This window comes from Oncorhynchus mykiss, chromosome 30 (assembly GCF_013265735.2).
Source record: "Oncorhynchus mykiss isolate Arlee chromosome 30, USDA_OmykA_1.1, whole genome shotgun sequence".
NCBI lineage: Eukaryota > Metazoa > Chordata > Actinopteri > Salmoniformes > Salmonidae > Oncorhynchus > Oncorhynchus mykiss.
In genome coordinates, this window is record NC_050570.1 from 35,899,279 (window position 1) to 36,000,922 (window position 101,644).

Sequence of the window (101,644 nt, forward strand, 5' to 3'; positions counted from 1 at the left end):
GTAGCTCTACGGACAATTCCTTTGACCTCATGGCTTAGTTTTTGCTCTGACATGTACTGTCAACTGTGGGACCTTATATAGACAGGTGTGTGCCTTTCCAAATCATGTTCAATCAATGGAATTTCCCACGGGTGGACTCCAATCAAGTTGTAGAAACATCTCAAGGATGATTTAATGGAGCTCAACTTTGATTCTCATAGCAAAGGGTCTGAATACTTATGTAAATAAGGTTTTTCAATTTTTTATTTTTAATACATTCACAAAACAAAATCTAAAAACCTGTTTTCACTTTTCATTATGGGCTATTTTTATTTATTCCATTTTAGAATAAGGCTGTAACGTACATTTTTTTCAAAAAAGTCAATGGGTCTGAATACTTTCCAAATGCAATGTATCTCACGAGGCCTTATTGTGAGGCCTAATTTTACCCTAATACAGTATGCCACAGAGACTTTGAATACCGTATGTTAAAATGTAAATGTGACTAACTTTCCAGTTTTGGAAAGTTGGAAACAGGATGCACCTGAACTAAATTGTTCGTGTCTCAGAGCAAAGAGTCTGAATACTTATGTAAATAAGGTTTTTCTGTTTGTGTTTTTAATACATTAGCAAAAAAAAACAACATGTTTTCGCTGTGTCTTTATGGGTTATTGTGTGTTTAAAAAAAAATATGATTTTAGAATAAGGCTGTGATGTAATTTTGGGGTGGAAAAAGTCAAGGGGTCTGAATACTTTCCGAAAGGCACTGTATATTATCCATGTTCTTGTTCCACCAGGACTCTAAGAAACACAAGGTATTACAGTTCTTCAGGTCCCGTTGATAGGATCGTCTCCAACGGAACTCGTGATTGTATGTTCGCCAATAGAACAGAGGGTGGAGGTGGTTTATTTATGTAGTTTCGTCAGGGTGCCCGCGTGTCGGCCTCACTTTCTCTTTTCCCAAATCTCAGGGATTAAGGGCTGGTCCGGGTGAGCATTATGTCTTGCGCTGCCGACTCGTTGAAGTGGAAATCATCATCAAAATCGAGGTTAGTGATTGCTGTTCTGATGTCCAAGAAGCTCTTTTCGGTCATAGGAAACGATGGCGGAAACACAAAATAGCAGAATTGGTCAGACTGGCATTCCTCTCCTGAAGGCTAAGTCAAAGACCCACGCACTGACAGTTATACAAATACTGTACCACACACACAGAAACAACATCCTACAATTGTTTATTTTGTGATTGATCTGTGCCATCTACTGGAAAAATACTCTAATTGACATTTTCATATGGCTGCGGCCACACAGAGATGCATGAGCGCAGATGAAACCTTATATGCATTCATCAGTTTTCTGTTTTTGTCCATCAAAAGTTTAACTCAATGAAACTATCTTAGGACAAGTTGCATGTGTAAAAAGACAAGACGACTTGTGCAGTTTTTGTCTGACAATAATCAACGGAAAATGCAAAAGCATTTGCTCAATCCGGAAGTTTTGGACACAACATATCTATGTGGCTGTAGCCTAAATGACAAAAGTAGGAATGTAATATATGAGTTATAGTTCTATTTTCCATATGTGAGTGAAGTAACATGAATTTACAAATTCTTAAAATAGAGCAGTGGAGGCTGCTGAGGGGAGGACAGCCTTGCGGTAATGGCTGGAATGAAGTAAACAGAATGGCGTCAGACACATGGAAACCATGTGTTGGATGTGTTTGATACAATTCCACTCCAGCCATTACCAGTAGCCCGTCGTCCCCAATTAAAAGGTGCCACCAACCTCATGTGCAATAGAGTACTCAAGTTATGCTCTTGGGCCAGAGAACTCAGGAAAACACAGAGGTAGGAGACACGGATCACAGAAACATGTGAGTATGGAAAACAGTTCCCTGAGCCCATCGACTCTCCAACAATACGACAAGGAAGAGACTTCGGTGTACATCCCAAATGGGAGCTTATTTCCAATATAGTGCACTACGTTTGACCAGAGGTACACTACTGTTCCTCACACAGTTACCAGTGCTACACCATGTCATTGTCAAGAACAAGACAGTAATCATAGTACCCCTTACAACAATATGTTGCACTGTTTCATATCTCCTCAGAGTTATTCATCTTTCAAACATAATGCATCATGTTAAATATACAGACAATTATGTGTTCAAAGACATAAGTATTTATAAAAACGATGCACATCAATTATAAATATTTCAGCCAATGTATAAAACCCACATCTTTTAAAATCTGTTAATATCTGTTGAAAGGGACACCAGATATAGGCTTTTGTCTAATATAACAAACGTGGGCTGTACGCAGAAGATGCCTGCTGGGTGTCGACGAACGGAGACGATTCAACATGTAGTATTGTCAGGAGATGAATAAAAAATAGCAGACGATACTCTGTTGTCATATGCAATAGAACGGTCACTCGCTAATTTTAACCGATCAGCGTGGTCTGATTTGTCTAAGACATCAGTGCTCTAGCTTTAATCTTAAACTCTATGATATGGTGCTACTCCATGGTGGGGCTTAACTATTAAGTTGATGCTAAACAAACCCAGTCGATTGTAGCAGTGCTTGACTGAAATCCTTTTGGGTGTAGGTACAGTTTATATTGGTGTGTTCCGGCCCAAGTCAAGCACGGGATTGTAGAGTATCCTATGTTTCACTGATGATATGAGTTCAAAAGGATTCGCTGAAGTGATTGAAAGTGACCCTATTCATTGTTGAAAGCCTTTTACTCGGCATGGCATGTAAAGCCAGACTAGTAATGCTGTGTGATTATAGGGTAATATCATATAGATTACAGTTAAACAAATAAAGTTGTTGGAAAAAATGTCCTAAAAATACTAACATACATGACAGATTCCCTCCCTTTACAATGACATCCAGATCATATACATAAATATCAGTGGTGGCTGGTGGGCGTCAATATAGGAGGGCGGGACCATGTGTTTGATACCGTACATTCCAGCCATCACAATGGTCTCTGCCCATCAGCCTCATCTGATAAGCAGACTTCGTTAATATAAGCATTGGTTTTCTTGAGAAGATTAAGTCCTCGTGCACTTCAGGGTCAAGTTTCCTCTAGGAACAGATCTATGATCAGTTCAGATTTCCCCTCACCTAATCTTAACCATAAATGGGGGAAATGCAAAATCTGACCAGCGTCAAGGTGAAATGTCACCCTACAACCCTGGTGGCAGGGTAAAGATGTTGCTACTGTGCTCCCCTCTGCTGGTAGTTTGCCATAATGCAACACATTAGTCTTCTCTACATCGGCATTTAAGTGCAGTATGTACCAGCAGGACTAACTGTATGTCTGTGGTGTGTGAGTGTGTGTGTGTGTGTGTGTGTGGTGTGTGAGTGTGTGTCTGTGTGTGTGTCCAAGTCTTATTTCTTCAGTGATCCAATCATCACCTTGGAGACGAAGTTGACGATGGCACTGGCAGGTTGTTCGGGGTCGTGTTCAGCAAACAGGTGACACACATTCTCCGTCCCACTCATCGACTTCCTCGCCACAAAACCAAAGATCCTGACAGGAGGAGAAACAGCAGAGAAGCTCAGTAAGCCTTCAGCTTCAACAGCCAAACAGGAGAATCGAGGGTCATATTCACTAGCAATACAACAGAAACATGGGACAAAACCAAAGATCCTGACAGGAGGAGAAACAGCAGAGAAGCTCAGTAAGCCTTCAGCTTCAACAGCCAAACAGGAGAATCGAGGGTCATATTCACTAGGAATACAACAGAAACATATGGGCCAAAATGGAGAGGGACCTTCCTGAATTCTTCAAAAAATAAACTATTGTTTTCATTGCAAAACATTTCCTCTTGCTATTCAGCAAATACTTCAGAAAATACAAGTTATTGTGGGATAGAGAGAGATTTGTAAAGATAGAAAGACAGCATGTGAGACACAATGAGAAAGGGGGATCGAGAGGAAGACAGTGCATAAGAGAGAGAAAAATAATGACAGGCGCTGAAGTGAGGGAATGACTTACTTAGCAGAGGAGCAGCCATCTCTTGTCCACCTTGTGAGGAGAGAATAGTTAGTTGCCGTGCATGATTATCTGAGACACACACACCCACACAGGAGTGCACAGTACTCACTTGCGGTCCTGTGGGTCAAGGGCACAGAAAAGGACGGTATTGACGGTGTAGTGTCTCCTGAAGAACAGCCTACAGACAGAGAGAGACAGTGAGGGGTGAGTACACTGTAGTGTAGGTATACAATATCTGTCGTAAATATACTGTCGGAAAAAAGGTTTAGATGTTTTATTTTTTATTTTTTTATTTCACCTTTATTTAAGCAGGTGAGCTAGTTGAGAACAAGTTCTCATTTACAACTGCGATCTGGCCAAGATAAAGCAAAGCAGTGCGACAGAAACAACAACACAGAGTTGCACATGGAATTAACAAGCGTACAGTCAATAACACAGTAGAAAAAAAAGAGTCTATATACACAGTGTGTGCAAAATGCAATAAATAGGCCATAGTAGCAAAGTAATTACAATTTAGCAGATTAACACTGGAGTGATAGATGAGCAGATGATGATGATCAGATGATGGTGTGTAAGTAGTGATATTGGTGTGCAAAAGAGCAGCAAAGTAAATAAAAACAATATGGGGATGAAGAGGGGGATGACCGCGACAGCTTTCCAATCTTTAGGGATCTCGGACGAAACGAAATAGATGTTGAACAGATTGGTAATAGGGGTTGCAACAATGGCGGCGGATCATATTAGAAAGAGAGGGTCCAGATTGTCTAGCCCAGCTGATTTGTACGGGTCCAGGATTTGCAGCTCTTTCACAACACGATATATTACATGCAGCACATACAACTGGAAAGTTAGTCACATTTACATTTTAACATACGGTATTCAAAGTCTCTGTGGCATACTGTATTAGGGTAAAATTAGGCCTCACAATAAGGCCTCGTGAGATACATTGCATTTGGAAAGTATTCAGACCCATTGACTTTTTCGACATTTTGCTACTTTACAGCCTTATTCTAAAATGGAATAAATAAAAATAGCCCATAATGAAAAGTGAAAACAGGTTTTAATAATTTTTTTGTGTGAATGTATTAAAAAGAAAAAATTGAAATACCTTATTTACATAAGTATTCAGACCCTTTGCTATGAGAATCAAAATTGAGCTCAGGTGTACACTGTTTCCATTAAATCATCCTTGAGATGTTTCTGCAACTTGATTGGAGTCCACCCGTGGGAAATTCCATTGATTGGACATGATTTGGAAAGGCACACACCTGTCTATATAAGGTCCCACAGTTGACATTGATTGTCAGAGAAAAAAACTAGCCATGAGGTCAAAGGAATTGCCTGTAGAGCTCCGAGACAGGATTGTGTCAAGGCACAGATCTGGGGAAGGGTACCAAAAAATGTCTGCAGCATTGAAGGTCCCCAAGAACACAATGGCCGCAATCATTCTTAAATGGAATAAGTTTGGAACCACCAAGACTTTTCCTAGAGCTGGCCGCCTGGCCAAACTGAGCAATCGGGGGAGAAGGGCCACGGCCAGGGAGGTAACCAAGAACCCAATGGTCACTATGACAGAGCTCCGGAGTTCCTCTGTAGCGATAGGAGAACCTTCCAGAAGGACAACCATTTCTGCAGCACTCCATCAATCAGGCCTTTATGGTGGAGTGGCCAGACAGAATAAACTCCTAAGTAAAAGGCACATGACAGCCCGCTTGGAGTTTGTCAAAAGACACCTAAAGACGCTCAGACCATGTGAAACAGGATTCTCTGGTCTGATGAAACCAAGATTGAACTCTTAGGCCTGAATACCAAGCATCACGTCTGGAGGAAACTAGAACCATAAGCATGGGGGTGGCAGCATCATGCTGTGGATATGTTTTTCATGAGCAGGGACTGGGAGACTAGTAAGGATCAAAGGAAGATGAACAGAGCAAAGTACAGAGAGATCCTTGATGAAAACCTGCTCCGGAGCTCTCAGGACCTCAGACTGAGACGAAAGTTCACCTTCCAACAGGACTTCAACCCTAAGCACACAGCCAAGACAACGCAGAAGTGGCTTTGGGACAAGTCTCTGAATGTCCTTGAGTGGCCCAGCAAGAGTTTGGACTTGAACCCATGGGGGAACTGCAAGGAAATATGATAATCAGTGGTGGAAAAAGTACCCGATAAGTGCCTCTCTGGGCCTTTAATGACCCCAGAGAGTCAGGACACCCGTTTAACGTCCCATCCAAAAGACGGCACCCTATACAGGGAATCACTGCCCTGGGGAATTGGGATATTTTTTAGACCAGAGGAAAGACTGCCTCCTACACCACTTCCAGCAGAATCTGGTCTATCATTCAGGGACTGACCAGGGCCAACCCTGCTTAGCTTCAGAAGCAAGGCAGCAGTGGTATGCAGGGTGGTATGCTGCTGGTGAAAGTCAACCAGTAAAATACTACTGAGTAAAAGTCTAAAAGTATTTGGTTTTAAATATACTTATGTATCAAAAGTAAATGTAATTGCTAACATTTCCTTAATTATCAAAAGTAAAAGTATAAATAATTTCAAATACCTCATATTAAGCAAACCAGACGGCACCATTTTCTTTTATTTCTGGGAGAGCCAGGGGCACGCTCCAACACAGACATATTTACAAACAAAGCATGTGTGTTTAGTGAGTCTGCCAGATCAGAGGCAGTAGGGATGTTCTCTTGATAAGTGCATGAATTTGACCATTTTCCTGTCCTGCTAAGCATTCAAAATGTAACGAGTACCTTTGGGTGTCAGGGAAAATGTATGGGGTTCAAGCATTTTGCTAATCCCGCAATAACATCTGCTAAACACGTGTATGTGACCAATAACATTTGATTTGAGTTAAAATAACATTATTTTCTTTTGGAATGTAGTGAAGTAAAAGTAGACAAAATTATAAATAGTAAAGTACAGATACCCCCAAAAACGACTTAAGTACTTTACGCCACTTATGATAATGAAGACGGCACAAATGTGCCTTTTTTAATGTACCACCGCAGTGACAGAGCCGTTAGTTCCTTTTAGGTGTCATGAATTAATCATTGCGCCTTATGGTGGGTACAAATATGTACCTTCGTTCAATACATTGCTTTTCTGCAACGTATTGGGAAACCGGAATGTACCTTCAACGTACGTTGAGAACTAGAGTGTGACGATTGTATCTTAATATTCAAAATATTGGGTACAAAAATGGACCCTCGTACTCTTTATCCGCACATGTACCAAAAGGGTAACGAACAATACCATGTGTTATCATTATCTGTACCTCTGAAGGCACATTATCTGTATTTGGGTATATTTGTTCCCCAGGGAACAATACCATACCCTTATTTTGTAGGAGGTTCTTTATTTTATATGTGTGTGCATGCATACGTATGCATGCTCAAGCGTGTGTGTGTGTGTGTGTGTGTGTGCTCACATGAATGCATGGCATGCCACGTGCATGTGTGATCATGCAAGTGTGCGTATGACTCACTTCCTCTGATTGTCGGTGAGAGTGATGCCCTGTGTTGAGACTTTGAAATTAACCACAGTGGAGGTTGGAGGAGGGTCCATGGCCAGAGTCAGACTGGCTGCCTTTTGTACAGCCTGGTACCCTGTCAAAGACTCCAGCTCTACTGAGCCCAAGAACCACACACTGCAAGCTAGGGAGAGAGACACACACCAGTTACACATTGTAACACACACACGTTATACACTGTAACACACATACAGACTGGTACCCAGTCAGAGACTGCAGCTCTACTGAGCCCATGAACTACACGGAGAAGCATACATTTTACACAATGAAAGATGACACACACACAAACACACACACAATGTCAGAGAAGAGGAGAGCTGAGACTATAAAGTACCTGCTCCCTGTTTGAGTAGCTCAGCAGCAGAGTTGGTTACTGACTGTGTTGAGGGATCACTTGTCTCTTCCAGAGGGTTTGACAACACAGGAAGAAAAGGGAAGTTTAGTTGGAACTGATATAATTGTATTTATAAAAACACAAGGAAAGACACACACACACACACACACACACATTCTTACCTCTTTCGGGGATGATGAGTTTACAGGGCAGGGCCAAAGGGGTAATGGAATGTTGACAGACCAACGCAGTCAGACTTCCTGTGAGGAACAGAATGCACTGTCTCAGATGCTTCAATATACCTTTCCATCTAGTCATTGGTCAACCAAAAATATTTTTGGGACCAGATTTTGTGGACCTGTTTAGCTGCACTACTGAGTATGTCCACCAGAGGAATACATTGTATTACTTCACAAAACTGAACATATGCACCCACACAGTACACATATGCATAGAACCCAACACAAAACACCATAAAAGAACAGAACAGAACACGCATACGTAGGCACATAGCACAACACACATGAATATGTCCTCACCAAAGTAGGGTTCATTGGGACAGCCCTTAAGCTGCACCCCTTTCTGTGTGCACTCAATCAGGAAGTGCCTAACCAGTTCATTGGATAGGTCGCCACCCACTATGGAGATAGGAAGTGACATCAGAGAGGATTGGGGAAATGGCAAGTGCCCTAGGTACAGATCGAGGATCAGCTTCCCCTACCCTAATCCTAACCTTAAATATTTGTGGAAAAAAATGCTAAAATGACACAGGATCAGCATCTAGCGGCAACTTCACTCTACACCGCCCTGGACTGACAGAAATATCTCATTAGAAGAAAGTCAGAAGTGACATATAACTACAATAGTAAAATGTTATGACATATTCGAATGAGACCATGTTGGAAACTCTCTGAGTTTGCGTCCCAAATGGCATCCTATTCCCATAGGGCTCTGGTCAAATGAAGTGCACTTTATAGAGAATAGCATGCCATTTGAAATGCAGTAATTTGTGGCCTATCACACCCACCTTTCTTGCTCTGTGTCAGGACAGAGGGAGGGGGTGTGGCCACCTTCATAGCCAATCCGTAGGCTCCGCGGAATGAGTGACTGTCCCTGACGATGAAGGATCCAGGTTCTTTGTCCTTCAGCACACCGATGGCTACAGAGCACCACAGGAGTCAAAAAACAAAGTTTAACACAGTCACAACACCCATGTCATAGTCAGTAGCAACTGTGATGCCCTTTTCAGACTACTGAGACAAACAGAGCCAAGCCAAGCCGAAATGTGCTGCTCTGGCCTGGTTGCACAATGTGTAATGCACATCTAGCATAATGGCTGGAACTGTGCTGGAAAGCACAGTGTGAAAAGAAAATATCAAAGGCAACACACACACACACACACACACACACACACACACACACACACACACACACACACACACACACACACACACACACACACACACACACACACACACACACACACACACACACACACACACACACACACACACACACACACACACACACACACACACACACACACAAAGAGAGAAAGAGTTCTTGCAGCACCCGTCTAATTTCCGGAAACAATATTTACCTTGATCTCTGGAGATGTCAGGCTTGTACCAGAATTTGGAAGTGTCCTGAACAAACTTCACATTGTCCTGCTTACTGGAAAACGGGTCTGCAACACAACACAACACACAGACAGAGACAGCCACTTGGTGTGAAGAGAGAGAAAGAGAGAAATAGAGCACTATAGCATATAAACATATTTTTTGAGACACAGTGAACATCGTGTACGACAGTATGATTGAGTGTGAATTCAGGCATGCCATTGTCTTTTAATGTACGAGTGAGAGCCAACGTATAGCTGTCTATACATGTTTACAACATGGGACAGACTGTGTAATGAGGTTTAATTTTTCACATGCACAAGTACATTGAAATGCTTAACTTGCAAAAAAACAACTACATTTCAGATAAATGTCAGCTACTGTACATACAGGGTCAGTACCAGCACCAAATGTACAATAGGGAGGGATAGTGGAGTATTTGAAGTAGATATGTACATGTAGGCAGTGATTAGGAGAAAGTGACTGGTAGGAAGCTAAATGATAATAATAATAATAATATTAAACAGTATGGCTGCAGCAGAAGTGGTGGGTTGATGTCTGTGTGGTGGTGAATGTGTGATTGCAAATGTAAATGTGTGGGTGTGGGTGTGGGCCAGAGTGTCCGTGTATGCGTGATTGGAAGATGTACATGGAAACAGGGCTGAAAAGTGACTGGTAGCAGAAATACTTATGGTTATATAGTAATGGTAATATATAGAGTGAAACAAATCAAAGCACATTTTATTTGTCTCATGCGCCGAATACAACAGCCTTCCAGTTAAATATTTACTTACAAGCCCTTAACCAACAATGCAGTTTTAAGAAAATACCTAAAAAAAGGTCAGATAAAAATAACAAATCATTAAAGAGCAGCAGTAAAATAACAATAGCGGGGATATATACAGGGGGTACCGGTACAGAGTCAATGGGCGGGGGCACCGGTGTCAAGGTAATTGAAGAAATATGTACATGCAGGTACAGTTATTAAAGTGACTGTGCATAGATAATAACATAGAGTAGCAGCAGCGTAGAAGTGTGTGTGTGTGTGTGTGGGGGGGGGGGGGGGGGGGGGGGGGGATGCAAATAGTCTGGGTAGCCATTTGATTAGATGTTCAGGAGTCTTATGGCTTGGGGGTAGAAGCTGTTTAGAAGCCTCTTCCACCTAGACTTGGCACTCCGGTACTGCTTGCCATGTGGTGGCAGAGAGAACACTCTATGACTAGGGTGGCTGAAGTCTTTGACAATTTTTAGGGCAGTTGCCATACCGAGCAGTTGCCATACCAGACAGTGATGCAACCCGTCAGGATGCTCTCAATGTTGCAGCTGTAAAACCTTTTGAGGATCTGAGGACCCATGCCAAATCTTTTCAGTCTCCTGAGGGGGAATAGGTTTTGTTGTGCCCTCTTCACGACTGTCTTGGTGTGCTTGGACCATGTTAGTTTGTTGGTGATGTGGACGCCAAGGAACTTGAAGCTGTCAACCTGCTCAGTCCTCCTTTTCCTATAGTCCACAATCATCTCCTTTGTCTTGATCACGTTGAGGGAGAGGTTGTTGTCCTTGCACCACACGGTCAGGTCTCTGACCTCCTCTCTATGGGCTGTCTCATCATTGTTGGTGATCAGGCCTACCACTGTTGTGTCATCAACAAATGATGGTGTTGAAGTCGTGCCTGGCCGTGCAGTCATGAGTGAACAGGGAGTACAGGATAGTACTGAGCACGCACACCTGGTTGAGGATCAGCGTGGCGAATGTGTTGTTACCTACCCTTACCACCTGGGGGCGGCACGTCAGGAAGTCCAGGAGCCAGTTGCAGAGGGAGGTGTTTAGTCCCAGGGTCCTTAGCTTAGTGATGAGCTTTGAGGGCACTATGGTGTTGAATGCTGAACTGTAGTCAATTAATAGCATTCTCATATAGATGAGTACCAGTCAAAAGTTTGGACACACCTACTCATTCCAGGGTTTTTATTTATTTTTACTATTTTCCACATTGTAAAAAATATAGTTTAGACATAAGAACTATGAGTAAACATGTGGAATCATGTAGTAACCAAAAAGGTGTTAAACAAATCAAAATATATTCTTCAAATCAGCCACCCTTTGCCTTGACAGCTTTGCACACTCTTGTCATTCTCTAAACCAGCTTCACCTAGAATACTTTTCCAACAGTCTTGAAGGAGTTTCCACATATGCTGAGCACTTATTGGCTGCCTTTCCTTCACTCTGTAGTCCAGCTCATCCCAAACCATCTCAAACCATCTCATCTCAGCTGTGACCAAATATCTTGCGGCCATTTTAGGAATGTTGACGCTCTTCTTGTTCTAGTCTGTCTGCATGCTCATCTGGTCTTTCCCTGTGCTCCACCTCTAATTTCTGTTGTTCCGATTTTGCCATTAGTTCTATCTCCCTCAGTTGCAAGTCTATGGGAATTGACCTACTACCCACAGGACCCTTTTCACCAACATCCCTCTACGTAAGGATTTCCTCCTCCAGCAGAGCAGCACCGATCAACTCTTTGACTGCTGATTTTGGATGGCCAGACACCACCTTGATGTCATAATGCTTTGCAGTGACGAGCAGATTCGCCTTTGTACATTTATCTCCCATGTAGGATTTTCCACAAATGTTTCCAACTTAAGGCCCATTGGCTTTTTTTATTACCCTGTGTGTTTATGAAACATTTTAAAATATTTCCACCAATCAGTGACGGAAACTCTACCCAAAAGTGTATTCTGAACACTCAAATATCTGGGCAAAGCAAAGCTTCAGAGTAGGTGATTAGAGCAACTACCATACTCATGGGACACTAGATCCCGGACGAACCCCCATTTTGTTACGTTTCCACAAGACAAACTCAAAATGTCTCTCACAACAAAGGGAAATAACAAAGAAAATCACTGACAACCAAACAAAACAGAAAGGGGTTCAAAAGGGGTTCTGAAAAGCACCCATGTGGGTGCCCACTGAAAGTTGGAAAAGCCACTAGTAAGAGGTTCTAAAAGACACCCACCATGGATGCCCACTAGGTTTGCCTCCAAAAAGACAAACTAAAAGAAAAACCCACAACAACTTAGGATAGGGAGTTAAAAGATGGAGCCAAACAAACAGGGGAAACACCAAAACACAAACAGGTTGAGCTCGAAATCGCACCACAGATGAGGTGAGGTGTAGCTCTCCCCAACATCTCTCAAGCTCCACTGGAGCACTGGGCCAGCCACGCCTAAATAGCACCTGGGTCAACACAGGTCAAACACCTTCCCAGTAATGAGTTGGCAACCAGCACAGGTGTAACACACACGGACTGACGAGGTGACACCAATCAGCGCACCCTACGTGTTAACAAGCTATACGTGCTAAAGTCCATCCTCAAAACATAAATGGAAAACCAAAGCCAGTAACAGAGGACGGATGATTTTTACTCGCTACACTTTTCAGCACTCGGCGGTCCCGGTCTGTGATCTTATGTGGCCTACCACTTCTCTGGTGAGGCGTGGTGCAACTAGACGTTTCCACTTCACAATAACAGCCCTTACAGTTGCCTGGGGCAGCTCTAGTAGGGCAGAAATTTTACTAACTGACTTGTTGGAAAGGTGGCATCCTATGACGGTGCCACATTGAAAGTCACCGAGCTCTCCAGAAAGGCAATTCTTCAGCCAATGTTTGTCTATGGAGATTGCATGGCTGTGTGCTCGATTTTATACACCTGTCAGCAACTGAAATAGCTGAATCCACTAATTTGAAGTGGTGTCCACATACTTTTGTATATATAGTGTACATGTAAATAGGAGTAATAGCAGGAGAAATAAATAGATACTAATGATAATGGCAATCAATAATCAATTAACAGCATTGTAGTGATAGTAATACATCTAATCAATAATCATTTTAGAAGCAGTGTAGTTGTGAGGTCGTGTGTGCCGTTGGGTGTAAGAGTATGGCTTCAATAATGAGTGTGTGAGTGAGCATGTGGTGCCTGGAGAAGTGGGTATACTCAAATTTTGCCAAAATGTTTCCAAATGGCCCTCCCAGCTAAGGAAAGGCACCCCGTGTGAAAGATTCTATGAGAAACAGTGACACACTCAATGACCTAAATAATAAAATCCCAAATTGGTCTTTCACATTCAGGCTACCTAAGTTGTACTGTGCAGTAGGCTAATAGTAGGGCTACACATTTTTTCAGGTTTTCGTCCAAAACAATGCTTAATCCACATCAGGAGACCACTTTTGAGGTCTGGAAAAATCTAAGAAATGTAGGTTTTTGAGAGTAGTTACCCTTTAATTCAAGTGTGCAGGCTGTTAGCACTATTGTCTCATTAACAGTGTTTCTGTTGCACATGAGATGGAGTTTACATTGGAATGGGCACTGGATTGACACCAATGCTCATTCTGACAGGTAGGTATATACCTAACAGGTGGGTATATATACTTAGCTATATATACTTAGCTATTTAACATTTAATAGAGAAGGTTTTTGGGAAAGCATTTCCGTCTACCTAAAGACAGTTAAGCCTATAATTAGCGTTGCTATATTTTTCCTGTTCCTTAATAGTTTGAATCCTTCATTTTTTGAGGCATGTCTTACCTTGTTTCAAAGTAGCCTATTGACAAATTCCGACCTTTTGTTTGGGCAATTCTTTTTTATAAAGACTAACTCTTATGCATTCTCCTGTTCTATCGGTTTTCTTTCAGCTTTCTTTCATTGTCTAGCAGCCGAAGGCTTTATCCTAATCATATTAGCAACCCATGATAGTTGTTGCATCTTTAAATCCCCCCTTTTTCGAACTGATATTTCCATCTCTGTCCACCAAACCGCTCCCATGTGCGGTGTGCATTTTAGAAGAGTGGTTTCCCGCAAATGGCATGTTGCAACATTCACACATAGGCGTACTGCCGTGTGTATTTTGCTGTGCCTAAAATGTGAAGAAATAATAGTTGATCTGCATTTTAATATAAACATTCCTATCTGTTCCATCAGCCCTATTAATTGATACGGCATATACCTCCAAAGCACTACTTTGATAAGTATCAATCGGGATTAAGAAGAGAGTATAAGCAATGTCCACCACACCACTGTGTGTGTAAGTAAGACAGTGAAGGTGTATGTGTCTGAGTGGGTGGAGTCCTGTGGATGGGCATAGAGTCAGTGTGGGTAGTCTGTGGGAGAAGGAGAGCAGTAGTTGTTAGCCATTTAACAGTCTTATAGCCAGGGGATAGAAGCTGTATAGGAGTCTGTTGGTCTGAGCCTTGATGCACTGGTACCGCCTGCTGGACAGCAGCATGGCTGTAGTCTTTTGCAATTTTTCTGTCCCTTCTCAGACACTGCCTGGCATGTACATCCTGGATTGACAGAGCTCACCCCGAGTAATGTGCTGGGCCGTCCATAATATCACCCTCTGTAGGGCCTTTTGTTCAAGGGCGGTGCAGTTGCCATGCCAGACGGTGATACAGCCAGTCAGGATGCTCTCAATGCTGCAGCTATAAGTTCCTAAGGATCTGAGGGGCTATGCCAAACCATGCCTACTTCACAACTGTTGTGGTGTGAGAGGACCATGTTAAGTCCTTAGTGATGTGGACACCAAGGAACTTGAATCTCTGGACCGTCTCCACTATGGCCCAATCGATGTGGATGGGGGTGTGCACCCGCCCTTGTTTTCTGTAGTCAGCTCCTTGGTCTTGCTGAAGTTGAGGGAGAGACTGGTAGACTGTCTCATAGTCAGTTGTTGGTGAGGTTGAAGAGGGCAGTGTGGAGTGGAATAGAGAATGCGTCATCTGTGGATCTGTTGGGGAGGTATGCAAATTGGAGTGGGTCGAAGATGTCTGGGAGGATGGAATTGATGTGTGCGATGACCAGCCTTTCAAAGCACTTCATTATTACAGGTCGGTAGTAATCGTAGCAGGATGCCTTAGAGTTTTTTGGGAACAGGAATGATGGTGTGTGTGTGTGTGTCTGCCTGTGTGTGTATCTGCATGCATGTGTACCTGATCCAGGCAAAGGGCCTCCACCACCACCAGGGCTGAGTCCTCTGAAAGGGGCTGGGGTCATGGCTGAGGGGAAGGGGATGCTGAGACTACTACCACTGTGGGGGCTGGATAATCCACTGAGAGAGGGGGAGCGGGACCCAGCCAGCCCTGGTACCCTCTTCTCAGGCAGCACGGGTGGCAGTCCAGTCAGTCCATCCTCTCCAAGCCCCAGGCCTAGATCCAGGCCCCCCAGCCCCTCCACAGCTTCCAACAGGCTGTCCTCCAGACCAAGATGTCCATTCCCCAGCAGCAGAGAGACTATATCCCCCTGGCTTTGGGCATCCTGGTTCCTCTCACGCCGGCTCTGGCCCCCAGACCCCTCCAGGTCCCTCTGGGCCCCCAGGGGAGATCTGTGTGCATTGAGGAGGCTGAGGGGAGAAAGAGAGGAAGAGGAAGGGGGGAGGAATGGGGAGGACAGGGACATAGGAGTCCTGTCCAGCCACACTGGAGGTGGGGTTTGGCTGAGGAGAGAGAGAGAGAAGGGGATGATCAAGTATAAGCACAAATGTGTAAGGACAGCAGCTGGGAGACGAGAAGCAAGTACTGGGAGTGAAAATTGAATGCATAAACAGACATGAAACAAACAAGGACAGCGTCTGAACAAGGGACAACAATAATGCTGACACAGGGAACAAACTGTGGAACAGACAGATATAGAAGGGGCAATCAACAAAGTGACCAGGTGAGTCCAATGAAGCGCTGATGTGCGTAATGATGTTGACAGGTGTGCGTAATGATGGGCAGCCGGGCATCCTCGAGCGCCAGAGAGGGGGAGCGGGAGCAGGCGTGACAAAATGTAGCTACAGTTAACACACACACAAAAACATTGCAGTGTGAAAGAAAGACAGTACCTGTTTGTGTGTGGGAGGGTGCTCCTTGACGGTACAGAGTGCATGGATCCGAACATTCTCTGACAGGTGGCGGGAGTGAAGGACACTTCCGAGCAGAAAAGCTCTCCATTTGACGAGGCTGGAGTTTGGTTCATACTACCGTCCAGGAAACTTCGGGAATCTGCAAGAAAATAAAAACAACAGCATCCCTTTAAGACTGTGGCATGGCTTCCCCTTTAACATTACAGATAGGTGCATACTAGTCTTTGAGAGAGCTCATCTCTTATCTTTGAGACTCTGAATAGCTGCCCATGCTAAAACATGCTTTGGATCAAATGCGCCCTCTATCCAACTCTATGGTGCATACAGTGCAGTATGTGACTGGAGGTTTGTATGAAGGTCATCCTTTAACATAATCTGTTCAGTTCCCCACTTCCAAAATATGTTTGCTTCTAATTTATCTTACTGTAGCAAGTCTCAGATTAACAGTCCCTGAGATATTTTCTTACACACTGCTCTTTGTGAGTTCTCACCAAATCCTCTGTATTGGCTCTGTACTCCAGCCATATGTTCTGTCAAGAGAGAGAGAGCAACAGACATGCTCAGCATGAGCTTCTGATTTATCTGTTTTTTTGTTTTTAAAATGAGATGAACATCTCCAATCTAAAAATAATTCAAGACAAGACATGATGAACAACTCTATTCATTCTGAATATATTTTTTAAAACTTTGCGCCTCAAATGAAGTAGTTTTTACTCTCCTTAACTAGCTACACAACAAAAACATAGCCAGCAAGCAAAACATTGAGCTAGAACAAACCTAGCAAGTGCAGCTAACACAACCACATCAAATGACCAAACTGAGTGAATAAACCAAAAAGCAACATGGACTCTAACCTTAAACGTATATTTTTTTGTGTGTGTAAAGATTTTTCACTATTTAAGATTTTTTAAGCTAAATTAGAGTAAGCTTGCAACATAAGCAGACAAACAAAAATGGTTGCCAGGGCAGCAGAACAGGGCAGCAGAGCACCATGTGTTCCCTCAGCGCTGAGTCCATTCTCTACCCTCCAGAGACCAAAAAATGACACAAGGAAAGCTTTTCAACAGAAACTACTAAAGGGGAGGCCAGAAACCCTTTTCACAGACCTGTACAAAAACGGTGATGTGAGTAATTTCATCTCTCTCACTGACCAGCCAAATGTATGGCGCTCAGCAGTCTGCTTTCACTATGGGTGAAAGTAAGAGACCGACAACACTGACAGCACCATGATAACAATCAACCTGACTGGGACTGTCATGGTGCAAGCTAACCTATTTCATTTAAAGACTGAACATTTGATGTCATTCTCCAAAGATCCTACAAACAAGCCCCTTCAGGCAGGAGAAGCAGTGTGAGTAATGAAGAAAAAATGTATCCATCATAAAGACCTCCTTGTATCCACTACAGCCCCCTCCCACTCTCCCCACCTCTCTCTCTCTGTCTCTCTTGAGCTCTCTCTCTTTATTCCTTCTCTCCTTTTCTTTCATCCCATCTCACTCTCCCTCTTCTCCATTGACTTTATGTTGAGGAATTTATGCTGAATTAAACCCTCTCTTGTCATCTCCATTATTAGATTACTTACTTACACAAACACACACACACACACACAGGTCAAAAGTAGTGCACTATATAGGGAATAGGATGGCATTTGGGATGCAAACTTTCTATATGTTAATGGTGACCTTACTCTACACTTTCAATGTAAACTAAAAGCTGGTGCCAATCTGGCCTGGGGAGGTGAGAGAATGCATGTACAGTTGAAGTCGGAAGTTTACATGCACCTTAGCCAAACACATTTAAACTCAGTTTTTCACAATTCCTGACATTTAATCCAAGTAAAAATTACCTGTCGTAGGTCAGTTACGATCACCACTTTATTTTAAGAATGTGAAATGTCAGAATAATAGTAGAGAGAATTATTAATTTCAGCTTTTATTTCTTTCATCACATTCCCAGTGGGTCAGAAGTTTAGATCCACTCAATTAGTATTTGTTAGCATTGCCTTTAAATGGTTTAACTTGGGTCAAACGTTTGTTAGCCTTCCACAAGCTTTCCACAATAAGTTGGCAGAATTGTCCCATTCCTCCTGACAGAGCTGGTGTAACTGAGTCAGGTTTGTACATGCTTATTTCAGTTCTGCCCACAAATGTTCTATAAGATTGAGGTCAGGGCTTTGTGATGGCCACTCCAATACCTTGACTTTGTTGTCCTTAGGCCATTTTGTCACAACTTTGGAAGTATGCTTGGGGTCATTGTCCGTTTGGAAGACCCATTGGCAACCAAGCTTTAACTTCCTGACTGATGTCTTGAGATGTTGCTTCAATATATCCACATAATTTTCCTCATGATGCCATCCATTTTGTGAAGTGCACCAGTCCCTCCTATAGCAAAGCACCCCCACAGCATGATGCTGCTACCCCTGTGCTTCACAGTTGGGGTGGTGTTCTTAGGCTTGCAAGCCTCCCTCTTTTTCCTCCAAACATAACAATGGTCATTATGACCAAACAGTTCTATTTTTGTTTCATCAGACCAGAGGGCATTTCTCCAAAAAGTACGATCTTTGTCCCCATGTGCAGTTGCAAACCGTAGTCCGGCTTTTTTATGGTGGTTTTGGAGCAGTGGCTTCTTCCTTGCTGTGGCCTTTCAAGTTATGTCGATATAGGACTCGTTTTACTGTGGATATAGATACTTTTGTACCTGTTTCGTCCAGCATCTTCACAAGGTCCTTTGCTGCTGTTCTGAGACTGATTTGCACTTTTCGCACCAAAGTACGTTCATCTCTAGGAGACAGAACGCGTCTCTTTACTGAGCGGTCTGACGGCTGCGTGGTCCCATGGTGTTTATACTTGTGTACTATTGTTTGTACAGATGAACGTGATACATTCAGGCATTTGGAAATTGCTCCCAAGGATGAACCAGACTTGGCTGATTTCTTTAGATTTTCCCATGATGTCAAGCAAAGATGCACTGAGTTTGAAGGTCGGCCTTGAAATACATCCACAGGTACACCTCCAATTGACTCGAATTATGTCAATTAGCCTATCAGAAGCTTCTATAGCCGTGATATAATTTTCTGGAATTTTCCAAGCCGTTTAAAGGCACAGTCAACTTAGTGTATGTTGACTTCTGACTACTGGAATAGTGATACAGTGAATTATAAGTGAAATAATCTGTCTGTAAACAATTGTTGGAAAAATGACTTGTGTCATGAAATTTGTGAAGTGGTTGAAAAACAACTTTTAAGGACTACAACCTAAGTGTATGTAAACCTACGACTTCAACTGTATGTCGATGGGTGCGTGTATATGTGTGCGTCCCACGTATTCCTAGGATGGTTAACATGTTAAAGGAGAACTCATTTCGAGATAAGCAAAACTGATGATGCAACCTAATATCACATCCATCCATCTCTCTACTTTTATCCCCTCTTTCTGTCTGGAGTATTGGGGAAGGAGCCACTGCCGCTACCACACTGTCCAACCAAATTGCATTAATTAAGGAACAAATTGAAGTGAAAAGTAATTACAACAACTGTTGGAGGGCAGTGGAAGTTGATAAAAGTGCTTCTTTATTGTTAAAAGTAAGAGCAACAGGTTTCGGCCCTTAGACTTGTGTAGACCGTTGACCCCGTGCTGATCCCTCTGAGATTGAAGAGGATCAGTCACAGGCCTTAAACTTTAGAGGTTAATGGTCAACAGTCAAGAGGAGCTGATGTCACTGCCATTCTCAAATTACAGCAATTACACGTTCCATGATGCAATCACACACACGAGGACACACACAAACAGCCACACACACACACAGGCACATACACACACACACACACACACACTAGATCTGGGCGGCAATGTTTTTTTTATGCTGGTCTGCCTTTAATGACTCAATCTCAGTCTTCAAAGTTTGAATCTGATCCATGTGCATCTTCATCAGATGAGCAGAATGGTACCACCCTGAGCCCCATCGATTACAGTGGTCTGTGATAGAAATGGTAGATCAATTAAGAATTAAAAGTGACTCCAACACACATATGCTGCGTACACATTTTAAGAATCTAGCAAAACTAACCGCTTTCTTGGCAACCATGCGTTTTTTACGGTGCGGCCAGTTGTCCAGCCCTTTCTCCACTGATCTCCACGAATGGTTGTCGGCATGGTTGTATGCTCTGCAAAAACACATTTACGTTTTTAGTAAACAATAGTTTGTATTGTGTATTTTTATTTAACTTTTTATTTAATTATCAATTTTATTACACAGTATGCCTACATATTGATAGGCTATATAAACATTTTTTTAAAGAAAATGCACTGAAAGCAAAATACCTTTAGTTTTGGTGATCAGCTCTGCCTCATTGTAAAGTCCTCTCGTGGTTACGGTCCTAACCCTAGAACAGATAGCGCCATAGAAAGAAGCTGGCTTGATGAAAACGATGTCCATTTCGTCTGTCCTCTTTTTTTTTTTTTTTTTTTAGATAAACAGCTCGTTTTTGAACGGTAACTGTGTTAAGGGTGGAGTTTGTGGTGGGGTGAGTACTGGACAGGTGTGACTTTCAGCTTACAATAGGCCGTAAGTATACAGCATATCGCAGATTGTCTTCACTTTGATTATGCTGCTAATCAGGCTAAAAGTGTTTGAAAACCTGTTTTCAAAATGCCACCAGCTTTCCATCACTACTGTAAGTAAGTAAAAACAGAGCATATTGTTTACATCTTATTTACATTCTTTATTGTAACCACAATGTCACAAATAATTTGTATCTACCTTTCTAAATTATGTTTAGAGTTTGGGATTTATAAATGTGTGCTTTTCATTTATTTTTGACTGACGCTTTTAGTGAGAGGTCTAATGCTTTAATATTTAATAATATCTGTCCTCCGAATTAATATCAAAGAGACATTTTTCACGCCATTATTAGTTGCATTGTTTTAGTTTGAACATGCAAACTGGCACCAACAGCGGGAACGTTTCCCTAGTCAGCGCCATTATTAGTGCAATGCCCCTTAAAGTGTGGCTCTGTGCTACCCGGTGGGGTGGGGCGGGGTAGCACCCCCCCCCCCCCCCCTTCCTCCTCCTCCATTCCCCATAGGCTAGGTCCATCTTCTGTGCGCGGCTCTGCCTTGCCCTCATGTCTTGAACCTCGTGCGCCCACCACTATTTCAGTGGATACAGCTGGAGAACTGCAAAGGAAATCCCATTGTGCGCCACACGGGAGCCATGACCAGTATGACCAATATATATTGTCCTGCTAATAACAGGGTTAAAAATATGTCTGTGAGAATATCCAAGGGGCTTTTATATAATTCTAAATTAATAATAATAATAGCATTGTTTAAAAAATAACAATACATTTTGGAGAATATTTTGTTTTCAAATAACGTAAAATGAGCAAGAAAAGGCCATTCTTGAACATGGGGTGAGACATAGTTACTAATTTGTAAATACAGCCAGTTTGTTATTTTGAATGATTTATTTCTCTTTTTAAAGGGAGAGAAACCAAAAACCTACAATCATCTCTTGGGTCTCCCAGTTGAGGCCGGCACAGGTATTGAACCAGAATCTGTAGTGACACAGTATGCACTGTGATGCAGTGTCTTAGACCGCTGCGCCACTGAGGCGGTACTACAGTAAGAGCAAAAACATTTCCACACTCTAAGCGTGGTCTAAGTTTCTCTTAGAATAAAAACCTTAGTGTAACAACAGTTGAGTAAGTAATACTGAAGTCGTGCACAATTATCCATTTCTATTTAGGTTTATGTCTCCCATTCATTGTCAGTTAGAGACACAGTAGCGCCTTGGGACCCAAAAGCATAATCAGTGCTCTAACTCCCCCTTGCGCTGGTCTGGAGGAGTGAAGTGGTGACGCAGGGTGCAGTACTAAACCACAAACTACCTCTAAGTGCCGCAGCACAATCACTAAACTTTTAGTGGAGCAACCACTGTATTTCCCTTTTTCTTCGCTGTTACAGACAAACTAGGACCTCTGACTTTATCAGAAACTCGCCCATACTGGTATAAAAAGTTATCAACATAATACCAACCAACCTCTTTTGACCTTGTGGGGTTTATTTATTTAATGCATTATACTGCCATTGTGCTACGGTAACGCACAAATAATAAAGATGGTACCCTATGATCATTTTTGCTACCATTTAGCATGATTGTACTTTAACATGGTAGAATGTATAATGGAGGTTGACGCAATGGTATTTCCATGATCCACATCTATACCACTGTATAAGCGAAAGTACTCTAGTAGTACCATGGTATAAATGTAATTATAAACTGTGTGTTTTGAGCCCTATATGCTGGTTGGCTGACAGCCGTGGTATACCACTGATATGACAAAACATTTATTTTTACTGCTCTAATTATGTTGGTAACCAGTTTATAATAGCAATAAGACACCTGTATATGGCCAATATACCATGGCTAATATACCATGGCTAATGTCACGCCCTGACCATAGTTTGCTTTGTATGTTTCTATGTTTTGTTTGGTCAGGGTGTGATCTGAGTGGGCATTCTATGTTGGATGTCTAGTTTGTCTGTTTCTGTGTTTGGCCTGATATGGTTCTCAATCAGAGGCAGGTGTTAGTCGTTGTCTCTGATTGGGAACCAAATTTAGGTAGCCTGTTTTGTCATTGTGGGTTGTGGGTGATTGTCTATGTTAGTTGCTTGTGTCAGCACAGTTCTTACTATAGCGTCACGGTCGTTATTCGTTTATTGTTTTGTACAGTTTACTTCGTGTTTTTTCGTCATCTATTAAAATGATGCATTCACACCACGCTGCGCTTTGGTCCGCTTCTTACGACGATCGTGACAGCTAAGGGCTGTATCCAGCAACACCGCATTGCGTCATGCGTAAGAACAGCCCTTAGACGGGGTATATTGGTTATATACAGTACCACACTCCCTCATGTCCTATTGCTTAATTATAAACTGGGTGGTTCCAGCCCAGAATACTGATTGACTGACAGCCGTGGTATATGAGACCGTATACCATGGGTATGACAAAACATTTGCTTTTACTGCTCTAGTTTCTAATAGCAATAAAGCACCTCAGGGGTTTGTGGTACATAGCCAATATACCACGGCTAATGGCTGTATCCAGGCACTCCGCGATGTGTCGTGCCTAAGAACAGCCCTTAGCCATGGTATATTGGCCATAGTCCAACCCCCCTCGGGCCTTATTGCTTAAGTAACATAGTAGTACCATGGTACATTTTGTAAGGGCTGTGTCACTCTCTCACACTCACAGTAACCAACACACACAGCCCAGCACGTGCTAGAGCGTCACCTCGCTCCACCTCTACCTCACACTTTATCAGCTACAGTTAATAAAGTAGCTTTAAAAAATTAAGTAGCGGTTCCAAATGTTTGGTATACTCAGCGTATGTTCTTGGCAACAAATAAATGTCTGGTGGCACTGCTGAGACATTAATGAGCTCCAGACCAAACGGTTGAATGTTCAAATCCCAAGAGCATTTATGCACACTCAATCAAGTACCCCCTGAGCACTGCTACTTTTTCGTTGGTGTTGTCAGATAATCGTAGAATTATTGACTTAATTCTGAGCCACGTTTAGCAGTGGATAAATGTATTCTTGCTAAATAAATACATTAGACGTGTGAAACCACTTGTTTTTGGAACACTTCACATGACATTTCATAAGTGAAAAACGTGTATTTGGAACACTTCGAATGTGACATTTCACATGTGAAAACATTTGTGTTTTTGCTAAATGCTTTAGTCACTCGAAAGGCTATTTTACATGGGAATCAGAATGATTGTTTGGGACCTTTAAAACCCCCATGCCATTTTATTACTTTACATATAATGGTTTGGGATGGTTTAGGACTATCTGGGATCATCACATGACATCCTGACGACTGTAAATCTGAGACAGTTTACTAACCAATATCCTTCCAGTAATGCATTGTAAATTCAGCATGTTGCTGTAGTTAGGTGTTCAAGTAATAAGCTGTAAATGTGTGTTATAGTAAAGGTCCTGAAACTCTACGGTAATTTACTGGCTTCTGTGCTGCCTGTAATTTACAGGAAATTTTTTACAATGTAGCTAGCCAGTTGTTAGCTACCACCAGTATATAGTTATAGCGCTGACGTAATCCACTGAAAACTTCTGATGGCGCATGAAGCCGGAAGCATTTGAATTTGAAGCACGCGATATTGGTGAATGGGGGCCGAGTGGCACCAAAAAATTGCTAAAGATTATGGTGAAAGTGGCCGTAACTAGCAAAGGATTACGGTCAATGTAGTCACTTTCATCCTTGCTGAGAGTCAACAGGGAACCTCCGATCCTAGCCTGCTGGACAGACAAACGACCAATGTAGTAGTCAGAATAGATCACTATTTAATGACATGTATTTATTTGTAGCAAACTTTAAAATAATTCACTGTGGGGATTGAACTTGATCAAAATAAATATCCCAAAATATTGTCGTACATAGGCTTTCTAGGGCAGACCAGAGCTTTTTCCAGTCGAGCTTGTGACTTCAATCTCCAGACCAGACACTGGGGGCCTGCACCAAACCAGATGAAAGCGGAAACATTCAGGTATCTTTGCCTTAGATGAATAATGGAAACCACAAATTATATTTGCTGACACGGTGCAGTCAAATTTTGGAACAACTAGACTACCTAGCAATGTAAACCACTCCCTTCCATGAACCCACCGTCTGTGGTATTGGTTACAAGGCGATACTTATTTAAATTAGGTAAAATAATAAGATGTTACCATTGGTGTGTTCAAATCAAGTTTTTTTTAGGGACTACTTAGCCCAGGACTAGTTTTAATCTCTGTCTGGGAAACTGACTGTTCGTCTGGTCCTCTCCTCTTTTCTCTTCTCTTAGTATTTTACTCTCCTTTTTCCCCTGGCGTGTTTTCCTCCTCTCTCTCTGCTGTCTGTCCCTGACAGTCTGACACACAGAAGACAAAGACTCCTCAGTTAGGACAGAACCATGTAGTACCACTTCTAGATGGAAACGAACCATGGGCATGATTCTTGCCGAACCCCAAACACACACACACACAGACACGCATGTATGTATACACATTCCTGCACGCATACACACATATTCAGGCAAGCCTACATACACTAAAAAGCAAGCAAACATTCACACATACCTCTCTCTCTCCCTCTCTCAAACATACATTCACACTACGCAGGAACGAAGGCACTAGCATCCACAAAACTCCCTATTGACCACAGGAATGTGCTCTCGCTCGCTCCCCTACACACACACACACACACACACACACACACTTAGAGGCCCAGTCTGACAGCTAATCACTGGATCACACAGAGACACAGAGAGAGACCTCGCGTGCACACACAATCTCATTATTCTCATCCTATCTGGAAGTTATTCATCAAAATTAATAGTGCACAATACCCCCATTAGCACCTCCTCCCCCATTGTTCCTCTCGGGACCTCTCAGGGGCTAGCTAGACTCTAAAGCATTCACCTGCACAGAAGACAAACTAGCAGGCTCGTCCCTTTAAATCAACTTCACCTATCCTCTTCTCTGTTGTGTTTTAAATCAGCTTCCCCTGTCCCCCTCTCTGTTTTATTTGGCCTGAAAGCTTTCCCTACTCACTGGAATTTGAGAAACCAGAGAGAGTTATGGGCAGATTGAAGAGTAGAGTAGATAATAACACTAACGCAAACAGGAGAGAGTAACACACAGAGAGGGAGCGAGAGAGAGGGAGAGTAACAGAGAGAGAGAGTAACAGAGAGGGAGCGAGAGAGAGAGTAACAGAGAGAGGGAGCGAGATAGAGAGAGGGAGCGAGAGAGAGAGAGTAACAGAGAGAGGGAGCGAGAGAGAGAGAGTAACAGAGAGAGGGAGCGAGAGAGAGAGAGTAACAGAGAGAGGGAGTGAGAGAGAGAGTAACAGAGAGAGGGAGCGAGAGAGAGAGTAACAGAGAGAGGGAGCGAGAGAGAGTAACAGAGAGGGAGTGAGAGAGAAGGAAAAAAAGAGAGAGGGAGAAGGCAGCGAGAGAGAGAAAGGCCAACCACACAAGAAACATTCCAGAAGCCATGTGTAAATACCAGGGGTCTGCAAGAGAGAGGGGGAGAGAAGGGTGCTCTCACAGAACCTCAGAATGGAGGGAGATAACACAATATAAGCACAGAGAGAAGGAACGGGAAAAGAAAGACAGAAAAAGAGAGAATAAATGGTTTGGCCCAGTAAGTAGGAAGTCTACTGTGTGCAGCTCACCCTGCACTATCAGCTCAAGCATACAATACCAGTCAAAAGTTTGGACACACCTACTCATTCCAGGGTTTTTCTTTATTTGTATGTTCTACATTGTAGAATAATAGTGAAGACCTCAAAACTATGAAATAACACATATGGAATCATGTAGTAACCAAAAAAAGTGTTAAACAAATCAATATATATTGTATATTTGAGATTCTTCAAAGTAGCCACCCTTTGCCTTGATAACAGCTTTGAACGCTCTTGGCATTCTCTCAAGCATCTTCATGAGGTAAGGGAAAGGGGGATACCTAGTAAGTTGTATAACTGAATGCATTCAAATGAAATGTGTTTTCCGCGTTTTACCCAACCCCTCTGAATCAGAGAGGTGTGTAGGTATGCCATAATTGGCATCCATGGCATCGGTGCCCGGGGAACAGTGGGTTAACTGCCTTGCTTAGGGGCAGAAGGACAGATTTTTACCTTGTCAGGTTGGGTCAGAGATTCGATCCAGTAAACCTTCGGTTACTGGCACAACGCTCCTACCCGCAAGGCTACCTGCCGCACCAGTTACCTTGAATGCATTTCAATAAACAGGTGTGTCTTGTTAAATTAATTTGTGGAATTTATTTCCTTCTTAATGCGTTTGAGCCAATCAGTTGTGTTGTGACAAGGTAGGGGTGGTATACAAAAGATAGCCCTATTTGGTGAAAGACCAAGTCTATATTATGGCAAGAGCAGCTCAAATAAGCAAAGAGAAAAAACAGTCCATCATTACTTTAAGACATGAAGGTCAGTCAATCCGGAAAATTTGAAGAACTTTGAAGTTCTTCAAATTTCAAGTGCAGAAGTTTTTTTCAAGCGCATCAAGCGCTATGATGAAACTGGCTCTCATGAGGATCGCCACAGGAAAGGAAGACCCAGAGTTACCTCTGTGCAGCATATGTTCATTATTTACCAGCTTCAGAAATTGCAGCCCAAATAGATTCTTCACAGAGCTCAAGTAACAGACACATCTCAACATCAACTGTTCAGGAGAATGCTTGAATCAGGCCTCCATGGTCGAATTGCTGCAAAGAAACCACTACGCCCTCTTCCAAGATAGCGTAGCAGTGGGGATGTCTGTTTTGATTGTCTTGTCCCATCCCTTGTGTATATATTGTTTTTCTTTGTATATATTTCGTATGTGTATATATATAAAAAATATCTCATTTTCCATCTACTGACTGAACATACTCTCCTGCAACCCGCCTTACCCAATGTGGTATGGATCTGCTATTTTTACACTTTTGAACTGGAACCCCCTTCAGCAGCTAGCCAGCTAACTAGCTAGTAGTTAGCCTGGAGCTAGCCTCGAACTAGGCCCATCTCCCTGCTAGCCGAAGAGATTCCATCAAGCAATCCCCGGGCTTCAATTACCTCTTTTGCCAATTGGCCTGGACCCTTTGCTGCCGACACGGAGCCAAGCCGATCCATCACGAATGGTCTACCGATGTAACCGTCCGAGGGGGTTTCTGTCCCGAAGCAAGCACCAGTTAACCTGGAGCTAGCCTCGAGCTAGGCACTTCTCCTGGCTAGCCGAAGAATTCTATCAGATAATTCCTGGGCTTTAATACCCCTTCTGCCAATTGGCCTAGAGCTTTTGCCGCCGACAAGGAGCCCCGCCGATCCATCACGACTGGTCTGTCGACGTAACCGGGGGTTTCAACAGACTCTCCCGTTGCGAAGTCCCCCTGAGGCCCATCTGCTAGCCTGCTTCGAGCCCCGGCCTGCTAGCTGTCTTAATCGCCATGCCTCCAGCTCACCTAGCTACTCACTGGACCCTATTATCACTCAGCTACATATGCCTCTCCCTAATGTCAATATGCCTTGTCTATTACTGTTTTGGTTAGTAATTTTTCTCTTATTTCACTGTAGAGCCTCCAGCCCTCATCAATATGCCTAGCCCTTATGTTCCATTCCCCACACATGCGGTGACCGCACCTGGCTTAAATGGTGCCTCTAGAGACAAAACCTCTCTCATCGTCACTCAACGCCTAGGCTTACCTCCACTGTACTCACATCCTACATACCCTTGTTTGTATATTAAGGATAAGCATATTCTTGATACTGTTTGAAAGGAAACACTTTGAAGTTTGTGGAAATGTGAAATTAATGTAGGAGAAAGTGACACATTAGATTTGGTAAAGAAAATACAAAGAAAAACATAAATGTATTTTTTGTTTGTTTGTACCATCATCTTTGAAATGCAAGAGAAATGCCATAATGTATTATTCCAGCCCAGGCACAATTTAGATTCTGGCCACTAGATGGCAGCAGTGTATGTGCAAATTTCTTAGACTGATCCGATGAACCTATGCATATATTTTCAAAATGTTGTATCAAGACTGCCCAAATGTGCCAAATTGGTTAATTAATACATTCAAGTTCATAATTGTGCACTCTCCTCAAACAATAGCATGGTATTCTTTCACTGTAATAGCTACTGTAAATTGGACAGTGCAGTTAGATTAACAAGAATATAAGCTTTCTGCCCATATACGATATGTCTATGTCCTGGGATTTCTTTTTTGTTACTTACAACGTGATGCTAATCACATTAAACAGGTCAACATTCATAAAGCCGCGGGGCCAGACGGATTACCAGGACATGTGCTCAAAGCATGCGTGGACCAACTGGCAAGTGTCATCAAACATTTTCAACCTCTCCCTGACCGAGTCTGTAATACCTACATGTTTCAAGCAGACCACCACAGTCCCTGTGCCCAAGAAAGCGAAGGTAAACTGACTAAATAACTACCACCCCGTAGTACTCCCGTCGGTAGCCATAAAGTGTTTAAAAGTTTGGTCATGACTCACATCAACCCCGTCAACCCGGAAACCCTAGACCCACTTCAATTTGCATACAGCCTCAACAGATGAAGCAATCTCAACTCCACTCCACACTGCCATTTCACACCTGGACAAAAGGAACACCTATTTGAGAACGCAGCTCAGCGTTCACCATCACAGTGCCCACAAAGCTCATCACTAAGCTAAGGACCCGAGGACTAAACACCTCCCTCTGCAACTGGATCCTGGACTTCCAGACAGCCACCCCCAGGTGGTAAGGGTAGGCAACAACACATCTGCAATGCTGATCCTCAACACTGGTTCCCCTCAGGGGTGCATGCTTAGTTCCCTCCTGTACTCAAAGTTCACCCACAACTGCGTGGCCATCACTAAGTTTGGGAGGAGATCAGAGACCTGGCAATGTGGTGCCAGGAAAACAACCTCTCCCTCAATGTGAGCAAGACAGAGGAGCTAATCATGGACTATAGGAAAAGGAAGGCCCGAATAGGCCCCCATTAACATTGACAGGGCTGAAGTGGAGCGAGTTGAGAGTTTGAAGTTCCTTGGTGTCCACATAACCAACTAAATATCATGGTCCAAACACACCAAGAAAGTTGAAAAGAGGGCACAACAGCACCTGTTCCCTCTCAGGAGACTGAAAAGATTTTGCATGGGACCCCAGATCCTCAAAAAGTTATACGACTGCACCACTGAGACCATCCTGACCGGTTGCACCACTGCCTGGTATGGCAACTGCTCGGCATCTGACCGAACGTCGCTACGGAGTTTTTTGCGTTGTTTGTAACTTATTTTGTACGTAATGTTGCTGCTATCACCGTCTCTTATGACCGAAAAGAGCTTGTGGACATCAGAACAGCGATTACTCACCACGAACTGGCAGAAGCTTGTTCCTTTAACGAGTCCGACGTGAAGAAGATACTGCTTTCTCGGGAACAGGCCCAAATCCCCAAAATGTGCGTGAAGAGAGAAAGAGGGTTGAGGTCGGGCTGCCTTCTGAGAATTCGTAGGCGAGCGAGTAAACCCCGACAGCCATCCGTTCTATTGGCCAATGTGCACTCTTTGAATAATTAAATCGATGACTTACGAGCAAGATTAAACTACCAACGGAACATTAAAAACTGTAATAACTTATGTTTTGCTATTGTTATTTTACTGCTGCTATTTAATCATTTGTTACTTTTATTTATTATTCATATTTTAGTTTTTTTTTTTTTTTTAACTGCATTGTTGGCTAAGGGCTTGTAAGTAAGCATTTCACTGAAAGGTCTACACCGGTTGTATTCGGCGCATGAAACAAATACAAATGTATTCGATTTGATTTTTAGTGCGTACTGCCCAGTACATCACTGGGGCCAAGCTTCTTGACATCCAAATCAAGTAAAATTGTATTTTATTATATCACATACACATGGTTAGCAGATGTTAATGCGAGTGTAGCGAAATGCTTGTGCTTCTAGTTCCGACAATGCCACAATATCTAACAAGTAATCTAACAAATTCACAACAACTACCTTATTCACAAATGTAAAGGGATGAATAAGTATATGTACATATACATATATGGATGAGTGATGGTCGTGCAGCATAGGCAAGATGCAGTAGATGGTATAGAATACAGTATATATGTACATGTAAGATGACTAATGTAGGATATGTAATCATTATTAAAGCGCTGATATTTAAAGTGACTAGTGATACCTGTATTAAGTCCATGTATTAAAGTGCCCAGACATTTGAGTCTGTATGTTGGCAGCAGCCTCTCTATGTTAGTGATGGCTGTTTAACAGTGATGGCCTTGAGATATGTTTTTCAGTTTCTCTCCACAGGCAGTGGCTAGGGTGGTTCATGTCCTTGATGATCTTTTTGGCCTTTCTATGACATTGGGTGCTGTAGGTGTCCTGGAGGGCAGGCAGTGTGCCCCCGGTGATGCGTTGTGCAGACTGCACCACCCTCTGGAGAGCCCTATAGTTGCGGGCGGTGCAGGTACCATACCAGGCAGCGAATCAGCCCAATAGGATGCTCTCAATTGTGCACCTGTAAAAGTGTATGGGGGTCTTAGGGGCCATGCCACATTTCTTCAGCCTACTGAGTTTGAAGAGGCGCTGTTGCACCTCCTTACCCGCTGTCTGTGTGGATGGACCATTTCAGACTGTCAATGACATGTACGCCGAGGAATTTAAGCTTTTTACCTTCTCCACTGAGGTTCCATCAATGTGGATAGGGGCATGCTCCCTCTGCTGTCCACGGTCAGCTCCTTTGTTTTTTTGACGTTGAGTTTATTTTCATGGCACCACTCCACCAGGGCCCCCACCTCCTCCCGGTAGGCTGTCTTGTCATTGTTGGTAATCAGGCCTACTACTCTTGAGTCATCTGCAAACTTGATGATTGAGTTGGAGGCGTGAAAGGGTGGGTGAACTGGGAGTACAGGAGGGGGTTGAGCACGCACCCTTGTGGGGCCCCTGTGTTGAGGATAAACAAAGTAGAGGTGTTGTTTCCTAACGTCACCACCTGGGGCAGCCTGTCAGAAAGTCCAGGACCCAGTTGCACAGGGCGGGTTTCAGACCCAGGGCCCCGAGCTTAATGATGAGCTTGAAGTGTACTCTGCTGTTGAGCGATAGTCAATGAACAGCATTCTTACATAGGTATTCCTCTTGTCCAGGTGGGATAGGCCACTGTGCAGTGCAATGGCGAATGCATCGTCTGTGGATATATTGGTTCGGTAAGCAAGTTGCAGTTTGTCTAGGGTGTCAGATAAGGTAGAGGTGACACTTAAATGTCTTACTCACGTCAGCCACGGAGAACGAGAGCCCACAGTCCTTGTGAGCTGGCTGCGTTAGTGGCACTGTGTTATCCTCAAAGCGTGAAAAGGTGTTTAGCTTGTCTGGGAGGAAGACGTCAATGTTCACAACATGGCTGGTTTTCCCTTGTAATCCGTGGTTGTCTGTAGACCCTGCCACATACGTCTCGTGTCTGAGCCACTGAATTGCAACTCCACTTTGTCTCTGTACTGACAGTTTGCCTGTTTGATTGCCTTACGGAGGAAGGCAATGTATTCATCCATAATCCCAGTCACCTTGCCATGGTTAAATATGGTTGTTCGAGCTTTCAGGTTTGCACAAATGCTGCCATCTATCCCATGGTTTCTGGTTTGGGTAGGTTTTAATATTCAACCGGCGCCGACAGAGATGGCCGCCTCGCTTCGCGTTCCTAGGAAACTATGCAGTTTTTTGTTTTTTTACGTGTTATTTCTTACATTAGTACCTCAGGTCATCTTAGGTTTCATTACATACAGTCGAGAAGAACTACTGAATATAAGATCAGCGTCAACTCACCATCAGTACGACCAAGAATATGTTTTTCGCGACGCGGATCCTGTGTTCTGCCTTACAAACAGGACAACGGAGTGGACCCTATGCAGCGACCCAAAAAAACGACTCCGAAAGAGAGGGAAACGAGGCGGTCTTCTGGTCAGACTCCGGAGACGGGCACATCGTGCACCACTCCCTAGCATTCTTCTTGCCAATGTCCAGTCTCTTGACAACAAGGTTGATGAAATCCGAGCAAGGGTAGCATTCCAGAGGGACATCAGAGACTGTAACGTCCTTTGCTTCACTGAAACATGGCTCACTGGAGAGACTCTATCCGAAGCGGTGCAGCCAACGGGTTTCTCCACGCATCGCGCTGACAGAAACAAACATCTTTCTGGTAAGAAGAGGGGCGGGGGCGTATGCCTCATGGCCAACGTGACATGGTGTGATGAAAGAAACATACAGGAACTCAAATCCTTCTGTTCACCTGATTTAGAATTCCTCACAATCAAATGTAGACCGCATTATCTACCAAGAGAATTCTCTTCGATTATAATCACAGCCGTATATATCCCCCCCCCCCCCAAGCAGACACATCGATTGCTCTGAACTAACTTTATTTAACTCTCTGCAAACTGGAAACGATTTATCCGGAGGCTGCATTCATTGTAGCTGGGGATTTTAACAAGGCTAATCTGAAAACAAGACTCCCTAAATTTATCAGCATATCGATTGCGCAACCAGGGGTGGAAAGACCTTGGATCATTGTTACTCTAACTTCCGCGACGCATATAAGGCCCTGCCCCGCCCCCCTTTCGGAAAAGCTGACCACGACTCCATTTTGTTGATCCCTGCCTACAGACAGAAACTAAAACAAGAGGCTCCCACGCTGAGGTCTGTCCAACGCTGGTCCGACCAAGCTGACTCCACACTCCAAGACTGCTTCCATCACGTGGACTGGGAGATGTTTCGTACTGCATCAGATAACATTGACGAATACGCTGATTCGGTGTGCGAGTTCATTAGAACGTGCGTTGAAGATGTCGTTCCCATAGCAACGATTAAAACATTCCCTAACCAGAAACCGTGGATTGATGGCAGCATTTGTGTGAAACTGAAAGCGCGAACCACTGCTTTTAATCAGGGCAAGGTGTCTGGTAACATCACCGAATACAAACAGTGCAGCTATTCGCTCCGCAAGGCTATCAAACAAGCTAAGCGCCAGTACAGAGACAAAGTAGAATCTCAATTCAACGGCTCAGACACAAGAGGCATGTGGCAGGGTCTACAGTCAATCACGGACTACAGGAAGAAATCCAGCCCAGTCACGGACCAGGATGTCTTGCTCCCAGGTAGACTAAATGACTTTTTTGCCCGCTTTGAGGACAATACAGTGCCACTGACACGGCCTGCTACGGAAACATGCGGTCTCTCCTTCACTGCAGCCGAGGTGAGTAAGACATTTAAACGTGTTAACCCTCGCAAGGCTGCAGGCCCAGACGGCATCCCCAGCCGCGCCCTCAGAGCATGTGCAGACCAGCTGGCCGGTGTGTTTACGGACATATTCAATCAATCCCTATACCAGTCTGCTGTTCCCACATGCTTCAAGAGGGCCACCATTGTTCCTGTTCCCAAGAAAGCTAAGGTAACTGAGCTAAACGACTACCGCCCCGTAGCACTCACATCCGTCATCATGAAGTGCTTTGAGAGACTAGTCAAGGACCATATCACCTCCACCCTACCTGACACCCTAGACCCACTCCAATTTGCTTACCGCCCAAATAGGTCCACAGACGATGCAATCTCAACCACACTGCACACTGCCCTAACCCATCTGGACAAGAGGAATACCTATGTGAGAATGCTGTTCATCGACTACAGCTCGGCATTCAACACCATAGTACCCTCCAAGCTCGTCATCAAGCTCGAGACCCTGGGTCTCGACCCCGCCCTGTGCAACTGGGTACTGGACTTCCTGACGGGCCGCCCCCAGGTGGTGAGGGTAGGCAACAACATCTCCTCCCCGCTGATCCTCAACACTGGGGCCCCACAAGGGTGCGTTCTGAGCCCTCTCCTGTACTCCCTGTTCACCCACGACTGTGTGGCCACGCACGCCTCCAACTCAATCATCAAGTTTGCGGACGACACAACAGTGGTAGGCTTGATTACCAACAACGACGAGACGGCCTACAGGGAGGAGGTGAGGGCCCTCGGAGTGTGGTGTCAGGAAAATAACCTCACACTCAACGTCAACAAAACTAAGGAGATGATTGTGGACTTCAGGAAACAGCAGAGGGAACACCCCCCTATCCACATCGATGGAACAGTAGTGGAGAGGGTAGCAAGTTTTAAGTTCCTCGGCATACACATCACAGAAAAACTGAATTGGTCCACTCACACAGACAGCATCGTGAAGAAGGCGCAGCAGCGCCTCTTCAACCTCAGGAGGCTGAAGAAATTCGGCTTGTCACCAAAAGCACTCACAAACTTCTACAGATGCACAATCGAGAGCATCCTGGTGGGCTGTATCACCGCCTGGTATGGCAACTGCACCGCCCTCAACCGTAAGGCTCTCCAGAGGGTAGTGAGGTCTGCACAACGCATCACCGGGGGCAAACTACCTGCCCTCCAGGACACCTACACCACTCGATGTCACAGGAAGGCCATAAAGATCATCAAGGACATCAACCACCCGAGCCACTGCCTGTTCACCCCGCTATCATCCAGAAGGCGAGGTCAGTACAGGTGCATCAAAGCTGGGACCGAGAGACTGAAAAACAGCTTCTATCTCAAGGCCATCAGACTGTTAAACAGCCACCACTAACACTGAGTGGCTGCTGCCAACACACTGACACTGACTCAACTCCAGCCACTTTAATAATGGGAATTGATGGGAAATTATGTAAATATATCACTAGCCACTTTAAACAATGCTACCTTATATAATGTTACTTACCCTACATTATTCATCTCATATGCATACGTATATACTGTACTCTATATCATCGACTGTATCCTTATGTAATACATGTATCACTAGCCACTTTAAACTATGCCACTTTGTTTACATACTCATCTCATTTGTACATACTGTACTCGATACCATCTACTGTATCTTGCCTATGCTGCTCTGTACCATCACTCATTCATATATCCTTATGTACATATTCTTTATCTCCTTACACTGTGTACAAGACAGTAGTTTTGGAATTGTTAGTTAGATTACTTGTTATTACTGCATTGTCGGAACTAGAAGCACAAGCATTTCGCTACACTCGCATTAACATCTGCTAACCATGTGTATGTGACAAATAAAATTTGATTTGATTTGATTTGAATATTCACAGCGGGAACAACATCCCCTATACACTTCCTTATGAACTAGGTCACTGTGTCCGTGTATACGTCTCAGAGGCTACCCGGGAAACATATCCCAGTCCGCGTGATCTAAACAATCTTGAAGCTTGGATTCCGATTGGTCAGACCAGCATTGAATAGATCTTAACACGGGTACTTCCTGTTTGAGATTCTGCCTATTGGAGTCGTGATTTGATTTGCCAAAGGGAGGGCGGGGGATGGCCTTGTAGGCATCCCGGAAGAGGGAGTAACAGTGGTTGAGCATTTTAGCAGCTCGAGAACTACAGTCAATGTGTTGGTATAACTTCAGTAGCATTTTCCTCAAATTTGCTTTGTTAAAATACCCAGCTACAATAAATGCGACCTCAGGATATGTGTTTTCCAGTTTGCACAAAGTCCGGTATAGTTCCTTGAGGACTGTCATGGTATCGGCTTGAGGGGCAATATACGTGGCTGTGACTATTACCGAAGATTTGATTTGCATTTGATTATGAGGTATTCTAGGTTGGGGGAACAAAATTACTTGTACGTTATCAGAATCAAACCATAAGTAGTTAATTATGAAACATACACCACCACGTTTCTTTGTCCCATAGAGTTCTTTATTCCTGTCTGCGTGATGTACCGAGAACCCAGCTGGCTGTATGGATGGGGACAGTGTATCTGGAGAGAGTCTTTGTGGCAACCGTTTGGGGAACGCCCTTTCCTGTTTCAGCATGACAATTTCCCCGTGCACAAAAAAAGGTCCATACAAAAATGGTGTGTCGAGATCAGTGTGGAAGAACTTGACTGGCCTGCACAGATCCCTGACCTCAACCCCATCGAAAACCTTTGGGATGAACTGGAACGCTGACTGCGAGCCAGGCCTAATTGCCCAACATCAGTGCTCGACCTCACTAATGGTCTTGTCGCTAAATGGTAGAAGTCACCGCTGCAAAGTTCCAACATCTAGTGGAAAGCCTTCACAGAAGAATGGAGTCTGTTATAGCAGCAAAGGGGGCACCAAATCCATATTAATAGTGTATGTGGTAGTGGAGTAGTGGCCTGAGGGCACACACTTCACACTTTGTGAAATCTGTTGTGAATTGTAATATGATGTTTTTTTTATTGTATATAACTGCCTTCATTTTGCCGGACCCCAGGAGGAGAAGCTACTGCCTTAGCAGCTAACAGGGATCCATAATAAAAACAAATGCACACACACACACACACTGTGTCCAGTAACAGTACATACCGAGAGAAGCAGTCATGATGGAGAGATGTTCAGAGGACTATCCCACTGTGTCTATCTGGAGGAAACTGGAGCTGCACACTGCCACAGCTAAACAGATCTCCTCTCTCTCCCCTCTCTCCTCTGCCGCTTTCTCTCTCTAAAACTCTGAACTTTTCTCTTTTTCTTTACTGAATCCTCTATCACTCTTTTCCTTTCTGTCTCTCCTTCTGGCTCAGCTGGTCTTTTCCATGGTGCTGAAGAATGTTTGTCTGCCCCCCCGGCACAAATAAGGGAGTAATTAAAATGAGAGAACTGTCTGTTCTCTCCCTCTCCTCCCACTTTCACTTGCTCACTGCCCCTCTGTCCCTTTTCACTCACTCTCTCCTCTACATTTCATCTCTCTGACTATTAACTCTGTTGTAAGGCAGCAGTGTGTTCTCTGGTTAAACTTCTGTGGTCGTGAGGGAAGTCATTTAGGAACTGGAACAGAACACAGAGACAAACCGTGTCCCATTCCTATGCTACACTGCACTCCCCTCCACTCCTCATTGGAAAATAGTTGTTTGTTCGCTACTGACTTGGTGTGACACTGCTTGAGTACGCATTTTATAGAGGGGGGGGGGATAGAGCGAGAGAGAGAGAGAGTGTGTGAGGGAGGGAGGAGAGAGAGAGAGAGTATTCCCTCTGTCTAGATAGAGTAGGCCCCCCTCCCCTTCCTCTCACTGACCACTCTGCATTGTCTTCTACAGAGCCTCTGCAATCTGTTTCCTCCAATGCATTCTTGAAGGTCAGGGGTTGCATATTTACTTTTATGGCCATGGAGGGGGTCCAGCTAAGGATTCTATGAATAATGAATACAAATAACATGGCTGTATATAGGGAGTAGAAAATAACATGGCTATAAACAGGGAGTACTAGTATCGAGTCGATGTGCAGGGGTACAAGGTCTTTGAGGTAGCTATGTACTGTACATATACAGTAGGTAGGGTTAAACTGACTAGCAGCAGCGTATGTGGTGTGTGTGTGTGTGTGTGTGTGTGTGTGTGTGTGTGCACAGAGAGAACAGTCTGTGGCTTGGGTGGCTGGAGTCATTGACAATTTGTTGGTCTTTCCTCTGACACCGCATGGTATAGAGGTCGTGGATGGCAGGGAGATCAGTCCCAGTGATGTACTGGGCTGTACATACTACACTCTGTAGTAGGCACTCAGCGCCTTGCGGTCAGATGCCAAGCAGTTGCCATACCAAGCAGTGATGCAGCCAGTCAAGATGCTCTCAATGGTGCAGCTGTTGAACTTTTTTACTCTTTTCAGCCTGTTGAGGGGGAAGAGGCGTTGTTGTGCCATCTTCACGATTGTGTTGATGTGTTTGGATGTGATAGATCCTTAGTGAAGGAACTTCAACATTTCAAACCGCTCCACTACAGCCCCATTGATGTGAATTGGGGCGTGCTCAGCCCTCTGTTTCCTGTGGTCCAAGATCAGCTCCTTTGTCTTACCGACATTGAGGGAGAGGTTGTTGTCCTGGTACTACAATGCCAGGTCTCTGACCTCCTCCCTATATGATGTCTAATTGTCGTCGGTGATCAGGCCCACCACCGTTGTGCTGTCGGCAAACTTAATGATGTTGTTGGAGTCATGCATGGCCACTGAACTGTAGTTGTTTTGTATGTGGGCATCCTGCCAACAGAAGTCACTTCATCTCTGTACAGTGGGTTAATTATACCATGATTTACAGTATCAGCTGGACTGGCTTCTGTCAATGGGATAGAATGAGAATGATCTCTTTATTTCCCCATTACCTCTGGTTTGTCCCAAACTTAAACATCCTAAATAGGACAATGAATACCAATGCATCTCACAAAACTCCTATCTACAGTAACATTTTTGTAATTTAGCAGAAACTCTTACTCTTAACCAGAGTGACTTACAGGAACAATTAGGGTTAAGTGCCTCAAGGGCACATCAACAGATTGTTCACATAGTCGGCTCGGGGAGTCAAACCAGCAACCTTTTGTGTACTAACCCAACGCTCTTAAACGCTAGGCTACCAGAGCCCTACGGGTTAGTGACCCTAGACAAATCCCTCATGCCCATCATTCGGTATTACAAAATGCAACCATGTGCACATCAGCAGTGGAGAGGCCAGGTTCGGAGGGCAAAGTGGGGGCATAATAATGAAAGTATAATGGATTATGCGTACCACTTAAGGATTCCACCCTGCCTCTGAACTCTGTCCAGCATTAATCACAACTCAAAGGTTTGGGTTTACACTGGGCGTTCTTTACAACCAAGCAGGAACATCTTTCTCTCTTCTCTCTCGCTCACTCACACATACACACACACAAAAAGCATACAAATACAAACACACATAGTAACAGAGTATAAATGTACCTTGTGATGTTCTGCTCATCTCCCACTGTCCCTTGCTATGCCTCATGTAAGAGACAACTGGACAACTTTTCACTGGGGAAGAGAGAAGATGTCTGATCAGATATGATATAATAACACACACACACACCTTAACTGTTTTATTCGCTGTCTCTTACCATAGGGCGTTGGAGGAGAAACAGGAAATGCTGGTGTGGGTGGGACGATGTCACAGCTCTCCGTCACTGGAGTCTGTCCTTCATAGTCCTCCATCCTGTAGAGACGGCCATGCTGTAAACACACACACATGCCGGGCAGACTTGTGATCTGTGTGTGACTGTTCTTGCCATTCATGCTGCCCTGCCATGAGAATAGGTGTGAGAGTTGCATCCCAAATGGCACCTTATTCCCATTATAGTGCACTACTTTTCCCAGGGACTGCAGAGGGCTCTGGTTAAAATAGCGCACTTTATATGGAGTAGGGTGCCATTTGGGACACAAACCATGAATCTCAGCGATTCAGACAAAACAGCCTGACCACCACAGTTCTTCTGCTTCACACCAACACAAACATGAACTACTGTAGTTTGAATGGAATTCAACATAGTGTCACGTTCATCATATGAAGGAGACCAAGGTGCAGCATTCTTCTTTATTTAAGAATGAACACTGAATAAACGAACAAAATAACAAAACAAACCGTGAAGCTAATATGGGCAGCAGGGTAGCCTAGTGGTTAGAGTGTTCGACTAGTAACCGGAAGGTTGCAAGTTCAAACCCCCGAGCTGACAAGGTACAAATCTGTCGTTCTGCCACTGAACAGGCAGTTAACCCACTGTTCCTAGGCCGTCATTGAAAATAAGAATTTGTTCTTAACTGACTTGCCTGGTTAAATAAAGGTAAAAAAAAAAATGAGTACTGTAGACAGGCAACTAAACATAGAACAAGAACCCACAACCACAAAATGGGAAATGGCTACCTAAATATGATCCCCAATCAGAGACAACGATAAACAGCTGCCTCTGATTGGGAACCATATCAGGCCACCATAGACATACATATTACCTAAACCTACAAAACCCCTAGACATACAAAATCCTAGACAATACAAAAACTAGCATGCCCATCCTCGTTACACCTAACCAAAAAATATAAAGAAAACAGAGATATTTAAGGTCAGAGCATGACACATAGATTAACCATGGACATAGCCAGGTGTTTTTACTAACCGCTTGATCATGACCAAGGAAAAGAACTCCTAGCATACCCATGACTATTGCGTATTATGGTGTATAGCAGGTGTGTAACCAGTAGGGGGTGGTGTGTTTAACTGGGAGGTGGGTAGTTGAGGTGTTGTGTGTGTGTATACCTGGGAGGGAAGAAGGTTGGGCCTGAAGATCAGAGAGTTCTGGAACGTCTGGGCTCCGCTCCAACCCGGACTATGGAACCCTGGGTAATCTGTGACATCACTGGCCTGTCTGTGCTTCCAGCCTGAAGACAGAAAGACAAGACAGAAAGATAGAGACAGAGACACAGAGAGAGAGAAACAGAGAGAATAGATCATGTGTGTTTTTGCTTGCAGCCTTTTTATGAACATTCCAGGGTTTTTCTTAAATTTGTACCATTTTCTACATTGTAGAATAATAGTGAAGACATCTAAACTATGAAATAACACACAGCAACCAAAGAAATGTTAAACAAATCAAATATATATATTTTAGATTTGAGATTCTTTAAAGTAGCCACCCTTAGCCTTGATGACAGCTTTGCACACTCTTGTCATTCTCTCAACCAGCTTCATGATGTAGTCACCCACAATTATTTTCAATTAAACAGGAGTGTCTTGTTAAAAGTTAATTTGTGGAATTTCTTTCCTTCTTAACGCGTTTGAGCCAATCAGTTGTGTTGTGACACGGTAAGGGTGGTTTACAGAAGATAGTCATATTTGGTAAAATACCAAGTCCATATTATGTCAAGAACAGCTCAAATAAGCAAAGAGAAGCGACAGTCCATTATTACTTTAAGACATGAAGGTCAGTCAATACGGAACATTTCTAAAACTTTGAAAGTTTCTTCAAGTGCAGTCGCAGAGACCATCAAGCGCTATGATGAAACTAGCTCTCGTGAGGACCGCCACAGTAAAGGAAACCCAGAGTTATCTCTGCTGCAGAAGATAAGTTCATTAGTCACCAGCCTTAGAAATTACATTCAAAATAAATGCTTCACAGAGATCAAGTAACAGACATATCTCAACATCAACTGTTCAGAGGAGACTGCATGAATCAGGCCTTCATGGTCCAATTGCTGTAAAGAAAGAACTACTAAAGGACACCAATAAGAAAAATATACTTGATTGGGCCAAGAAACACAAGCAATGACCCGTGGAAATGGGTCCGTTGGTCTGATGAGTCCAAATTTGAGATTTTTGGTTCCAACCTCCATATAAGTGAACGGATGATCTCTCCATGTGTGGTTCCCACCGTGAAGCATGAAGGAGGAAGGACGATGGTCTGGGGGTGCTTTGCTGCTGACACTGTCAGTGATTTATTTAGAATTCAAGGCACACTTAACCTGTATTCTGCAGCGAAATGGTTTGGTCCCATCTGGTTTTTGATTAGTGGGACTAACATTTATTGTTCAACAGGACAATGACCCAACACACCTCCAGGCCGTGTAAGGGCTATTTGACCAAGAAGGAGAGTGATGGATTGCTGCATCAGATAACCTGGCCTCCACAATCACCCAATCTCAACCCAATTGAGATGGTTTGGGATGAGTTGGACCGCAGAGTGAAGGAAAAGCAGCCAACAAGTGCTAAGCATATGTGGGAACTCTTTCAAGACTTTTGGAAAACCATTCCAGGTGAAGCTGGTTGAGAGAATGCCAAGAGTGTGCAAAGCTGTCATCAAGGCAAAGGGTGGCTATTTTGAAAATTCTAAAATCAAAAATAGATTTGGATTTGTTTAACACTTTTTTGGTTTCTACATGATTCCATATGTTTTATTTCATAGTTTTGATGTCTTCACTATTATTCTACAATGTATAATAAAAATATGAATGAGTAGGTGTGTCCAAACTTTTGACTGGTATTGCACAAATGTTTTATGTATTTCCTTCTTTATTTTCCCCCCAACCCTATCATCCCTCTCTGATTGGAGTGAATTAATGGACAACACCACTTAGGCTTCTACTTCAGGCTTATACATACTATATACATTTTATTTACAGTATATTTGACATTAGTTATATTGTTTTTTGTTAGTTTTAGTCCCCCATATATTGTTCAATTGTGTTGTGATTTTTCACAAAAGTTTTAAAATGTATATTCTCATAGTTTCTACAGATTGTATATAAAAAAAAAATTGCTAAGAGTATTGTTATGTTATTGATCGATTGACTAAGACTTTCCAAATCACCCAGCAGTGCTATTTGCAGAGTTATCTCCAAGTAAATGTTACAATTCTTCAACCATTCCTGAACCTGCGACCAAAAACAAACTACATATGGGTGATCTAGTGATCTAATGTAATCTAATGATTCCGTCCCTTAGAAGAAAAAATCTGCAAAGCTGGGATGGTTGTATCCCCCATATATATGACATTATATTTGTTTTAATCATTTTGTATAATCATTTAAATGTAAAAAATCTAAGCTTTGAATCCAGCGTCATTTTGTGTTTCAGTTCATAAACCATGTGCCATAGAATCGGTACAATGTAAATCTCTCCCAACTATTTTGCAACCTGCATGGCACAGCTGTCATATAATTTTAAAAACAAGTTGTTAGGTGTAGGCAGGGCCATAAGCAACTTGGTAAACTAGTGTATGACTAAAGAGTTAATCAGGGTGATTTTTTCCACAAACAGACAGGTATTTTTCTTTCCATGATGGTATCAACATGTTATCTATTTTTGCTAACTTTCTATTCAAATGTATTGTAGTGAGAATGTATTTCTTTAGGATATAAATACCTAGTTGGTCCACTTCACTGTCAGACCATTTTATTGGTAAACTACATGGTCATGTAAAAGTTGTATTTCTTTGTGATCCATTAAGTAATGTAGTACACTTACACATTTGGATAAAATGATCGTTAATTAATATCATCACCTCTTTCGTGTTTCTTTGCCCGTTGGAGTAGACATTATATTCCTTATCTTTTAGCCAGGTAAATACTGATCGTGTTTTTTTTTATCATCTGCAAAGCCATTAACAATTACAACTGGCTATACAAATTTCACCATTTGCCTTAATGAGATACAAGCTTCAATTTCATTTATCATAATATATGTTTGTTAACTTACCATTAAAAAGTACCATGATGCTTGAGTGTCCATACATGATATTTTCAGTGCGACTGAGTAAACCTCCAATTCTTCTCCACTACCCGCTAAAACCTCCCCGCATCCCAAGTTGGGTTGTCTTCCAAATTGACTGACAGACCACCCCTGCCCACCTGGATACCAGGGCCCCCCCAGAGACCCATTCTTTGAAAAGAGCACACTATGCAAGCTAGAGAAAAGAAGCAGATCAACAGCCAAAAGCATTTTCCAATGCCCACACCTTGATTATGCTGTATGTAGTTATAAAAACAATATATATATATATATATATATATATATCATGTAGAAAATGATTGCATATCTTAGTTTGTTTCCACAATTAACGAACAGTATGTGTAATAATGTAGGACCTTCCTATGAAGGATTGTTACCAATAACTAGAAATGACATTACAAAAATTACATTTTCGGCAAGCAATTATTATTTTGTCAAACAATTATTGTGAATCATCCTACCCTGTCCCTAACATCATTACCCCATAGCAACATATGTGGGATACATACGCACACTCTCTCCACCCCTCCCCCACAAACAACCAAAAGCTCAGATGTTCAACAGTTGTTCCAACCCCAAGCCCAACTCAAGAGGAGACTTGATTGATGTGTGAATGTGTATACAGTTGTAGCTGTTTGAGAAGGCATGCCAAATTGAGCAAGAATTGGGAGATTTGATTTAACCAATGTCTAGTCCTAGCTTATGGAACTCGGACACACCCCTTTCCTCCGACAAACACTCACATTGGTCCCCCGTTGTGACCATTTTTCCAATCACCCCAGTGCAGTCAGACCACTCTATGATTTTGTGATCCCAGGCCCCCTCTCTATTTGTCCGAGTGTGACCTCATCCCCAAGGGTTACTGCAGCTTCTGTAGTGTTGCCAGCACTGCCACTGGGTGGGGGTACTCCACCAGAATCCCCACCGGCGAGGTACAAGGTCATCAAGGTTCTCATCAGTGGCTTTGAGCGATATTATGCTCACCCATCTGGGGGCTTTGGCTTTATAGGACCAACCCTGCCAGACAGGCTCAGACACTTGAGTGGGCGGTGCTGCTTTAGTGGGTCTCTGACTGTGTTAATCTTTCTGTCTTGGCTGCATATAGGCTACTTGCAGTAGGCCTATAAAACAGATAAGGACTCCTTCTTAGTGTGTTGGTGTCTAGGATATAGGATTGGGGATCGTTCTATCATGATAGGACAATAAATATGTAAACTATATTTGGAATTTATTTTAAAATGTATATCGCATATCTAAAACTCTCTCTCTTTCACAACTCCTGCCCGCAGACACAAATTGGTTCTGGCTTTTGCAACCAATTTCCCTTTTCACTCATTTAACTCATCACACCAGAACCAACACAACTTCCAGCCCCAACACCAGCACCAACCCTGGACATAGCACCGACCAACCACAACTGTCACCTTCATCCAGCAACTGCCAGCTCAGACTCCACCCCTTCCCCTCCCCCAACACAAAGAAACATTGTGGACTGAGTGACTGATGGATGGATTCTCCTGATTCTTTTGTGTTTGATTGATTGCTGTTGTCTGATTGAATGACCATTTGGTTTGCCTAATTTGAATTGATGGTTCATTGTTTGAAAGATTTATTATTTCGAATTGATGACTGAATTTGAACGTATTTGACCTTTTACATGTAAAGATTTTTGGAAACCACAAACAACAATACATTACATGTCTCATAATGTCTTATTTTGATGCCTAGTTTTACCCTAATACAGGTGCCAGAAAAAGGCCTGCAAAGTAGGGTTGCATTCAGGTACCTAAGGCAGGAGACACACACACACACACACACACACACAGTTCACATCTAGTTAATTGTCATTACACCAGTTTGTTTGTCACATTATCCCCTTGTCCTGATACATACAGTACAGTTCCCACTGCAACGAATACAGCTATGTTTTCTTAGGCACTGCTACATATAATCCTAGCTGTGAAGACATTTCTTCCAGTCACTTCAAAAGATTAGTTTAAGTCAAGTTACTGTACTGTACCTATGAAAACCTGGTTTTACAGTGCTTATATAAAAGTTCCAGTTACTGGTTTAAGTCAAACTTTTACACCCACTCAAGCAAACATAGAGGACAAAGGCGAATAAAGCATGTCTGTGTTGGAAGTAGTGAACTCGGCTAGGAGAACATACCCAAACCAAACCAAACTATGATTAACTCAACTACCTGCGGTTCAGCTCTCTGTCTAAACAGCTGAAAGCTGGCACAGCTTTATTTTCTTTAGCCTGGCCTCTGGCATCATGTCAGAGTCCTCATGCCAGACAGACAGACAGTCAGAGGACTGTTGTACAGTATGTTTCTGAGGGATTCCAATGTGAATATGTACTGTAACTGAAGAGCTGTACTGTCAGGGTTTGGGAGTAACGGAATACATGTAATCTGTTACATAAAACTGTAACTGTAATCCGTTACGTTAACAGCAAAAATATAGTAATTTGATTACAGATACTACTGAAAAACTAGATGAACACTTCTAGGATTTCTTATAAATTAAAAAAGGATGTTTGAGAAAATAATTTGGGGACACAATTCTGTTTTCTCAATGACATTCAAATCAGCATTGAAAACAGTTGCAAGTTTAAGTTTGTTCCACCTGAGCGATTCTAAACACAAGTCAGAGACCACTACGATGACACACCAAATGCGTTGGCTGGATCGTGGGAAACGAGCAGGAATAGGTTTTTGTAGGAAACAGTCCAAGCTGTCTTCCAACGGTGTGACTGTTATCAGCATCCAAAGATTATACATCCAACTTGAGTAAACACTTGGAGGTAAGGACAACAGCAGTGGTGTAGTCTAAGGGCGATACGGATATCACTTAATATTAATAACTATATAGCGTATTTATGTGAACATGTTTTCTATTTTTCTCTTTATTGATGGGAAGGGCCCATGAGGGAGCATTTTGTTTAAAAAAGGTATAATCTTTGTAAATTATATCATAAATAGGATTGGTGGAGTTATGTCACACATGCAGCTAACAAAAATATATGGAAATGACTGGGGAAAAGTAAGGAACTAGTCTGTCGCCCTTGCATTAAAGACCAAAATTCATAAAGAAATTTGTGATAAATAAAAAAATATACCAGTTTCATTTAAAACTTCTTAGGGCTGCAATCCCGTTAACGGGATGATATGACAACAGCCAGTGAAAGTGCAGGGTCCCAAATTCAAAACAACAGAAATCTCATAATTAAAATTCCTCAAACATACATGTATCTTATACCGTTTTAAAGGTAATCTTGTTGTTAATCCCACCACAGTGTCCGATTTCAAATAGGCTTTACAGCGAAAGCACCACAAACGATTATGATAGGTCTCCACCAAGTCACAGAAAAACACAGCCATTTTTTCCAGCCAAAGTGAGGAGTCACAAAAAGCACAAATAGAGATAAAATGAATCACTAACCTTTGATGATCTTCATCAGATGACACTCATAGGACTTCATGTTACACAATACATGTATGTTTTGTTTGATAAAGTTCATATTTTTATTTAAAAAATCTGAGTTTACATTGGCACGTTATGCTCACTAGTTCCAAAAACATCCAGTGATTTTGCATAGCCACATCGATTCAACAGAAATACTCATCATAAATGTAGATGTTATCAAGTTATACGCATGGAATTATAGATATATCTCTCTTTAATGCAACCGCTGTGTCAGATTTCAAAAAAACTTTACGGGAAAAGCAACCCATGCAATAATCTGGGATGGCGCTCAGAAAATTAATCAAATTAGCTGTCAACAGAAACCAGAAATCACATTATAAATATTCCCTTACCTTTGATGAGCTTCATCAGAATGCACTCCCAGGAATCGCAGTTCCACAATAAATGTTTGATTTGTTCGATAATGTCAGTTATTTATGTCCAAGTAGCTACTTTTGTTAGCGTTAGGTACACATATCCAAACGCTCGTGCATTACTTCGGACAAAAACTTCAAAAAGTTATATTACAGGTCGAAGAAACATTTCAAACTAAGTACAGAATCAATCATTAGGATGTTTTTATCATAAATCTTCAATAAAGTTCCAACCGGAGAATTCTAGAGAATTCTTGTGTCTAGAGGAGCAACAGAACGCAGAACGATATAATGTGGAATGCGCGTAACCAGGAAATGGCTCTCTGCCAGTAACCTGACTCATTCAGCTCTTATTCAGTCCCACAACACAGTAGAAGCCTCATTAAAGTTTCTAAAGATGGTTGACATCTAGTGGAAGCCCTAGGAAATAACACATATGGAATCATGTAGTAAACAATAAAGTGTTAAACAAATCAACATTTATTTTATATTTGAGATTCTTCAAAGTAGCCACCCTTTGCCTTGATGACAGCTTTGCACACTCTTGGCATTCTCTCAACCTGCTTCATGAGGTACTCACCGAGAATACATTTCAATTAACAGGTGTGCCTTAAAAGTACATTTGTGGAATATCTTTCCTTCTTAATCAGTCTGAGCCAATCAGTTGTGACAAGGTAGGGGTGGTATACAGAAGATAGCAACCCTTTGGCTTGATGATAGCTTTGCACACTCTTGGCATTCTCTCAACCAGCTTCATGAGGAATGCTTTTCCAACAGTCTTGAAGGAGTTCCCTCATATGCTGAGCACTTGTTGGTTTGTTTTCCTTCATTCTACGGTCAATAGGGGTGAGGTGTGGTGATTGAAGAGGCCAGGTTGTCTAATAAAGCGCTCCATCTCTCTCCTTGGTCAATAAGCTTTTACACAGCCTGGAGGTGTGTTGGGTCATTGTCCTGTTGAAAAGCAAATGATAGTCCCACTAAGCGCAAACCAGATGGTATGGAGTGTCGTTGTAGAATGCTGAGGTAGCTATGCTGGTTAAGTGCGCCTTGAACACTAAATAAATCACAGACAGTGTCACCTGCAAAGCACCCTAACACCATCACACCTCCTCCTCTATGCTTCACGGTGGGAACCACACATGCGGAGATCATCCGTTTACCTACTCTGCGTCTCAGAAAGACACGGCAGTTGGAACCAAAAATCTCAAATTTGGACTAATCAGACCAAAGGACAGATTTCCACCAATCTAATGTCCATTGCTCGTGTTTCTTGGCCCAAGAAAGTCTCTTCTTATTATTGGTGTCCTTTAGTGGTGGTTTATTTTCAGCAATTGGACCATGAAGGCCTACCAGATGAGCTCAAAGGCTTTTATCCTCGCGAGGCGAGCAACACTGAAGCATGCACGAGAGCACAAGATATTCTGGACGACTGGGTGCCCACGCTCTTCATAGCCAATTTGAGCAAGACTTTTAATCAGGTCAACATTTACAAAGCCGCGGGGCCAGACGAATTACCAGGACGTGTACTCAACTGGCAAGTGTCTTCACTGACATTTTCAACCTCTCTCTGATGGAGTCTGTAATTCCTACATGTTTCAAACAGACAACCATATTCCCTGTGCCCAAGAAAGTGAAGGTAACCTGCCTAAATGATTACCACCCCGAAGCCCTCCATCGGTAGCAACCCTGTGTTATCAAGGTCACCCCCTCTCCTAGGGAGGGTGACATGTTCGATGCCAATATAACGCAGAGACGAAATCGAGTGGCCTGCCTCCAAGAAGTGGGCCGCAACTAGATTAGTAAAGTTTTTACACCTAATGGTGCTACGATGCTCTGAGATACGTACTTTTAATTCGCGCATCGAACATGTCACCCTCCCTAGGAGAGGGGGTGACCTTGATAATTTATTGTTAAAACGAGAGGCTGCCTGGATCTTTAATTTAAAGACCCTTGCGCCCTTCGGTCTCAACGTAGACTTTGATCTGAAGTCATTCTTGTGATTATTGGGACTTTGCCATTGGTATTGTTTGTAAACTTGTATAGTCAAATTAATCTATGATCGTATGCTATCCATTTGTTTGTATGCTGTTCTTTGTATGACATTTTAATATTTGATTATTAACCAATGATATTAGGCCACTCCTGGCCATGATTACAGACACCTGTGTCTTTTGACACTATATAAACAAGTCATCCTGCGGTGTTTGTGATTATACCCTGATGAAGACAGCTTGGCTGTCGAAACGTTGGTATTACATTTTTGCATCTGAGCTCCTAGAGTGTGCGGCTCTCTTTTATTTTCAAGTTTCTACTCCGCTAGCCAGCACCTCGTCTTAATAGGTGTTCTACTCCGCTAGCCAGCACCTCGTCTTAATAGGTGTGCGTTTCTTTTTCTTCTAAATCCAGCCGCAGTGTCAGATTTCAAAAAGGCTTTACAGTGAAAACAGACCATGAGATTATCTGAGGACAGCGCACAGCGTACCAACACATTAAGATCAGATTTCAACCAGGCAGGTGCTACACAAAAGTCAGAAATAACGATATCATTCATGCTTTACCTTTGAAGATCTTCTTCTGTTGGCACTCCAAAATGTCCCATAAACATCAGAAATGGTCTTTATGTTCGATAAATTGCTTCTTTATATCCCCAAAATGTCCATTAATTTGGCGCGTTTGATTCAGAAGAACACCGGTTCCAACTCGCCCAACATTTCTAAAAAGTATCTAATAAGTTACCTGTAAACTTGGTCCAAACATTTCAAACAACGTTCCTAATCTAAATTTATGTATCCTAAAACGTAAATAATCGATCAAATTTAAGACGGGAAATACTGTGCTCAATACCAGATGAAAACAATGTAAAGCACGTTCCAGGTCCCGCGCACCAAAACATTAGAGTGCACCTGGAGTGACACATGGAAATAACAGGGCTACTTCTTAATTTCTCAAAGGAAAAACATCAACCAATTTCTTAAGACTGTTGACATCTAGTGGAAGCCATTGGACCTGCAAGCATATTTCTATTAAAAAAGGATTGCCATAGAAACCTAATGGAAAACAGATTGAGCTAAAAAAAAAAAATCACTGGATGGATTGTGCTCGGGGTTTTGCCTGCCAAATCAGTACTGTTATACTCACACAGTTTTAGAAACCTCAGGATGTTTTCTATCCAAATCTACTGATAATATGCATATCCTTGCTTCCGGGCCTGAGTGGTAGGCAGTTTGCTTTGGGCACCTATTTTCATCCGGACGTGAAAATTCGAGGTTGACCAATGATGATTTTTCAACGCCAATACCGATACCAATTATTGGAGGACCAAAAAAGCTGATATCGATTAATCTTCCATTTTTTAAATGTATTTGTAATAATGACAATGACAACCATACTGAATTAACACTTATTTTAACTTAATATAATACATCAAGAAAATAAATTTAGCCTCAAAAAAATTATGAAACATGTTCAATTTGGTTTAAATAATGCAAAAACAAAGTGTTGGAGAAGAAAATAAAAGTGCAATTTGTTCCATGTAAGAAAGCTAACGTTTAAGTTCCTTGCTCATGTCATGTACTTCTAGAAGTAGTGGGTGGAGGAGTCAGGCGCAGAGAGCAGGGTAGTTGATATGTGGAATATTTATTCCCAAAACAACAGTGTCGGTCAACGCCACACACACGGGCGCAATAAGTCCCAGTCCAAAACAACAGGACCAAACGGTTCGAGAACAATATACTTCCACAGAAATCACACAAATCAAATAACAGAAAACAAGCCCGCACAAAAGCCGGCGTGCCTACTGGGTTTAAATAGCCCAAAACCAAAACCTAAACAAGAAACAGGTGCAACTAATCAGACAAAACTAAATGAAACAGAAAAGGGGATCGGTGGCAGCTAATAGGCCGGCGACGGCGACCGCCGAGGGCCGCCCGAACAGGAAGAGGCACCATCTTCGGCGGGATTCGTGACAGCTCAGAACATGAGAACATATGAAAGCTGGTGGTTCTTTTTAACATGAGTCTTCAATATTCCCAAGTAAGAAGTTTTAAGTTGTAGTTATTATAGGAATTATAGGACTATTTCTCTCTATACCATTTGTATTTCATTAACCTTTGACTGTTGGATGTTCTTATAGGCACTTTAGTATTGCCAGTGTAACAGTATAGTATAGCCTCTCCTCGCTCCTACCTGGGCTCGAAACAGGAACACAACGACAACAGCCACCCTCGAAGCAGCGTTACCCATGCAGAGCAAGGGGAACAACCACTCCAAGTCTCAGAGCAAGTGACGTTTGAAACACCCAGCTAACTAATCTCTATTCTCGGGGGTTGATAGGCTTGAAGTCATAAACAGCTGCTGGCAAATGCACGAAAGTGCTGTTTGAAGGAATGCTATGAGCCTGCTGGTGCCTACCATCGCTCAGTCAGACTGCTCTATCAAATCATAGACCTAGTTATAACATGATAACACACAGAAATACGAGCCTTAGGTCATTAATATGGTCGAATCCGGAAACCATCATCTCGAAAACAAGACATTTATTCTTTCAGTGAAATACGGAACCTTGCCGTATTTATCTAACGGGTGGCATCCATAAGTCTAAATATTCCTGTTACATTGCACAACCTTTAATGTTATGTCATAATTACGTAAATTTCTGGCAAATTAGGCGGCCCAAACTGTTGCATATACACTGACTCTGCATGCAATGAACGCAAGAGAAGTGACACAATTTCACCTGGTTAATATTGCCTGCTAACCTGGATTTCTTTTAGCTAAATATGCAGGTTTAAAAATAAATACTTCTGTGTATTGATTTTAAGAAAGGCATTGATGTTTATGGTTAGGTACACATTGGAGAAATGATACGCACCGCATCGATTATATGCAACGCAGGACACGCTAGATAAATTTGTAATATCATCAACCAATGTGAGGTTAACTAGTGATTATGATTGATTGATTGTTTTTTATGAGATAAGTTTAATGCTAGCTAGCAACTTACCTTGGCTTACTGCATTCGCGTAACAGGCAGTCTCCTCGTGGAGTGCAATGTAATCAGGTGGTTAGAGCCTTGGACTAGTTAACGGTAAGGTTGCAAGATTGAATCCCCCGAGCTGACAAGGTAAAAATCTGTCGTTCTGCCCCTGCCCACGAGGCAGTTAACCCACCGTTCCTAGGCTGTCATTGAAAGTAAGAATGTGTTCTTAACTGACTTGCCTAGTTAAATAAAGATTAAATAAAGGTGTAAAATAATAATAATAATAATAATAATAAATTGGCCAAATCGGTGTCCAAAAATACCGATTTCCAATTGTTATGAAAACTTGAAATCAGCCCTAATTAATCGGCCATTCCGATTAATCGGTCGACCTCTAGTGAAAATACTGCCCCCTAGCCCAAAGTGGTTTAAGAAAAACCCTTGAATGAGTGTCCAATCTTTTGACTGGTACTGTGTATAAATGCCCAAACTGTGCATGAACTGTAGCCAACTCGGCCATCTGGCTGCAGCCTGCACAGCCATCATCTGTAAGAGCTGTAAACACAACCTTCCCACTTTGGACTGCACCCTGTAACCGGTGCAGGAACGGCAGCCACTTCTTCAGAACCTGCCCCAGTTCCCACACAGGCAGGGTAAGAGCCAAAAAACCCAACCCCACTAACCCCCACCCCATCCACCAGACAACAACAATGAAGAAGCCAGAACAAGTCCCAGACCCAGAACTTTCCACATTCAACGCCCAACCCACCACCCAAAATGTCCCAGAAGCAACACCCACCATCACCCAAGTCATCACAGAAACCATGACCCTGACATTACCATCAGAACAGAAATAAACACTCCAGATGGCTGTTCACGGTTGCCTCCCCACTAGGGAATTCATCCATAGACGGCAGAGGATGCAACCACAACTGTCGCCTCCATCCAGCAATTGCCAGCCCAGACCCCACCCCTCCCCCAACACACAGACTGACTGTGGATTGACTGACAGATTGACTGACAGACTAATTATTCTGATTATTTTTTGATTGCTTTTATTTTATTTATTTTTTGATTGGATGACCATTTGGTTATTGTTTGAATTTTTTATTCTTTAGAATTTTTTATTGACGATGGATTGAGTGATTGATTCTCATTTTAACTGATTGAATGTTTTACCTGTAAGAATTTAGGAAAAAAATGAATAAAATCACCTTCTAATATGCATTTTTAAGATGAATATTGAAATACCATAACTGTAACAGAGGGACAGAGCCTTTCCCTGTGATTCTATTGTGACAATCAGATGTTCAATTTGAAGTCATCGCTAGCTCATCAGGATGATGTTATTTGAATGAGAAGGATGGAAGCCCGCTCTGGTTAACATGGTCTCACCTGATTGGCTGGGGTTGGCGTGGTTTGTTGTTTGCCTTATCCCATTGGTGTGGAGGGAGGCGGAGCGGGACAGGGGGAGGGCGGGATGTCGGGTGGGGACAGGTATGAAGGTGGGGTCCAGGTCAAGGATCAACCGGTTGAGCTGCTCGATGGACTCATCCATGTCTGTTACTAACGAGGCAAGCTCCTCCTGCCCACAGGGTTCCCCTGAGGGTAAGGGTGTGTGTGTGGCATGTGGACTGTGTTGGACATGTGTGGTGTGTGTGGCATATGTGGTGTGTGTGGAATGTTTGTCGCTGTCCATCTGCACAGGCGACCTCTCAATCCCCACCCCACCCTCCACTCGTCTCTGCACCGCCTCTCTTCTGCTGGTCCCTGTATTGGGCATGTCTGGAACTGACAGGGTGTCTGGACCAATCAGAGGAGGTGTATCCACAGGGCTGTCCCACCCCTGGTCTGTTTGCTCCTCCCCCTCTGGGGCGTCGACTGCCTGCTGCTGCTGCACCCATGATTGGGTGGTGTAGGTGGAGGGGGTGGAGTATCCACTTCCACTCTGGACCAATTGCTGGGCTTCAGGCAGGCTCTCAGAGGACAATGAGCCAATGCTAGCCAAGCTATGCCTGTCCAAGGCAGGGCTAGCCTCAGGGATAAACTCGTCATCATCCAGGATGTCTGTCTCCCTCTCGCTGGGCAAGGCCTCCTCGTTGACAGGCTGCCCTGAGCCTTCCTTGTCCCCATCCATCTTCCCCTCTCCATTACTGGAGGCTGGGAGCTTTGTCATGTCTTCCAGAGTAGGCTGAGGCTTCTCCAGGCCAACCCCAGATAGAAGCCTCCTTTGCTGGGTACGTTCGTCCTCACTGGGCCCTCTCCCGGGGCTCACTGCAGTAATAACCCCTGTCCACTGGGAGGCAATAGAGAAGCCTGAATCACTACTGGCTGACAGGGCAAGGTCACTGGGGATAGGGCCGCTGGTTGCCTGGGGAAACATATCACCTCCTTTGTTCTACTCCTCTTCCTCACTCTGGCGTAGAGGCTGCCATTGGCAGGGCCAGGGCTATGAGGCAGAGCTGAGGAAGAGGCAGAGAAAATGTGTAAAACAGGCAGCGGTAACTCAGAGTACTTAGACACACAGACACAAAAAGTATGACACGCTTAATAACCTAGAACCCTCAACCTCTTTTAATCATCCTTCGACACACAAACAGAGGCCTGGTGCACTGGACACACACACACAGTGCCAAATGTAGGTCCAAAAGGCTTCTTAACAGCTTCTACCCCTAGGTCTTGCATTGACCCCACCTTTTTTACGCTGGTCTTACTCGCTGTTCATTATCTATGCATAGCCACTTTACCCCTACCTACATGTACATGTTACCTGAATTACCTCAATTAACCTCTGTCTATAGACTCGGTACTTGTACCCCCTGTGTATAGCCTTGTTATTGTTATTACATTTCTATCTCAGTTGAACCTCCCCTCCCCTTTGGCCTCAGAACAGCCTCAATTCATCGGGGCATGGACTCTACAAGGTGTGGAAAAAGTTCCACAGGGATGCTGGCCCATGTTGACTCCAAATGCTTCCTACAGTTGTGTCAAGTTGGCTTGATGTCCTTTGGGTGGTGGACCATTCTTGATACACACTGGAAACTGTTGAGCTTGAAAAACCCAGCAGTGGTACAGTTCTTGACACAAACCGGTGTGCCTGGCACCTACTACCCCTTTGAAAGGCACTTACATCATTTGTCTTGCCCCTTCACCCTCTGAATGGCACATACACAATCCATGTCTCAATTGTCTCAAGGCTTAAAAATCCTTATCCTTCTTTTGTCTCCTCCCCTTCATCTACACTGATTTGAAGTGGATTTAGCAAGTGACGTCAATAAGGGATCATAGCTTTCACCTGGATTCACCTAGTCTGTCTGTATCATGGAAAGAGTGTCCTTAATGTTTTGTGCAGTCAGTGTAGTTTTAACAGAGAGGAACAGGCTAAGCAAGAGGGTTCACTCGCCAAAATCTGTCCATTGTTTTTCTATGGGAATAATATGCAGACCTAAGTTTGTCGCCTGCCTTCCCATCTTTGGGACAGAGACTCCCGTTGTTAGGGCGGAGACATGAGCATCTCATCATTATATCAGATCTTTGGCTTCAGCCTCTTGCAAATAGGAAAGGAAAGTGCACAGTGCACTGTTAGGATGCCCTAATGTAAATTGAAATTTCAGCAAAATTATACAATTACTCCTGTCTAAATCAAATAATTTAAAATACTTCACCAGGGAGCATGACTTAGCCACAAAGGATCATTAGATTTTTTAATATATATATAGCTGTGGATATTTTCAAATTATACAATGGGTGGTTCTAATCCTGGATGCTGATTGGTTTAAACTGCATTTGAGCTGGATAACCACAAGTTATCACCAAATCTATGACATTCAAATGCCTAATTGCTCTGTTCCATCTGACTCCTCACACCATTGTCTCATCAGCTCAGCCAGGTAATTTATATACTAGATCTACACTGTAAAAAGCATTTAGACATTATCTCCCATTTCTTTTAGACTAGCATTTGGTTTTCCACAGCGGAGATTTGTAATAACCTTGCTGTCTCTCCGAGATTTGAAACATTGTTTCAGTAGTGAAATCCGATCTCCAGCTGTCCTGTGGTTAAAAAAAATGTGTTGAGAGTCGGGATTAGAGAGTCAGGCTGGCAGCTTTTCTCAGCCAGTCGAAATAATGAATCAGTATCATTTTTATGGATATATACAAAAAAATGTCAATAGTAAACATGAAATTGCAACTAGTTTGCTGTCATTTTCAGCTTCAGTTTGAAGTGATTGTGTTAGCTGTGTAGTTGGCTATCTCTTCTGAACAGTGGCCTAGCGAGAGAGCAAATGTTATATGCCAGGCGAAATCGCACATCATTAGCTCATTGTTATGGATGTATGCCCAAAAAATCACTAGAAAACATATTAAACAAATGCAAATGCGTCAACTTTGCTGTTATTCTGGCTGCACAGTTTGAAGTGACTGTGTTAGCCAAAGATGGAAAGCTAGAGCTTCTTAGGAATAGGACCTTTTTTTCTCCATTTCCTGTCTGAATGATGTGCCCAAAGTAAACTGTTTGTAGCTCAGGCCCTGAAGCCAGGATGTGCATATAATTGGTACCATTTGAAAGAAAACACTTTGAAGTTTGTAGAAATGTTAAAATAATGTAGGAATATAACACAATAGATATGGTTGGAGAAAATCCAAAGAAAATCCAACAGGACATTTTTTTATTTGAGAGACCATCCTCTTAGAAATCCAAGAGAAATGTCATATTGAAAATGAGCTCCCTGGATGCAATTCCTATGGCTTCCACAAGGTGTCAGCAGTCTATGTTCAAGGCTTCAGGCTTTTAACTTAAAAAAAAATAATAAGAAATCACAGTTTCAGTAAAAGGACACAGTCTTGGAAATTTGTGTTTGCTCGCGCCATGAAGACATTACTGCTAAAATAGGTTTCCTATTGAATATACTTCTTTCTGAAAGAAATGTTATAGTTTGATTGCATTTTAGGGTATCTGAGGAGTAAATAGAAACGTACTTTGACTTGTTGAAACAAAGTTTAGGGGTAGATTTTTGGATCCCTTTCTCTGCAAGTTGAACGAGTGGATTACTCAAATCGAATGCACCAACTAAACAGACCTTTTGGGATATAAAGATGGATTTTATCTAACAAAACTACACTACATGTTATAGCTGGGACCCTTTGGATGACAAATCAGAGGAAGATTTTCAAAAAGTAAGTGAATATTTAATTGTTAAATGTGAATGTATGAAACCTGTGCCGGTGGAAAAATATTTTGATGTGGGGCGCCGTCCTCAAACAATTGCATGGCATGTTTTCTCTGTGATAGCTGCTGTAAATCGGTCAGTGCAGTTATATTAACAGGAATGTACGCTTTCAGACAATGTAAGACACTTATATGTACCTAAATGTTTAAAATCCATAATATTTATGATTATTTATTTGAATTGCTCGCCCTCCAGTTTCACCAGAAGTTGTCCCGTTAGCGGGACACCAATCCTTAAGACAAGCAAGCAAGGGATAAGAACATTCACAGCCATCATGGTAATGGAACATTTAGAATGAACGACTGTTCTTTTTGAATATCCATAGATTTAGAACAAAAAGACTTAACGACTGGGTCACAACTCCGGCAACCAAACCGATAGAACGAACGACCAGCGGGCTTGGGTAGCAACCCTAGATTTGTGTCAGGACTATATCTCGTGGAAGGATGAAATAGTATGAGTTAATTCATAAAAATAATGTTTTTAATTAAAATATGTAAATAATTATTTGAATATGTTGGTAACCATTGTATAAAAGTGATAATTCCTTCAAAGCCAGTGTTTTGAGGATATATTGGCACAGTTTGCCGGCCCTCAACTTTGTCTCGGCCCTAACATCACCTATGCAATATATGTTCCAAACACCAACTTTTCGGGCATTATCACTTAATCACAAGTGTGTAGGCCTATAAAAGCCTGCAATTTGGGTAGTGGGACTAGCAATACTGCCCTACCAAGCATAAAGGTAGTAACTGCTCATAGAGTGGAACTGGGAGAAATTGCTTTTATTTACCCGCATTTTCTCCAAAACACAACATATATTTTTAAATGTTTTACATTTTATTTCACCTTTGTTTAACCAGGTAGGCTAGTAGAGAACAAGTTCTCATTTACAACTGTGACCTGGCCAAGAATAAAGCAAAGCAGTTTGACACATACAACAACACAGAGTTACACATGGAATACACAAACATACAGTCAATTATACAGTAACGAAAATACACAACAGTTTGTGCAAATGAGGTAAGATAAAGGAGCAATAAATACGGCATGGTGGCAAAGTAATGACAATATACCAATTAAACACTGAAGTGATTGACGAGCAGAAGATGAATGTGCAAGTAGAGATACTGCGGTGCAAAGGAACAAGATGAATAAATAAATACAGTATGGGGAAGAGGTAGTTGGATGGGCAATATTACAGATGGGCTATGTACAGGTGCAGTGATCTGAGAGCTGCTCTGATAGCTGGTGCTTAAAGCTAGTGAGGGAGAATCTATAAGTCTCCAGGTTCAGTGATTTTTGAAGTTCGTTCCAGTTGTAGGCAGCAGAGAACTGGAAGGAAAGGCGGCCAAAGGAGAAATTGGCTTTGGGGGTGACTAGTGAGATACACCTGTTGGAGAGCGTGCTACTGGTGGGTGCTGCTATTGTAACCAGTGACCTGAGATAACGCGAGGCTTTACCTAGCAGAGACTTGTAGATGACCTGGAGCCAGTGGGTTTGGCGATGAGCATGAAGCGAGTGCCAGCCAACGAGAGTGTACAGGTCGCAATGGTGGGTAGTATATGGGGCTTTGGTGACAAAATGGATGGCACTGTGATAGACTGCATCCAATTTGCTGAGTAGAGTGTTGCAGGATATTTTGTAAATGACATCGCCAAAATCGAGGATCGGTAGGATGCACAGTTTTACGAGGGTATGTTTGGCAGCATGAGTGAAGGATGCTTTGTTGTGAAATAGAAGGCCGATTCAAGATTAAATTTTTGGATTGGAGATGCTTATTGTGAGTCTGGAAGGAGAGTTTACAGTCTAACCAGGCACCTAGGTATTTGTAGTTGTCCACATAAGTCAGAACCATCCAGAGTGTTGATGCTTGATGGGCGGGCAGGTGCGGGCAGCAATCGGTTGAAGAGCATGCATTTAGTTTTACTTGCATTGAAGAGCAGTTGGAGGCCACGGAAGGAGAGTTGTATGGCATTGAAGCTCGTCTGGAGGTTAGTTAACACAGTTTCCAAAGAAGGGCCAGAGGTATACAGAATGGTGTCGTCTGCATAGAGGTGCATCAGAGAATCACCAGCAGCAAGAGCGACATCATTGATGTATACAGAGAAGAGAGTCGACCCGAGAATTTAACCCTGTGGCACCTAAATAGAGACTGCCAGAGGTCCAGACAACAGGCCCTCCGATTGACACACTGAACTCTATCAGAGCAGTAGTTGGCAGTCATTTGAGAAACCAAGACTGTTTAGTCTGCCGATAAGAATCTGGTGATTGACAGAGTCAAAAGCCTTGGCCAGGTCGATGAATAAGACTGCACAGTAATGTCTCTTATCGATGGCGGTTATGATATCATTTAGGATCTTGGGCATGGCTGAGGTGCACCCATGACCAGCTCTGAAACCAGATTGCATAGTGGAGAAGGTACGGTGGGATTTGAAATGGTCGGTAATCTGTTTGTTAACTTGCCTATCGAAGACCTCAGAAAGGCAGGGTAGGATAGATATAGGTCTGTAGCAGTTTGAGTCTAGAGTGTCTCCCCCTTTGAAGAAGGGGATGATCGCGGCAGTTTTCCAATCTTTGGGAATCTCAGACGATACGAAAGAGATGTTGAACAGGCTAGTAATAGGGGTTGCAACAATTTCGGCAGATCATTTTAGAAAGAGAGGGTCCAGATTGTATAGCCCGGCTGATTTGTAGGGGTCCAGATTTTGCAGCTCTTTCAGAACATCAGCTATCTGGATTTGGGTGGAGGAGAAATGGGGAGGCTTGGGCGAGTTACTGTGGGGAGTGCCGGGCAGTTGACCGGGGTAGGGGTAGGGATAGCCAGGTGGAAAGCATGGCCAGCTGTGGAAAAATGCTTATTGAAATTCTCAATTATAGTGGACTTATCGGTGGTGACAGTGTTTCCTAGCCTCAGTGCAGTGGGCAGCTGGGAGGAGGTGCTCTTGTTCTCCATGAACTTTGCAGTGTCCCATAATTTTTTTGAGTTTGTGCTACAGGATGCAAATTTCTGTTTGAAAAAGCTAGCCTTAGCTTTCCTAAATGCCTGTGTATATTGGTTCCTAACTTCCCGGGGGCTATTCGATGCTAACGGCCCGCCCCCTCAAGTTTATTTTTTGTGAAGAAGAAGGATGGATGTCTGCGTCCGTGCATTGATCATAGAGGTCTCAATCAAATCACGGTGAGGTACAGTTACCCCGCTACCTCTTATCTGCACGGTAATTGAGTCAATGTATGGGGTACTCTTCTTCACTAAACTGGATCTCAGGTATGCGTACAATCTGGTGCGTATTTGAGAGGGAGACGAGTGGAAGGCGGCATTTAGTACCACCTCAAGGCATTATGAGTACCTCGTCATGCCGTTTTTGTTGATGAATGCTCCCTCAGTCTTCCAATCCTTCGTAGACAAGATTTTCAGGGACCTGCACGGGCAGGGTGTAGTGGTGTATATCGATGACATTCTGATATACTCCACTACATGCGCCGAGCATGTGTCCTTGGTGCGCAAGGTACTTGGAAGACTATTGGAGCATGACCTGTACGTCAAGGCTGAGAAATGCCTGTTCTTTCAACAGTCCGCCTCCTTCCTAGGGTATCACATTTCCACATCAGGGGTGGAGATGGAGAGTGACCGCTTTTCAGCCTTGTATAATTGTCCGACTCCCTACACAGTAAAGGAGGTGCGGCGATTTTTAGGGTTTGCCAATTACTACCGGAGATTTATCCGGGGTTTTGGCCAGGTGGCTGCTCCCATTACCTCACTGCTGAAGGGGGGTCCTGACGTCTGCAGTGGTCGGTTGAGGTGGACAGGGCTTTTGGGCAGCTGAGAGCTCTGTTTACCTCGGCTCCGGTGGTGGCCCATCCGGATTCCTCTTTGGCATTCATAGTGGAGGTGGACACGTCAGAGGCTGGGATTGGAGCCGTGCTCTCTCAGCGCTCGGGCACGCCACCGAAGCTCCGCCCCTGTGCTTTCTTCTCGAAGAAGCTCAGCCCGGCGGAGTGGAACTATGATGTGGGGGACCGGGAGCTGTTACCTGTGGTTAAGGCTTTGAAGTCATGGAGACATTGGCTTAAGGGGGCTAAACACCCTTTCCTCATCTGGACTGACCACCGCAACCTGGAGTACATCCGGGCAGCTAGTAGACTGAATCCTCATCAGGCAAGGTGGGCCATGTTCTTTACCCGTTTTGTGTTTACCCAGTCCTACAGACCAGGTTCCCAGAATGTGAAGGCAGACGCACTGTTCCAACTGTATGACACAGAGGAGCGGCCCATGGATCAGACTCCTATCCTCCCGGCCTCCTGCTTGGTAGCGCCGGTCGTGTGGGAGCTGGACGCGGACATTGAGCGGGTGTTGGTTACTGAACCCGCTCCACTCCAGTGTCCCGTCAGACAACAACAAGGTCAAGGTATTGGAGTGGCCATCACAAAGCCCTGACCTCAAACCTATACAGAATTTGTGGGCAGAACTGAAAAAAAACGTGTCGAGTAAGGAGGCCTGCAATCCTGACTCATTTACACCAGCTCTGTCAGGAGGAATGGGCCAAAATTCACCCAACTTATTGTGGGAAGCTTGTGGATGGCTTCCCAAAACGTTTGACCCAAGTTAAACAATTTTAAGGCAATGCTACCAAATACTATTTGAGTGTATGTAAACTTCTGACCCACTGGGAATGTGTTGAAAGAAATAACAGCTGAAATAAATAATTCTGTCTTCTATTATTCTGACGTTTCACATTCTTAAAATAAAGTGGTGATCCTAGCTGACCTAAGACAGGACATTTTTACTAGGATTAAATATCAGGAATTGGGAAAAACTGAGTTTAAATGTATTTGTCTAAGGTGTATGTAAACTTCCGACTTCAACTGTATGAAAGTGCCCATCTGTCTGATTTTTTAACCACGTACACAACAAGTAAGCTGAGCTTCTCAGTTATTTTTTGTTTACCTCACACAAGTCAACAAAGTCTGTTTTTTAACATTGCTTGCGAACAATAGTTCCTCAGTACTTTAAAAAATCTATCCAACACTCCCAGCCTCGATAATCACCAACGCTTTGGTGTGGAAGAGCCAAATGATCTGATGATCCCATATATCGAGTAGAAACATCACTAGAGCAGGAAACTCTGAGAGCCCGGAATAGGCTAGTTGATACAATGTTGTAAGTTCACTAGCTACAGCTTCAGGCTGGACCCAGTGATGATGTGATACAATGTTGCATTTCACTAGCAATAGATCAAGTCAAGATAGATAGAAAGGGAGGCAGAGTAGAGAAAAACAGAATGTTTTCTACTGTTATATTTGTTGGCTTTAGACCTATGCATTTTACTTAGTTGACGATGGAAGTTATAGGCTTACTTCTGATTTGTCCTAAAGGCTATCTTAGAGTTCTATGCTCTTATTTCTTTAGCCGCCAATAGATCACAGTTTACCAATGTGTCCATATGGCAGAGGCTGGTCCTCTTGCCATAGTTGAATTTTAACTTTAAGATTTTTATCATTTTACTTCAGATTTTTATGATTAACCATCTGACAATGATTTATTATTGAAAGGAAACTGTTCCATGACAATTTGCATATAAAAATAATCATAACTGGCACGCAGATTGGTATAAATGGTAAGAGAAATCATAAGCTTCCCCAAACTTGAAACTCACAAGCTTCCTATGTTTTCTACTATTACACCTGGTAAGAAATTGAAGGTCCCATGAAAAAACGTGCCCACCTATGGAAATCAAAGGCCCCTCCAACTGATTTGTTCTGGCGCCAGCCCTGCTGTGACAGGACACAGATGGCAAGCTCTCTCTCTCACACACACACATGCACACCACACACAAAGTGACCTCTAATATCAGAGTAAACCAGGAAAGACAAAAAGGATTGTAGAATGAACTAGAGAGTGGTTCCAGCTGACTATCCACTCAGTTCTACAAAAGTCCAATAATTGCACCAGATGTTGATATTAGATAACACACAAATTCCTCTATCTGATGGAAGCTGTTTAGAGAGAGATTTTCATCTTGAAGAGCAATAATAACGTACTCTTACTGTAACAACGCATGCATAACATGCACAGTATATACCTACCGTAACCATAAAGTTTGTGCCACACAAATGTATTAGATATTGATGTTAGGTATGATTTTCCATGAAAATATCTTAGCTAATGATCTAGAACATTTGGGTTCTCCTTCCATCCAGACTTTTCATAAATGAAACAGTGTGTGCATCCCAAATGACACCCTATTCCGTATATAAAGCCTTACTTTTGACCAGAGCCATATGGGGCACTATATTTCGTACTATATTGGGAATATGGTGCCATTTAGGATTCACATCTTGTCTCATTCATAAAACAGTCTCAGCAGCCAGACTGCTGAACTCACAGAGCAATAAAATAAACATATTCTAGATTCATATAGCTACCAGTATGAAACACTAACCTGAAACATTGTGTGGGTGCCCTTATAGAAAAACCACATGATTTCACATGAAATTTCACATGTGAATTAATGGGAAAACATGTGGTTGGGAACATTTCACATGTGGAAACATGGTTCTGGAGCACTGCACATGTGAAAACAAAAAGGTGTCGTTATGATACACACAGTGCTTTTAACAAACAATGTTTTCAACTTACATATTTGACACACTTTCACATACATGACTACATTGTGTATATTTCTTTTTTCAGTAATTATTATTCAACATGTTGTCACCAGGGATTTAAACTCACAACCTCTTGGTTCATGGCATTCGGATCTTTCTTCTACTCCCCCATGCCTGTGTTAATAACTGATTTCACCTGTACTCTTTCTTACACTTTGGAGTGCAATGTTAATCTCAGCTTTGTTAAAAGTCAACTCGTGAAAAACTATTATATTTATCATAGTGATTCAGGAGTAACGTTGAACTATACAGAAAACCCTCAAATCGCTAAAATAAGTCATTGAAATCAATAATGAGAGAATCGTCACAATAACTGATAACTCAAAAAGCAATGAAGATGGCAGTCTTTTGCTAAGTGCAGATATGTATTATAGGTAACGAAATGAATGTGTATGGGAATGCTACAGACTTTGTGGCACAGCATAAAAAATTGTGCACCCCAAAAGTGATGAGTTCAAATCCCATACTTAGGCTGAACAGCGTACCACTGACTTTAAAACTACCATTTCATTACAGTCATTTTTTACAAGGGTTTGGGATGGTTTAAAACCATATTGGACCATCATGTCATGTCCTGATAACTGGTAAAACAAATGTCTTGAGAAACTTTTACAAACATCCTACAACACAAGAATACATTTCTGCACTGCTAAATGTTGCCCAGGTTTGTGTCCCTGAGCACTGCTACTTTTTCGTTCGTGTAATTGCACAGTCATTGACTTGATTCTGGGCAACTTTTAGCAGTGCAGAAATTTATTCTTGCCAATAAATCCGTAGCCGATCTCTGTCATGGACACAGACCTGGTGGTGCAGAAGGAAATTCAGATTGCTGGCATCACCCTTACGGAAAAAAAAACACATTATTGCTCTCCGGATTTGAACTTGCAACCTTGTGGTCTGGAGTGCATTAAAGGTTGCCTTTGGGCAACAATAACATATTTAAACTGTATGCCTGATCAATGCACCATCATACCAGCAGAAACATTGCACCATCATGCAATCAGTGAAATCTGACTTAAAAATACACCTTATGGAACAACGGGGACTGTGATGAGACACACACACACACACAAGTAAAGACACACACATGATAACATATGCACTATACAAACACATACACATGAATGTTGTGTTGTAGATATGTGGGAGTAGAGTAGTAGCCTGAGTGTATTTGGGATTTGGGATTTTATTAGGATCCCCATTAGCTGTTGCAAAAGCAGCAGCTACTCTTCCTGGGGTCCACACAAAACATGAAACATAATACAGAACAACATAATACAGAACATCATTAGACAAGAACAGCTCAAGGACAGAGCTACATACATTTTTAAAAAGGCACACGTCGCCTACATACCAATGCATACACACAAACTATCTAGGTCAAATAAGGAAGGGCACACACTTAATGTGTTGTGAAATCTGTTGTATATAACTGTCTTAGTTTTGCTGGACCCCAGGAAGAGTAGCTGCTGCCTTGGCAGGTTTGGTGAATTAGCATGGCAGGATAGTAGACTGAGGTTAAGTTTAGGAAAAGGATTAAGGTTAGGCTTAGCTACAATGCAACAGTTGTCAACAACTGTTGTTCCAGACGCAAATGAACCTGCCACGGACCAATGGCAAGCATCAATGGATGTAACTTCATATCAAGAAACGCCTCTACCAGAAAACACCTCTAATTGTGGTCTGCACTTACACCATTCTCAATAAGTATGAACCTGGTGGCACTGCAGAAACACCGATGCACTCAAGAGGTTGCAACTTCAAATCCTCGAAGCAGTCATGTTGGTTTTATGTTGATGTAACGTTAGTGGTGATGATTGGACCATTATTGACTTGAATCTCGGCAGCTTTCAGCAAAGTGCAGGAATGTATTCTGGTGGTGTAGCAGATCATGTTATCACGTGTTGACATTTTGAATCCCAATGTTGTCACATTTATTTCACATGAGATCATGTTTTCACATGTGCTCACATGTTGCCGCATGCTATCACATGAACTTCACATAAAATCACGTGGTCACATGAGATCATGCAAGATCACACACTTCATGTGTTTTTTCCGTAATGGTGGTTTTGAACCCAGTATCATATCCAGATGGACAAAAATCCATCCTAACAAAACTACATGCATACGCACAAATGCGCACAAATACAAAAACGCACACATACATGCACGCACACAAACACGCACGCATACACACGAAATGGTAAATACCCAGTGTAGCCTCCTCAGTCCAACGAGACTATGAAACTCAAAACCAGACTGGCATAGTAAAGCCTCTCTCAACCTCAAGTCACACACACACACACACACACACACACACACACACACACACACACACACACACACACACACACACACACACACACACACACACACACACACACACACACACACACACACACACACACACACACACACACACACACACACCACACACACACACCCCTCTACTCCACTCCCTCCCACAGAGCATACACACAAACACACACACCAGCACGCAAACATCCCTTCCCACTCATCAATGTAGCACACATATTGAACAAGCTGCAACACAGACAAAAACAATACCCTTGTAACTTACACCAACTCCTCTCCCACCAAAAACACTCACTACCATCACTAACACCACATGAATTCACTAATACAAATAGTACTACAACAACTTACAGAAACAACGTCATCCCTATAGCAACTGTAACACAGCTTACATCATCACTACATCTGGAAACAACATGCAACGCCTCATTCCACAAGTCAGAGAGAACCCAGATGACAAACACATGAGTGAAACAAGAAAGATAAATAAAATAATACATTAAAAGTAGAGGGTAAGAAGAGGAGAAAGAGAAGGAAAAGAGTGGTAACCGTTCAGACCAGGTTTTGCGTAGATCTCCTCTCCTCTCCAGTCGTCTCTCTTTCTCTCAGGCGGCTAAAGGATGACTAGCAGAGAGTAACATTCTTTCTCTCTTACTCTATAGGTGCTAACTGCCCCCCTGGGTCCCCCCACGCCCTCTCTCTCTCTCTCTGTCTCTGCTCTCTCACACTCTCCTTCTCAATTCAATTTCAATTTAAGGGGCTTTCTTGGCATGGGAAACATATGTTTACATTACCAAAACAAGTGAAATAGATAAGTAGATAATAAAGAAAAGTGAAATAAACAATAAAAAATGAATAGTTAACATTACACTCACAAAAGTTCCAAAAGAATAAAGGCATTTCAAAGTCATATCATTTCTATATACAGTGTTGTAATGATGTTCAAATAGTTAAAGTATAAAAGGGAAAATAAATAAACATAAATATAGGTTGTATTTACAATGGTGTTTGTTCTTCACTGGTTGCCCTTTTCTTCTGGCAACAGGTCACAAATCTTGCTGCTGTGATTGCAAACTGGTATTTCACCCAATAGTTTTGGGAATTTATCAAAATTGGATTTGTTTTCTAATTCTTTGTGGGTCTGTGTAATCTGAGAGAAATACTGTATGTGTCTCTGTTATGGCCATACATTTGGCAGGAGGTTAGGAAGTGCAGCTCATTTTTTTGAGGGCAGTGTGCACATAGCCTGTCTTATTTTGAGAGACAGATCTGCCGTCGGCAGCCCTTCTCAATAACAAGGCTATGCTCACTGAGTCTGTACATAGTCAAAGATGTCCTTGATTTTGGGTCAGTCACAGTGGTTAGATATTCTGCCACTGTGTACTCTCTGTTAAGGGAAAAATAGCATTCTAGTGTGCTCTGATTTTTTTGTAAATTCCTTCCAATGTGTCAAGTAATTATCATTTTGTTTTCTCATGATTTGGTTAGGTTTAATTGTGATGCTGTCCTGGGTCTCTGCGGGGTCAGTTTGTGTTTGTGAACAGAGCCCCAGGAACAGCTTGCTTAGTTGGCTCTTCTCCAGGTTAATTTATCTGTAGGTAATGGCTTTCTTATGGAAGGTTTGGGAATTGCTTCCTTCTAGGTGGTTGTAGAATTTAGCAGCTCTTTTCTGGATGTTGGCCTAATTCTGCTCTGCATGCATTATTTGGCGTTTTACATTATACACATATGATATTTCTGGAGAATTGTGCATGCAGAGTCTCAATTTGGTGTTTGTCCCATTTTGTGAATTCTTGGTTGGTGAGTAGACCTCAGACCTCACAACCATAAAGGACAATGGGTTCTATAACCGATTCAAGTATTTTTATCCAGATCCTAATTGGTATGTTGAGTTTTGTGTTCCTTTTGATGGCATAGATTGCCCTTCTTGCCTTGTCTCTCAGATTGTTCACAGCTTTGTGGAAGTTACCTGTGGTGCTGATGTTTAGGCCGAGGTATGTATAATTTTTTGTGTGCTCTAAGATTACGGTGTCTAGATGGAATTTGTATTCATGGTCCTGGCAACTGAACCTTTTTTTGGAACACCATTATTTTGTCTTACTGATATTAACTATCAGGGCCCAGGTCTGACAGAATCTGTGCAGAAGATATAGCTGCTGCTGTAGGCCCTCCTTGGTTGGGGACAGAAGCACCAGATCCTCAGCAAACAGTGGACATTTGACTTCAGATTCTAATAGGGTGAGGCCGGGTGCTGCAGAATGTTATAGTATATATGATATATATGTTGAAGAGGGTGGGACTTAAGCTTCATCCCTGTCTCACCCCCCGGCTCTGTGTAAAGAAATGTGTGTGTTTTTAGCCTATTTTAAACGCACACTTGTTGTTTGTGTACATGGATTTTATAATGTCGTATGTTTTCCCCCCGTCACCACTTTCCATCACTTTGTATAGCAGTCCCTCATGCCAAATTAAGTCAAAAGCTTTTTTGAAATCAACAAAGCATGAGAAGACTTTGCCTTTGTTTTGCTTTGTTTGTTTGTCAATGAGGAGGTGCAGAGTGAATACGTAGTCGGTCATACAGTAATTTGGTAAAAAGCCAATTTGACATTTGCTCAGTACATTGTTTTCACTGAGGAGTCTGCTGTTAATAATAATGCAAAGGATTTCCCTGAGGTTTCTCCACTTTTGTGGATTGGGGGGGGGATCAGTCCTTGGTTCTAAATATTTGGGAATATGCCAGAGCTGAGCATGATGTTAAAGAGTTTAAGTATAGCCAGTTGGAATTTGTGGTCTGTATATTTTATCATTTAATTTGGGATTCCATAAACCCCACAGGCCTTTTTGGGTTGGAGGGTTTGTATTTTGTCCTGTAGCTCATTCAAGGTAATTGGAGAATCCAGTGGGTTCTGGTAGTCTTTAATAGTTGATTGTAAGATTTGTATTTGATCATGTATATGTTTTTACTATTTATTCTTTGTTATAGAGACAAAAAGATTGGAGAAGTGGTTTATCCATACATCTCCATTATGGATTGATAACTTCGTGTTGTTGTTTGTTCAGAGTTTTCCAATGTTTCCAGAAGTGGTTCGATTCTGTGGATTCTTCAATTACAATGAGCAGATTTCTGACGTGCTGTTACTACTTTTTCCGTAGTGTATTTCTGTATTGTTTTAGTGATTCACCATAGGCTCAGGTTTTCTGGGTCACTATGTTTTTGCTTGAATGGGTTCTTTCTTGGGTTTTTGCATTTTTAATCAAACAATTTGTCATTGTTCTTCATTTTCTTAGGTTGTCTGCTTGAAATGTTTAGATTTGATAGGGAAGCTGAGAGGTCAAATATACTATAGGTTTTCAACTGATAAGTTTTCACCTTCGCTATTACAGTGACACATTTTGTCCAGGAAATTGTCTAGAAGGGATTTAATTTGTTGTTGCATAATGGTTTTTTGGTATATTTCCACACTGCTTTCCTTCTATCTATAGCATTTCTTAATATTATTCACTTCCTGTTGAGATAATTTTCTACATCATTTTTAGCCAGATGTACAATGTTCCTGTTATGACCAATTTAATAGAGTGGGTTTGGTCTGCTCTATGCCAAATTAGCATACCCCCCCTAGTCTCTTACTGATTATTGCACTGTACTCCCCGCCTACTCTGTTGCTCCAAAAGTTCTCCTCTCTCCTCTCTCCCTCCATCTGCTGCTCTCTCAGTACCTCCAGACCCAGGTAACAGTGTTGCTTATCTTCATGTGTATCTGTGGTGAAAGGGTGAAGGAGGGATCATTCTACTGCTAGCATCCATAAACACACACAAGATTAAGATGTGTATTCTTTACACACACACACACACACACACACACCAACATGCACATGCACATAAAACTTTGAGCTTCCCAAATATGGCGAGTGGAATGTAAACATGGGGGTGGGGTCTCAATGTGGTTGTGTGTGTTGGAGAGGGGGGTGGGGGGCAGTGGGTAGATCAACGGATGGAAACCTGCAACCTGAACCTGACAAAGTAGAGAGGGGGGAGAGGAGAGAGAGGGAGAGAAGGGAGAGGTAGAATGGAAAGGTAGAGAAAAAGAGAGGTGATACGTAGAGAGAAGAAGAGTGGTGAAATGTAGTGAGAGAGAGATGTAGAGGGAGAAAGAAGAGGAGTTAAAACAGAACCATCTGCAGCTGAAAAAAACTTTATTCTGATTGCGTGAGCGTGTGTTTACTTGTTAATGTATGGTGTGTGTGTGCGTGTGCATGTGTGTGTGTGTTTGAATATACTTGTATAACTGTTTGCATGGTGCTTTGCCACATTGCTTTCCCAACGCGCGGTCTGTCTAATTTACACGGCTGCCCAACTGTGCCAATTTAGACCTGGTGTGTGTGTGTGCTTGTATTTCGATCCATTCTAAATGAAAAACCTCTCGAAAAGATGCAGCTTTAAATACCTTGCTGTGGAACGTCTGACCTCTCTACTACGACCATCCATTCCCTGGAAACACTAAAATGCTCATTTAACAACAGAACTCCAGCCATTCTTCATATACATCATCACCTCAGTATCGTCAGAAAACAAGAAGTGTATCAACCAAAACAACAAGCAGTCATAGATCAGCCAAAGACAGTAGTGGTCATAGAGTGGTCATAAAGTGGTTATTAGAAGGTCATTGGGTAGATATTGGGGTCAAGGTTAAGCGTTAGATCCAGAGAATTACCAGGGTCTCCCAGAACCCCCTTTCAAACCTAACCTGTTACACCATGTCTAATAATTAGGTGCTATGCAAACAGAGACAAAGAGAGAGGGAGCCAGTTACCCCAAAACAATTACATTTCCTTAGTATGACTGGCGAGAAGCTGCATACATGCTCTTGCAGTGAGCTGCTTCCTCGAATGCTAACTTTCTCTCAAAGTAAGTCTGACCTTAATTGAATGGGTCATGTTACAATACCTAGTCTATCTGGAGAGATGTCCTCATAGGAGTCCCATCAAACTAGGGGGTCCAATGAATCATTGTCCAGATGACAGAGGGTCCATTTTGCCAACCAGGACTCAGGGGTAGACATATTTTATTTATTTATTTCACCTTTATTTAACCAGGTAGGCTAGTTGAAAACAAGTTCTCATTTGCAACTGCGACCTGGCCAAGATAAAACGTAGCAATTCGACACATGCAACAACACAGAGTTACACATGGAATAAACAAAACATACAGTCAATAATACAGTAGAACAAAAGAAAACAAAAAGTATATTTACAGTGAGTGCAAATGAGGTAAGTTAAGGAAATAAATTGGCCATGGGGGCAAAGTAATTACAATATAGAAATTAAACACTGGAATGGTAGGTCGGCAGAAGATGAATGTGAGGGTAGAGATACTGGGGTGCAAAGGAGCAAAATAAATAAATAAATACCAGTATGGGGATGAGGTAGGTAGATAGATGGGCTGTTTACTGATGGGCTATGCACAGGTGAAGTGATCTGTAAGCTGCTCTGACAGCTGGTGCTTAAAGCTAGTGAGGGAGATGTGAGTCTCCAGCTTCAGAGATTTTTGCAATTCGTTCCAGTCATGGGCAGCAGAGAACTGGAAGGAAAGACGACCAAAGGAGGAATTGGCTTTGGGGGTGACCAGTGAGATATACCTACTGGAGCGCGTGCTACGAGTGGGTGCTGCTATGGTGACCAGTGAGCTGAGATAAGGCGGGGCTTTACCTAGCAGAGACTTGTAGATAACCTGTAGCCAGTGGGTTTGGCGACGAGTATGAAGCGAGGGCCAACCAACGAGAGCGTACAGGTCGCAATGATGGGTAGTGTATGGGGCTTTGGTGACAAAACGAATGGCACTGTGATAGACTGCATCCAGTTTGTTGAGTAGAGTGTTGGAGGCTATTTTGTAAATGACATCACCGAAGTCGAGGATCGGTAGGATGGTCAGTTTTACGAGGGTATGTTTGGCAGCATGAGTGAAGGATGCTTTGTTGCGATATAGGAAGCCGATTCTATATTTAATTTTGGATTGGAGATGCTTGATGTGAGTCTGGAAGGAGAGTTTACAGTCTAACCAGACACCCAGGTATTTGTAGTTGTCCACGTATTCAGAGTCAGAGCCGTCCAGCATCATGCTGGACGGGCGGGCAGGTGCGGGCAGTGATCGTTTGAATAGCATGCATTTAGTTTTAATTGCGTTTAAGAGCAGTTGGGGGCCACGGAAGGAGAGTTGTATGGCATTGAAGCTCGTCTGGAGGTTAGTTAACACAGTGTCCAAGGAGGGGCCAGAAGTATACAGAATGATGTCGTCTGCGTAGAGGTGGATCAGAGAATCACCAGCAGCAAAAGCAACATCATTGATGTGAGGTCAGTAATCTGTTTGTTAACTTGGCTTTCGAAGACCTTAGAATGACAGTATAGGATAGATATAGGTTTGTAGCAGTTTGGGTCTAGTGTGTCTCCACCTTTGAAAAGGGGGATGACCGCGGCAGCTTTCCAATCTTTGGGAATCTCAGACGACACGAAAGAGAGGTTGAACAGGCTAGTAATAGGGGTTGCAACAATTTCGGCAGATAATTTTAGAAAGAGAGGGTCCAGATTGTCTAGCCCGACTGATTTGTAGGGGTCCAGATTTTGCCGCTCTTTCAGAACATCAGCTATCTGTATTTGGGTAAAGGAGAAATGGTGGGGGCTTTGGCGGGTTGCTGTGGAGGGTGCCGGGCAGTTGACCGGGGTAGGGGTAGCCATGTGGAAAGCATGGCCAGCCGTAGAGAAATGCTTCTTGAAATTCTCAAGTATAGTGGATTTATCGGTGGTGACAGTGTTTCCTAGCCTCAGAGCAGTGGGCAGCTGGGAGGAGGTGCTCTTATTCCACATGGACTTTACAGTGTCCCAGAACTTTTTTGAGTTAGTACTACAGGATGCAAATTTCTGTGTATATTTGTTCCTAACTTCCCTGAAGAGTTGCATATCACGGGGGCTATTTGACGCTAATACAGAACGCCACAGGATGTTTTTGTGCTGGTCAAGGGCAGACAGGTCTGGAGTGAACCAAGGACTATATCTACTCCTAGTTCTAAAGTTTTTGAGAGGGGCATGCTTATTTAAGATGGTGAGGAAGGCACTTTTAAAGAATAGCCAGGCATCATCTACTGACGGGATGAGGTCAATGTCATTCCAGGATACCCCGACCAGGTCCATTAGAAAGGCCTGCTTGCAGAAGTGTTTCAGAGAGCGTTTGACAGTGATGAGGGGTGGTCATTTGGTCGCAGACCCATTACGGATGCAGGCAATGAGGCAGTGATCCCTGAGATCTTGATTGAAAACAGCAGAGGTGTATTTGGAGGGCGAATTAGTTAGGATGACATCTATGAGGGTGCCCGTGTTTACTGATTTGGGGTTGTACCTGCTAGGTTCATTGATAATTTGTGTGAGATTGAGGGCATCAAGCTTAGTTTGTCGGATGGCCGGGGTGTTAAGCATGTCCCAGTTTAGGTCACCTAGTAGCATGAGCTCAGAAGATAGATGGGGGCAATCAATTCACATATGGTATCGAGGGCACCGCTGGGGGCAGAGGGAGGTCTATAGCAAGCGGCAACAGTGAGAGACTTGTTTCTGGAACGATTAATTTTTAGAAGTAGAAGCTCAAATTGTTTGGGTACAGACTTAGATAGCCTGCAGAGTTCTGTATTACTATCTTTGCAGTAGATTGCAACACCGCCCCATTTGGCAGTTCTATCTTGGCGGAAAACGTTATAGTTAGCAATGGAGATTTCAGGGGTTTTGGTGGTTTTCCTAAGCCAGGATTCAGACATGGCTAAGACATCTGGGTTGGCAGAGTAGGCTTCAAACTTAGGGAGTAGGCTTCTAATATTAACATGCATGAAACCAAGGCTTTTACGTTTACAGAAGTCAACAAATGAGAGCACCTGGGGGTGGGAGTGGAGCTAGGCACTGCAGGACCTGGATTAACCTCCACATCACCAGAGGAACAGAGGAGAAGTAGGATAAGGGTACGGCTAAAGACTGGCCATCTATCACGTTCAGAAAAGAGAGTAAAAAGAGCAGGTTTCTGGGCACGATAGCATAGATTCAAGGCATAGTGTACAGACAAAGGTAAGGTAGGATGTGAGTACATTGGAGGTAAACCTAGGCATTGAGTAAGGAAGAGAGAGATATAGTCTCTAGGGATGTTTAAACCAGGTAATGTCATCGCATATGTAGGAGGTGTAACAACATGGTTGGTTAAGGCATATTGAGCAGGGCTAGAGGCTCTACAGTGAAATAAGACAGTAATCACTAACCAGGACAGTAATGGACAAGGCATATTGATATTAGAGACAGGCATGCGTAGCCAAGTGAATATATGGGTCCAGTGAGTGGTTGGGCTGGCTGGGGACACGGCGATTCAGACAGTTAGCAGGCCGATGCTAACAAGCTAACAGTTAGTAGGCCGGGGCTAAACAAGCTAGCAGCTAGTAGACCGGGGCAAGCTAGCAGTTAGCAGGCCGGGTTAGCAAGCAAGCAGTTAGCATGGGCTAGCAGTTACAGACCGGGCAGATAAGCTAGCAGTTAGCAGGCCGGCAGCAAGCCATTAGTAGACCGGGGCAAACTAGTAACTGGCCGGGTTAGCAAGCAGTTAGCAGGAGCTAGCAGTTAGCAGACCGGGTTAGCAAGCAAGCAGTTAGCAAGGGCTAGCAGTTAGCAGACCGGGCATGCAAGCTAGCAGTTAGCATACCGGGCCCGGCAAGCTAGCAGTTAGCATACCGGGTCAGCAAGCAAGCAGATAGCAGGGGCTAGAAAGTTAGCCTTTGGGGGACTTCGCGGTGGGGGTAAGTCTGTTTTTGCCTCTTCGTGTGGTGACGTCGATAGACCAGTCGTGGAATTAGTAGGGTTCCAAGTAGCTCTAGGTAGCTAGGAGGCCTAGCTGGTTAGCATGATGGGCCTTCAGCGGGCGTCGGGGGCCTGTTGGAGTCCTCCGGCAGATTATGTTGGTATTCCAGTCGATCTGTGGGGTTCCATGCCCCGTACCGGCTGTAGAAGGGGTCCGGATATTGTAGCCCGGGAGTATACTTCGGTGGTAGCACAGGAGCCCTGGCCGGGCTAGCTTCAAGCTAATTGGTGCTTGCTCTGGGATGGAAACGTTAGCCAGGAGTAGTCATCCGGTATTGCTGTTAGCTAGTTGTGAAGATCCAGATAAAATGTTCAGTTTGTGGTAGGAATCCGGGGATAAAAATAACAGGTCCGTTATGCTCTGGTTAGAGTCATGTTGTTCGAAATGACAAGAGCTTTCCGAACTGAAGGTTAGCTAATGACCACTGGCAATAGTTTGCTGACTGATAGCTGGTAGTTAGCTGGCTAATTTCAGTTGAGGGATTCCAGATCCGAAGTAAATATAAATACTTTAGGGAAAAAAAGCAGATCCATGCCACATTGGGTGAGGCGGGTTGCAGGAGAGTATTTAGATGTTGAGGTTTAGCAAAATGTTTTAAAGGATATGCGATGAAAAGATGTAAAACGATATATACAAGAGACACGACAGGACAATGACCTCTGACTGCTACGCCATCTTGGATTATTAAAAATTATTACTACATAACATAGTAAGTGAAAATTATTATTTGTTACGTTTGGCATGTATTAATCTGAGTCTGTCCATAATATATCTGGTATGATATGTTACGAATTCCATTTTTGTGGTTAACGTTAGCAAGGTGGCTGGGTGGCTAATGCTAACATTAGCTAGTTGGCTAACGTTAGCTAGGATAGGGTTTAGGGGTTAAGTTCAGGGTTACGTGTTAACCATTTAACCTAAGGTTAGGGTTAGGGAAAAGGTTAGCTAACATGCTAAGTACTCGTTTGGTATGTAACCATACCAAACGTAACATATCATATTAATTTTAGTGTCCCGGATTTTCATTTACTATGTTACGTCTAGCCTATGAGACCAGCCTGGTTTTGCAAGTGGCTGCTGCCTTCACATGACAACAATCATATAGAGCACACGAGAAAGAGAGACAAGTAAGACAGAGGCAGTGTCGGTCATGAGTTTGTTTCACAACAGCCCAGCATTGTCAAGGAAAACACACATACAGTGCCTTGCAAAAGTATTCATCCACCTTTGCATTTTCCTATTTTCGTGCATTACAATCTGTAATTTACATGGATTTTTATTTGGATTTCATGCAATGGACATACACAAAATTGTCCAAATTGGTGAAGTGAATGGCACATGACAGCCGGCTTGGAGTTTGCCAAAAGGCACCCAATGACTCTCAGACCATGATAAACAAGATTCTCTGGTCTGATGAAACCAAGATTGAACTCTTTGGCCTGAATGCCTAGTGTCACGTTTGGAGAAAACCTGACACCATCCCTACGGTGAAACATGGTGGTGGCAGCTTCATGCTGTGGGGATGTTTTTCTGCGACAAGGATTGGGAGACTAGTCAGGATTGAGGCAAAGATGAACGGAGCAAAGTACAGAGAGATTATTGAATAAAATCTGCTCAAGAGTGCTCAGAACCTCAGACTGGGGCGAAGGTTCACCTTCCAACAAGTCGATGACCCTCAGCACACTACCAAGACTATGTACTAGTCTCTGAATGTCCTTGAGTGGCCCAGCCAGAGCCTGGACTTGAACCCAGTCAAACATCCGTGGAGAGACCTGAAAATAGCTGTGCGGCAATGCTCCCCATCCAACCTGACAGAGCTTGAGAGAATATGCAAAAAAATAAATAATCCCTCATCAATCTATACACAATAGCCCATAATGACAAAGCAAAAACAGGAAAACAAATGTGCAAATGTAGTAAAAATACAAAAAATGAAATATCACATTTACATAAGTATTCAGACCCTGTACTCAGTACTTTGTTGAAGGCACTTTGGCAGCAATTACAGCCTCGAGTCTTCTTGGGTATGACGCTTGGCACACCTGTATTTGGGGAGTTTCTCCCATTCCTCTCTGCATATCAAATCAAATCAAATCATATGTATTTATAAAGGAATGACCCTGCTGGTCATCTATGAACATTTGAACATCTTGGCCATGTTCTGTTATAATCTCCACCCGGCACAGCCAGAAGAGGACTGGCCACCCCTCATAGCCTGGTTCCTCTCTAGGTTTCTTCCTAGGTTCTGTCCCTTCTAGGGAGTTTTTTCCTAGTTTTTTCCTAGCTGTTTGGGGTTTTAGACTGGGTTTCTGTACAGCACTTTGAGATATCAGCTGATGTAAGAAGGGCTTTATAAATACATTTGATTTTCTTTGATATGCAGAGAGGAATGGGAGAAGCTCCCCAAATACAGGTGTGCCAAGCTTGTAGCGTCATACCCAAGAAGACTTGAGTGTAACGCTCGTCGGAAGAAGTGGACCAAGGTGCAGCATGGTACGTGTTCATGATTCTTTATTTAATCCGAACACCAAACAAAACAACAAAAGACCAATGAATGTCATGTTATGTAAGCTGCGCAGAGCTAACAAAAAACAACAATCCCACAACCTAAGGTGGCAAAACAGGCTGCCTAAGTATGATTCCCAATCAGAGACAACGATAGACAGCTGTCTCTGATTGAGATCCATACCCGGCCAAAACACAGAAACACAAAACCTAGAAATAAAGAACATAGAATGCCCACCCAAATCACACCCTGACCAAACCAAATAGAGACATGAAAAGGCTCTCTAAGGTCAGGGCGTGACATGAGGCTGTAATTGCTGCCAAAGTACTGAGTAAAGGGTCTGAATACTTATGTAAATGTGATATTTCATTTTTTTTATTTTTTTTTTATAAATAAATAAATACATTTCTTAAAACCTGTTTTTGCTTTGTCATTATGGGTTATTGTGTAAGATTGATGGCAAAAAAATGTTTTATTCAATTGGAGAATAAGGCTGTAATGTAACAAAGTCAAGGGGTCTGAATACTTTCCAAATGCACTGTATACAAGCTCCCAGCACATCAGATACTGCTGCCTATAGACATAGATTAGGAATCACTGGCCACTTTAAGGAAATGAAACACTAGCCAGTTTGATCATGTCTCCGTATCTTTCATTACTCATCTCATATATATAAACTGTACTCTATACTATTCTACGGTATCTTAGTCACTTTAATTGTGTGTAAATATTGCCTCACCCATCTCATATGTATATTCTGTATTCTATACTATGCCGCTCTGACATATATGTATATATATTCTTAATCCATTCCTTACTTAGAATTACATGTATTTTGGGTATATGTGAAACTGATAGATATTACTTGTTAGATATTACTGCACTGTCGGAGGTAGAAGTACAAGCATTTCGCTACACCCGCAATAACATCTGCTGAACACATGTATGTGACCAATAAAATTGTATTTTATTTGATTCAATTCAGAACCTTTCAGACTCTGCATTCTGCTGAATACTGTCCCCTTCTGGCTAGAGCAAGGAGGCACAGGTAGGCTGGACTCTTCACTTTGGTCAATCAGGCCCAGAATAAATCAAACCGACAGTAGAGACAGACAGTTACCTCACCTAGCTGTCTATACAGGTTCATAGAATCATCCCAGTCCACTAATGTTTGTACAACTGTCACGTTCTGACCTTTATTTCCGTTGTTTTGTATTTATTTAGTATGGTCAGGGCGTGAGTTGGGTGGGCAGTCTATGTTTGTTTTTCTATGTTTTGGGGCATTTCTATGTTTTCGGCCTAGTATGGTTCTCAATCAGAGGCAGGTGTCATTAGTTGTCTCTGATTGAGAATCATACTTAGGTAGCCTGGGTTGCACTGTTTGTTTGTGGGTGATTGTCTATGTTAGTGGCTTGTGTCAGCACAGGTCTCATTTTGTAGCTTCACGGTCGAATTTGGTTTATTGTTTTTGTTACTCGTTTGTATAGTGTTCAGTCTTTCTTTATTAAAGATTTTACCATGGACACTTACCACGCCGCATATTGGTCCTCTGATCCTTCTCGCCTCTCCTCTTCAGACGAAGAGGAGGACGACCGTGACAACAACATTACATGTCCCATGTGGGTTTCAGGATTTCAGAGTTCAAAAGTTTCAGGAGAATGCGAATTGTATTGTTACATTTGGGGAGGATTAATTGCACATTTCTTTCAACATTTTTATGGGCCTAATAGTAAAATATGTATTTTAATGGTACAAATGCATTTCCTTTTAATGTGTCATGAACACAACCAGTCATTACGTTTTCATTTAAATGCCAAACAAATCACTTCAAAAAGTAGGCTACCTGCACACTCATCCAAAGAGTGCACTATGCACCCGCCATTTGGGCTGGACACAGTCAATGCAATGTTGCAAGTTCACTAGCGAAAGCTCAAGACAGAGAGAGCGAGGCAGACAGGCGGAGTAGAGAGATGAACGTGAAAAACCTTACCATTGTTGTCACGACTTCCACCAAAGTCGGTTTCTCTCCTTGTTCGGGCGGCGTTCGGCTGTCGATGTCACCGGTCTTCTAGCCACCGCTGATCCACCTTTCATTTACCATTTGTTTTGTCTTGTTTTCCCACACACCTGGTTTACATTTCCCTACATTTCCCCCATTACTTGTCATGTATTTAACCCTCTGTTACCCCCATGTCTGTGTGTGTAATTGTCCGTTGTCGGGTTGGCACACTTCCGGCTGGTTTGCGCCGGGTTCTGTTTTATACCCGTGCTTTGTGGCAGCCGGTGCTTTGTACTTTGTTTGTGGTACTTTGTGCTGCCTCACTTGTTCTTTGGGCATTTGTTTTTGTGACGCAATTGCGTAAAAACGTTAAAATGATTGCCTCAGTAAAGTGCTTTGCCCACTCATCTCTGCTCTCCTGCGCCTGACTTCTATGCACCAGCTACACCCACCGTTGACAATATGTGTCCCCCTTCAGCAGTTGAGCTGATTGCAGTACAAAGTAAATCCTGTCTGTCTTTACTGGTTGCACGTGACTGTGACAGATACAAACAGACAAAGTAAACACACATCATTTTACTACCATTGCTGGTTTTCCATCTTTATACTAGTGTACAAAACATTAGGAACACTTGCTCTTTCCATGACATACACTGACCTTGTGAATCCAGGTGAAAGTTGATGATCCCTAATTGATGTCACTTGTTAAATCCACTTCAATCAGTGTAGATGAAGGGGAGGAGACAGGTTAAAAAGAAGAACTTTTAAGCCTTGAGACAATTGAGACATGGATTGTGCATGTGTGCCATTCAGAGGGTGAATGGGCATGACAACATATTTAAGTGCCTTTGAACTGGATATGGTGGTAGGTGCCAGGCACACCGGTTTGAGTGTGTCAAGAACTGCAGCACTGCTGGGTTTTTCACACTCAACAGTTTTGCGTGAATGGTCCACCACCCAGAAGACATCCAGCCAACTTGACACAACTGTGGGAAGCATTGGAGTCAACATGGGCCAGCATCTCTATGGAATGCTTTCAACACCCTGTAGAGTCCATGTCCTGACAAATTGAGCCTGTTCTTAGGACAAAGGGGGTGCTACTTAATATTAGGAAGGTTGTTCCTAATGCTTTGTATACTGTGTATATAATATAAATGTACAATAGCTGAAGTATTATATCTCACTATACTGCTGAGGTGCAGACAGCCTGCAGGCTCTGGTACACTCTCGGGAATAGATGACATCCTGCACACAACACAAAAATGAAATATGCAGCGCAAATTCAGCAGTGCATCATAAATTGTATATCTGAAAACAATGTGTATCATTTTGATGTGAGACGTGTAGTGGGGTGTTTCTGTCAGTATTTCTAACTTCCCTCAGGCTTGATGTTGAACATGCCTTGAAGAACAACACAGAGGAGGAAGAGAAGGATTCCTCTTCATCGCTCTCTTTAGCGGACTGCTGAACATCCACATATACCTGATTTGGGGAGAGGAGAAAGAGAGAGAAAGAGGGAGGATAGAGAGAGAGGGGATAAAGAGAGAAAGAGAGAGTGGGACAGAGAGCGAGAGAGAGGGAGGGAGAGAGAGAGAGAAAGAAAGAGACAGAGAGATAGAGAGGGTTGAGACAGAGGAGGGGATAGAGAGAAAGAGAGAGTGGGACAGAGAGCGAGAGAGAGGGAGGGAGAGAGAGAGAGAAAGAGACAGAGAGATAGAGCGGGTTGAGACAGAGGAGGGGATAGAGAGAAAGCAAGAGAAAGAAAGAAAGTCACATCTGCTCCTGCCACACCCTCTAATGCTCATCCTGTGTCTCCTTGACCTGCCGCCTCTCCCCCAGTGCTCTCTCCCTCTCTGTGTGTGTATGTGTGTGTGTGTGTGTGAGACAGGTGTGCTACAGTCAGAGCAGATCCCCACCAGCTGCAACCTGTTCCATAATCAAGATCTCTACAAATACTCAGTCCTGCAACTTCCACACTGCCAGATCATAATCTCTGCTCTGTCAGTCCATTTTTCTAGCCGTTTGTTCCTGTTGTCCTGTTTTCCCTTGCCTGACGCTGTTTTCCTCTCCGCTACAGATCTACCCGCTCTGACTCTGGTCCTTGTCTCCAGTCCGACTTCTCATCAGTCCTGCTACTCTGTCCTGGATTCCCCACTCTACGCTCCCTTGGATTCCCCTCCCAACCTGCTTACCCTGTCCCAACACCTCTCGCTCCAGCCTCAGCTTCCCCTGGCCTGCACTCAATCTTCCCCCCGTGTTTCAATAAATACCTTGGTTACCTCATCCCACTCTCCTAGTCTTCTTTTGGGTTAACCTGTTCCGCTCCGTGTGACAAGAAGTATGTCAAGTGATTGACCTCCCAAGTCTGACCCCTGACCGTGTAATCTCAGGTAAAACTTCAGAACAAGGAAGCCCTCAACCAGAAATCGCACTTGACCTGAGAGTTGACCTGTGAAAAATATTGACTTGTTGTGCAGAGGAGCTTTTGCAGATCGAAGTCAACCAACCAGATTCCTACTGTTTCTGTGAGGGAGTCATTAACGAAGACACTTTGTCGTTGGAAAAACATTCTCATGGCAAAAGCGTCTAGAGCCAGGTCTGCACTGAGGGAGACACACACATATTCAGTCTAGACACAGGTCTGCACTGAGCTAGGCACACACATTTAGTCTAGACCCAGGCCTTCACACAGAGAGAGACACACACACACACATTTCAACACCACAGCTATGGCCCAATCACAGGCCAGCCCACACCCCGGCCTCTCTTTTATCAACACTCAAAGCGAATGGTTTTATTGTCTTCTCATGAATTCAACCTTCAACCTTCTTGGGTTTGTGCTCCAAACCCCTGATTCTGTCACACCTCTGTGAAGCAGAGGTGCAGTTCTCTTTACATCCTGAAGGTCTGATATCTGATTTGAGGTTAACTTTACAGTACGGGTCAACATCTCAGACTTTGAATCCAAACAAGTCAGATAGGTGGTGCGTGGAGAAAGCTATCTGCTTTAGTTTCTGAGAGGATTGATCTCTGTTGAGGGAGAAGCAGTATTTTTTTTTACATATTGTGTATATGTATTTCTTCTGAAGACATTTCCGTTTATTGGCAATGTTAATTTGTGCAATTTTTTTCCAAATACTTACTTTTACATTCGCTAGCTGGACAGGCAAACGGCGCTGAGTACTAAACTGTAAACCATTCAAAACTTGTGTACTATCACGGTACCATCTCTGATGATCACGTCAGCCAATCAAGTTCTCCAGATCTAAGGTACTAAACACAGCTGGTGACAGCTCAAGAGAGATCTCTACGTATCTCTCTAGCTTGCTAGTTAGCTTGCTAGTTACAACAAGTAGATATGTTGCTAGCTAGCAGCAGCAGATAGCTTCAATCACTACCTAACATGTCATTCCGGGACAAGCAGTGTTTTAGGTATCAGTTTATTCCAAGTAATAATTTAACTCTTTAAAACCCATAGCAGCCATCGACAGCCTTTCTTTAAATTACAATAGCGACCGCAAACAGCCTTGTTTTTCTACAATATTATCTGTGTCAATATTGCAACATTTACTTGCTAACAACCTGTTGTAGTATTCACATGGCTGTTGTCATCAACCAGAAACAGGGTATGTTGTCATTTGACTTTTCCCCCCAAAATTGACTTCATTACTCAAAATGACAGCGCCGAGGTAGACACAACTTTTCACTGTGAAAGAGGCTTTATCTATGTTAGTTGGTGATACGGATCCGCACACATCCTTGCACTTTGAAAAGCGATGATGTCGAGGTGAGTGAAATACGTAAACAGCAGATAAGGCAGTTAACCCACTGTTCCCCGGTAGGCCGTCATTGCAAATAAAAATGTGTTCTTAACTGAATTGCCTAGTTAAATAAAGGTTAAATAAAAAATCAAATAAACATATATGTTTAGTGTTGTCAATGTTTGATGCTGTGAAACTTGGGGTATAGTTTATAGATTAGCAAGTTCTGTCATGTCATGATGACTTGATTGGTACAGTCGAGCACATCAGCTGTAGAGCTCAAATGATTGCTCCCTTTACCATGGAAATTGTTGCAGTGTTTATTTGTATATAGTCAGCTAACTAGTTGGTCGTTTTGTCTTGTTTTTACCGATGTAATTCATATGGAAACGTCCCAAGCTGCTTGCTAACTAGTTAGTCTGTCAGGCAAGAAAAGTTGTGTGTGGCTGTGAATTTGGGCTGCGCTCACAAAGCGTTAACCTCATCTATCACTTTCACCAGCTAGCCATACAGATAACCAGCTAACTAGTCACCGAAATTAAGGCTAGAGTACATTTTGTTTATTTGTTGGGCTTAGGTTATGATATGTCATGTTTGCTAGGTGAAGATATTCATAGGCTATACATTTCTTATTATATATATATATATATTTTTACCTTATTTAACTAGACAAGTCAGTTAAGAACACATTCTTATTTTCAATGACGGCCTAGAAACAGTGGGCCTTGTTCAGGGGCAGAACAACAGATTGCCTCGTTTTCCTATTATTTGACTGTTTAGCTGTCTTGTTAGGTTAGTAGATGCCCTGGGAGTGGAGGTCATATGACGAGTTGGAGAGTTGTTTACGGTTCCCCTCTTTCCACTGGGATTCTCTGCCTCTAACCCTATTACAGGGGCTGAGTCACTGGCTTACTGGGATTCTCTCATGCCGTCCCTGGAGGGGGTGCGTCACCTGAGTGGGTTGATTCACTGATGTGGTCATCCTGTCTGGGTTGGCCCCCCCCTTGGGTTGTGCCGTGGCGGAGGTCTTTGTGGGCTATACTCAGCCTTGTCTCAGGATGGTAAGTTGGTGGTTGAAGATATCCCTCTAGTGGTGTGGGGGCTGTGCTTTGGCAAAGTGGGTGGGGTTATATCCTTCCTGTTTGGCCCTGTCCGGGGGTGTCCTCGGATGGGGCCACAGTGTCTCCTGACCCCTCCTGTCTCAGCCTCCAGTATTTATGCTGCAGTAGTTTGTGTCGGGGGGCTAGGGTCAGTTTGTTATATCTGGAGTACTTCTCCTGTCCTATTCGGTGTCCTGTGTGAATCTAAGTGTGCGTTCTCTAATTCTCTCCTTCTCTCTTTCTTTCTCTCTCTCGGAGGACCTGAGCCCTAGGACCATGCCCCAGGACTACCTGACATGATGACTCCTTGCTGTCCCCAGTCCACCTGACCGTGCTGCTGCTCCACTTTCAACTGTTCTGCCTTATTATTATTCGACCATGCTGGTCATTTATGAACATTTGAACATCTGTTCTGTTATAATCTCCACCCGGCACAGCCAGAAGAGGACTGGCCACCCCACATAGCCTGGTTCCTCTCTAGGTTTCTTCCTAGGTTTTGGCCTAGGGAGTTTTTCCTAGCCACCGTGCTTCTACACCTGCATTGCTTGCTGTTTGGGGTTTTAGGCTGGGTTTCTGTACAGCCCTTTGAGATATCAGCTGATGTACGAAGGGCTATATAAATAAATTTGATTTGATTTGATTTGATTTACATGGCCAGCTAGCAAGTTGCTTGTTTGGTCCTGTTTCTACCGATCCAATTCATTTGGAAACCGTCACAGCTTCGTAACTAATCAGCTGACATTGGCAAACTCTGTAGACAGTCTGTCAGGCAAGAAAACAATTGATTGCAGGAAACAGAGAGAGAGAGAGAGAGACAGTGTGTGTGTGGAATGGGAGCTGTGCAACTGTATCACACAATCTATTATGGAAAAAGAAAGAGCGGAAGGAAGGAAGAGAAAGACCGTGTGAGAAGGAGAGAGGGAGATGTTCCTGACTACAATTGTATCCCATTTGTTGCTCCTCTCCCTAAGTGACTCTTTTCCTCTAGGTCAGTGAAAGTGAAGGAAGTGATGTGGAGAGTCAGGGCTCAGCAGCAAAAGGCAGGGAGGAAGAGGAGTTAGAGATGATTGGAGGGATAGATATGTGGAGCAAGGAGGAAGAGGAGTGGAGCCTACCTTTCCGTAGAGTGTGTCTGCTCTAAGTCCCAACATTCACCCTTGGACCACACTGCCTGGGCCTAAAGTGACAGTGTCAGGGGTGTGGTATCCCAGGAGGTCTACCCCGGGGGATGGTAATAGAGGGGAGGTACGTGAGGCGACGTTGGCTCCCTCTGCTGGGAATACGGGAGCTGGGCACCCCGACACAGACAGCTAGCTCTAAGTGGAGGTAATCAGAGGAAAGTGCCAACCAGCCGTGGAGGCCAAATAAAAGGAGCACGGTGGCACACTGTGGGAGAGACCGACACCAAGCCATAGAAGAGAAGAAGGACTGAGCCAAACCTTTGTGATTGTCTTTGTTATGTTTATTTTCTGTCCTAGTAAAGTTGTTTTTGCAGACTAAAGCCTCCCTGTCTCTGTGTCAATCTCTGCACGCTCAACCCAACACCCCACGGTTTACCACAGGTTTTTTTTTTTTATGTGGTAGGAACTTATATCTGTTCCAGAGCTTGTAATGGATCACAAGAAAACGGGTGCAGTTGACCATCTTGCCCAAAGAAGGGGCTATTATAATGTTGTACACACAGGCAGAAAATGCAGGAGGTATGTGTTTTGGAAGATGCTCAACATTGTCCTGTCAATAGTTGGAGTAGGATGATTGCAGGGCACCCTGCCTCCGACGGTTGAGATGTTCATTTTCTAGCTCACAAACTACATTCCTGTGATTTATTTTATTAATTGTCTCTCACCTTTGTATTGCATGATCTTTTCAGCTCCCCTGTGTCCTGCTCCCAGCGATCAACCAAGTGCTACTCATTAAGCATGAGCTGATTCAATCACCTATGAGGAGAACCATCCTACTGCATTGTGAACTAGCCCTGCCGCCTCTATTTGGACAGTGGGACCACTAGGCATTTACATGTTGTCTCTTCTTTGTGGATTTTGTCTTACACAGCTAAGTGCATTTTAGAGTTGAAAAACACCCATTTCGGATACACGTGCTTGTTTAACATCTTCATTCATTAGTCCTGCAGTTTGAACTAGCCCTGCCGTTACTATTAGACAATCAGACCATAAACTCTATGCATTTGCCAGTTGTCTTTTCTTTGTGGGTTTTGTCTTGCACAGTGTAGTGCATTTGAGAGTTGAAAAACACCAACTACAGATTCACATGCTTGTTTGAGAAATCTTAAAAGACTAAAATTAATGCTGATTCTGAAAAACGGGTAAAAAAAAAAAAAACATTATTGTAACATTCAGTGATGGGAAATATTGTCCCTGTCGGTAGTCTAGGCTTTCCCCATTAATGGTAGAGTTCTCATCTCTGGACCACATGAGCTTCAGACCACACAAGCATTCTGCAAAGGCACTTGTCTCTCTACATCGGTCAGCTACATTGGTGACCAGGGTGGGACCCTTTCGATACGCCTATGAGGCTTAGGCACACAATTGCTCATAGAGAAGGGGGAATACTGAAGCACGCGTTGATGACAGTTCTAAAGTCTGCATCAAATGCCCAGGCTTTTGGCATAGATGGTAAAGCTAGTATAGAACAAGAAAGCCTGCACACTGTTAAAGCTCCCAATTCACCACTTTATTGACGACGTTCGTCAGATCAAACACACTGAGTGTTCGTTCACATCCCAAAATAAAGACATTTCACCTCACATGACCATTGCGGACATGACGCATGGTGGGTGCAACAAACGTTTGTACGTCTCTAATAATTAAATAACAATGAGATGGGTGCATGTAATGGTTCCAAAACATAGCATATATTTACAAAATGGCCAAGTGGGTAACCTGGAAGGCAAGACAAATCAAAGTCAAGTAAGACATTCAGGTAAGAAATGGACTGATATTAAACTCTTGATTTTGACCTCTAGGAGACACGGTACACAAACGGGGAATACAATACATAATAATAGATTCTCAGTATCTCTGCCCCTCCTGTGAGTCTTAACATGTTCCGTGCCAATGTATCTCTAAGAGCTAATGTTGTGACGAGTCTCCATGAAATACGCAGCCACAGGGTTTCTCTGGTCAAGGGCCCTGATATTACTCCTGTGTTCTGCTATCCTTGTTTTCAGAGCTCATTTTGTTTTTCCTACATAGCATAGACCACAAATACATTTGATCAGGTATATCAATTTTTTTGTGGAACATGTAATGATGCCCTTAATCTTAATGGCCTTGCCCGTAATAAGGTGATTGCACATTGTGCATTTGTTCGTGAAGTCACACTGGGGGCATCCGCCACATCTATAGTTACTGTCCGGCACATTGTCTAGAAAAGTACTGCGTGGCACTGGTTGAAGATCAAACCTCACCACCAGACTGATGTTGGGGGCACATCTGAAGACGACCCGCGGGGGTTCTTTAATCGTCTTTTCCAGTTGTGGATCAGTGCTCAGGATGTACCGGTGTTTTTTTAATGATGTGGTCGAACTGTTTACCAAGTGGGGAGTACTGAAGGAAGCTTTGGGGTTTTGTTGAACATGTCTCCAGACCTACTCACTGCCACAGTCATATTCTGGACCTAGTATTGTCCAGTGGAATAAATGTTGTGGATCTTCATGTTTTTCCTCATGATCCTGGACTATGGGACCACCATTTTATTACGTTTGCAATCGCAACAAATAATCTACTGAGACCCCGAACCAAGGATCATCAAAAGCCGTGCTATAAATTCTCAGATGACCCAAAGATTCCTAGATGTCCTTCCAGAATCCCTCCACCTACCCTACAAAATCAGTTAACCACCTAACTGAGGAACTCAATTTAACCTTGCCTAATACCCTATATGCAGTCGCACACCTAAAAACAAAAAACATTTTTCAGAAGAAACTAGCTCCCTGGTATACAGAAAATACCTGAGCTCTGAAGCAAGCTTCCAGAAAATTGGAACAGAAATGGCGCTACACCAAGCTGGAAGTCACAGTACCGTGCAGTATCGAAGAGCCCTCACTGCTGCTCAATCATCCTATTTTTCCAACTTAATTGAGAAAAATAAGAACAATCCTAAATGTATTTTTGATACTGTCACAAAGCTAACTAAAAAGCAGCATTCCCCATGAGAGGATGGCTTTCACTTCAGCAGTGATAAATTCATGAACTTCTTTGATGAAAAGATCATGATCATTAGGGGTGGCAGGTAGCGGCTGTGGTTAGAGCGTTGGACTAGTAACCGAAAGATTGCAAGATCGAATCACCGAGCTGACAATGTAAAAATCTGTCATTCTGCCCTTGAACAAGGCAGTTAACCCACTGTTCCTAGGACATCATTGAAAATAAGAATTTGTTCTTAACTGACGTGCCTAGTTAAATAAAATTAGAAAGCAAATTACAGATGCCTCTTTAAATGTGTGCATTCTTCCAAATCTCTATTGTCCTGAGTCTGCACAACACTGCTAAAATCAAGGGAGAAACTCAAGTGTTTCAATACTATATTTCTTGACACATAACAATAATCATGGCCTCTAAACCTTCAAGCTGCATACTGGACCCTATTCCAACTAAACTACTGAAAGAGCTGCTTTCTGTGCTTGGCCCTCCTATGTTGAACATAATAAACGGCTCTCTATCCACCGGATATGTACCAAACTCACTAAAAGTGGCAGTAATAAAGCCTCTCTTGAAAAAGCCAAACCTTGACCCAGAAAATATAAAAAACTATCGGCCTATATCGAATCTGCCATTCCTCTCAAAACATTTTGAAAAAGCTGTTGCGCAGCAACTCACTGCCTTCCTGAAGACAAACAATGTATACGAAATGCTTCAGTCTGGTTTTAGACCCCATCATATCACTGAGACTGTACTTGTGAAGGTGGTAAATGACCTTAAATGGCGTCAGACCGAGGCTTTGCGTCGATCCTTGTGCTCCTAGACCTTAGTGCTGTTTTTGGAGAGATTGAAAACCCAAATTGGTCTACACTGACAAGTTCTGGCCTGGTTTAGAGCTTATCTGTCGGAAAGATATCAGTTTGTCTCTGTAGATGGTTTGTCCTCTGACAAATCAACTGTAAATGTTGGTGTTACTCATGGCTCTGTTTTAGGACCACTATTGTTTTCACTATATATTTTACCTCTTGGTGATGTAATTCGGAAACATAATGTTAACTTTCACTGCTATGCGGACGACACACAGCTGTACATTTCAATGAAACATGGTGAAGCCCCAAAATTGACCTCCCTGGAAGCCTGTGTTTCAGACATAAGGAAGTGGATGGTGGCAAATTTTCTATTTTTAAATTCAAACAAAATAGAGATGGTAGTTCTAGGTCCCAAGAAACAAAGAGATGTTCTGTTGAATGTGACAATTCATCTTGATGTTTGCTCAGTCGTCTCAAATAAAACTGTGAAGGACCTCTGCATTACCCTGGACCCTGATCTCTCTTTTGACTAACATATCAAGATTGTTTCAAGGACAGCTTTTTGCCATCTACACAACATTGAAAAAATCAGAAACATTCTGGCCAAAAATGTATCCATGCTTTTGTCACTTCTAGGTTAGACTACTGCATTGCTCTACTTTCCTGGCTACCCGTATAAAGCGCTAAATAAACTTCAGTTAGTGCTAATGCTAAACACAGCTGCTAGAATCTTGACTAGAACCAAAAAATGTGATCATATTACTCCCGTGCTAGCCTCTTTACACTGGCTTCCTGTTAAGGCTAGGGCTGATTTCAAGGTTTTACTGCTAACCCACAAAGCATTACATGGGCTTTCTCATACCTATCTTTCCACTTTGATCCCGCCGTACATACCTACATGTATGCTATGGTCCCAAGACGCAGGCCTCCTTACTGTCCCTAGAATTTCAAAGCAAACAGCTGGAGGCAGAGCAGCTCCTATCGAGCTCCGTTTTTATGGTCTGCCTATCCATGTGAGAGACGCAGACTCGGTCTCAACCTTTAAGTCTTTATTGAAGACTCATCTCTTCAGTAGGTCCTATGATTGAGTATAGTCTAGTCCAGGAGTGTGAAGGTGAACGGAAAGGCAATGGAGCAACAAACCGCCATGGCTGTCTCTGCCTGGCCGGTTCCCCTCTCTCCACTGGGATTCTCTGCCTCAAACCCTATTACAGGGTCTGAGTCACTGGCTTACTGGTGTTCTTCCATGCCATCCCTAGGATGGGTGCGTCACTTGAGTGGGTTGAGTCACTGATGTGATCTTCCTGTCAGGGTTGGCACCCCCCATTGGGTTCGTGCCATGGGGGAGATCTTCGTGGGCCATGCTCAGCCTTGTCTCAGGATAGTAATTTGGTGGTTGAAGATATCCCTCTAGTGGTGTGGGGGATGTGTTTTGGCAAAGTGGGTGGGGTTATAGTGCAATAGTTTATGTGTCAGGGGGCTAGGGTCAGTCTATTATATCTGGAGTATTTCTCCTGTCTTACCCGGTGTCCTATGTGAATTTAAGTATGCTCTCTCTAATTCTCTTCCTCTCATATATATATATATATATATATATATATACATACTGCTGCTCCAGTTTCAACTTTTCTGCCTGTGACTATTGAACCCTGACCTGTGCACGGAACATGCTACCTGTTCCAGACCTGCTGTTTTCAACTATCTAGAGACAGCAGGAACGGTAGAGATACTCTGAATGATCGGCTATGAAAAGTCAACTCACATTTACTCCTGAGGTTCTGACCTGTTGCACCCTCTACAACCACTGGGATTTTTATTATTTTACCCTGCTGCTCTATGAACATTTGAACATCTTGCTTCTACACCTGCATTGCTTGCTGTTTGGGGTTTTAGGCTGGGTTTCGGTACAGCACTTTGTGACATCAGCTGAGGTAAGAAGGGCTTTATAAATACATTTGATTGATTGAATGTGTTGGTCCAGGACAACAACCTCTCCCTCAATGTGAGCAAGACAAAGGAGCTGATCATGAACTACAGGAAAAGGCGGGCCGAACAGGCCAACATTAAAATCGACGGGGCTGTAGTGGAGTTGGTCGAAAGTTTCAAGTTCCTTACAGTCCACATCACCAACGAATTATCATGGTCCAAACAAACCAAGTCAGTCGTGAAGAGCGCACGACAAAACCTTTTTCCCCTCAGGAGACTGAAAAGATTTGGCATGGATCCCGAGATCCATGCTCCAATGCACCATCGATCCCGAGATCCATGATTCTCTGCACCATCGAGAGCATCCTGATCAGTTGCATCACCGCCTGTTATGCCAACTGCTGGGCATCTGACCATAAGGCGCTGCAGAGGGTAATGCGTACAGCCCATTACATCACTGGGGCCAAGCTACCTGCCATCCAGGACCTTTATAATAGGCGATGTCAGAGAAAAGCCCATAAAATTGTCAGAGGCTACAATCATCTAAGTCATAGACTGTTTTCTCTGCTACCGCACGGCAAGTGGTACCAGAGCGCCAAGTCTTGGACCAAAAGGCTTTTACCCCAAGCCATAAGACTGCGCAGCAATTAATCAAATTGCCACCAGAATATTTACATTGACCCCCCATCCCTCCATTTGTTTTGTACACTGCTGATACACAATGTTTATTATCCATGCATAGTAACTTCACCCCTCCCTACCTGCCCCACACACTGACTTGGTACCGGTACCCTCTATTTAGCCTCATTATTGTCATGTTATTGTGTTACTTTTTATTATTTTTTACTTTAGTTTATTTGGTAAATATTTTCCTAACTCTTCTTGAACTGCACTGTTGGTTAAGGGCTTGTAAGTGAGCATTTCACGGTAATGTCTACACTTGTTGTATTCGGCACGTGACAAGTAAAGTTTGTTTTGATTTGACATCTCAGTAGAAGAGGCGTCACTACAGACCCTAGTTCGATTCCAGGGTGTATCACAACCGACTGTGATTTGGAGTCACATAGGGTGGAGCACAATTGGCCCAGCGTCGTCTGGCTTATGGTTTGGCCGGCGTAGGCAGTCATTGTTAATAAGAATTTGTTCTTAAGCCATTTTGCCACAACTTGTGGAAGTATGCTTGGAGTCATTGTCCATTTGGACGACCCATTTGCGACCAAGCTTTAACTTCATGACTGATGTCTTGAGATGTTGTTTCAATATTTCCACATAAATGTCCCTCCTTGCGATGCCATCTATTTTGTGAAGTGCACCAGTCCCTCCTGCAGCAAAGCACCTCCGCAACATGATGCTGCCACCCCGTGCTTCACGGCTGGGATGGTGTTCTTCAGCTTGCAAGCCTCCCCCTTTTTCCTCCAAACATAAGTATGGTCTCCATGGCGAAACAGTTCTATTTTTGTTTCATCAGACCAGAGGACATTTCTCCAAAAAGTAGGATCTTTGTTCCCATATGCAGTTGCAAACCGTAGTCTGGCTTTTTTATGGCAGTTTTGTAGTAGTGGCTGAGCAGCCTTTCAGGTTATGTCGATATAGGACTCGTTTTACTGTGGATATACAGTGCCTTGCGAAAGTATTCGGCCCCCTTGAACTTTGCGACCTTTTGTCACATTTCAGGCTTCAAACATAAAGATATAAAACTGTATTTTTTTGTGAAGAATCAACAACAAGTGGGACACAATCATGAAGTGGAACGACATTTATTGGATATTTCAAACTTTTTTAACAAATCAAAAACTGAATTGGGCGTGCAAAAGACAGAACGTGTCTCCTTCCTGAGTGGTAGGACAGCTGTGTGGTCCTATGGTGTTTATACTTGCGTATTATTGTTTGTACAGATGAACGTGGTACTTTCAGGCGTTTGAAAATTGCTCCCAAGGATGAATCAGACTTGTGGAGGTCTACAAAAAAAATTCTGAGGTCTTGACTCATTTCTTTTGATTTTCCCATGATGTCAAGCAAAGAAGCACTGAGTTTGAAGGTAGGTCTTGAAATACATCCATTGACTCAAATTATTATTTCCATGTGTCTGTGTTAATTGCAATTGTGACAAAACTCCACCAGTCCTATTTATGATATGATTTACAAAGCTGAAACAACTTTCGAAGGCTTGTTTAAAAAATAACAATATTTTGGAGATGATTTTCTTTAAAAAAATCTGAAAGTGAGCAGTTGTAATCTGGATAAAGGGAAAAGGGCCATTCAACATGGAGACATTCTTACTAATTTACTATAGAACCATTTCATATTTAAGTATAACGTTTGAATGCCTGATGTCTTTAGTGAGAGGTCTAATGCTTTAATATTAATATTTTGGTAGGTTAAGGGCTTGTAAATAAGAATTTCACTGTAAGTTCTACACCTGTTGTATTAGGCGCAAGTGACACATTTGATTTGATTTGATTTGATTTTGGAGCTGTCTCGTCTGAGTGTGCCAGGGTGCAGAATAACTGACGAATATGGCCAGTGTCAATAAACGTTTGCAAAAAAGCGTAACTTGTTGCCAGCAGCACAGTTGCAGTAACCAACTCTAAGGATAACATAAAAACAGCCTAACCAGCTCTGCTAGGGCGAGTAATGGTCAGTGAGCTGTTCTGTCATTTGTCTTGAAGTAGCTAGCAAGCTATCCAACGCTTGCCAGTTATCTTTGGTGCTTGACTGCTCTTAGGACAGAACACTGGGATCAACCCTTATAGAGATGGGTGGGGCTAAAGCTTACGAGGGTGTGAACAACGTTGAATGGGTGTAGACAGAGAAGAGCTCTCCAGTAGGTACCAAAATATTCAAAGGCCATTTTCTCAAAAGTGATCTGACAAGTTTATCAACTTTCAAAGCATAACTACTTTCCCATTGTTCTTCAAATGAAGTGTATGATATACCATTGTGTAGCTCCGTGTCTGCTTTTATCCAATGTAAGAAACAGAATTTCAAATTTTGCTATGTAAAACCGAATCAAGGTGGTCAGTCACACATGGATTAAATAATTTTGTTCCCTTGTCAATCTACACACAATGCCCCATAATGACAAAGCGAAAAAGTTTTTATTTTAGCAAATTTAGCAAAAATAAAAAACAGAAACACCTTATTTACTAAAGTCTTCACACCCTTTGCTATGAGACTCAAAATTGAGCTCAGGTGCATCCTGTTTCCATTGATCATCCTTGAGTGGCGGCCACCTGTGGCAAATTTCAATTGATTGGACATGATTTGGAAAGGCACACATCTGTCTATATAAGGTCCCACAGTTGACAGTGCATGTGAGAGCAGTCAAGCTGTAGCAACAGCTCAAGGATGATCAATGGAAACAGGATGCACCTGAGCTCAATTTCGAGTCTCATAGCAAAGTGTCTGAATACTTATGTAAATAATGTATTTTTTTTTACATAAATATTTGCATTTGACATTTATTGTACTTTTTCATCCTTTGTTGATAACAAAATCTGAAAATACTCTGGATACATTCAGGAACATGACAGGACATTTCCTGGAAATTGTGGGAAAGGTGGGATAAGACCAGGAAAATACAAGGGTTTGAGTAAGAGGACCAATACTGGTGTCTCCAAGTGGCCACACCAAATAATAGCATTGTATTCGGGACAAATCATTCACTGAACTCTAAACCTCAACTAAATCTTGTAATGAATCACGTGGAAATAGAGAAAGTTCAGAAGACTAAACTGCTTGCTGTAACCCTGGATTGTAACCTGTCATGGTCAAAACATACTAATGTAATTAAGCACTAATCTCCTTTCTTGACATTTCTATCAACAAAACAAGTCATATAGGCCCTAGTGTTGTTGCACCTGGACTACTGGCCAGTCATGTGCAACAAAGAAGGACATAGGCAAATTACAGTTGGCCCAGATCAGAGCAGTACGGCTGGCCCTTAAATACACATGTCTCCCGTGGCTCAAAGTGGAGGAGAGATTGACTGCATCACTACTTGTCTTTGTGAAAGGTATTGCCATGTTGAAAGCACCGAGCTGTCTGTTCAAACAACTAGCACATAACTCAGACACCCATGCGTACCCTTCAAAACATGCCACTAGGGGTCTCTTAACAGTCCAAGTCCACAACAGATTTTAGAAAACGCACAGTACTACAGAGTCATGACTACATGGAACTCTATTTCACATCAGTAAAATCTGATTTAAAAAACCCCCAGATGAAACTACACTTTAACAATGCGAACTGTGATGAGACACACACACAATCAAATAATAATCAGTGGTTGTAGGGAGGGAAACAGGTCAATACCTCAAGAGTATATGTCAGTTGGCTTTTCATAGCCGAGCATTGAATGAGTGAGTGAGTGAGTGAGTGACTAACTAAAACAGCAGGTCCAGGACAAGGTAGCATGTCCGGTGAAAAGATCAGGGTTCCCTAGCCGCAAGCAGAACAGTTGAAACTGGAGCAGCAGCACGATCAGGTGGACTGGGGACAGTCAAGAGTCAGGTAGTCCTGAGGTCCTAGCCCCCCGGCACATAGACTATTACAGCATAGTTGGGAGACTGAGGCAGGGGTGGGTCTGGGGACAGTGTGGCCCGGTCCGACGATACCACCAGACAGGGCCAACCAGGCAGGATATAACCCCACCCACATTGCCAAAGCACAGCCTCTACACCACTAGAGGCATATCAACAGACCCCCAACTTACTACCCTGAGACAAGGCTGAGTATAGCCCACAACAATCTCCTCCACCTCACAAGCCTGAGAGAGCGCAAAACCAGACAGGAAGATTACGTCTGTGATTCAACCCACTCAAGTGACACACCCCTCCTAGGAACGGCATGGAAGAGCACCACTAAGCCAGTGACTCAGCCCCTGTAATAGGGTCAGAGGCAGAGAATCCCAATAGAGAGAGGGGAACCGGCCAGGCAGAGACAGCAAGGGCAGTTCGTCGCTCCAGTGCCTTAAATAGGGTGCCATTTGGGAAGCAACAAGGTCTATCTATGACTGACAGGAACTACTAATAGACCACTCTTTAACCTGCTACACAATTCCACAATTACAGATCCTACCCACCAAGTTGTCCTTAACCACAGATCTGGGGTTAAGTTTTGCTGGCATTTCTAATCACAGGCGGTGATAAAACTGACTTCTGATCTGCTGTTTGGGGCGACTGCTACCCATGCATGGCTACACACACAGCAAATATGCAAATGTTAAAATTTCAGTTTTGGAGGTTAAAAGTGTGTCCTATATCTGTGTTGATTTGAGTGGGGTTAAAGGTCCTGGACAGTCAACCTGAAAAGTACTTTCTCTCTCATAGCTAACTACCAGGAAGTTTGAAAAGACAGGGGAAGTGGGCGGGGAGTTTATATTTATGAGCTTGCCTTGACTGACAGCTCTTTGAAATCCCTGTGTCAAGCAACTTGGATGCAGTGAACAATGTTGCAGGGAAATCATCAAGCAAATTTGGTGAAACACAAAGCAACTTGAAAATGCATCAATTCTATATAAAAAATGTTATATACACATCTTTTCTTGGCATGTCTCTTGTGCTGCAGTTCACAGCAGCACTGATTGATGTGTTGACATGACAACTGCATCAGAATTTTGAAAGACCCTTCCCCCTCCCTTTGTTCCATGCTGGCTGAAGACCTAGCTACCCAGTAACTAACTAACACCAGGCAAAGATGAAAGATGAGACATATAAGTATACAGTGCATTCAGAAAGTATTCAGACCCCTTGACTTTTTCCACATTTTCTTATGTTACAGTCTTTTTCTAAAATGGATTAAATATATATTTTTTTTATCTACACAATACTCCATAATGACACAGTGAAAACAGTTTTTTTTGCCATTTTTGCAAATGTATTAAAAATAAACAACAAAAATACCTTAATTACATAACTTTATGGAATCTTTGCTATGAGAATCAAATTGAGCTCAGGTGCATCCTCTTTCCATTGAACATCCTTGAGATGTTTCTACAACTTGAGTGGAGCCCACATGTGGTAAAGTCAATTGATTGGACATAATTTGAAAAGGCACACACATGTCTATATCAGGTCCCACAGTTGACAGTGCATGTCAGAGAAAAAAAACAAGCCACGAGGTCGAAGGAATTGTCCTTAGAGCTCAGAGACAGGATTTTGTCGAGGCACAGATCTGGGGAAGGGCACCAAAAAATGTCTGCAGCATTGAAGGTCCAAAAGAACACAATGGCCTACATCATACTTAAATGGAAGAAGTTTGGAACCACCAAGACTCTTCCTAGAGCTGGTCGCAGCACCAAACTTAGCAATCGCAGGAGAGGGCCTTGGTCAGGGAGGTGAACAAGAACCCCATGGTCACACGATCTCAAAAGTTCCTTTGTGGAGGTGGGATAACCTTCCAGAAGGACAACTATCTCTGCATCACTCCACCAATCAGGCTTTTATGGTAGAGTGGCCAGACGGAAGCCTCTCCTCAGAAAAAGGCACATGACAGCCCGCTTGGAGTATGCCAAAAGGCACCTAAAGACTCTCAGATCTCCAAGATTCTCTGGTCTGATCAAACGAAGATTGAACCTGGCATCATCCCTACAGTGAAGTAACGTGGTGGCAGCATCATGCTGATGGGATGTTTTTCAGCGGCAGGTACAGGGAGACTAGTCAGGATCGAAGGAAAGATGAACAGAACAAAGCACAGAGAGATCCTTCAAACTTGCTCCAGAGAGCTCAGGACATCAGACTGGGGTGAAGGTTCACTTTCCAACATGATATAGATTGAGAGGATTTACAGAGAAGAGTGGGAGTAACTCCCCAAATACAGGTGAGCCAAGCTTGCAACGTCATACCCAAGAAGACTTGAGGCTGTTATCGCTGCCAAAAGTGCTTCAACAAAGTACTAAGTAAGGGGTTTGAATATTTATGTAAATATGATATTTTTATTTTGTCCCAATTCACATTCATTGGGATTTCTTTTGATTTCCCCATGATGTCAAGCAAAGAGGCACTGAGTTTGAAGGTAGGCCTTGAAATACATCCACAGATATACCTCCAATTGACTCAAATGATGTCAATTAGCCTATCAGAAGCTTCTAAAGCCGTGACATTATTTTCTGGAATTTCCAAAGCTGTTTAAAGGCACTGTCAACTTAGTGTATGTAAACGTCTGACCCACTGGAATTGTGGTGCATTGAATTAAAAGTAAAATAATCTGTCTGTAAACAATTATTGGAAAAATTACCTGTGTCATGCACACAGTACATATCCTAACCGACTTGCCAGAACTATAGTTTGTATACAAGAAATGTGTGGAGTGGTTGAAAACGAGTGGGAGGAAGTTGTAGATGTGTGCAGAGGGTCCCTGGTTCAAACCCAGGTAGGGGCGAGGAGAGGGACAGAAGCTATACTGTTACGTGTGTGTGCGTGCGCATTTATATGTGTTCATACAAGTAGAAAAAACATGTTGACTCAATGTACTTGTAGAGAAACGTCAATGCCACCCTCCTCTCTTTCATGTTATGATCTATGACTCTGTCATACAGTACACATTTATTTTTTGTTGTCGTAGGCTACCTGGCTAAAATGCTTGCTCTCTAGCCTAACTTCCTTTCATGAGTAACGTTAGCTCACCTTCTTCAACATTAGCCTTCTGCATCTAGCTACATATTGAACTTCCATCTTCTTAGGCAAGGGGCACAATGTTTGAATTTGGTTATGGTTGGATCACAATTGCCGTTATAATCATTGGCCAGTATGGAGAATTAAGTAAAGTCCAAATCCATATCTCCATCCATGGCTAATTTACAAAAGGGCCAATACTAACAAGCTAGCTAGCCACGAGAGGACAATGAGGTGCAGCAATTCAAGTTGTTTCTGTCAATGACGTATTGGTCTCGATGTGATTGGAGGGAAGCCAAATCCAAACTGGCTTCCCTTGACACTTTTTTTTGGTGCGCCAGGACCATTCATATTGATGCAGTAGTAGTTGAGATGGGGAGAAGTCTGTCTATAATAAAGAAAAGCGGTGCGACACAAACAACAGCACAGAGTTACACATGGAATAAACAAACATACAGTCAATAACACAATAGAGAAAAATGTCTATATACAGTGTGTGCAAATTAGATAAGATAAGGGAGGTAAGGCAATAAATAGGCCATAGTGGAGAAATAATTACAATTTAGCAATTAAACCCTGGAGTGCTAGATGTGCAGAATATGAATATGCAAGTAGAGATACTGGGGTGCAAAGGAGCAACAAAAAAAATAACAGTATGGGGATGAGGTAGTTGGATGGGCTATTTACAGATGGGCTATGTGGAGTGATCTGTGGGCTGCTCTGACAGCTGGAGCTTAAGGTTAGTGAGGGAGATATGGGTCTCCAGCTTCAGTGATTTTTGCAATTCATTCCATTCATTTGCAGCTCAGAACTGGAAGGAAAGGCGGCCTTTGTAGGAATTGGCTTTGGGGGAGACCAGTGAAATGTACCTGCTGGAGCACGTGCTACGGGTGGGTGCTGCTATGGTGACCAGTGAGCTGAGATAAGGCGGGGATTTACCTAGGAAAGCCGTATAGATGACCTGGAGCCAGTGGGTTTGGCGACAAATATAAAGCGAGCCAACGAGAGTGTACAGGTTGCAGTGGTGAGTAGTATATGGGGCTTTGGTGACAAAACAGATGGCACTGTGATAGGCTGGATCCAATTTGCTGAGTAGAGTGTTGGAGGCTATTTTGTAAATGACATCGCCGAAGTCAAGGATCGGTAGGATTGTCAGTTTTACAAGGGTATGTTTGGCAGCATGAGTGAAGGATGCTTTGTTGCGAAATAGGAAGCCGATTCTAGATTTAATTTTGGATTGGAGATGCTTAATGTGAGTCTGGAAGGAGAGTTCACAATCTAACCAGACACCTACGTATTTGTAGATGTCCAGATATTCTAAGTTAGAACCGTCCAGATTAGTGATGCTGGGCAGGCAGGCAGCGATCGGTTGAAGAGCATGCATTTAGTTATACTTGCATTTAAAAGCAGGTGGAGGCCATGGAAGGAGAGTTGTATGCCATTGAAGCTCGTCTGGAGGTTAGTTAACACAGTTTCCAAAGAAGGGCCAAAAGGATACAGAATGGTGTCGTCTGCGTAGAGGTGGATCAGAGAATCACCAGCAGCAAGAGCGACATCATTGATATATACAGAGAAGAGAGTCGGCCCGAGAATTTAACCCTGTGTCACCCCCATAGAGACTGCCAGAGGTCCGGACAACGATTTGACACACTGAACTCTGTCTGAGAAGTAGTTGGTGAACCAGGTGAGGCAGTCATTTGAGAAACCAAGGCTGTTGAGTCCGCCGATAAGAATGTGGTGATTGACAGAGTCAAAAGCCTTGGCCAGGTCGATGAATACAGCTGCACATTATTGTCTCTTATCGATGGCGGTTAGGATATCGTTTAGGACCTTGAGCGTGGTT

The 101,644-nt window shown here is 42.9% G+C and overlaps 1 protein-coding gene and 1 long non-coding RNA gene across 4 annotated transcripts; both read right to left on the reverse strand.

The window, feature by feature from the left end:
- Positions 1-1,196: 1,196 nt before the first annotated feature.
- On the reverse strand, positions 1,197-67,692 carry LOC110521773 (tensin-3). Of its 3 annotated transcripts, none has more exons than XM_036968974.1 (16): positions 67,612-67,692; positions 54,230-55,296; positions 41,046-41,167; positions 39,856-39,967; positions 39,701-39,772; positions 16,342-16,501; positions 15,449-15,951; positions 9,454-9,540; positions 8,881-9,012; positions 8,393-8,491; positions 8,036-8,113; positions 7,854-7,919; positions 7,475-7,643; positions 4,094-4,162; positions 3,985-4,014; positions 1,197-3,516 (listed from the first exon to the last, which is right to left on the reverse strand). In XM_036968974.1, exons 2-16 carry the CDS (start codon positions 55,215-55,217, stop codon positions 3,375-3,377), a joined length of 2,829 nt encoding a protein of 942 aa, XP_036824869.1. In that variant the 5' UTR covers positions 55,218-55,296; positions 67,612-67,692; the 3' UTR covers positions 1,197-3,374. The 3 variants fall into 3 exon arrangements, with proteins under 3 accessions (XP_036824869.1, XP_036824871.1, XP_036824872.1); XM_036968976.1 differs by having other exon boundaries at positions 67,603-67,653; XM_036968977.1 differs by lacking the exon at positions 8,393-8,491.
- Positions 19,633-21,389, reverse strand: LOC118945798. Its single transcript, XR_005040913.1, has 3 exons — positions 20,682-21,389; positions 20,428-20,524; positions 19,633-20,336 (listed from the first exon to the last, which is right to left on the reverse strand). It is a non-coding gene; the product is annotated as an uncharacterized LOC118945798 (long non-coding RNA).
- Positions 67,693-101,644: the final 33,952 nt, after the last annotated feature.

Coding starts and splice junctions, on each gene's coding strand:
- LOC110521773 (XM_036968974.1), bottom strand. CDS start 55,217: ATGTTTCCCCAGGCAACCAGCGGCCCTATCCCCAGTGACCTTGCCCTG. Junction 8,492..8,880: donor CCTGACACAGAGCAAGAAAG/GTGGGTGTGATA, acceptor CTATCTCCATAG/TGGGTGGCGACCTATCCAAT. Junction 7,644..7,853: donor GCTACTCAAACAGGGAGCAG/GTACTTTATAGT, acceptor CTCTCTCCCTAG/CTTGCAGTGTGTGGTTCTTG.